The sequence below is a fragment of the Emydura macquarii genome, unplaced genomic scaffold (assembly GCF_026122565.2).
Source record: "Emydura macquarii macquarii isolate MOO-44397 ecotype Brisbane River unplaced genomic scaffold, CSIRO-AGI_Emac_v2 contig_1483, whole genome shotgun sequence".
Lineage (NCBI taxonomy): Eukaryota > Metazoa > Chordata > Testudines > Chelidae > Emydura > Emydura macquarii.
In genome coordinates this window covers 14,552,029-14,694,746 of record NW_027131620.1, presented here as the reverse complement: position 1 = coordinate 14,694,746, position 142,718 = coordinate 14,552,029, and the positions used below count along the sequence as shown (strand labels likewise).

Sequence of the window (142,718 nt, the reverse complement as noted above, 5' to 3'; positions counted from 1 at the left end):
TTTGAATTAGATTATCACTATTTTGTAGCACCCCCAAGTGTATGATGAACGTCACAAAAGATACTTAAAAGATAGATGGCGCTTCACATCTACTGAATGGGTATGACACTGACAGACAAAATATATAACCAAGACCCTGTGAATGCCACAGGAAGAAGGACCTTACTGAAAAGACCCCTGGTTTCCCTGGCATGCCGCTGTGGCACACTGGCTATTCTGGAGCAATTTCAGGATGATGTGGTCACTCAATTCTGGATATGCATATGTCTTGATGGTTCAAAACATCCGTATTATGTACAATACTATGGACACACTCATTTTATAAGCAATTCTGCATAAGTGTCAATTATTATTTCTTATTATTTGTACTGGGGGGACCTAGGAGCCCCAGTCATAGATCAGAGCCCCCTTATGCATATATATAACAAAGAGATGGGCCCTGCCCCAAGAAGCCGGTCTCAGTAATCTCTGTAGGGTGCCATTATGTAAATAATTAGTATTACTAATACATACATTATAATTTGCTCTTAAAACCCAATACAACGACTATCTCTTTCATACCAAGGTATTGATCCTAAAGTACTTACTGAAGCAAAACTCTTGTGGCAATCAGGAATAGCTGAAGGACAGCAGGCTGGGTCCCCAAACAGCTAGCATAGATCTAATCAAGAATATACTAGAAGTTATTGCAACAGACTGGCAATTGCTTGCTGAACTGTTTTTGACCTCCTGAATGCTGTTTGGGATGGAGAACAGACCATTGACATCATCAGATAATTACAGAGAAATTTTCTGTAAAACTAGGTGGTTGTTTTTTTAAAGTCTATATAAAAAGGTGGTTTGTCATTCTCTGAAATATTATTTTCTGAGCTGTTAAAAATAGCAAGATGGTTTCCCAAACAGCTACGTGCCTGGCAGAAACAAGTTCTCTTTAGTGTAGTAACTTGCACTCTGATAAGTTCTCTTATAATATTAGAGAACTGGAGTTTTATATAGGGTGACCAGACTTCCCGATTTTACAGGAACAGCCCCATTGGGGCTTTTTCTTATATAGGTGCCCTATTACCACACCTCCCCCACTCCTGTCCCAATTTTTCACACTTGCTATCTGGTCATCCTAGTTTTATACCAGTGTGACCACTGACATCAGTAGCCTTGCTTTGCATTTACACTCATGGAAAGAAGAATCTGGTCCATATTCTTCTTCTTTGGAATTAATACTTCTGTTTGTGTCTGCTGTGAAAGGTTTTCTTCCATAAGAAATAGGTCCCAGGACATGGGAAACAATTAAAAATAATATATATTATTATTTAAATTACCATGAGGCTAGTGGCTGGGGTGGAGAGAAAAATCCATTTCTCCCCATCATTCCATCCCTCCTTAGCTGCAGCAGATAATCAACTTTGTTTCTAACCAGAACTATATATAAAAGCATAGATGTATACTATCATTATAGCAGGTATACTAAACAGGCAAAGGAAGAACAACAATTCCTACAGTAACCACTGTAGAAGCAATTCTGACCCACAGTAAGGCATACAACTATTTTAAAACATTTTTCAACACAGAGAAAAGCTATTCAAAGAACTGGGTTTATATATATTATTGTGTTTTCTTCAGCTGTTGTGAAAGGTAGCCTGCATTTTTATTAGCAGAATGACAATGAAAATATTTTATTTCATAATGGTCAATATAGAATAAATATATGTTGATAACAGCAGTAGGGGTACATTAAAGTTAATTTTGGCAGTTGTTAGATGGTTTTTGGAAAGCATCTGAGACACCAAAAAGTTTCAGGTGAACTTATTTCCCATATTAATTTGATACACACAAGGATCTTCCCAAGTTGTGGGGGAAAAAAAAAGACTTTTAAGAATAAATCCTTCTAAATGTCAGAAAATGGTGTTTTTTAGGAGAGGGAGAATGGCAACAGTGTATACCTACTGCTTGTAACTGGTGTTGTCCAATTAATTAAATGGGAAGCAAAGAAAAACAAAAAACCCCGTAATCACAGTGGTTTGCATAATCTGCCCAAGCGGAGTGAATATTAATACAAAATATACTTCAGAAAGAGCATATTTAACTAAATGTTTCCCACCACGTTTCCAGGTTGGCTGTGCATTATTAATGATGGAATTTAATTTAAGGCTAAATAGAAACCTCCAAACTGGGTTTTACATGCAAATAGGCGGTAATAAGGTGAGCAGTCACCTGGCTCTTTGGGTTCAGGAACTCTCTTTTTATTCTGTGCTTGTACAGCACCTAGCACCATAGGGATCTGGTCCATGACTGGGCTCTATATATGAGTATATATGCAAATGAGGAGTCAGACTTGTTAATATGGATGCGTTCGTAAATATTTTGCATGCATTTTGGGAGATCCCTGAAAGTTTGGTCCCCAAACTCTAAGATTGCATACAAACACTGAAGAGGTTAACATTTTCCTTCTGTGCTGAAATGCTGCACTAAAGCCTAGTGAACACCATGCACCAAACTCATCTCTAATTTAACTCCACTGAAGCATGGAGAAAGTCTGAAAAATACTTTGGAAAAATAAAAGAAAGGCAGGATATTAGTTTGATGCTTTATGTCAGGAGTAGATCCTGTTTTGTTGGCAGCAGCCCATATATACTTACTTTCTAAATGGAAAATTGAACCACAGTAACTAAAACAAAAACAGAGGCCAAATCTGAAATAAAACCAACTTTACTAACGTCTTTGAAAAGAAAGAATGATACAAAATATGGAACAAATTCATCCTGGGTGTAACTCCACTGATGTCTATTATCTCTTTATTTTTGTCAGACTTCCATTGCATTTTTAGCCAAAGAACACACGTTTACCTATATAAAGATTGCTATGGAGTAAATTGGGGAAGCTCCATTGACATCAATGGAGCGACATCATTGTATACCAGCTGAGGATCCAGCCCCATTTTGGCCACTGCTCACAATTACTATAAGCTGTTCCATGCAAAAAATACTTGCTTGCTCAGGTGATTGCTGTACAGACCATTTGATTCGAGTACGAACAGTAGTAAAGAAACGGTGTGGGTGGATTGCACTCACGCATATAAACAATGCTAAATGTATTTTGTCGGCATGCTTGCAAACAGCCCCATGTGTGTTTAAGTTTATTCCAGCTCTTTCCATGTATACCCAGAAGGGGAAAGAACAGTACTGAGACAAAAATCTAGAGCTGGAAAATTTCTTGACATGGATTTTGAAGTAAATAATGTGATAGATATCAGCTTGTGTACATTAGCAGGTTTTCATTGACTTCACTAGAGCTTTGCTGAATTACACCAGCTGATCCGGCCCAACGAGTTAATACAGATCTTGTGCCCACGTTTCCCATATTTATCAACTGGTGATCAGTCATTGTAAGTGCTACACTAGGGATAACAGAGAACAACATAGCAGAAGATGGAGACAAAATAAATCACTAACAGTTGTGGTGTCAATAATAATTTGAAACTTAATGGGTGAGGTAAAGGATGGTTTCCTTGTGCTCTTCCCACGTTATCATTTCATACTTTGGAAATGATGCTCACTGCAGTGTTACAGTGAACAATCTTTCATAATGGCCCCTTAAATGAACAGCTTTTGCAAAATGAAATTTAGCTGTGACAGTGTAAGATGAAGAATTTTACAAAGGCAACAAGCATCAAAACAGGTTATCTCAAAAATATCAGCCTCAGACAAGTAGCTGCATGACAAGCAGAAACACAATGATTAATCTTGCAAAGTATTTTGGCATGTACTCCAGTGTCTGTGTACAAAGAAGTGTCATTCTGGACCTTTTTAGCTTTAAATTGTAGGCTTTTGTTTGGATGGGCAACAGGGTTTTGTTGCTATCAGTAGACCATAACGTGATACGGGCTTTGGTATCACCTCAGTATGTTGATGATACTCAGGTTTGCAATTTCTTTTCATTGGCCCCAGTCATAACCAGTGCTAGATTCCCCAAAACATTTGGCAAGAACAAGGACATGGATGAAAGCCAGTTGACTAAAGTTTCACCTGGATAATACACAGGTGGTGCTGATTTGCTGCAGAAAAGCATTCAAAAGAGATGACGAAATCTACAACTCCTTCAGCAATTGAAGGCATCAGTCCAACTGCTGTCAAAGTGCAGAACTGTGCAACATCCTTACTAGATGCACCCCTGCCCCCAGATTACATCAGTGGCTGTCACAAAAACCTTTTGAAGCTTACAGCAATGAGCTCCATCTGGATCTAACCACACATGCACCTCAAAAGCTATGGTTAGTGCAAAATATTGTTTCCCTCCAGAGTGGGGTAGGCGTGTAAGATCATCTCATACCTGTGGCTCCATTCACTGCCAGGAGAATCCTAAAGGACAGTCAGGGTGCTCTCCTCAGCTGAACAAATAATTTCCAGTATAGTTAGTAGGCAAAATTATTCACAATTTTTAATTCTCGGAGTGCAAATATTGCAATTTGTGCCATTAATCTAGGTGCCTTTTGCAAATGAAGTTATGGCATGAAATATGATTTTTATATTGTAACAGTTGTTGGAGCTACAGGGTTAGTTACATAAGTAATCTAATCAGGGTACAGAAACAATACAGTGGTACTTATGTAACTAACTAAGACAGTGTGGGCAGGAATAGGTTGTTTTAATGCCAGAGTTTAGTTTATTGAGCACCTCTTAATTATGTCTAAACATTGCTAAAAATATATGAAGTCAAGACAACTAAACTGATTTACTCTAGCTGAAGATCTGGCACGTAGTCTGGAAAAACAGTTATTGTAGTTATTAGTTCTTGTAAATTAAGTCCTCATGTGTGATCTCACTATTTGTTACTCAAATGTTCTTATAAAACTTGCAGTCATGCCATAATTTAAATGAGCAAAAGAACTCCAGAATTATTAATCAGTGGTTATCTAGTTTACATCAAATATAATAAGGTATGAGCAATGAAACAGTATTAATTGGATTAGAATACAACATCTGTCTTCTAACAGGTGGATAGTGGCCAAAAGAAATGACACATTCTGGAAGAAAGAGAAAGAACATCATGTTGTAGGCCCTTTTGACTGAACAAGTGTAAACACTGTTGATGATCCAACATTCAACATGGATCCTGTCCACCTGGGATAGAGAATCCAGAATCTGTAGATGAAAAGTGCAAGTTTTGATCCAAACCTTATCATAGTCCTATGTTTATATAACTATTGGATTCCTTTCAAGAGTTTTAATTCAGTTATCTGAGGAAGCTGCCCAAAGAGTATTCACTTAAAAATTCATTATGTCTATAGCCTATCAACTCACTTAGGGTCTGATTGAAAGCCCATTCAACAATCTTTGGATCAGGGCCTTACAGAGTGGTTTAGGATGTTCAATCGAAATCAGTATTATAAATTTCAAGTTAAAATCATCACTTAATCTCTCGTGGTTTTACCTAACTCCTCTTCAGAAACAAAATGTCCAACGATTCACGGCTTATCAGGAGAAACTGCTAATAGCTCTTAAGTCATAATAATAGTTCAATATTGTAAGTTAAAGCCAATTTTAGTAATATAGACAGCCTCACTGCTAGCACTGTGGACATGGATATATTTTTGCAGGACTAGACTAGCTTGCCAAAACCACTTGCCTTGTATTTTTATATTGAGAAGCTTTTTTCTGAGGGGTTCTTCCTATGAAGAGAAAAAAAAAAAAAACGAACGAGCACCACACATATTTACCATCCCCCTTTAAAAACTACAGGCTGTTTGCACACATCAGATCTGTGTCTGCTTTTTGGCATAACAAGAAAAGATGCTTGGATGAGAAAATGTTAGGTTACTTGGAATGGAAAAAGTGATACATATAAAAAATAATTACATTGGAACAATCTATGCTCTAAACAGATGTTTGAATAATCAAAACATCAAATTGGAAATGAGTCCCATAAAATCTACTGATCATATAACCTGGTTAATCAGAAATGTTTTTAAAAACTTAACATAAAAGATGTAAATTACAAACAGATGTACCTGAGCAAGGCTTTGACCACGTTATTTTTATAGATGCCAAACAAGAGAGAAATCCTGGCAAATAGAATAATCTTGGACCTCAGTTAAAGGGATTTAGCTACTTAAAGAATTCTGCAGATAGCGACTAGAAATCTTCTGTGTTAGTTTTACTAATCTCTTCAGATTGAGGGGTTGATCGGAATATTAAACTCGAGGTTGCCTCAGGGACACTCACGAAGTTCTGTAAGCTTCCAGACGATATGCTGACAAATGTACACACAGAATTTTGTTCATAGGAAATAAGTATTTTTCAGCTTGGATTTATTCATTATTGGATTTATTGGTTGGATTTATTCAGTTGCATCCCACACATAAAGCAACCCAAGTTACATGCCGTTACAGTGTGTATATAAGGAATTAAGGCATGTTAGTGTCCAGCATCATGCAGGGTAAATATTTATCAAACACATTTGTTATCTGTAGCCCAACAAAATTTTAAAAGTTCATCTGGAAAAACTGCCCCCAATAAATTGTGTGTCATTTAGGTTCCCCTAATTCCAGTAAGAGCTACCGAATAGGCAAACATGATGTAGCTGACAAGGAAGCTTGCTGCCATTCTTCATCAGCCTCATTGGCGCACACAGCCCCATATACAGAGTGCAGGCATTGTACAGAAAATAGCACAAAACAGGGAAGGTGTCTCTTCTTCCAAACCGCTCCTTTCCTGAAATAAATTTGACACTTACCTTCATCCTCCTGGTTCTCTCTTCTCCATATAACTAGCCAGATGCAGACAGTTGCCTCTCCTGCTTCTGCTTTTAAGCCTGTTGGTCACAAGGAGATGCAGTTAAGCGTCACCTATGTTGCCCAGGTCCTGCCAGTGCAGTGATTTGGATTCCGGTGATAGTGTCAATTTCCATTCCTAGCATCCTAGGGCTACCCTGTGTGGCAAATCCTTTGTCACCCACCTCTTCATGGGAGCAATAAGTTTTCCAGCCACTCACTACAGGCTCCTGACAGAGCTAAACATTTACATTCAGCAGCCTCCACTGTTTACCTCCCCTATCACTTTCTTCCTGTTTGTGTCATTGGTCCTGCTTCCTTCACTTTATGATCAACTGAGTTTTGCAACAAATTATTTACTTTCTATTCTTGTACCATAGGAAGCTGCAATGTACTGGTTTCCCTGCCTGCCCCCTTCCCATCTATTCTTGCTAAAGTCTGGTGAAATTTGGAGATTAAAAGAAAACAAAAATTAACAAGCTCCAGAGAATTGCATACCTGTGGGGAGTCTGCTCTCTTAGTCTGCACTATGTGAAAGGGATGGACAACCAAACACTGGGCTTTGGAGAATCTTGTGCTTGCAGTGCCAGTACAATACCATGCATCTTTATACAATAGATGTCCAAGGTGGCTTGGATACAATGCCTGAGATGAGGTCTCCACTGAAATGGTGTAGGTTTTACTATAATGGGTCAAACCCAAACACTAAACCTGAACATCTGGATATTTGAAAAATTACAGATTTGGATCTGGTGTCTGAATCCTTGGATTGAGGGTTTGGAAGTGGGTCTTGGTGCAGACCATTATAAAAAGATATAAAATGTGGCTATAATTTCAGGGTTCAGATCCAGAGTTCTAGTGTGGGTCCATCATTATTAGTAACAGATGCTGAATCCCAGGAGGAGGGTCACACTGGATAGCAATAGCTAACTTGTGGAATCCCAAGGAAGGCCAAAATAGCATTCTCTTTGCCCCCTGTTGAAAGTTAGCAGAACCTGTGGGAGTCACACAGGCAATAAACTGGTTGGGTCAATTATGTTAAGTGTACAAGCATGGTATTAAACCCTGAATAATTTATCTCTATGCGCCGTGGGTGACACATGCATGATTCATCCCTTTGACCAGTCTAGGAAAAGTCCCTGCTAGAACTAAATCTGGCAGATGAAAACTAACATGTTACTCATTATTTCACCAGTGATATCCCCAGTCATACCTGGGGAAAAACAATCCTGGCCAAAAGCATCACATAAACTTTCTTTACCCAGCAAACAGTTAGATAAAATCTATTTGCCCTACCCTTCTCTGGGAATAATTAACGTTTCCTTATTCTTTCATTTCCACTACTAGGCTGAAATCTGCTGCTTTGCAGGAGTCATTGTGGCCAACTACCTAGAACACTGGACTGGGACTCAGAACCTGGGATACTACTGTTGGGTGACCTTGGAAAAAATCACTTCTCTCTATGCCTCAGTTTCCCCAAACTGTAAAACAGAGATAATGGTACTCACCTCCTTTGGAAAGTGCTTGGAGATCTGCTGATGAAGGGTGCTATACAAGAGATAGGGATTATTTTTTAGTACTGTCTGGGTTTAGAACAGTAAGCAAAGTGAGTAAGAAAAAAAGTGGGGCTGTTGTTTCCCACTGACAAATTCCTTTGTTGGTGACTCTTCCAGTGTGCACTGGCTAAGGCAAAGTCTACCAAAAGTTCAGTTTCATTCATGCAACATGCTCCTGGAGTTTGACACAATTTTCTTAACTACAACTTCCAGTTGCTTTGGCATACTATAAACAAACTTGGTAAGATTGTAAGCTTGCTAAACCTTAACTAAATAATTAAACATTTAAAGAAGAAATCCCTCATACACAATCCAGACTGCCTTACGGTTAGAGGGGAGGAAAATTAGACCAGTATTTCATGCTATTTTAGCTTCCCTCTCTCTTTCCCAGGCTAACAGAAGAAAGCTGCCATCTGCTCAGATATAGTTAGCCTGCAAGAGGTTTGGTAAGTTAATTCCTAAAAAAGCTGCACCAGAAGTGATTTCAAGTCTTTTTTACTCCCGGCTATAGGCCTAGAGTGAGAGTAAGAAAAACCACAATGCAGAAAGTACTAGAGACTTCTTCAGGTGCGGAAATAGTACTGCCTAGAATTTAGATGGAGGGAAAAGCAAAGCATCAGACACAGATGCTGCATGTAGTTAGGATGAGGCTCCTACAGCATGGACACTGTCGATTCCCATGGATATTAATGCTGGCTTAGCTAACAAGGTGGATCCACCCTGGAAGCAATGTGTGCATGAAACACAAGGGCAAAAGGCAGAATTTCCAAATCACAGAGTTTAAGATGTCAGAGTCTGGGCCCAGTTTTCAAACACAGCCACCTTAACAGAACATCCAGATCTCTCATTCATATCATCACTAAGTGTTCAAACACTAGATCTGGCCACAGAGTGGGGAAAAATGTTCATAAATAACATTTATCACCAATCAACAACAAAAAGTAGTGCATTATATATTGGTTTAATTGCAGAAATGACTGACTCCTACTCTAGTAATAGGTCAAATGTTTTCTAATGCACTTTTAGAAAAACACATCAGCACAAATGTCAAGTGGCAGGCCCTGTGAATGCATTTAATGTGCTCACTGAGAAACACATTGTTAAACACTTTTCAAACACTGAGTGCCTGCCAGATGGATAGATTGTCTTAGAGTGAAATACGGAATTCCTTCCCCATCTAACTTGTAGTTCACTCACGGAAATGTATCCTTCATACCTCGCTTAGTTTGGAGTAAATGTCCTCCAGGAAATGAAAGCTCAGGTTCGAAAGCTGGGTCATTTCTATAGGAATTTTCTAACTCAAGCCTGGGCTAAAAATCTTGAATATGGATCCAAACTCTTTCTAAATTTGAAGGGGTTTGAATCTGTAATTATAGATCAGATCTGGACCAAAATGGTTTCAAATTTCAGGAGAGTGTTGATTTAAGTATTATGGCTCATGTAAAATCCACATTCTGCTTCTCAAATTGCCATAAAATAGTACTTGGTAGAGCAAGTCCTGGATGAATAGTATTTGCAGATAGTTCAATGAAACTTTTCAATATGTGTCTGATAAATTGTGAGACTATTTTCTGCTCTTTGACAATTTCTATAGATGGCAAAGAAAAACCCACGCGGGCTCAGGCTCGCAGAACAGTTTCATTACTCTGCAGACCCTCCCACCACGCAGGACGTGGGGTGGGAGGGTCTGCTCAGCAATGAAACAACCTCTTGGACCCTCCCACCACAGAGGGTCCTAGCACCCAGGCTCCAGCCTGAGCCCGGAAGGATACACAGCAGTGAAACAGCTCCACAGCCCAAGCCCCACGACCCCGAGTCGGCTGGCACGGGCCAACCATGGGTGTCTGGTTGCTGGGTAGACAGACCCTCAGTGACACTCTCTAACAACATTGCCCAGAAAGGACTGAGTCAAGCATTTACAAGCTCTTCAGAGCAGTGAATGCACCTCGCTCTGCTTTGCAAGTGCCACATGTGTTTGAGTTACTAAGCAAATTGTGAGAAACAACAAGTAATAGTCCCCGTTAAACTTCCCTACAGATGGTAGAAAGTCACTAACCCTGGGGGTTATCAGAATATTAATTGTAGAGTTCTGTGGTTCGGGATCTCCTGCATCATCGGCTTGAGTGGAAATACCTATCAAGCTCACTTTGCTTTGAAGATCTCTGGTAAAAACAAGCAGGGTCAGCTCTTCAGTGACCCCTCTAGCCAAACCTCATTGTGATCAAGGGAAAGATGCTCCATTTACTTCTATAGGCTTTGGATTAGAAGCAATCAAAGGTGAGACTGACTCCCATAGGCCCTTTGAAAAGCCCAAGTATTTTGCTCCAGCAATTCAAGATGAAGATGGTAAAGCAGGTTTTTGTTACACAGCTTGCCTGATCTGATAAGGAAGGAATCAGACATTGTATTAAAATAGGTCATTAAAACCACTTAGCCAAAATTTCAGCATTTTCCAATTTTTGACATGCTCTCCTGTGTGAGATTACATTCAAATGAAGCATTTAAACCGATTGTCTTTTTCACAGCTGTTTAGGCAAAACTTTGATCACAATTGGGCAGAAATCTGTTTTGATTTAAAAAAAACACCCACTATCTGGGTTCTGTAAATGGAGGAGGCATCAAAATAAATTTGCACCAGCCTGTGATGGAAGCAGATTGAGTCAAAACATTAGAATGAATTTCCCAGATGAGAAGTGAGTCAAGTGGTGTAAATCAGAACAGCTCCATCGAAGGCAGTGGGTCAAAGCTAATTTATAGCACCTGAACGGTCTATAAAACATGAGCAGTAGCCTCTCAACAAGACAGCTGATGTTTGGATGAATGTCCCAGCTCAGATTTGATAAAGGGCTCACTGAATCCCAAACTGCACCTCGCCTGAGAGAAAATATTTTTGGACCAGAAAAGGGGATTTTTGTAAGGGGTGTGCTCTGTTTTCACTGTGTCCAGGCAGGCTTGGAAACTCACCAGGAATGTGTGGATTACACCCGCAATCATAAAACTCAGTTTATGAAAGGGAACTTTATTTATTCTTAGAATCTCCCTGCTGTAAGAAGCTTCCAAGAAAGGTAAAGAGACAGGTTTCTAAAGGGATTTAGACATCTAAAATTGCAGATAGATGCCCTGTGGGGTTTTCAAAGCTCTTACACACCAAGCAATGGAGGTTAGATACCTAGGTCATTTTGAAAACCCCACTAAATGCATATCTACATCTATAGATGTCTAAATAACTTTACAAATCTGGCCCCAAACCTTCCCCAGTGCTCGGCTACATGCCGACTTCCTCGCACCTACTGCTCAGATGCCTCTGCAAACACCCACTCCAAGTTCTTCCATCCTGTTTTTAAAGGGGCAGCTTCCAGAGCTCTCATCAAATAACATAGTACTTTTGGTCTGAATAAACTACCTTTAAACAATAAGAACTCTTCTCTAAAATGACATGACTTCTTCCAGTTCTGGCCCCACTCCCTGGTTTGCTCTTTGAATCTACAACACCCCAACAGAGTCCCAGCACCAGAGGAGTTCTCCATGAGTCACTTGTAACCTGTTTACAACCTCTATATACTGCTGGAAGCAGAGGAGCCTAACCACTCCCCCCCCACCAGAGTTCTCTTCCCAGCTAAATGCCTTTTGAAACTAATGGACAGTTTCTCTGAGTGAAGACCATAGGATTCAGCCCATAAACACTCACAAGTGATTAAGACTCCTATACTTTGCAATATGTTCGTTATAGTAATGGAATCTATAGTAAAAGAGTCAGAAAGTCCTTCAGGATTAGGTAGAAACATTAACACAAGCAACAGCCCCAATTCCTATTCAAGTCAATGGGAGCTTTGCCATTGACTTCAATAGAAGCAAGCTTTGGCCCAAAATCTTTAAAGATGTATATTATTTTTAGCCCTTATTTTGACTATTTCCCCCACAAGATCTCAGGTCTAAATTAAGGTGGAAGGAAGAAAAATGATCTCCGGGGTTCTCTTGGGGGATCTGTTCAATACAACAAGCTGGCATTTTTTCAGATTTCCTCCTTGAATGGCTAATGAAAATGAAAAGGGAAGGAAAAGGCGTGATGCTTTCTAATATTAACACAGTAGGCCTCCTGCACACCGTGTTGCGCCGCTGATCGCAATTCTGTGCTCTTCCCATACTGCTAGGGTTGCCAATAATGTATTTCAAAAATAATGGACTGTTTTCCTAGCACCATCAACCTGTCCCTCCTCCAAATATTATTATTATAAATAAAAATAATAAGTACATTCACCAGGGGTATTTTTGCTGCTTTTTGCAGCACTCAGCAACTCCCAATCTTGTTGTACAGAGATGAAAAAATAAGGGATGTCCCTTGTAATAAGGGACTGCTGGCAACCCTACAAAGGTCATTCTAAAGAGTCTTTTAGGAATCATGGGAAAACATCTTCTGTGATTGTATTAGCAGCTATTCTTCCCCGGGGCTGAATCAGCCTTTTGCTGCACTTGCCAGAATTGTACAATAAATAATAAAACTTTCCCCATCACATGCATTGTTATTCAAAGACAAAAATAAAAAAAATGACCTTTTAAAAGAGACACAACCAGATTAAAAATCCAGAGCCCAAATCTAATCTCATTTGCACCTGTTTATACCACTGTATTTCCATTGGCTTCAGGGGACTTCTGATTTGCATCAGTGTAAATGAGAGGAGAATCAGGCCACATGGGCTAGATCCTCAGCTGTATCTTTGGTGCACATCTGTGATCCTAAAGGTACAGGGTGTTCTAAAGTATGCTGTCCACTAGGCACCACCCAACTGGCCAAGGACCAGCAGGCACAGTGTCAGCACAGCCAAACCCACCTCTTCAAAAAATCACAAATCAGGCCTACAAAACTCAGAAGATTAAAAATCTCATGATAATGAATTTGGGGTTCTTTTATTTGCCTTCTGGTTTTTCAACACTTGGGGTTCACTCAGCTTATGTTTTCAAGCTTTTTCTGCAACCATTAGAGCTAGAACCTGATCTCCTTCTTTGAGAAGATAACGGATTTCTTAGACAAAGGGAATGCAGTGGATCTAATTTACCTGGATTTCAGTAAGGCATTTGGTATGGTTCCACATGGAGAATTATTAGTTAAATTGGAAAAGATGGGGATTAATATGAAAATTGAAAGGTGGATAAGGAATGGTGAACTGTCAGGCTAGAGGGAGGTTACTAGTGGAGTTCCTCAGGGATTGGTCTTGGGACCAATCTTATTTAACCTTTTAATTACTGACCGTGGCACAAAAAGTGGGCGTGTGCTAATAAAGTTTGCGGATGACAAAGTTGAGAGGTATTACTAATACAGAGAAGGACCGGGATATCAGACAACAAGATCTGGATGACCTTGTAAATCAGAGTAATAGAAATAGGATGAAATTTAATAGTGTAAAGTGCATTTAGGGACTAAGAACAAAAATTTCTGCTATAAACCGTCGATGCATCAGTTGGAAGTGACAGAAAAGAAGGACCTGGGTGTATTGGTTGATCACATGATGACTATGAGCCGACAATGTGATGTGGCCATGAAAAAAGCTAATGCGGTCCTAGGATGCATCAGGCGAGGTATTTCCAGTAGAGATAGGGAGGTGTTAGTACCATTATACAAGGCACTGGTGAGACCTCATCTGGAATACTATGTGCAGTTCTGATCTCCCATGTTTTAGAAAGATTAATTCAAACTGGAACAGGTGCTACTAGGATGTTCCGTGGAATGGAAAACCTGCCTTATGAGAGGAGACTCAAAGAGCTTGGCTTGTTTAGCCTAATCAAAAGAAGGCTGAGGGGAGATATGATTGCTCTCTATAAATACATCAGAGGGATAAATACCAGGGAGGGAGAGGAATTATTTAAGTTCAGCACCAATGTGGACACAAGAACTAATGGATATAAACTGGCCACCAGGAAGTTTAGACTTGAAATTAGATGAAGATTTCTAACTATCAGAGGAATGAAGTTCTGGAACAGCCTTCCACGGGGAGCAGTGGGGCCAACAAACTTAGATGGCTTCAAAACTGAGCTTGATAAATTTATGGAGGGGATGATATGATGAGACAGCCCAATTTGGCAATTAATTGATCTTTGACTATTAGTGGTAAATATGCTCAATGGACTATAGTGGGATGTTAGTTCTGAGTTACTACAGAGAATTTTTTCTGGGTGTCTAGCTGGTGAGTCTTGCCATGTGCTCAGGGCTTAGCTAATCACCATATTTGGGGTCGAGAAGGAATTTTCCCCCAGGGCAGATTGGCAGAGACCCTGGGGTTTTTCGCCTTCCTCTGCAGCATGGGTCACTTGCTGCTGGATTCTCTGGTGGATTCTCTCTACCTTGAAGTCTTTAAACCATTATTTGAAGACTTCAGTAACTCAGTCATAGGTTAGGGGTCTATTACAGGAGTGGGTGGGTGAGGTTCTATGGCCTGCGATGTGCAGGAGGTCAGATTAGATGATCATAATGGTCCCTTCTGACCTTAGAGTCTATGAGTCTATAGGACCTTTTTGTTTGTTTAAATGAAAGCTGAGAGTCTTATGTAATCATATGACTCCAGGAGCTGAGGATTTAAGAAAAACATCGAATATCATGAGGCATATCAGAAAATTGGGAGAATTTGCCACACTTCACTGTGCACTGCATCCTCTCCTTTACCTGCCTCTCCTGCCACCTGGAATGAGTCCTAGGCCAAGGGGATTCTCAGCAGCTTTTTCTCCCTCTTTCACTTTGTCTCAGTTGGATTTATCAAGCCGAACCAGAAATGATCCCATGGGCAAAATGACTGCTGAATGATTGTGTCAGATATGAAAGGGCCCTGTGACCTTCCATAGCTGATAGGTTATGGCTTTTCAGATGAATATCTCTTTGAAAAAACAATTATTCCTTACTAGATTGTTTCATCTAGACACACCTAATATTTCATCTTCTCAGAGCCTTAGGTTATACACACCAGACAGTTAGCCCCTTGGCCTTCACCTTTTTTAATACTCTTTGATAGCAGTGGTTTGTTGGAAATAAATGGAAGTTACAACGCTTCTTAAAAGTCTGCTAAATTCATCTGAGCAAAGTCAAGAGTTCATCATTAGTTTGAAGTGGATGGAGCAGGAATGTTCCAGTGATCTAGGTGAATCACGGGCAGCTAAAGGAAAATTAAGTATAGTACCAATAAGTATGAACAAGAAATTTAGAGACAATCTGGACATTAAAAAGCAAAACCCACTTGGAGAAAACTAGTCTTTTGTGGCTTCCAGTTAATATAGAAGAACAATGTTTGTGCTATTACTAGGTAAAATGCTTCCACATGGAGCAACCATCATAGTGAAATGGCAACTCAGAATTTCTAGATTTTTTTAGCTTTCACTGGGTATAAAGATAGTAATTATTCTTTGCCCTTCCAGACTACCTTCCATTCATGGATGTCAAAGCCCTTTACAAACATCAATTAACCCTCACAACACCATGCTGCCAGTTAAATAGTATCAACCTTTTTACCGATAAGGAAACTGAGGCACAGAGAGCTTTTGAGCTGTGTATGTATGAGACCACACAAATCTGCCCACTTGATTCATCTGCATGGTTACTACAGCCAGGGCTGCAGTCACACTAAACACACATGTGAATAACTAGAGATCAACTAGAAAGACATTAATTATTACATTCCAAACAGGCTCCCTCCTCCTCCCCCCACCTCTTTTTTAGAGGAGGATGGAGAAGCCAGGCTGCTACCACCCTAACCAGTTGCTCCAACAAGAGAGTGAAGAGGAGGCAGGTCAGTCTGTTCACGTTCCAATTTTTCCTAAAAGGACATTTTGAGATTTCAGTGTTTCGTCTCGATTTGGAACAAAAACAAAATTTCAAAATGTCAGAATTTCCCACGTGATAGAAATTCCATTTTCCAGGCAGCTCTAGCAATGAATGCTTGTGCTCTATGTGTATCACCACCAGGAGGATGGTTGACCTGAGCTACTCTAGGATACCCGCCTGTGCCCCCAAACCTTGCCTCCCTTTTGAGTGTTAGAAGTGTATCAATAGTGGGGACAGAATGTAAATGGGACTTATGCAGTGCAGAGAGCTCTGCAGCAACCCCTGCACTGGGATGCACTGTCCCCTTTGTATAAAGCACGTATTGAAAGAAAATAAGGGACTCCACTCTGTACAAACCATTTTTGTTTTCAACATGTCCAAGGGGGATTTTTTTGAAAAAGCCTTTTGTGAATGACACAAACCAGGACTGAGTTATTTGCTAAAGAAAACATGCAGCCAGAATAAACTCTTGGAAATGGATGAAGCCTGCAGTCTTTGCAAGACCACCAGGAACAAAGCTCCGTAATTATAAACAGCCCCACAATGGTGTTACACACACAAAGGACAAGGTCTTGACCTTACAAGAGTTGTTTTTCATTTCAGATCCTTTGTTTTAAAAATCTAATTTTTGGGGCCATAGCAAACCCAAAAATATATCTATGTAGTTCAGTTTTTTTAAATGCCGCCTACATCCTGCTTTGGCTCATTTGCAAAGATTGAGGTTTTAGTCTATTTCAGAGAGTTTATTTTGGCTGCTTTTCCTTCTTTACCTAACAAATCAGTGCTGTTTTCCTTCATAAACACAATAGTTATATCACAGCAGGACTCTGCGTGGACAATCTGCCAATCTTTAGCTGTAAGGACTCTCAAACAATGCATCTTTCTTTAGAAAAAGTGGTGGGATCTGCTGGGTCTGCATAGAGTCCAAATGCGATGTTATCCAGACTCACATTACTGCCTTCCCAGTTCCAAAGGGAATGGGTTGTTGGAGCATATACTTGTTTTGGAAATCTTCATAATGAACTCTTCCTGAATAAACATCCACTTGTGGCCCTTTCATACTGGGTCCTTCAAAGCAGACATACATCAGAGCCGAAACAACGGCAGCATTTTTAATAATGTGGGAATTACTTACAATAGTTCCTCATCTAATTATTTTTAGTAAACAAATCCTGAGAGGGGCTGAACACCTGTTATTCTCTGACTTCAGAAAGGGGCAGATTAGGGTAGAAGGATGGCCCAGTGATTAGGGCCCTAGTCTGCAACTCAGGAAACCTGGGTTCATTTCCCTGCTCTGCTACAAACTACCTGTGTGACCTTGGGCAAGTCACCTAAGTTGTCCTTTGTGGACCTGAGCCTAAGTGCCAGATTTAGGTGCTACTGTGATCCACAAAACCCCTGCATGGCTGCTGCCTAACTCACTGGAAGTCAGGTTCCTAAATGCTTTTGAGGCTCTGGCCCTGACTTTCAATGAGCCTTAAGCACTTAGGAGCCTAAGTCACTTTTGAAAACAGGACTTGCATGCTATGGAAAATGCCCTGGTGTTTCATTACCATTCTCTTTCTTATTTAGGTCTTCGGGATTTTCACTGTTGGTCCACAGATACATTCACAGACAAGATATGTTTATTAACTAATGGCAAATTCTGTGTATGGTTGCACCGGCAGTCTTGGATCTGGGATTTGTTTGCAGTGGGATCTTGGAAGAGGTTACATCTCCTTTTCAGATTCCAACAAGAATTAAAGGGCCAGATTTTTAAAGAGTTACACAAACATGTGCACAAAGCTACTACAGGTACATGTGCAAATTAGGAAACTGCACAGGCAAATAGCCAGTTCTTCACGTGCACACACCCGATTTGTGAGCACAACCATAATAAGGGCAAATGCAAATGAGACATGCTGTTGCATTCTCAAACTCTTTGGGTCAAATCCTGAACCCCTTACTCATGTTAAGGAGCACCTCACTCCATAAGAACCTGTACTGAAACCAGTGGTACTGTCTGTGAGTTAAGGGATTACGCCACATGAGTGAGAATGGCAGAAGCTGGCCCTTTAAAAATGTGGCCTACAATATAGGAAGGAATCCTCAATGAACCAGAATTGCTACCAAATGTGGTTGTTCCTACTGAAGTAGTAAGTACAGGGTGGGGAAATTCACTTTCCTCCCATTCCCATCTTAATGCCACTTTCTTTCCTATCCCATCTTCCCCCTCCATCAGTCTTGGCAGGACGAGTCACTCTGTAGCATGGTCATTTGACGGCTGATATCGCATCTAGCTGCTCTTAAAACGTTATGCTGTTTATGTGGTTTATTAAAGCCCATGGGATATTCCAGGAAGCTCTCATAATGCTGTTGGTTGTATATGGTTTAATCAGGAGATACCAAATGGCGGGCCCAATCCTGCTCCCACTCAAGTTCATGGGAACTTTGCTAGTTACTTCAGGAAGACCAGGATTAAAAGGAGGAAAGCTTTGTAATATGTATCAAAAAAGCAGCAGCCTGGTACCTTGACATATAAACACCAGAAATATAACAATGGGGAAGGAGAGACCTGGCTACCACAATGTGAACAGGGTTAGAACTCAGCTGGGATGAGCTATTCACAACCAGTTGTGAAGGACAATGGAGACCCTTTCTTATTTACTGTAGGCTCTTTCATTTCCTCTGACTCAATGGCACAAAAGAGGGTCAGTGAAGAATGATAAGGCAAAAGCTGAAGCCCTCGGTGTGTGACCCAGTGTCCTCATTGAAAAGGAAATGCTTTGTTGATCCTGGGTGTCACACATCCCTGCGGAAGAGCTCCACAGAATTCTAGACTGAGGGTGACTAAGACCAGTTGAACCCTGCTGTCAGAGCACGGAGGTCAGTAGGGTCACACATCAGGGACGGACCCGGCCCATGTCTGGTGTAATGTAATTATCAAAAAAGAGCAAAAACTTGGATTTCTTTTCCCTGCTTTTGGGAGGTCAAATCATCAGCAGGAAATAGGAGAGAATCCATGGAAAATGCATTGTTCATGTGTCAACACAATCCAAACAATGGTGACGAATGGAGAAGTTTTGCTAAGTGAACACATCTTAAGAAATACTGCCAAGAGAATCATTTACAGCAGTGGGGCAGATTAGACTACAGAAAACAAACCAGTCATTTTTATTCCCCATGTGATACAATGGAAGCATCCAATATTTTGCTTTTCAAGTCTTGATCTTGTTCCTAATGAAGTCAGAGGGCGGTTTGTCAGTGATTTTAACGAGAGCAGGATCCGGCCCCATCAGAAGGAGATCTATTATTGCTGTTAAGGTCCAAACACCTTAGTTTAGCCCCACATGCAACAGGCATGGTTATTTCTTGCTCAAACTTGAATTAAAGATCTCGTCTGAATGAAAGCAGCTCATGGACTCAATTCAATAAAATGATGGTCACTTTTTGTCCTGCAAAGGCAGTTACCAGGACACAGAAATCCTGAAATGCTGAGGCTTCAACTTCATGAGTCCTGACAGTTTTATCTAAATCATGATGTTATTATCTATGAAATGAAGCACTCTAGGAGATGGAGTATGCTTTAGTGGTCAGAGCACGGGGAACCAGGGCTTCTGGGTCCTATTCCTGGTTCTGCCACTGTTTCTGTGGAACCTTGGGCAAGTCATTTAACTTCTGTGGGCCTCAGTTTGCCCTCCTTTCCTAGGAGGTTTAATTCAATTTTGAGTTCCTGAGCTGAAAGGTGCTATGATTCTAGTGTAACATTACTCCAAATAGCGTTTGGGTTGAGACCAGCACTGTAATAATGTTGTCGTCCTCACTTCCAACACAAGTGAGGCATTCTGATATAAGTGTCATCCTTCTGCCAAGTGGTGCCTTGCAGATCAGCTGCCCAGTGGAGGAGACATGGAGTCTAGGTATATTTAAATGTAACTTGTTTTAATTTACACAAATACACCAGTCCCTGAACAGAGGTGCTCACAGACAGAATGCAGGCAATCCCCTCTTTCAGGGATTTCAATCCAACATCAGTGTCCAGGCCCCGGGAGCAATTCTGCTTAAAGAACTGATTCCAGTCAGAGACCCATCTTTCCTGCTGATCACACAGCTCCTTCTATGCACAACCTTGCACAACAAAACACACAGCATGTCTTCCCAATTTACTGAACCATTTCTTGTACACTAAAAAAAGAACTAGGAAGGCTGTGTAATAGCACCACCTGCCATACGACTATAAAGAGGGGGAAATCATGAGGTCCCCTTCAGTCAATAGACTTATCAACTAACTTTAGACACAGACACACAACCATATATATAATACAATACAATATTTATGAGTATGTGTAGACAACTCAGTGAAGATAAACATGTTCTCCCCTTAGTGGCAATATAATCGGAAAGATTAATTATGACAAAACTAAATTTCTTTTTCCTTCCATATAGTAATAAATAGTGATTCTTATACTTCTCTTACATATTGCAGTAATGCCTACAGGCCCCAATCAGCAATCAGGACCCCACTGTGCTGGGTGCTGTACAAACATAACATAGAACAAAGAGGTGAGCCCTGACTCTCAGAGTTTACAGTCTATGTAAATATTGCAAGCTATTTTAATCTGGAGAGCAAACTCTACTTTATTTCACACGTCAATCAAGAGGAGATTACACTACTCCTATCTAAGGATTTTTCTGAATTATATTTTCTCTTTCAATATTCATAAACACAGAAATGGTGTTTCACATTTTTCCTGCATTTTTAAAAGAGTATTTTCTATGGTATTTCATTATTGATCTTTTGGTAGCATCAGAAACATGACCAATAATGACCTAATATAAACAATATTAGGGAGTAACAGTATAACCAAATATTTATAACCTGGTGATGTGACACGGAAACAATCCACCACTTAATATAAAAAATACAGAATATGATACAACTCATAGGAATTCCTTAATGGGAACTAAGGAAGCAGTTTATTAAGAACTACTCCAGATCAGGGTGTTTTCTATTTCTGAGATTCTGATCTTTTTTCTGACCCATTTGTCATTATAACCCTCCATTATGTCTCCCACTACGCATTTATCTAAAGAATTGTTTATTTCAGAGCTTCAGCTGCTTAAGTGATTCACTAATGATTCCGTATGATAATTTATGGCCTACTCCATATGGGTCAGAGTACATCCGCTTCCACTTCACCCTGAGAAATTCTCCATTGTAAAGCTAAGGAAGGGATGTGCTGCTTAACTGAAGTACATGTACATTCAGAGATATAACATTGCAAAGTGCATGCTGTTTAGTTGCTGATTGTATCACTACTGAGTTCAATAGATTATCACCATTAAAGGGGTTGCAATGAGCATCAAAGACACCATTAACAACAACTTGCTGTGTGCAAGTGTGTGTGTGTTTGTGTGAAGCCAGTAGCAATTGCAGGGAAATTTAAAGAAAAGCCTTTTGACTCCCTTGATGAGGCCTAATATAGTTCAGGCCCTTTCTTCCCTTATCTAATTCAAACAGGCCTGGTACAAATTTACTTGCATACAGAAAGAAAGAGTGATTCCCAAATGAACCCACTGCACGAACTTCCAGGACAAGCCAATTTATTTAAAGGCAAAACTCTCCCATTACATTGGTAGGCAGATCTCAGTAAGCACCCAAAATGACAATAACTTAGCTCAGGAACAGTACAGAAATGGGGTTTATGTAGATGTTTCAAATGTCCAAGTGAGGTTTTCTGCAGCCTATATACAACATCAATGTTGCCTTCAAGGGATCTATAAAGGGAGATTGCTCCATCTAAACAGCAGTGCTTTTAACACCACAAATATAGGATCTACTACCTCCTCCTGTATTGCTATGAAAATCACATCCAGCAGAAGAGGCACTGCATTCTTTAGGTGGAGTAAGGATGATACACAGCAGACAGATGCAGTGCAATGACCCTGCACAGATGGATGGACATAGGTATACCTATACATGCAAATAAGAGAATGTAAACATCACAGAGTAAGCATTAGCTAATCCAGATCATCAAGATGGTTCTGAGTAATCTTTTGAGCATCCTAGAGTGGACACTGAAATCTAAAATGATTTTAATAAAATAAAAAGAAAAGGAACTGATCTTAAGAAGTTGCCTACTCATTAGATCTGTTGGTCAATTTCATGTTGACCCTTTCAGGCAACACTTCAGTAAATGGCATTCAGTTTGAACTGCACCCTTCATTTAAACAGACAGTGCAAATGCATCTTGTGGCATGAAATGGGATCACTGCAGGCTACAAAACCCAAGAAAGGTTTCAGTCTGTTATGTAGGCATCAGTAACAAAAAACACCGGGTGTTTATTCTGTGTGGCTGGCAGGCTCTATTCCTCCCACTATGGGCATTTTCCCATGCTGTGCATTAAACTTAAGTGGAGGAAAGGGGAAAAAAGCCACAATACCTTGCTGAACGATAAAACGCAGTATGTCTTCTTGCTAGATCCATGCTCCAGTAAACTTTGGATTTGTTTGCTCATTTATTTCAGTTGCACAGACAAGGTCATCAGTCAAAGGCTCTGTTCAGTAGGGACCCTATTGTTGAATGCCACAGGTCTGGCTTGAACTCACGGCAAGCTATGCAGAAGGCAGCTCTTGGTATAGATGGACAAGCCATGGAAGCATTGTTGGCAAAGAAATCGGTACATGGAGGGATGGTGGCCTGGTGGCTAGACTAGGAGTCAGAATTTCTAGGGTAAGTTTACACTGCAATAAGAATAATAAGAAACCCATGGCACCGAGATCCAAAGTGCCAAGTGATGTTATTAAGAATTATACAGTGTTGGAGGAAATGGGCTCTTTGCCAAAAAGAGACCAGAAAATGTTCCATGCTCTTCTATAACTACATCTGCTATGGATTACCAACAAAGTTTCAGACTACAAAGTACCATGCATTAGATATTTAAAGTGAATTACTTTTTAAAACAGTAGAATATCATTTTAAGCCAATAAAATACCATTTTAAAGCCTGCTGAAATGCTTATTGCTCAAGTTTCTCAAAGCATAGAATTTCTGAAACCACATCTCCTGAAAAACTAGCATTTTACATCATTTCAGTTGAAGGGACAGACCCACTTCAGAAAGTCTAGGGTTAAATCAGATGCAGGCTATTACTCTGCAGGGAATTTGTAACAAACCATTTGACACCATCTTGAAGAAAGAATGACAGAATCAGATCCTTAACAGGTGTAAACTGGCACTGAAGTCAAGGGAACTACACCACCCATTTTCGTGGGAATGTGGCCCTGAATTTCCACAATATGGCCTTTCAAATGGTGTGCTCTCCGAAATGCATAAAATTATCTATTCAGGAAATACTAAAAAAAATGCACACAGCACTAAAAGACTATAGATATTAGGGATGTGGGATTCCACACAGCACTCATTTGAATTCCTAATGGCTGATCATTTCCACTGTATCATGCCCCTTCATGAACAGGTTTCTGTTACATAGTCAAACACTCCTGCAGTCCACACAGGACTACACCAGAGGTGAAGGATAGAGGCTTGACTCTGGTCTTGAGAGATGCAGGAGCTCATTGTATTATTGGGAATTGTAGGAGTTCAGCACATTCCATGACCACGGAAGAGGAATTCTGCACAATTGGAGGCTTCTATTACAAAAACACATTCGTGGGAAAGCAAATAATGTTTTTTAAAACAAACAAACAAACTAACTAACCCTCTCCCTGCTCCTTCTTGGTACCAAGCAACATCCTCAAGAGCAGAAACAAGCTGGCCAACAAAATGTTCAAGAAGCAGAAGTAGTTCAGGAAATGACTCAAAAACAAGACAACAATCACCGGTCAAGTACACCAAGGCCATTAGCTACCAACCCATTAGGATCAACCTCCTGCTTCTGTTCCCACAGCTTTTGAGGCTTTTCAGAGCAAACTGGCAGCGAATTGCATAGCACCATCTGAATTCAGCCTATGTTCTTGCCTGCCTTGAGTCCATGGACTTCTAAAGCTGCAATGAAAACAATGTACAAGGAAAAATTTTGGGAGCGTCATTAGCAGCATGAGGTCACCTGCCCAAGCCCATGTCTGTGACATAATGATACAGTGGGTCACACTCACCTCTGAGGGACAGTGGTACAAATACAGAGGTCTGTGTTTTTGAAAGTAACCAGTGATTTTGGGTGCCTCACATTTTAGAGACACCATAGAGAGACATCTGGCTTTCAGAGGGTGGGGACTCGGAATTGTCCAAAAATCAGGCCTCTTTAGAGCATCTCAAGTTGGGCACTCAGAAATCCAGGACACTAAAAAACAGTACTTACTTTGGACGCTTAGGCCAGAGTAACTCAGACAACAGCTGATACACACATCAGTGAGAACAGAATTATTGCTCTTCTGTTTGGACATTTATAATCAGAAAAGAAACGGTGGAAGTGGCATCTCCTCATTAGCAGACCTTCTCCCTGTGTGGCCAGGGTCCGATCATCTTATTTTCCTGACAAATACATTTTTCTCATTTTCCTTTCCTGCTAGATTTACAGAACCACCAGAACTCTGGGGAGGGAGCCAGACTCTGATCTGAATTTGTAACTAAATTCTAAACATAGACTATTTACTAAGAGGACTGCCGGGCCCCGGGGCAGCGTGCAGGACTGATAGGTAGAAACTGGCCAGTTTTGCCCAACTCTTCTCCTAAATTGCCCTGATCTTCTTGGGGTCCCCTCCATTTTGCATTATAGGTTACAATAGCAAGGTGTTCATTTCTGCTGAAGCCTCCCACCCCCACATTTCTGATATCACTACACACCCTCCCTGGGCACCCTTACTAGGCAGTACTTCCACTCTCAAACACAGAGTCTGTGCGTGAAAAAAAAATGTGTTAGGGGAAGGGAACAGCATAATCTTGGGAAAACACAGCAACCATGTGTCTTTCTCCTACCTCTTCTCCTGGCCTGGCAAGTTGACTGGGGCCCTTGGGCCTGATTTGAAAAGATATTTGATTTCAATGGGAGTTAGGTGTCTGGCTTGCTTAGGCTCTTTTGAAAATCCCATTAGGCACCTATATAGCTTTGAAAATCTGGACCTCTCTCTGAGCACTTGCCACAGTTAATCCTGAACAAGTCTGTTGAACTCCTTATTCATGCTTTAATCATCCCTTTCCATCTCCTCCTTTCACCAACTCCCTAGGCTGTAACTGCCAGAGAGTTCAAAATCCTGTGGTCAGAACCAGCTTTCAGTGCCCAAAGCTGAAGATGAAGCATATCGCTCACTTCCTCAGCCATCTTCACTGCCTTCCTCTCCACTCCCATTCCGGCCTGCCTTTCAAATCCACAGTCTCTGTAACCTCCCTTCCGCCCACCCACGCCACTTCTAGGCCTGGCCTGTTGCTGGTTCCTAGCACCTCACACCTCTGCATTTGTGCTGCCCGCCGCTGCCCCTTCTATCTAGAACACTCTCCCTTTCCTTCCCTTGGAGTCACATCCTCTCTTTCGGACAGATTTTTCCAGGGCTCAACTTCCCTTCTCCTGGCATAAACTTTGGTTGCTAGAGGTCTGGTTTTCAGAGCTGAGTGCTCCCAGTTCCCACTGACCTTGCTAATAAGTTGTGAGTCTCAGCTCATGTGTCAATCAGACTCTAGGTATCTGTCTGATTAGGAGCTCAAATCAGGTCATTAGAAATGCAGATATTAAGATTAGCATTTACATTTCATTAGCAGGTGCATTTTTTGCACCAGGATCAGGGTCAGCCTGTCTGCATGTTTTTTCCTTTACATTTTACCTTTAAGCTAGCGATGGGGCCCAGTTGCTCAATTCAGATCCACTTTTCAAGCCCCCACTTTGGAGGTGTCTGGATCCAGATAACGGTTTGGTCCATTCTAGAGCAAGGAGCCAATGGTGAAGCTGAGCCTTCGATCCAGGTTCAGATTCTGAATTCCCCAAAGCCCTGGCGGAGGAAGTTTGGTCCAAGCCCATTTCTACACAAGGACCACCAGCAGCAGCAGTCAGGCTTGGACCTGCTGGCTTGGCGTGTTGACTGTTTTAAAATCCTTCCATGGCCTCTCGCTAGATAAATGATTGACGGTGTTTACCAGAAGGAAATGGAGCAGCTCCTGGAATGTGGCTGCCTGCACACAGAATTGGTCATGCTGCACCGGCACATAGTGCAGAGATCATGGAGGGTTGCATGCTGAAACGTCTCTCCCAGGCATATGATTTTGGCATTGGGAAAACCAAGAAAAAAGAACCCACAAAAATCTGTTTTCTGTTGCTTTCACAGCTCAACGGCCTATTTCCTGTACAGTTATGAAAGAGGGCGCTCCCAAATCACACCCTGGGTCCAAGATTTAATGGCTCAGCCTGTACCAGACACTGCATTATACAGGAGGAAGCCAGACATGGTGCTAGCCTTCTCCTCTTTCACACTCACACAGAGGAATGTGTTTGGTTGGTATTAACGCAGTCTCTCCAGGTTTCATTGCTCTCTTGCCATTTCCAGTCTTTGCCATTCTGCAAAGGCCTAAAATTCTCCTGGCACTGGAGACTTTTGGCATCGATGTCTAATTATACACAGGATAAAAACCTCATTGAGATGAAGCCTGAAGATTTGATAGGAATTCCAGATGCTCAATACCTCCGTGCTGTATATTGTTACCGGAGTTCTTTGTAGTTTTATCCTGTCGTTTGATTTTTCTGCTATTAATCTTTGGAGACATCAAGGCGGCAGTCATGGTGCATGACTGCAGCATGCGTCACTAGACCTGTGAACTAGCTTGGGCAACAAGAGCAGTGAAGCCGCAGCGGCATAGGCTGTGTCAGCCTTGCTCAGGTAGTGGCCTGTCCTGCACTGAAATTGACAAAACCTGAGCTAGCTGAATTAAAACTCGCTCGGGTAAGTCTACGTAGGCTGCAACCACCCCCCATGACTGCAGAGTAGACATACCCAAAGGCTCACTTTGGAGATGTTTGTTCTTTTCAATTCCAGAAATGAAATCAGAGACCGGTCCAAGCCGCAAGTCGCAAACCCAGTCTTGAACTTCCCAACAGGTTTGGGTTCAACGTTGATCAAGTCCAGCTTCAAACCTTGGGACAGAGCCAAACTTTTCAAAACGCAGGTGCATCCGCACAGGCCAGTCTCTAGCACTAAGTAATCCCCGGCCCTGTCTTCCCACTTCAGACCAGGAAGGCACTCCAGGCACTGGTCCACCTTCGCACTACAGCATCATCCCTAACTCAACCTCTGCAGAGAAATGGGACTGCAACGTTTGGGCAACCTCTTCCTCAGGAGGGGACAGGAGGGTTAATGAGCAAGCTCACTATCACAGGAGACTTTCTTGTTGTGTGGAGAGAACCAGGATTCCCTATTCACAAACACGTACTTGGTTTTAAAAAAAAAAAAAGTGGCCAGACTTAGAAACCTAAGTGAAATGCCCGGCCCATTACAAAACAGGAGCCATGGTACAGGAGGACCAATCCCACTCCCAGTGGGGGCCAGGGGAGTTTGGCTGTAAAGGCAGGATCTGACCTGGTAAGTGCTTAGCACCACATGGTTAGAGCAGAGGTCATGGTGTCTTAGGCTCCCAGCTCACCCTGGATAAGAGAGGAAGCAGGAGGACGCTGGGAGTGTGCAGTCAATCTTGTCTTTTGCCACTAAAGTAAGAATTTTAAATAAACAGAAGCCTAAAATTAGGTGAAGTCCATATTTCGGCACCTGTCTAAAGGAACCCAAGAAGAGCTAGTGGGTGTTCAGCACTAGAAGGTGCCTAAATATGGACTAAGTTAGGCACTTATTTTTTTAAAGTCTTGATCCAATGGTTGTCCTTGACAGCTGACCTCAGAAAGCAGCTGCTGGTGTTGCCTGTGAAGCTGGGGCTGATAAAGTCTGCCAACGCTGAGTGGATACACCAAATAGCACGTGCCCAGTGTTTCTGACATTAAGCATGTGACCTTCACATCGCGATAGCTGCTAGAATATGCACAAGAGCTGGTTAGCAAGTTCTAGGCGGGATTTCATATTCCCCTTATAGCTACAATGATGAGCTAACAAGAATATTTTCAAGAGTCTTTAATGTTATTTCTGGAATCTGGGGTGGTGCAGACATTGACTTACTCTTGGCATTGCAGATAAAAAAGGACGGAGTCTAATCTTGACTGGGGCCTCTGCGTACTACCACAATGCAGATAGTCACAATCCTCTGCTAAACGGAAGCCAGACAATGTGAGATGGAGACTGAATACACAAACTCTGCTTATTCCCTTCAGGTCTGGGAGCCATGCAAATTAAAGGCCCAGAACTTTAGGGTGGCTTTGATGCTCTGGTCCCCTGTGAGAGTCATTACAACTAGGCTGCACAAGTCACTACACAACATAATCTCAAGAACAATCCTGCCCTGGCCTAGGTGGGTGGAGGAGAGGCGCTTGTAGATCTTCTCCATTTCTAGTGTCCACCTGATTCTGCTAGACCCTTGGGAGTCTCAGAAAGCTCCATGGTAGAGTTCTACAGCCAGCTAAGTAAAGCGGGCTTGTTCTTCAGTTTGATCAATTCGCTTTGAGGCACTGTAACAAAGTCTTTATACAGATCAAAACCAAGAAATATTCTGGGAGGCTGCCCTTTCTAGAGATTTATACCAGATCTAACAGTTCGATTTAAAAGCATCATCTGTACTGGAGACAGGAAGAAAATGAAGCGGATGAGGGAAAGCGATGCACCTCGCTTTAAACCATGAATGGGCAGTTAGAGACAGTGCCCATCTCTTCCTCTCCAAAATGATTAGCTGAACAGAGGGCGTGTGAAAACAGAGATCCTAACACCTGTTCAGGAAGGGCTCTACCACCTGCCCTCAGAGGGGTGGAGGCACCAAAAGCACATGAACAGGTTGAGAGAGAGATTCTGAATACCAGGCCCACAGCACACAGAAGAAGTGGCCAAGGGTTCTGCCTCTCAAAGCTACTCATACATTTCCATCCAGCCCTGTTACATCCCAGTGTGTATCAGGGTCAATCCAAATGCTGCAGATTTAGACAAGCAAAATATGACAACTCTGGATGGAAAGTGGTCTGGGGCAAGCAGACACCAAAAAAACTATGGGGTGCATGGAGCCTTACTCCTTGTGCACCCCCTAGATGGAGCATTGGCCCTGCTTTGCTTTAGTGCCACTGAGGACAGAGGCTACCCCTAAAGAGGGAGGAGAGGGTGGCAAGCACTGGAGCACCTGGAGCTTGTGCCAGTGCAGGCGTGATCCTATCGGGCAGAGCTGAGGCAGAGCAGTGCAAACAGCAGAGTTTCTCTGCAGCAAGGCCTCCAGCAAAGGGGCTCTTTCTGAAGGTTATTCTAAGTAGCAGCCCCAAAGCCTCTGGGACACGCTGCCTGCAGAGCTGTAAACCGCTTCTAACCTTATTAAGGAGGAAACCGACTCTTCTGTCATCTCTCCTTATCTCACCTCCTGGGGGATTTATGCCATTGCTTGGCTGTTCATAACCTCATGTCATTAATGGTTTATGGTTCAAACGGCCCTCGTTAGCTCTTATGTGATGAGCACTGAGTCAGAATTTGGTTTGCTCTGTCTGAGTTAGGTCTGATCATCATTTATCTTGGTAAGAGAAGTTCCATTATCGAGCCTATAATTGAGCCCGTCATCAGCTCTCCTGATCACCGGACTGATGGAATATTCCTCCTTTTATTGTCTGCCTTACAGAGTGCTTCTTCCTATGGCATAACAGCTGCTTGGTCCTTTCCATTCAGAGTTCCATAGGGTGAGCGGAGAACATAAGGAATATTTCAGGGCTCAGTGTTTTGTAAGAATCGTGTTGGATGAAATTCACCCATGTGCACAGAGAACACATGGGGCTTCTGCGCCTCTTATACTCCTGAGGCTTAAATGGAGATTTAAGTGATGTGCAGATTTTATGCCATTGCTCTGCACAGGGGGGAATTTTCACTTCAAGACTAGTGCGCTAGATTACTCTGCAAATGGCTGGCTCACAGAAAAACATCACCACTCTTGCTACACTTGAGAAGCAGAGGCCATTTCCAGAACCCTGATTTCACGTATTTGAAAGTGTCTGTTTTTTCAGGCTGAAATTATACTTTTTAGGTCCCAGCCCAAATGCTGTAAAAAAAATGATTCTTTGAAAAGATGGCTCTAAACGCATGCAGCTGTTATTGACTCCTATATTATTATTATTGATTTGTATTGCAGAAGCACCTAGAGACTCAAACTGAGATCAGGGCTCCATTGTCCTAGGTGCTGATCACACATATAGCAAAACACACTCCCCACCCCAGCATTTACAATCTAAATAGATCAGAGAGACAAAGCATGGAGAAAAGAAAGTATCATTAATCCCATTGTACAGACATCAGGACCAGCATCTTACCCATGCACACATATGTATAGGTTTGGTGATCTGCCTTCTGTGCAATCCCTTGAGAAGAGGTTAGCAAATCACTCTGAACAAATCCTGTCCCCAGTGAAGGTCTTGTCATTTTTGGCTTGCTGATTGTCTCAGATTTATTGGTGATTCACAATTATTTGCTGAATGATTTGTGGCCTGTTACTCATTCACAAACAGATCATTAGTGAAAAACTGAGCCATTTTGATTGGACCCACAAATCAATGGGTTTGTTTCTACACCGTGATTGGATGAGAATAACTTAGAAATAGGTTTCCAGACTGAATCCTCCCGATTACAAATTCATGTCACTTTCTCCACAGAGTCTGCACTTAAATTCGCTGTTTCTGCAAAACATTCCTGCCAGTAACAGCACTCACTGCTGATGAAATCCTGAACCCACTGACTTCAAAATATTTGTCAAGATCAAACCCAGGGGCCTGAACTCAAGAGAAGGGAATTCATTTACTAATTCAAACCAATATTCATCAGTATTTTGTAGTATTTCCTCCAGGCTCCCCTGGAATCCCTCCCACACAGGGAACGACTAGCGTTTTCCTTTGCTACTAACACAGGCAGTTTGGTCGATGCTCATATGGCGGCGGCAGCAGCATTGTTACAGAATATGCTAACTTCCAACTTTCTATGTATAGCAAATCAGTCTAGGCCACATGGACAAACCAATTAGTGCTGCATAGTCTAATTTACACAGGACTTAGTAGGATGGGCTATATATCCCTATATGCAAGTCATTGCTCCAGCTCCTCAAAGGCATTCAGGCACCTAATTCCCACTGATTTCTAGCTTCTTACTCTTCCCCCTTTTTAAAAGTCATGGAGGATTTTGTCAGAGAAGCTGGATGGAGAAACATAACCAGCACACTGTTCTTTACAGCTGCTAATTATTTCTCTCTGCTCCCGTGCTGTCTAGCGTCTCCATCTTCTGTTGAGTTTGTGCAATAACAGCTTGGAATTTATAAGCTCCAAATGCTTTTCAAGAGACCTTTCTAACCCCAAAACAATTATCTTTTGGTCTAGTAAAGAATTAAAAATCCAGTGGCAGAGCTGATTAACTCGATATTCTTAAGGTATAAATGCAGAATGCTTTGGTAACCTTTGATAGCATAACACAGTGTTTCTCAACCTTTTAAGTAGCAAGTACCCCCTAACTTCTGAAAATTTTAATAAGTACCCCAACACTCAATTTTCCACTGAAATACAATCTTTTTCCCCTTTACCGCTGGACAACTATTTCTCGTAAAGCAGGAGAGTTCTGAGTCCTGTAATGCTGTGTGGCTGTGGCAGATCACAAAACCCCCTGCTGCTTCTCCCCTCCTTCCTCCACTATGGCCTGCTGGCGGGTCACCTGGTGTTCTCACCCAGGCCGGAACTTGTGAGGTATGAGCAGGCACTAGCGGCCCACCACAGTGGATAGCAGCGCTCCCCCTGGCCGCCCCTAGAGGAGTGCAGGCCTGGGGCAAATCACACTGTGTGGGCCCCTCTTAAGATTTTTATTCTGGTAAACTCTGGGGCTGTCATAGTTGTGAATTTCACTGCTCAGCTAGAACAGTGAAATTGACAGGTGACCCTGTGGCAGAACCCGGCTACAGGACTGGGCAAGTCGCTGCGCTCTCTGCCTGGCTTTCTGGGCACCAGGCTTTGAGCCGGGGAGGGGAGCTGCCACCTGGGCAAGTTGGAGGCAGCTGCCATCTGGCTGCCAGCCCGGGAGGTGGGCAACTGCCACCCAACCTGAGCTGGGGCGGAGGAGGCTTCCACGCAGGCTGGGATCCTGGGTTGTGAGCAGGCAGCTGCTGCCCATCTTCAAGCCAGGGCGTGGGAGGCTGTCCCTTGGCTCAGAGCCGGGGAACGGATGGCAGCCACCCAGCTGCGAACCCAGCTTGCAAGACTCAGGAGGCTGCTGCCGGGCTCCCACCTGGGAGCTGGGACTGGGCGGGACACAGGCGGCTTCTGCCCAGCTTCCCAAAAAGCCAGCAGCTGCCACACAAGCCAGCAGCTGCCACCTGGCATCCCAAGAAGCCAGCAGCTGCTGCCTACCTCCCAGCTAGGAGGTGGGACCAGGAGGGAAGCTGGCAGCTGCTGCCCACCTCCCCCAGAAGCCAGGGGCTGCTGCGTACCTCCCAGCTGGGAGCTGGGACCGGGCAGGAAGCAGGCGGCTGTCGCCTGCTTCCCCAGAAGTTGCGGTTGCCGCTCGCCTCCCTTCACTGGGTTTTTCACCGCATACCCCCTGCTTGTGTCTAGAGGTATACGTACCACAGGTCGAGAAACTCTGGCGTAACAGATGGATATTGTTTTTATTATGACCTAAATGTGTGTCTAGTTGCTTACCTACCAATTCCATGATCACACTTGCAAACCGGGTAAGTGTGCGTACAATTGACCAGTTATACATCATGTAACTGTGCTGGCCAGTGTGACTATGTGGAGTTCTGTTAACGGTGGGTACACTTCTCTGAAAATTCAGGCACTGTGTATTACAAACCACATAATTATGTGCCAGGTTTGAAACTAGCATCAAATTATGGCAAAATGTAAAGCTAGCCATTGTGCATACGGTTACATCTACCATGTGCTTACATAGTCAGTCTGCACATTTTTGACTATGCAATTTTGAAAATCTGGGGCTCAAAATATAAGGGATAGGACCTATGTTTTCAGAAAAAAGCATGCACAATTAGATGCACAGTGGAATTACTACCATGAGGTGCACAGTCACATACTTTCAGGTAGGAAGCTCAGCATAATGCATTACTTAAATCAACTTTTCTGACAGTTTTCCCCCCAGATATGGTAGCATATAGGTCTTTTACCTTGGAGAGCAGATAGAAGTCCTGTATGCCACACGGTTGACCATGACCTTGTAATCCTTGCATATCCTCATTCCACTGTCCGATTTCAACACTAGAACAATCGGAGCAGCCCAGTCTGAGAATTGGGCAGGAGATACAGTCATGTTTCTCCCCACATCTAAAGCAAGGTTGTGTGTTCTTAAGGAGACATCTTTGTTTACATGAAGATTTATTTGCTTGGTGTGGAATGCTGGACGAGTCAGGCATGGTGGTTGTAGCCCATAGAACTAGCTTGCATTATTATATTCACTGCCTTGCCTTCATTATATTCTGTCTTTATTATATTCAGCAGTAATGCAAGGAACCCACAGGCCTGTATCCTATAAGACATTAACTTCAGCAATTAGCATCAGGCTTGAGGCCTACGAACTTTGGCCCAGATAAATGACCTAATGGTCACCCCTAAGTTTGGGGAACTGAAACTAGAATATGCAAGGGGTCTCCTTTGAGGATCTTGTATTATTGCTGAATACCTGCAAAAGACATCTCTCTTTCCTGGTACCACATTGTGGGACTTGATGCTATGGGCATTTACCAGCTTTTAATTTGATAACAATTCCATTCATTATTCCTCAACAAAACTCAGTGCCACCAAACTTCTAATTAAACTCTGTTTTTGCTCCCCAAAACGCTCAGTAAAGTGGCACATTTCTCGTTGTCATCCTCTAGACCATCTGTGATGAAATACTGAGTTTGAGTGCTGAATCTAGTCCTCCTGTTCTGCAATATCCCCTATCCATATACAGCCATTGCAATAAAAAAAAACCCAAAAACCAGTGTTCGCTTATTCACACAGTGTGTAGAACTTGCCCGTTGCTACTTTCAGTTTATCCTCATCACCAGTGTGGAGACCAAAACAGATTCACACTGAAAAAAGGAGATGTGTCATTCCGGAACAGGTCCACATGGAGAACTAAGCAGGCTCCCTCTTCAAAAACTCTCTCTTGCCCCCTTTCCAACTACCCCCTGGAGCATGCTCAGTACAGCCTTAGGGCTTCTAACATAATAACGATTCTCACATCGGCCACCACATGGCAGTAAATAACAAAAAGACCTACATTACACACATACACAGGATTAAATGTGACACTGACCATAAGGCCCAGTGTGGTGGTGTTCTGGAACCCCGACAACTAAAACAAGAAATTATTTGGTGTGTTCCTCTGGGCTATAGAGCTAAAGGTCAATACTCACAAAGGGTTGTTTTTGTTACAACTGCCTCCCATGTGGAGTGTCAGCACCTCTGGGTTTTTTGCAAAGGGTGATGGACAATTTATTCCAAGGCATGCCATGCGCCTGTGTGCACCTGGGTGATCTCCTGATCACAGGGGTATCGGAGTCAGAACAGTTACAAAATGTGGACCAGGTACTGCAGAAACTGGCTGACAGGCATGCATCTTAAGAGGGAGAAGTATATTTTCCAGGCTGTGATGTAATTTCAGCACAAAATTGAGGCATCTGTCTTACATCCAGCAGAGGCACTGGTCGTTACCAAGGCACCACCAAGTCAGTGACTGAACAGAAATCCTTTCTAGGCCTGCTAAATTATTATAGGAAATGTTTATCCAACCTGGCATACTGCCTTATGTCTATGTGCAACTGTTCCAGAATAAAAGTCTCCTTTTTTCCATCTGAATCTCTTTTAGGTCTCCATATACAACAACATACATAACATTAAAGATAAGAGATAATGAGCTAGCAAGTAAGGTTCCCCGTATTTATTAGGATGGGTCTGGCAGGCATCACTTCTTGGCTTTTTGGCTAAGATCAAGTTTCGCAGTAGGTCAGTAGTCTCACCTCAATTTACAGTATTAATTCGCCTAATTCTATCAGAGCTAATGCAGACGCATTTTCCATATTTGCTGGTACAAAACTTGATTCTCAGGTAGTCAAAGAGTGAGTTATACCCCAATCAATAGAAACGTTTAACGAACCCATTATGTACAATATTTAAACATATATTAAAATATAAGTCTTTAAATCAGAGATACAAGATTAGTCCTTCTCATACAGACATCAAGCAAATGGGCCATGAGTGGAATGCAGCTCCTGGGTATTCTGAGCTATGCTGTGATGCTCAGGAGTGTTGTTAGACCCTTGGGACTTTGCAGGGAGAGGGGGAATAATCACTTTAGAGCAAAACTCAACCTTTCCTTTCCCCTGCCCGCCACCGCCAGCTGGCTTTACTCTGCCAGCCTCTCCTCACTGCCTACATTCTCCACCACACCCTCATGTTGGGGAAGTAATCTCACTCATGCAGTCTCAGAGAGACATCACGGTATTGTCAACCACACAAATGTTCAAACACTGTAAATCACAACCCTAAAAAATTGTAAGATTGTTTTTAAAATCCCGAGATTAAAAACAATAAATTGTGGGGTCTTTTCATTTTCCTTCTGGTTTTAAAGCCTTCATGGTGAGGATTTTCAGTTTTTTCCTCCACAGTCAAGAGGGCTAGAAATTTACTTTCAAAAAAATTAAAGTGGACATTTTCCTGTCAATCGCCCGACTGCAGGAGCTGGGGCTTGAAGAACATTTTCAAAAGCACCTTGGTGACTTAAGAGCCTAAGACCCCTTGTTAAGGTTTAGATTTTGTCATGGTTATTTTTAGTAACAGTCTCAGACAGATCGTGAGCAATAAAGAAAAGTTCACGGAGGCGCGTGACCAGTCTGATATTTACTAAAAAATAATGGAAGTAGGTAGGCTAATGGGGGAATGACTGAAGTCTGGGGGAGGGGGATGACCCCCACTGCAGGAGGCCGGAGGTCCAGCACAGCTGCTCAGAGCTCAGGCCCCTCATCACCTGCAGCGATTGACGGCTCCAGGTCCCCCGTGGTGGCTGAGAGCTCCGGGAGTCCCCACCAGCTGCCAGCTCCAGCCCTGCTGCTCTGAGGCTGAAGCAGAAAATGTCACAGAGGTCTCTGAAAGTCACGGAATCAGTGACTTCCATGATCTCCGTGACATAATCTTCTCCTTCCCCATTGTCAAAAGTGATTCTGATCCTAAGTCCCATTGACTTTTGGAGATTTGGAGAATAAGTGACTTAAGCATTTTTGAAACTTTCATCCGAACTCCTGTAAGACTTTCAATAAAATCATGAGTGTTGGCAATGATGGGCATCAACAAGGGATTCCCAAATGTTGCAGGGCTACACCAGGCAAGTATTTGGACTCTTTGTGTAAAGTTTTTGGCCCAGATTCTTAGCTGCATCCAGTAAGAATTCATTCCTGGAATAGCTTAGAGCAGCCTCTGGGCTGCACTGAACTATGCTGGCTGGCTATCGCCCCTTTGCTGCTGATGCATGAACCAGGGATCACTAGAGTGTACTGATGCGCTGGCTACATTTCTCTTGGACCCTGTAGGCCGGGGTCCTGTCCGGCCTGGTCATTGCGACCCTTCCTCGGGCCCAGGCTATGAGGAAGGCCACTGCACCTTCCTAAAAGGGGAAGGTTAGCATCTCCGTATGAGTCTTAGTCCTGGCCCTCAGGCAGGGCGGACTGCCAAGTAGTCTATCGCCTCGGGCCCTCAGGCAGGGCGAGCCAGGCAGCGTCCTCTGGTCTGTAGAACAGGGGACAGTAAACACTCCCTGGGTGGCAAGGGAAGGGGAGAGGGGGACGCAGGCCCACCCGATTCCCCTGCGTCCCAGCCCAGGGCCCTATCAGTGGCAAAGGCATTGCCACTGAGTCAGCAGGGCACCCGCTGCAACACGCTGACAGTGGGGGTTTCGCCCCTGACTCAGCCACTGGCTATGGCTGTCCCTGGGCCACTTCTTCCCCGTATCCCCAGGTACCTGTGTCCTCAGGGTCACTGGGGTACTCGGCCTGCAGCAGGCTCACCTGTCCCTCCTCGTCGACCGGTGGCAAGGTGGGGAGCTCCTCTAGATCACAGGGTTCCTGGGGTTCCTCTGCAGAGGGCAACTCCACCAGGTCACAGGGCTCCAGGGCATCAGTGTCAGGCAGCTCTTCCAGGTCAGGGCCGGCCTCCAAGGGTATCTCCCACCCCTGAGTCTCAGGGGGCTTGGTCCAGTCACTGGGGCTCGGAGGCCCTATCCAGTCCTTAGGACCTGGTTGGTTGGGCCGTTCCTGGCGCCTCTGCTCCGGGGGGGGAGGGACACGACACACGACCGACACACACACGGACCTCACTCAGAGCAGCAGCCCGGCTAGGGTCAGGCCTACACTGCAGCCAGCAGGAAGGCACTTCTGCCTCCAGCAGCCATCTATCCCTCACTGAGCTATGGGGCCTGTCTTTTATACTTCCTGCCTCAGCAGAAGCTCCGCCCCTCTCTTGCCGGATTGGCTGGTCTGCCAATAAGGGCAATAAAAATGCTTAAGGGTCTTGAACAACTTCTGTACAAGCAGAGATTTAAAAGGCTGGGACTGTTCAGTTTAAACAAAGAGACAAGTAAGGGGGAGTATGATAGAGGTCTATAAAACCATGAGTAGTGTGAAAAAGTGAAGAGGGAAGTGTTATTTATCCCTTCACATAAAACATGAACCAGGGGTCACCCAATAAAATTAAGAGGCAGCAGGTTTAAAAGAAAGAAAAGGAAGTACTTCTTCATACAACACACAGTCATCCTGTGGAACTTGTTGCCAGGGGATGCTGTGAAGGCCAGAAATAAACTGGCTGCAAAAAATAATAAGGCCATGTCTACACGTACAGCATTGCAGCGGTATAGCTGTACCCATCAGCATTAAAATACCCACCCCCGTGCGTGGCATAAGCTATGTCAGCAGGAGAAGCTCTGTGCTATGCACACAAGCACTGATGTCAGTGTAATTTAAGTTACTCAGAGGGGTGAATTGTTCACACCCTGGAGCAACACACATTTTCCCGACATAGGCAGTAGTGTAGACACAGCCTTACATGACTTAATGGAGGGTCCATCAATGTCTATTAGCCAAGCTGATCACGGCTGCAACCCCATGCTCTGGATGTCCTTAAACCTCTGAGTCTCAGAAGCTGGGAGCGGACGGATCTCTTGATAATTGCCTGTTCTGTTCATTCCTTCTGAAGCATGAGCACCAGTCACTGATAGAAGACAGGGTGAGGTCTAGATGGACTATTGTTCTGACCCAGTATGGCCATTCTTATGTTCTTAAGGTGGAGAACCAGAAGCAGGTCATGCTAGTGCTATACTCCCCAGGGATTCCCACATGCTGGGGAAATCCCCAGGTAGCTAGTAACACAAGTTTCCCGGTGCAGGGGCCAAGGATCTGTCCCACTCTAGGTTTTGTGCAATGAGTAATAGTGGCAGTTTATTGTTCTTTCTCCAATGCAGTTTTTACTAGGCCACCATGGCTCAATTTTGCCAGCAGGTGGTGCTTTTGGACTGTTTTTATGAAGTTTGAAGTGCACGATTAAATGTATAAAGATTCCAGTTTTGCTAGCGCTCCTCTGTGGGGCATGTTTAGCTACAAACACAGGTCATGTCCACACAGCCCATGATTAGGAACCAGTGAAAACTAGCCATGCACTGCCCTTGCCATAGGCCTAGGTTGCCCGCATGGGCTATGAGCAATTAAACACATAGTGCATTTGCTATGTGGATGGGCACTCAACCCAGACCATTGTACTTGATAAATCCAGTCCCCCCACAACTGTGCTGGGGTAGACATCCTAGAGCGCACTGCCCCGGGGGTCTATACCCAAACATGAAAGAAGAAAGTCAGGACCCCTAACTGGTGGTGGTTTGTCCTTATCCTCTGCCAGCGCCACCCTGCTCATCCGTCCACCACCCCTGCTGCTGCTGGCTTTATAGAAGCCTGACAAGTGTGACAACTTTCCAGCTCTCTGAATTCAGAGCCACCCGTGGGAAGATTTGCATAGTGATTTCCATAGAGTTTAAGGCCAGAAGGGATCACCTGGTCTGATCTGCTGTACAGCACAGCCCACCAACCCTACACAGTATCCTGATACTAAACCCAACAACCAAAATTAGAGCAAAGCATCACAGCCCAAAGGCATTATGTGCCACAGGCAGAGAACAGGAGGCACCGAGGTGTTCCAGCATCTAGGCCCCGGGAAAAGGATTAAATGAGATACACCCTGATAATCCTGGCAAGTGACCCTCACCCACACGCTGCAGAGGACAGTGACAGCCCTTCCACCCCCACCCAGGGTCACTGCCACTGGGACCTGGGGAAAAATTCCTTCCCAACCCCACGTGGTGGTATTGAATCATCCATTACTCAGTGAGGAAGCGCTGTTAGAGGGAATACTCTGCATTCTTCTGTAGGGCGTGGATCATGCTGGCAGCTTGCCAGCCCTGTAGACATAGTCAGGGCCACATCCTCAGCTGACACACATCAGCGTAACGCCAGTGACTTCATGCCGGTGGGGATGCCCACAGTACAGAGCGCCGGCCCTGATGCTTTCTGCCCTGTTTAACTGACCTGCCCCCACACAGCCCCACAATCTCCTAGAAACTACCCCTGTCCTGTGCATTGTGGGAAGTGAGTCAGCCCACTCCGCTGAAAATCTCCAGCTATGCCCCTCCTTTGTGCCAAACTCTCTGCTGGTTCTTTCTAGTCCCCCTCATGGCGCATCCGAGGAAATGGAGCCCTTCCTGCTAAGTTTCCCCTGCACCTTCGCAAGGCTCCAGAAAGGAAATAGCTCACCACTACAGGCCCGAGTCTCTGCTCCGCTGCTGCGCCTTTCGCCACTGGCAGCCTATGGCAGCCATATTGCTAGAGGAACCAGCCTTCGGGGAATAATCTCTGCACAAGAAAGTTCCCTGGGCAGCTCAGAGCTCTGGGATTGGCTTTAACCCCTGACCCCTTTGTTCCTAATGCAAGGGGCATGCTGAGGAAGAGGGGGTGGGCAAAGCATGCTGCCCTCCAGCTAGTCTCAGCCTACGTGAGAGCCCCCTGGGAGCTGTAAGCAGCTGGTTCATCACAGCGCAGCCCTGCCACTGTGCTCAGGGGTCCAAGTGGCTCCCAGAGGGCCCCAAGGGATAGGAGGAGGCACAGAGGTGGCTTAGGCACTTTGCCGCCCCCTTCTCCATTCCTGTGCTGAACAGAGCATCGAGCCCTTTACATAATGCCTTGATCCACTGAGGGGACATTCAGTCACTAGTCCTTCCCTGCAGTGACGGGGGTGGGGGGGGTGGGGGGTGTCTCTGCCTTCGATCTCCCACCTGACCAGACTTAACACAAAACTCATATCACCTGGCACCCGCACCTGAACAAAGCAGCATGGTCACATCATCCTCATCTGCAAACAGGTTTGCTCCCTCCCTGCTCACTTGGGGATCCACTTCCAAACGATTCTTTGTTTTCAAGGCCTTCCAGGGGGTCATTTCCCCTGACCAGAGACTTCGTGTCCTCTGCTTCTATCCCCACTTCCTGGGCTTACTTAGCACTGGACTTCCCTCTGTTTGTGCAGTCTCGCCACTTCCAGTGCAAGAACCGTCTACTCTGCCATTCCTGACCTTTTGAACACCCTCCCTGTACTTCTCTGCCCCTGGTACGGCACCTTTGCATATGCAATCACTTCCTGGGACAGCCACTGTTGTGAGAAGCAAAGCTGCTGCACACACACGTGCACACACACACACACACACACACAAATTCCCTCTGCTAGGCTTTACTTTTGTTATTCTTTGCTGGTTACCTTAGTCAAACATACGTCGTTCCAACCAACAGGACACAGTTGCTCTTTGCACAAGGAAAGGCATGGCATGTAGTTACAGCATTTTGATCCTCTCTTGTGCATCACTTCGTTCTATAGTTAATCAAGAATCAGGCAAGAAAACCTGCTCTATGTGTCTTTCCAAAGCAGAGATCCAGTGTGCTGTCCCCAGATGTCCGTGCCTCCACCAAAAGAGTTCTCAGCCCAAGTGACACACGTTCTCAGGTGTTATGTCCATGATCGGAGCTGGATTTGAGGCCCTGGCTCTACAATGTTACATATTCAGTGCCCTGGCGAGCGCTCGGCCAGGGTAGGGTAAGCCACTCTAGTTTGGAGACAATGGGAGGTTAGCCCATCAAAGTAAATATGGCCATTTTCAGGCCAAACCAATCTTCCAATCCAAACTAATTGGCGGGTGATGATAGGGCTTTCTAATGGAAGCTGATTGCAGCTTTAACAATGTGGAAACAACCATGAAATGTTTTACAGGGGTTCCCCATGATGCACTGAGGTGTCTCCCCATTTCTCCTGATTGTACAGTGCAGCAGCCCCTGCACTGCTCTGTTTCCAGCTTATCTCCAGCTCACTGGAAAGATGTGGGGCTGGTGCCTATAGATAGATTCCTCAGCACTTCTGCACCATGGAAAGTTGTTGTAATACTACATTTTTTCCTACTGCTTCTATGAGAAGACTGCTTACAAAGACATCAGTAAGCAGCATTTCCCCCTGCACTTTAAGAGCTACAATTATTGTTCTCATAGATGCAGAATTGCCCTTTTTTAAAATGGTTTGGATGGACAGGAACTGGTTGGTCCCCCCTGAAGGCTGATATCAGGGATCTTGAATGGTATTCCAATTCATTTACTGCCGGAATCACAGTGAAAACCACAGCTGAAAATACACAGTCATTTAGTAGTACCAGTGAGTAGCATTAACCTATGGGAGCCCCAAAGCACTAAGGGCTCTCCAGACATAATATATGACTCCGCTGCCCCAACGAGCTTACAGTCTAATTAGGCCATGTTCACACTGCAGCACTAATTCGAATTAGCTTAATTTGACTTTCAGCAGCCGATTTAAAGAGATCACAGCAGCGTGTTCACACTACGCTGTTTGCGCTGGTCTCTTGAGTTCACACTGGCCAGCCTTAATTCAAATTAGAAAGCAGTGCAATGTGGGTAGCTATCCCACAGTGCAACTAGCCATGGAGGATGTTGGGATGAGTGTCATCGTCCCAGGATGCAGCGCTGCTTCCCCCCTCTCAAACAAACAGGAAAAGGATTTTTACTCCCTGCGATTGCCATTGCTGCAGAGACATGGAGCCAGCTATACTCTGCACTATAATTGGTAGCATGACAAATACATCGTGGCTTATCCTCCGAGACCTGTTCGGGCGTGGGAGGGGGAGGGCGGCATTGGGACTCTGTCCACAATAAGCTGGAGCAAGTCTGCCTGATCCCGCAGTAGTCTCAACATCTCCTGCATGGTGCTGAGATCGTGTTCCTGCATTTGACCCATGTTCTTGGACAAGGTCAGCCTCCACGCTCTTTGCTCTGGCTCCACAGCTGCCGACGCCTCCATGAGCTCTGAAAACATGACATCTCTGTTTAGTTTTCTCCTTTTCCTAATCTGAGACAGTCTGTCCGCAGCACTGCTTAATGACCCGGCCACTGGCGAGGAGTCTATAGAATGAAAGAAAAATAACAAGATAGCCACCGCTGGCGAGTGAAGAACAACATATATATGTATCCGTTTAAAAAATGATGGCTTGATAAAATGTAGCCACTGCTTGTTTATTGAGGAAGAAGAAACATATGTATAAATGGCAATAATTATGCCTTGATGAAATGTATCAGCTGACTTTCTCTCTCTGTGCTTGTATTTAAACGCCTTGCAGAGAGGGACAGCGGTGGGCTTGGGAGGTGGGGGTAATGGGGGTAAGGTGGGGGTAATCTGCTTCCATTCCAAACCCTCACAGACAGGAACTGAGTAGGGACGGGGATTGGGAGGGTGGGAGGAGGGGAATGATCTCTGTTTGCATCACAAACCCACACAGACAGTGAATGAGGAGGGAGGGGAGGCCGAAGGCTATGCTTAAAACACGTGAAGCCATGATGCTGGCTACCTGAGAGCAGAGAATAATCCTAACATGGATTGAAGAAATAGTCAGCCGTCCACTGAAAATTTTTTCCAGGGATAGCCTTCCCCGGGATCATTTCTGCTGCCCTGTGTGCTGGTGAACTGCTCTGGGGTCAAGAATAAGTCCTGAGTTTCTGGGAGAACAGACACCTCGCTCTCATGCTCCCTGCTTTCCACAGGTTCCTCGTCCACGGACTCCTCCTCATTGTTCATGGACTGTGAAGTAGCTAACAGCCGATCTGGCTCCTCTCCCAAAACATGCCGCTTCTATGGTGAGGTGCATGCTATTCTGGAGGACGATCCCACTACGATTCCTCCACGCAATTCTGATGCATCACTGAATTCCAACACCCGTTATTTGGATGCAATGTTTTCTTGATTATGAAGGAGACATTCTTGTCTCAGTAGACAGGAACTTGCTACCTCTCTGTGCAACAAGATTGGGAACATGTCCCCATGGATGGGTTTCTGGCCTAGGAGGTTTCATCAGGATCCTCTCTCTTTTTTCCTGGGGAATTTGTACATAGCTGTCTACTTTAGTCTTACTTCAAATCCCTCCTACCCTCCTCTGTCCCCACCAAAATCTCTTTTGCTTTATCAATGCCTAGTTTTACTACAGACTTTGGACCAGATTTTTAAAACAGCTAAATGCACACTTGCATATTGTATGCACTGTTACTATATTTGAGAGAACAGGGCAGATAAATCTGTGTAAATCTGCCAAATGAATCCTTCACACACCAGTTGCCTGAATTGATTGTTCACTCATCATGATAACTATGTGCACTCATTCGGCACAAGTCTGGCTCACAAGCCGACTTGTTTGTGAAACAGGACCCTTGGAATTGATGTTTCCTGTTCCCAACTGTGGGGATGATCTTTTAACAGGCTGATTCCGTGTGGTTACATACCTGTAGACTTTTCAATGGAGTAGCAGATGCGATTCATTATCTGAGAACCTGAGCCACTTGTGCTTAGGGCATTTCATAGGAATTTGTTTTCTGTTCCCCATATACTCATTGTCAGAAGGCACATCCATCTGCAAACTTAGTTGTCAGGCTGATTTCTAGTTGTGGAGCCTGGCTGTGGAGAACAGTTTCATGGGACACAGACTGCCCTGTACATTGGTTGAGCTCACAGCAGTTCTGGAAATTGCCTGGGCTTGACTTATCCTAAGTGACCAGACCCCTTCTGGAACACTGAGTGCATTAAATGGTTCGCTCTAGTTTAGTTCAGCCACCTAGCAACACTGTTTTTAATAGCACTGTTTTGTTGCATCCACACATCAGGTGCCTTACAATCGTTGCACCAGTGCATTCTGGAACACCAGCAGCCCCACCCTGTATACAGCCCACTATTTTCACTGGGAACAGTGGGTCTGCAATAGTTTCCATAGACACAGCCCTACATTCTGGGATGGATTTAGAGAGACTAGCGGAAATGTATCTGTAGGGCTGGCAGCTTCCTGTTCATACTGAGAGATGCCTTTACTACAGTCTGCGTCAGAACCAGAGACCTTAATCCAGGTATTGCAGCCAATTGGCACAACCAGTGCTTGTAAAATGCCTGGGATGGTGTTGGTTACATTTGGCACAGCTGGAAGAGGGGGAGGGGGCTTTAAGCCATCTTTCTACAGCTCTGATCTTAGGGCTGGGGGGTCAAAAAAAAGCCCCTGCGTAATTTAGATCAGCCTCAGGGCTGATCTAAGTTCTGTTGGCTGGGGCAGTCCCCTAGGAAACACACTGTCAGCAGAGGATTAGCTGGAGCATATAGTGCTCCCCTTCCTGGCTTGCTCCACAACCTGCAACCTATCCAGCTGCTCCCTGCAGCCAGCATGGCCCCTACTCCAGGTGGGGTGGTAGGTGACAAAACCTGCTAAGCCAACTTCATGTAAGGTAAAGATTCTGCAGTACAGCAGGAATCCTCTACAGCCCACTTAGAGCTGGTTCCAGGTCCCTTTGTGCCACTCCAGCTGACCAAACCTTAGCAGGACTCACCCAAAGACATCCCCGCGTAGCCATTCTCAAGCCACCTCCCCGCAATGGGAGTTGAGGACATATGCATCTCACCGAAGCAGGCCACTTAAGTTCCTCCAGCCCGAGTGCTCTATGACACCTGAAAACAGCAGACAGTACCTCAAGAACAGGAAACCCCCACCACTCCCATTCTGTAGGGATAACATGGCCCTTTGAGGGTTTAAAGGGCTCTGCAAGTACTGAACTAATTACACCTGACAACACTTCTGCACGACAGGGCAGTATCATTAACCCCCATTAGCAGAGAGGGAAACTGACGCCTAGCCAGCTGATGTAAATTGTGCAAGGTCAGCGGGTGAGTTGGTGCTGGAGGCAAGAATAGAACCCAGGAGTCCTGAAAACCTGTCGTCAGCTCTAAATACAAGCCAGCACCTCCTCCTTTCTGAATGGCTAGGGTGTGTGTTGTGAGGCTAAATACATTAAAGATTGAAGTCTACTGATGGCAAGCACTATTTCAGCACTAGGTATTACTATTGATATTATGTTTGATAGCCGAATTTCTCTCTTTTACCATTGCCCTTTGGGGCAAGGGAGGGAATCACCTTTTAAAGACAAAGGCTGTGTTGAGATTTTATTGTAGCAAGCACTTCCTAGAGCTCAGCTTCTGTCTATTATCTCCAACTTTCACCCAGACAGCAGGGTATGGCACCCAGTCGCATAGGAGGAATGTGTGTGTAGGTGTTAAAAAGATTGACTCCTGTGTGGGTGAGAAACTATTGCAGCAATTAAAAGCTGGCACAAACCCTGCAAGGTTTCCTCACTGCAGAGGGTTGTAACCATAGGTTTGGCAAGGAGCTTCCACTGGGAGGATCAGATAAGATGTAGCTCCAGGGGCCACTTGACAAAGGCTTTGGATGTTACACATATGCAGGGGCTAGTGGAAGGGCTCACTGTCCGTGATCTGGCCTGGAGACCTTTTAATCCAGTGCACAGTGATTAGCAGCAGCAGTGCCTTCCCACTCCACGCACACGGTGCTTAGGATATGGCTATCCTGCAATGGAGAGTGGGTCTCCCAGCCTGTAGACAGCCACATACTAGCTAAACTAGAGCAACAGCTCCCAACCTGGGGTGTGGGACCCCCCCCCTTAAGGGGAAGCCAAAGATTACAGGGGGTCCATGAGGATTCAGTAACATTGAGGTCATTTAGCCCCCCGAGCTCCATGCTGGCCGGAGTGGAGGAGCAACCCCACACAGCCCCACAGCGGCCGGAGAGAAGCAGCCCTGGCCAGCCCGCAAGGGCCCACCTCCATAACCCCATTAGGGCTGGGAAAAGGGGGGGGCCACACAGGGTGCACAGTGGCAACTGTGCCGGGGAAGGCTTAGTTTCTTACTCAGGTAAGAGTCATTTGTTATTATTTATTAATTTAGTATTATTATTATCATTATATGTGTTTATAGGGGTCACGTGTGTTTATGGCCGGGGGGACGTGTTTTACCTAGTGTTAGCTAGTGGGGCTTTCACTCAAAAAGGTTGGGAACCCCTGGACTAGAGGTAGCATGTGTCCGTCTGTCTGGGCTGGCTGGCTTGCGTCTAGCCCCAGTGTACACCCAGCTTAGGCTGCTGATGTGATGCAGGACGGGGCTCCTCACTCCCTAAGGCAGAAGCTAAAAGCAGTGAGGGGCAGGAGATGGGAGGTTAGCAGGGATCTGGCTAATCTAGGAGCCTGTGAGAAGGCAGCTGGGGAGACTGCTTTGGTTTAAACCCAGGCAGGCCTGTCCTCCTGTTAGTGTTAAAGCTCTTGCTGTATTTGAAACCGCTTTAATAAAGCTTCCTGACAATAGAGGGAAGCTGCCCATAAGTGAGGCTGCCACCGGGCCGTGGGGAAGGGGGATACAAATGACCTACAAGCCCCAGGAGATTTATTTTGAGGGAAACAGTTTCTCAACCGTTCTTTCCCCGGCATGCGCTACTGCTGTCCACGAGCGCTCGCCTGGCTCCAAAGCAGCACAGAGCAGTCGGTGTTAAACGCTGGCAACCGCGTTTGATTTCAAATGTGACTCAGGGCCGGAGGAACAGTCAGAGCTGGCACCTGAGAGCGCTGACTTACCCTGTGAGCCTGCCCCTTAATGTCTTCATGTCTCAGTGCCCCACTGTGGCAAATGGAGATACCAAGCTGGCCACCCTTTGTAAATCACTTTGAGATCCTCCTTTTTCACATGGAAGGCGCTGCTGTCTAAGAGCAAAGTATTATTATGGGGTTGCACAAAGGGTTGGGGGCCATGTGTTTAAACACAAGTGCTCTGGGGTGCCCCATGGTTGCATGGGCAGGGCCCTCTTGCACCTGCAAAAGCACCTTTTTGCAGGTGAACAGAGCTGACCTGGCAAGAACTACCCTGGGTCCTGCATCTCTCCCAGCCTGGACTGAGCCTGATCACACTAAATGTGCAGGACTCCCCACTCTCTCGCTGGCATAACAGTTAAAGGCCCAATCCTGCATCCACTGATGACACGGGGGGGTGGGGGAGAGGGAAGTTGCTACTGATTTCATTGGGAACAACGTGCTCAGGCACTAAAGCAGAGCAAGGATTTGAGAAGGGGGAATCAGTTTTTGCAAAAGCAAAGCGGGTTTGGGTTTAGGTGCTTCTTTTCTGAAAACTCCTTCCAAATTTCCGCAGAAGCAGCACAGGCTCTGGCACTCCAGTCATGGCAAGTGAAGGATGGCGGTTAGTGATTGTTGAGCTCTTCTTTTGTATTAGTGGGGCTTCCATGAATTCAATCACGGGTTAGTCTGATCATCCTTTTAAAGCTGATCAAAACCTTTGGAATAGAAACGATTTCTATTCAAAATAACCTCACTCATCCCCTTACCTTGCACTGCTTGCTTGGGATTTAGGTATTATTGGATCATTCGATCACTGGCTATAGAAGTTGCCACCTCACTATAGCAAAGAGAATGCTATTTTGTGAATGGCAGAGAGGGAAGGATGCAAGGAATCTCAGCAAATAGCAGAGGATTAGGGTTGAGTTGGAATTGAGACAGTGGTATTGACAACAAAGCCCTGCCAGGTGCACAGACTCTGGAACTAGTCTGCTGGTGGTCACACAGATAACAAGATTAGCTGCTTCATTCAATCAAAGTGAGAGGACGGCAGTGGATTACAATAAAGGCAAAACCTGCATCCAGCATACCATTAGCAGTGATTTTTAGTTCAACACAAAGGAAGCTGGCCACATGTTAGGGTTAAATTGTTTTCATGCTTCCCTGGGCATCATCTGCAAGGCAGGGCTGCTGCTGGAAAGAGTGGCTGTGAATTACTTGGTGTGGAGAGGGCCAATCGATCAATTCAGCATCCAACAAAGTGGGTTTCTGCCCACGAAAGCTTATGCCCAAATACGTTTGTTAGTCTTTGAAGTGCCACAGAAATCTTGCTGTTCAGCAAATATTAATTCACAACACACATGGCCTCTCCCCCTGTGTGTTGTGTGCCCCTCTGTAGCCCCGATGATTTATTTGCATTTTCTCCTCTGTACTTTCACCTGAAACCCTTTAAAAATACTTAATAGATGCAAAGAGCCAGTGCCTACTCAGGGCTTCTCTAACTTCAGGGACAGTCTGAACATGTCCCAGTTGAGGGTCCAATGCCTGAGGGAGCTCAGCTCTGCTCAGCACAAGGCCAAAGGGGGAGTAGACATGACTTTATTTCTCCTTTACACACAACACACACCAGCCTGAGACCCTCTTGAAGGCTGTTCTAATTTGCATTCGCTGATAAGTGCCCCCAAGTTACATCAACTGAGAATTACCAGCGCCCAGGGACAGCTGACTATGCTCCCACCCTCCCAGGCACATACCCTATACTGAGAACTATGCCATCTTGACTTCAGCCAGCATTCCAGCACACACCCTTATGGGAGTGGGGATCTGGCCTCTATGCTATTACTATAACCATGAGGGACAGACTATGCCTAAGACTCAGAGTGCAACAGCGCATAAAACAATGCAAGTCTATCTTCTAAGGGTTTTATATTGCTACTTATCATGTTAGTGTCGGCGTACATGTGCAATTGCACATATAATTTGCATAGCTGTGCAGTTAGCACGAGATTTGCAGTTCCATGCACGGAGGAACAGTTTTGCATTCTGTCATTTATTACAACCAAATAGTCACTTTGCCTATGCAGTCACTAAACAGGCATACATCTTGGGGTGTGCAATCACAGGCCTCACCGTTTGAGATTCATTGCCTTTGAATCTACACAGAAATTATTTTAATAACTTGGGAAGGGCTTTAAAGGGTTTATTTCCCAAGCATATTTCAGTGCATCCATCAGTAATCAAAGGCAGACCGGACGTGTGTTTGCCATAGCTACCTCTGTACACACATCCAGCCCACACATCAAGGATGCATAGTTTTTCTAAATTTCAAGTATAAAGAAATGTGTATTGATGTGGTATTGCAGATTTGAGGAAATAGCACTTGAAGGTCAACACTCGTAAATGAATAGCTCTGTTCTCCAGGGGTTGCTGAGTATCATTTGTTCTCACTTCACCAATTTGAGGTCGGGAGGGTTATTGGTTTTGCTCTCTGATTTTTTTTTTTTTCTTTCCTAATCCAAAAGCAATTAAGCATGAGTGCAAACCTTATGCTATTGTCTGAAAGCCTTGTTCCCAAGTTATCTAGAACTTCTGAGGGCCCAGTTATTGCTTCTTAAGTAGTACAGCTCTAAACTCAGATAAATGTTATCAGGCTCAGAGTTAGATTCTCAGGTGCACCTGAGCTGTGTTGGAGGGGAGCCACCTGAGGACAGCTTGAATAAGAGACTTTTCATTACTTACCTATTCCTTCCCCGTCCCCTGGTGCTGGGGACAGTTTGTCCTCAGCTCAAACTAAGCAGCCTTGAGGCATCATCTTGAACAGTTACTTAGAGGTTCTCCTGCCATGCCAGAAGTGCAAGAGTACAATGCACGCCAGCCCCACGCTGGCACAGTCATAACTATACCGGAGGGCTAAGAGCAGTGGTATAGAGCCATCTGTACAAGCTTTACATCACCCCAGGATCTCCTTATGCAACAGGAAACCCCAGGCTGTTGCATTTGGTCTGCTCTCTCTCCCCTTTGTGCTGCTGCCAAGGATCCGGGCCCCCGTCCTCAGTTTTCTGTCCTAAACTATTCCCTAGCAGTGCTGTGAAATAGCTGCTTCAATTCACCCCCACGTTGGTTGCATTTCAGTGGTGGAGGGCAGATTGGATTCTTTCAGCGGCAGACGTTCATAGACCGGAGGCTTTACCTTTTTTGGCTTACCTAGTTACAATGCTTGCATGCACAAAGCAGGGAACTGTGTACAAATGACAAGAATTGAGCTCTCTCGTGGCAGCAGCACAGCTGCAGGCTTTGAAAGTCTGGCCCGTAAAGCTTGTGAAGTGTCTTGGGATCTTTGCACTGGCAGGCCTTTGTCACACGAGTTTGTGTGGTGACAGTGCTTAGAGGTTCCCTTCCCGTCGAGTTCCCAGCTCCATTGTGCTAGCTGCCGCGTGCACAGCCCATCTCAAAGAGCTTAGCGTCAAGACCGACAATTATGCAGCAGAAATGAGGGTATCATTATCCCCATTCTACAGCAGGGGAGTGGAGGCAAATGAACAAAAAGTGGTTTAGGAGAAATAAAAACCATGTGAATTTAATGTTGGCTTGGGAGGCCTGAGTGCTGCAGCAAGAGGCTGCAAGGCCGTCTCTCAGTCGCCACTCTGGCATCTTATCCCAGCTTGTAGGTACGAGGCACGAACTCTGTTCCACGGTTCTCCACGGAGCCTGCCAAGATGGCTGCCCACTGTGCGGGTGGTTTCTGTAACGTGTATATGAGATGTTGGGCTCGGACACACCAACTTATCTCCCATAGGCCCTTAAGCAGCTAGAGGGCGCCAAGAACTGTCATTGCCCTGGGTGCTTCTAGAATCTAGTCATCATTGGTACTACAAGGCTTATTCAGTGGCCCAGCCCCTCTGCAAAGCCTCCGACAGCGGTGAGGATTATATGGGATGCCCGTGGAGACAATAATTCAACTTTAAGCATGATCAGCCAAGAAGTTTAACCTCAAACTCCTCTGTGTGCTGGAGCCACTCTCTCCCCCGGGACATGGGGGTGGGCCTCACACTGGGCAGCAGAATACAGCAATCTGAACTTGACATCACACTAATCAAAACACAGAAAACTGAATTGGGACTTGCAGACAATTAGTAAATAGCACCAGATCTGGCTTCCTGACAAATGAGTATGGCCTAGCGGCTAGAGCATAGGACTGGGTTACAGTTGCAGCTCCTCCGTGGAGGTGCTGGATGATTTTGGGCAAGTCGTCTCCCCTCTCCATGCCACTGTTTCCCCAGCTAGAGAATGGGGATTATTTTACCTACCTTCCAAGAGTGTTGTGATGCTTAGAGCAGCATAGGAGGCTCACAGATCCCCAGTGCATGCACTACGTTCTTAGCCTGGGGCCTTTTCCCCTTTCTACCATGTGTCCCTATGGCCCCGAGAGTTCCATTACATGTTGCTTTCGCAGATGCCTTTTAAAAATAATTAATAGCAGAGATATGCAAAGGGCCACTGCCTACGCAGGACTGTTCAGACGTCAGGAACAAGCTGAAGGAGGGAGATGTCATGGAATGCACAAGGAGATTTTCAAAGCCTATTCAGAACACAGGCCAAGGTCTCCTGCCAGAAGCGGAGAGATACCATAGAAACCTTGCCCCCACTCCACAGGAGTGAGACGTGGCTGTTCTGAGACTTTGCCCCTTTGCTTCCGTCAGAGCAGAGGCAGGCGACAGCTCTGCACCAGCTCATGGGGCTGGACTGTTTGCTGCGTGTGAGGTAAGGAGCAAAGGCTAGAGAACATCAGCACTCTGTTTGTTTGTACTGTAAAAGCAACAAGAGAAAAGATTTCTTTGGAAACCTCCCCACAACAGGAGTTGCAAATGAAAAGGTTTGTGCCCCATAGCAACCCGGCCTCTCCCTTACCTCTGCCGGCTGTGCCTTGTTTTGCCTCGGCTTGACTCTCAAGAGTCTTCTCTGAAACACAATCAATGCAAATAAGCAGTGCCAGCCCAGGAGGAAGAGTAAATACACGGGAACAAAACGGCTGTCCCCTCACCAAGCGACCCCACTTCCCAGCGGCACTGAGCAGCCCAGAAAAACCTCTTCACTCTCTCAATGCACACACCACACACGCCTCTGCTTAGCTAGGCTGTTGTCCCCTAGCTTTGGTCTGGTTAAGGTCCAGTCCAGGCTGCATTACACATTGCAGTCAGGTGTGTAACTAGACTAGGGGACAACAGGTCCCCTGATAGAGCTGTGGGATAGCCATGCCCCAAGTCTGTAGCTCGATTGCCCACATTGAGACTCTAGCAAGGACCAGCAGGGTCTGTAAACAGCATTTCTGGACAATAAGCCAAAAGGAGACCAGCCTCTGCCCTTAGCTGTACTAAACTCCTCTCAGCTGGCAGATGCTGGCTAACTTTCCTCCCTTCTGCTCTGCTGTGAACCCATCTCACATAAGATGCCGAATGGAGGGTTCAAGTTAAGGAGTATGCTACTGGTGGAAAGCGAGGCTTCAACTTTCTAATGCAGCATCTCACGACCACCACCCTGGATGGATTAAAGCCTCCGCTACCCTGAAGACTGAATTTTGATCTATGAATCACTGCAACAGCTCTGATCCTCTGGGGCAATACAGATAAAGCCCAGGACCAAGTGTGAGAGAGCTGGAGACAAAGCACAGTCAGTAAAATCTGGCTGTGGAACAGACAGAGAGGAATTCAGGCAAATCCAGAGTCTGAGCATCTTTAGGAAATGCTGCAAAACCTTCCTAGGCATAAAGCCCTGGCCACCCTAATGATGACACTCACAACATGGACATCCTCTTCAGCCCGGGATCCTTCCCCCCAAAGAGGAGATCAACAAAATTAAAAAAAAAAAAAAATCAACCACAAGTCTGCCCCATGAAGAGATTTTACCTCAAAGTGAGAAGAGTCAGAGAATCCATTAGGGCAGCGATCTTCACTATTTTTCAAGCAGGGGCCACTTTGGCAAAAATCCTTCAATGGGAGAGCCACAGCAACTACTAAATTAACACGTTGGTTGCTATGGTAATATTATGGTTATTATACAGCAGATATACTTAGAGGTACTTCTTGGTGCACATCGTACCCTGTGGTCACTGTGATGTGTAAAGGTGGCGGACTTTGATAGGCTGGGTACATATTCTAATGTTAAAAATAAAATAAATTGGAATAGAAACAATTAATCAGGGAGCTGCACTTAGAGTTGATGGGAGCCACCATTGGCTCCCAGGCCTTGCAATGAAGAACACTGCATAAGGGACTTCACTATTGCTATTGACTGGATGTCAGAGGAGCAGATACTATAGTGATAGGCAGCAGTATAACACCCTAAGAAAACAAACAGATCCTACAGGGGTACGGACCTGGCTGGGTTGTGTGTAACTGGGACACAGCAAGAAACTGGATTGCACTAAGAACTTTGGTACTTGGGACATAAACCTTCCATCATTTTGCCTAGCTGTGTGGCTGACTCAGTGGGAGCCCAGCCAAATCACTTAATTCCCCCTACTCAAGTTTTCTAATCTGAACAATGAGGATGATCCCCCCCGAAGAAGGGGAGTAAGGGGGGGGTGGAGAAATGGGGATTGGGGTGAGGATATTAGGTGCAAAGTCCTTATCTAATGTCAGTGATCTGAGATGTTATCCCTTTCAGGAAGCCTTGCTTCTGTACTGTTGAAGGTGCTACTCCAGGCAGCAACACAAGAAACACCGCCAGTTGTAGGCTGCAATAGCTAGGTGAGAATTCAGATACCATCTCTCTCCACCTTTTGAGTGCCCAGGAATTTCTAGTCACTTTTTACTTAGTGGTAGGAGCTGCATGTTTCTTTTCAGTGTCCCTCTGCTCTTTAAGGCACAGAAATGTCCAGATGTCCCAATTTTTCATGGGTTACAAATGGAGCCTCCACCAGCTGAATCAGAAATCCATGGTGAGCCATTCACAGCAGGAAGTGGTTAAGCTCCAGTTGTCTCATAGGAGAAAGTCATTACAATTTTTAGTGATACTAGTTGTTAGGCGAGTCTGTAATTTCTAGCCAGTGGTTGCAAAGGGCAGGACCTGTAGATATGAAACATCATTATTTGCTAAGCATTATTGGCCACTGTCTCATTACAGCAGCTCTGACAGCTCAGCCAGAAGTCCTCCTGCCCTGCCCCATTCCTATGTCTATGTTTGTGATAAGACCCAACCTAACAATTCTTTGCCAAAGCAGCTGCTTACAGACTTTCAAACACAACAGAGGCGTTCCTGGCTTGCAAAAGCAGAGACACCATGAAACCCTGTGTAAAGAATCAGAAAACCAACCCCTGCATCTTCTTTAAACAATATTTTCATGATAAAGTCCCCCAATGAAGATTCTGAAAGTAGTTAATCGAAACATCTCAGAAACCTGCTCCCAGGGCGAGTGTGTACAGGTAATGAATAAGACACAGAGAGACAAGGCCATCGTAGTAGGATTTAATATGCTGCATAGAAAAAAGCAAGGTACCTCAAACTTGAAATACCACAATAACTCAGCCACAATGCAGGGTTCAAGGGAAAAGAGCCCTGCAGGGGAAGTTGGACATTTTTAGACATTTTATAGAAGGAAAAAGACCCAATATTTTACAGAAGATGTCCCAGAATGCAAAGAACTCACCCAAACTAGCAGGGTGTCACATTAACAGGAAGCTGACTTCAGAGATTCTGCATCTCTCGTTTCAGAGACAGACATAAAAGTCAGCCCCCGCAATGAAACTTTACTTCCTCCACTCCCAAGCCACGGGGAAATCAGGACTGAAATTCACTGCTCTCCAGAAAAGAGCTATTCATATGCTTCTCCTACTCAAGGTTAATGGGCACCAAGATACCTTGCCCTCTCCTCCATGAAAAACCCTTTGAAGATGTAAATGAAAGAATCACATGCAGATAGGGACAGACAGCTTTATTGCCTCAAACAAACAGGCTGTTGTTTAGGTCCAGATTATCTGGCTGATCAGTGAGCAGTATCTGAAAGGAATGCTTCCTGGACTTTGCGACTGGTGGATAGAAACATACTCAGAGTGCAGCCCCATGATTTCCCATGGGATCTGATAAATAAAAATATAAGCAGCCAGAGGCGACATTTCCTCTTTTGGGATTTCTCCACCTCAGAGGGGCAGGCACCAAGTCACATTTCAATCTACTTCCCACCTTCTTGGATTTCCTGATGTCTAACCCTGAGGACAAGGAGGAGAAAACTAAGATACTGCCAGATGCAAATGCCTCACTGAGCCAGATGCCTGAGCACTGCACCTGTGTGATAGGAGGTAGGCTTCCCTACTAAGCCGCTTTTTATTCTGCAGGATCAATGAAGCCCCTTGAGTTTCCCCATGAGCTCATGTTTCCTTTAGTGGAGCAGTTTCCTACTGTCCCCTGCTAGGCCAGTGAGCAAATTGTTATTCGTGACTCCGTGATGAATCAATAGGACAGCAGCTGCTGAGAAAGAGGCAGGAATGGCTCCCCGTTGTGTATCCTCCCACAGATTTACAGGTGTATTTTGTGCACATGAAAGGTGCTGGGTAGGTAACCCTGGACAGCAATGATGACCAGGCCATAGTCACCTTACTTGCCTTAGGCCATGTTTGGAAGAGGTGATGGAGGGTGATACACTGCATCCTGGCCTCACCCATTCTGTCCCTTCCCATTAACTTTGTCCCTTCTCTGATGTCCTGTCAATAAAAAGCTCTCACCAAAACCAGACCAGTCAGTGTCTAGGACTGAGCTCTGAGCAATTACCTCACCTGCTCAATTCTACTTGAACTATGTAGGAACTCCCAGATACTGAAAGATGAAGGCTCGGCAGGAGAACAGTCCCATTACCCCATCAAAACTACCCTTAATCACAATTAAAACTGAACCAACCCCCTGAGAGCCAGGTTCCAGGGGGCGGGGCAGGAACCACATGAAGTGCGTGGGTAACAAGACATACTCCTAATCTGACTCAATAATTTTAAAAGGAAGTATCACTTTCGATAACAGCATTAAAATTAGTGTAAGCTTGAAGCACGTTACCCCATAGACAAGAGTGACATGGGCAGTGAGTGGGAGGAAACTGCCTTGAGGGAAAGGAAGTGAGAAAGGAAAAAACAGTTAATTACCTGTCCAGTAACTGTTCTTCAGGATGTGTTGGGCACATATACATTCCCCTGCAGGTGTAAGTGGCCAGTGCACTTGTTGGAGACTTGCCAGCAGGAGCTCTTGGGGGCAATGAACCCCTGCTCCCCTTGTGCTCTCAGGTGAGGGTGTAAGAGGGGCGTGTTTGCTTCCTCCCCCTCTGTAACTTTGCATTGTGTAACATCTGAAGTAGCAGGGAAGATGGAAGGGTTGTGCAGACAGACACATTCCACAACACCTCAAACAACAGTTACTGTGCAGGCACAACAACCGTTTTGTCCTCCTTCAAGTGATTGGGCTCATGTACATTCCACGGCAGGTGACTCACCAGCACTTCCCTTACAGGTGGAGGAATCTGGCAGTCTCTGGTCAGATGATTCTAAAGTTGGTATCACCACAAGAGGCTTGAGTGATGGCATAATGAGTGAAAAAAGTATGCAGACACCCATGTGGCTGCCTTGCAGAGATCAGCTATTGGAACATTGCTCAGAAAGTCTGATAAAGTGGATTGAGCCCTGGTGGAGTGGGCCGTTATTCTCGATGGAGGAGAGACTTTAGCAAGATTGTAGCAGAGCTTAATGCAGCCAAAATCCAATGTGAGATTTTCTGAGCTGACACTGGTTGCCTTTTACTCTCTCAGCTACCAAAGCCTGGGAGAAGTCCTGAAAGGCCTTGTGCAGGCCAGGTAGAATATCAAAGCTTTATGAACACCCAAGGTATGAAGGGTTTCTTCAGCTTTAGAAGAATGGGGTTTCAGGGGGAAAAACTGCACAAACAAATGATTCATTTGGTTGAGATAGAAAGCTGGCCCTACTTTAGGAATAAACTTAGGGTGTGGCCTAAGGGAAACCTGGTCTTCTTGGAAGACCCTGAAAGGAGGATCAGCTAGGAGAGCTTGAAGTTCTGAAACCCTTCTTGCAACCAGAAATGGTTTGCAGATGACTAGACTGGTTCAGACATCGAAGGGTAAATGTCTCAGGATTCTTGAAAGGGCTACTCAGCAAGAGAGGGAAAGAAAATGGAAACCCATCGAATGATGGATATCATGCAAGAATGGGAGCTGGCTGGACACTCAGTGAACTAATCGAAAGGCCTGGGAATTTCAGGTGCAACAGATAGTCCAGCACATCTCTACCCTATGTGTGAAAGGGTGATAAATGTGGAGATTCTGCCCAAACTGAAAATCTCATTCACTTTGCTGTGTATGCGGCTCTTGTGGATTTCTTTTCTGAACCTCTTGGAGGCACAATTTCTCATGAGAATTCAACCAGAGACCGACCATGCCACGAGGTGGATACTAGCAGTTGGGATGTTGAGACTTGCCTTAGTTCTGGCACAGGAGATCCTCAACCAGTGATAAAGTTATTGGTTTATGTCTGTGAACCAGTACTGTCTAGGCCATAAGACAGTAAGTGCAATAAGGATTAATGCTGCTTTGTCTCTCTTCCATTTCCTGAGAACCGTTGGAATGAGAAGACCTGGAGGGAATGCATATAGATGACAGGACCAAGGGAGAAGGCAAATATCTGTGATGGAGCCCAAGCTGCAGCCCACCCTGGAGGAAAATCTTGTGCACTTGTCTTGTTCAAGCTGGTTGTGAACAAGTCTATTGCTGGGCACCCCCAGCAGTGGAAAATCTGAAGAATGTCCTTGCTGATTGACCACTTGTGTTGGTCTAAGTAAACCCTGCTGAGGGACTCCACAAGTTTTACTCTGATGCCTGGAAAGAGAGACCTTCAGGGAAACGTTGTGATGTATGCATGGATTCTATAGGCGTATAGCCTCCTGGCATAGTTGAGGCTGTGAAGCGCAGTGGACACATGTACCTGCAATGGAATGTGTGCACACATTCATCCACTCAAAGGAGAAGGCAGAATTCTGGCTTGAAACTTGGTCGTCAGCTGTTTACTCCAGTGTGTTGGCACTTTGGGCCTTGAAAGCTGCAGTAGACAAATGTGTTCTGCTTTGCTAATTGAAACTGATCTCTCCACTCCCTCTGAAACTAGACTGAAGCCAGTTTAGGGAACAGTGAGAACTCTGGCGCAGCTAAAAATCCCCGATGCCATTTCTTTCCATCTCAAGTTCAGACTGAGCTAAAATCCAACAGCAACGTTAGGACAATATGGCAAGAAGCTATCCAGAACAAAGCTGTTCTCATCCAAAGCAGTCAGTGGTCAACCTCAGTTACAGCCCAACAGCTTCAGAGCCCTAAAGAACTCACGTGGATGCCAAAGAAATTAAGGATACCGTTTAACTGCTGATGTTGAAGGCCACGTTCCCCTAAGCAGATGCAGACAACTGTGTCCTGTGAGAAAAGCAATCGAACCACACACAGTTCCTAGTTAATACACTATTTATAACACCCGTATCACTAGCTAATCTGATTAGGCAAGCTCCCTGCGGGTGTAATATATAGAGCCAGAACCTAAAGAGCATAGGACACAGATAGGAATTGCAAGTATGACCCCAAATTTGGGACACTCCCTCTGTAGCTTTTGCCATGTCACTTCAGTTCTGCTGTCAAAGTTCCCTCCCAGGGTGCATGCGAGGCATACTTAGCATTTATTATGAGCTCTCTCAGGAAGATACACTACAGAGGTGCCATCTCTGCCAAACATACTCTGCTCTTTCCAGAGAATACAGACAGCTGACCATTTGTTCTCAGTGAGTGGAGGCTGACCACTACAGGAGTGTGTAGACAAAAAGGTTCAGATGGGCAGTCTCTGGGACATTTTGCAGAAGTGGCTTAAGATTTTACTGAATCCAGCTCCAACATGGGGTGGGCAAAGCTCATCTTGAGGAACTTCCCCTTTAATATTAGAGCAACCTGAATGCTCATGAGAGGATCTCTTTTCAAGGATCTCTTCTATAGAGCCAACATGAGAAACTTACCCATAGCGTCCCACCAATGTGTTTCAGTCCTGTTCTATCAGCGCTACCTCTCATAAGGAGGCAGGGTGTTCAGGCAGTTGCCTTGTGCCAGTGCCAATTTGGGTTGTGGTAGACAGTTGACGTAGATACCTGCCCACTAATCACTAAATACTAAACTCATTTCACCAGGCCACTAGCCAGCCATAAATTTGGTGGTGGCATCATCAACCAAATCCAATCCAGACTACTAATCTTGCAACTGGCCACCTACCATGCAAAAGTCTCTCTCAAATACAACTGCTGCGTTTGAGTATTAAAAAAGCAGAAAGCCTCCTATTATTCCTCTTTAGGGCCGAAGCAACTTGGTTGTCCTTTCTCTTTGCGGAGGTGCTCTAGAGAAGAGCTATAGCTGCTTAGAAAAGGAGGGGAGAATGCCTGTGGGAATGGCTAAGCAGTGGATGTGCTGAACCACTAATTATTTCACTGCTACCTGTGCTCCTCATCTGTTTGTTGTATCCACCTGCTGTCTTTTGTCACTTATATTTAAGATCTCTGGTGCAACGGCCGTCTTGATTATGTGTTTGTACAGTGCCTAGCACGATTGGGGCCTAATCTCAGAATGATGCCTCTATATACTGTTGCAATAAAAATAAATAATGTTGGGCTCCCTACCGAAATGCCGAAGACTGGGTTGACCCACAAGCATCCTTTTCTTTTCTGTTTGATGACATTTTGCTGTTATAAAGACTCACCATTCAAGATACAACCTCCTCTTTCCATCCACATCCCCAAAAGTTACAAACCACAAGCTGTCCCCACCTCTCGAATAAGAGCACACAACATGAGACACACCACTGCAATTTCTTGGTTCTTGAATATGTTTTTTTTTTTGTTTTGTTTTGTTTTTTTACAGAAAAATCATTCATAAATTAAATACAAAATGTACAAACACATGGGTAAATAAATGTAATGATACAAAGGATTGCTTTGCTGAAAAGTGTGTGGTTGTGTGTGTGAGAAACACTACAATTCAGTGCAAACATGTACTCTTAAAAACATAAGAGTAAGCTCAAAAGCCATGATGGACGGATACTACCAGTGGTTTTACTCCACCTCAGATGATGGGTGACTAGAAGTGTGTGGCTGTTGCTCAGTTGGTAAATTCTTTACAGAAGAGGAGCTTTACAAAAATAATGAACTTTAAATAAATATTTTAGCAAATAAAACCCCACATGGCTTGTTTTAAAAAAAACAGAATCAGCATTGAACACGTCCTGACTCCAAGCAAGGTTAGTAGACAATGTTGATGTATAAGGACTGCACAAGTGGCCTTGTTGAATTTCAGCTGCCAGAATACATACAGTTCTTTTCCTATGAGAATTTTTACACAGTAACAGCACCTGCACTTGACAGAATGCTTTAACAATTACATTTCTATACAATATTTGACTTAGCTGATAAGATTAACAGTGCACATTTGAAGATATTCCATATTTTAGAGAGGGGAAAAAACACAACCTGATTGAAAAAAGAAAATGCAAAGAGTGACATTGATTAGGTGTGAAATGAGCCCTTTCAGGCCAATCTTAAATGAGTGCATTTCTGAGTAGAGGTAATGCCTTTTTTGTTCAAAACATAGGGTGCAAGAGATGGTAAATATACATTAAAGACTGAGGATTCAAACGAAAATGTAACCTAACATCTACTCACACAATTCCTGTGGGGAATTCAGACCATTTGAAATACATTCCTTGTTTGAAGCACCATTAAAGACATCAGTTTCTAGCAACATTTCAAGATTAAAGAAATGAGGGGAAGAGTCAAGGTTCAGCATATGAAGAGGATCCACAAGAATTACAAAGATCAAGAATCAGAAGCAAGAGAGTCTTTATTGCTATATGTGCCATAAGAAAAAGAACTATAAATAACCTTCAGGAAACAATTTTAAAGCACATGTGTTCCAAGACTTTAAACCTAAAATTACAAATTTACCAGCACTTTCAAGGGCAGATGCACTGTCCTCTCATGCAGGCTGATAAGATCTACACAACAAGGACTCCCAAGTTTTCTAAACTAAGTTATTCTCAAGAGACAAAAATGAGGCCTGGTCAATCACACCCATAGCAGACTTGTATGGGGATCATATGTCCATGGAACCAAGGAAACAATGTAAACCATAAGAGTTAAAGAAACAGAAGGCAAACAATGCAATAAAAGAAAATTAAAGTACTTTTGAGCTTAAATACTCAAACTCTATATATAGATATATAAAAAAGCAACCCAAAACACTTTTACCATATAGAGGAGGTCCAGTAAAAGTGAGTTTGTACATACTGTGTAACCGACTGATTGGTTTTAAACCGGCGGGAGGAGGCGGGGAAGGAGGGAAAAAAGGCACAACCCAAGGAGGACAGTTCAGAAAAAAGCCTAAACCTGTAAAACTGGATGTGGATATTGACCAAGCACTTCAGTTCTTGATACTCATGTTTTCCTGAACTAATCTGAATGCCCTTTATTTTTCTCATTATGATTTTACATCTGTGGATAACTCTAGCTCACTATTTGCACTTGTGCAATGCTTTCCCTGGCTAAGGATCATAACCAAGGGTTCTACCTACAGTTAGAATGTACATTAGTTCAGTGTACTGTTCAATTTACACAATAAATATATCAAAATACTATTTCATAAAACAAAAATGTTACATTAGCAGAATCACTGTACAACGTTAATTTGGGGGCAGATTTAATAAACGGCAGCTGACTGCCCAAAACTAAAAGACAGTGACTGAGGAGGGAAGATAAGATTTTTGGGATGCGTGCATGGAGACCAGACACAGGCCCACTGGTGGAATTTGGCTCTTGGGGGGTGGAGAAAAGGTGTGTGTGAAAAAGTCTAGAAACTAAGCTTGCACTTGCCACCATTATGGGATAAGGGCAATGAAAACCCAACAGGAATAAAGTGGAAAAACTCCATATGAAATACAATTTACACATTATCTGCTGCACAATGATATGAACCGGATATTATGTTCTTTCATGAAGTTTCCCTTATCTCTTCCTTCCCCGCAAAAGCCCTCGCCATTTTTGTAATAAGCAATGATGTGGCTCCACATTTCTGAATCCCAGCATCCTACTCACTAAGGCCCCTATCCTGTAAACAGTTAAGCATATGCTTAACTTTCTGTCAAGCGGGACTACTCACATGAGTAGAGGGAATTACTCATGAGAAAAAGTTTGCAGGATTGGGGCCTAAATGAGTAACCTTAATATGTAAACCTTTAGCTTGAGTTTTAATTGTAAAGGAAAATAAAAAAGAGGCAATTTACACAGCTTACTTACACTTCTTTAAGAAGCGATTCTGTTGCATATTACTTCAAGCAGGTCATTTTAAAAAAAACCACACAAATGTAGAAGAATGGTATCATCATAAGTTTCATTTGATCTCCTATTAGGCAGTTGCCTGCATCCAGAGTCAAGAAGCCAACTGAGTCATTCAGTCAAACTGGTTCCATGAGAAGAAAGCACATTAGATCACTGTTGTGGTATCTGAGATTGTCGGAGGAGACGGAATGCAGAGATGAGATCAGCAGGTCACACCACTGTTCTTAAAACCAGAAAGTGAGTGAAGTCCCCAGCTTGCTGCACAAACAATCGGATTGGGCCAGTACAGCTAAGACAACTTGTGCGTGAACTTTCAATTTTATTCTTCAGAATACTGTGATCCTTCATTAGACAATGTATTTCTTGTCCTTGGTAATCTTATAAAAGAACGTCTAACGTGTTGCTTTCTTGGCGAAGGGCAAAGCAAACTTATTGTCTCCACTCAGTATTCATTTACCAAAGCCAGCTCTGGTGTCAGATTAACAGTTATGTTTTTATACAAGGCGTCATACGTAATGTTTGGAAAGTAGTTCAAGTTATTGAGACCGTCCACGACTTGCCTCTCTTTTGACTTCCTCAGTAACGTGTACCTGTTAAAAGAGAACAAAAGATGGATGCATCCACTCTTCTACACTGCTCCAGGCTGAAGAAATTTAGGCTGAGAGCCACAACACAGCCCCAACAAGAACAAGCAAAAAACTAACAAGAGAAAATCCTCCTGAACACAGACACCTTAAGATATATGTAAAAGAGACAACTGCAACATTTATACATGTAAATATTTAATACACTTTTGACCCCCTGTCTGGAGTAATGTATATCACAGACCAAAATAATACCGGTGTTAGTTTTCTAGGCTACTAAGTTTCCTGTGTCTCCAGCTGTTACAGTTTTGTCAAACTGTCTATATGCACAGAAATATGGATTGATAACCTCCTTCCCCAAAACTGACATGAGGCAGCTGAATGACAGTATGTTTTCTGCATGCATGGCCCTACACAAAAATAAGACATGGCCCTTGTCCCAGACAATTAACCCTCTAAGTGAGACAGAGCAAATGTGGAGAAGGAGGGAAGACAGATTATGTTATTTGTTTTGATTTTTGGCAAATAAGTCCACTCACAACAGCAGGAGCAACTGGCATTGGACTAGTGACAGGGGGTGGGAAATTAGTCAGAAGAACTGAATTTCTGGAGGGGGAGAGCAAAGGCTCTGGGGCACCCTATTTCAGGGCTAAGGGGCAGCATAGAAAAGGGTCACAAAGGTAAAAGACACAGCATAGGGTGTGCGAAGGAACAGGTGGAAACATGTAGGCATGGTAGGAACTCCTATCTTGGTACTTGCACAGACCTCATTAGTACAGTATCTAGGCGCCTCACAATCTTTAATGCTTTTCCAGAGTGTTAAAGTAGATGATGAGAACTGTGAACTAAATACAGTGAAAGATTAAGTCAGTAAAGGAACATGAGGTGAGTAGTAAATGTGACAGGAGTAACAGGAAAATATGTGTCTGCAGCATGTTGGATAGATTGGAGAAGGAGTGAGGCCAGAATGGAGGAGATTACAGTAGCCCAAGAAGGAGAAAACAGTGGCAGATTAAGGTAGAGTTTTAGCAGTGGGGATGAAAAGGAAAGAGCAGAGGGAGAAGTAACTACAAAGATCTGGCAAGAGATTGGGTGTGCGGACTTGCCAATCAGCTTAAGGTTGAGCTGGAGGGGCTGAATAGACTATGACAGTGTCAGTGAGGAGCGTGTACAAATGGCAAAGGTCCGTTTGAGAAATGGTGGGATCCAGGAGAAGCTGTGAGACAGGCAGAGATGTGAGGAGGCCAGCATAGAGTTCTTCCATTATAGGAGCAGATACTGTTAACCAGGAGGCAAGAGGAGTGGGAAAAAAAAATCACTGAAAGATCTATCAGCAAGGTAAGAATGGAACTAGAAAAGGTCAGAGTCCAGGAAGACCAAAGCAGAGAGAGTCTTAAGAAATCCACACATCAGAGACTGCAGAGATCGAGGAGAATGGAGACTTGTCCTCAACAATATACCCATTACTAGAGCTTGTCCAGACTGGGGATGCACCCTGATTGCTCCCATCAGTGTAGCTGCACACTAAAGTAGGACTTTGCAGTCAGGCAATGCTGTTTACATCAGTGACATCAATATAAAGTAGGGCTAAGTTACACCAGGGCTAATAACCAGCTTTTGCCCATATACACTAGAGAGCATCCTTGATTAAATACACTGGTGGCTCCAACCAGACCGCACACCAGACAAGGCCCTAGTCTGCACAAAACAGGGGAATAAGGGAAAGTGTTAGTTCAAAGCCTTGGAACTAAGTAAAGAAGCCTATATCCTTTGTCACTGCAAGCTTTACAGTTCACCGTGGGCCACTATGATATGCTCTAATTTGTAATACTCCCAACTAGCAAGCAAAAAAAAACCCCAGACTGCTTCAAAACCATTTGCAATGTAGTATCAGGTAACAATGCACCTCAAGTGAGTGTTGCCAAATAAGTGACAGCAGTTCTCTGGATGCACGCTGACCATCAGCCTACAAAATTCCAGATCTGATTAAACAAAGGAGGCAAATCAAAAGCTCATTTCCACAGCACTGTAGCCCTCTGATGCTTCAGAGAAATGGAACAATTGTGACGTTTTCCCCTGAAATTGACTACCTTGACACTGAAATGGTAGAAATTTATTTTCCTCACCATAATCTGTTTGGTAGCAAAATGAAAGCTAGATAGAGAGGAAGAAAAATTTTATCTCTATCAAATGGAAACACAGAGAACAGGAAAGTTGATGTTGGAAACAGGCCCAGAACATAATGTAATGCTGGTTTACATGAATTTGCAGTTAATTCTAAAAGTATCTGCAGGGTAAGCTTTGTGAGTTTCTCTTCTAGACCTCTCCTAGCATCTCCTCTTCTGCTGTCAGTAGTGGCTAATACAGTTTATATCTAATTCCCATTCTAAACCAACAGTTGTAGGTTGTGAGCTGCTAAGTCATGTAATTGTTCACAAATAAATCATTCCCACTGGTCCTTTTAAACTTGAGCTGTTGCACCATTCCATTCTGGTCATACTCCTACTGGGAAATAGGGGACAGTGGTTGGTGCATTTATGCTTCCAGAAACAGCTCTCTGGGCCCTGCTGGAATGCCCGTCCTGATACACAATCCAACTCTTTACATCCTCTTGAACAGGAACAAAACCTAATAATGTGGAGCTTTTCCTGGTGACTCAGCACACTTTTACCTAGATTATAAGCTTTGTGGAGGCAGGACTGTTTTGTTACTCATCTTTACATCCTAGCACAATGGAGCCCTGATCTTTGGTTGGCATTCCTAGACACTACTATAAAATCAAAATACAAATCAGAGTTAGCTGGAAGCAAAATCTTGCTCACTTTACATTTATGGCAAAATATATTTAGTCGTATTGCAGCTGGGTTTTACTCTAGATTAGAAAAATGAAAAACAGGAAGCTGACTGATTATATTTCACCTCTCAAACGAAAATGAGGCAAAACTGCTATGACGCACATGACAGAGACATATTTCTTTTGCAATGGAAGCTACTTGCATGATACAAATACAAGAGTTGAAAATCTCTTAAACAAGGTCTAATAGAAACAGGGACAAAGGTTGTTATAGTAGCAATAGGACCGAAGGCTGTGGATCCTGTTAGAATCCCTCTCGCAAGCAAGCCGTCCAGCAGGGCTGGCCTGATTCAATGTTTGGATTAGACCCTTCGAGGAAACAAACACTTATTTAGTATGTGGTGCTGACTACTCCATGACAGGCACACTTTCGTCAGAGTACAGAGCCAGGACTGCAGCTTGTTGCCAAAGGGTGCTGAAATCCACTCTTTTGGATGAGATTTAGGAAAAGGAACAATCACTAAAGGAGGACCTTAGAATAGAGTCCAGGGTATTAACTACCCCAGATAAATCCCAGTCTGAGTAATTACATTCTGCCTCCCTGCAGTTCAGATTATTGCCTTCCTGTCCTAAGACTCTTGTGAAGAAGTTCTGTGCATTGTTGCCACATTTCACCCTGGAGCAATAACTGCAATAAGTCTTGTATACAGTATGCTAATTTGTGAAGTGCTTTAGTACAGAACACTAGAATGTGCAAGCTGCCATACTGGGTCGGATCATGGTTCATCTTGCCCTTTATTCTGTCTCCAACAGTGGTCCGTACCAAAGCTTCAAAGTGAGTGTACCGAACAGGGCAATTTTAGAGTGATCCACCTCTCTACCACTCCCAGCTTCTGGTAATTAGAGGTTTAGGGTCACCCCAAGCATAGCGTTGTGTTCCCGACCATCTTGACTAGTAGTCATTGATGGAAGTATCCTCCATGAATTTACCCAGTTCTTTTTTTAACCCAGTTATGCTTTTGGCCATCACAACATCCCATAGCAATGAGTTCTACAGGTTAGTTGTGCATTGTGCAAAAAAGTACTCTCTCTTGTTGTATTAAAGCTGCAATCTATTAATTTCAGTGCCCGTGGTTTTTGTATTGTGTGAAAAGGAAAATAACATTTCTCTATTCACCTTCTCCATGCTATTTATGATTTTATAGATCTCTATCTTATCCCCCCTTATTCATCTCTTTTCTAAGATGAATAGCCCCAGTCTTTTTAGTCGTTCCTCATATGGAAGTCAATCCATACTCTTGATAATTTTTGCCACCTTTTTCTGATTTTTTTCCAGTTCCACTATAACTATACCCTTTTTGAGATGGGGCAACCAGAACTGGACTCGGTACTCAAGGTGTGGGCACATCATGGATTTATACAGTGGCATTATGATTTTGGGATCTTTCAGAAAGAAATATAAATCTCCAATAATAAAAATCTCACTTGCCTTCCCAGGAACTGCACTTCGCCTCGATGATGGTGTGGAATTGACTTGTATTTCCCAGTGTCTCCTTCTGGTCGAGTCACTGAGTAGCCTGCATACTGCACCCTGAGTATTACAAAAATAAACTGATTGTTGTGGGTCATGATCGCTCAATCTCAGCAAGTATTAAATTTGGAGCAAATGCAACAGATGTATTGTCTGTAGTAAGTATGAGTTTCCATTAGCTAGCTAAATTAAGTGGGAATATCTAAACCAGTTCAGGCTTTGGGCAAACTAAGCCCCTTTCAGTACATTAAATTGTAGCTGAGAAGTTCAGCTGAGGATCAGTTTGCAATCAACATGAGAAAATGCCCAAGGCCAACAATTTCACAAAGTTACCTATGGCAAGAACTAATGTTACCTCATTCTGTTAGTTATGAGTTTCCAAGCCAATCTCCTTTAGTAGAATGGAATCAAACCTCAATCTTCTCATTTATCAGCACACCCTAAAGGCATGATTGTCTTTCCCCTCCATGTGAAGAGGGTATGGAATAGCTCCAGAGCCAATCCCCACAGTCTGGGGTGGAGAGAGGCCACTTCCCTTCACACATTGCATAAAGCTCATCTCCAGGAGATGGCAAGGCTGGAGATGTCTGACAGCTGCTCAAGAAAATTAAGAGTTTAAGGGTACAGGCTCAGAGCCAGTTCAGAGCAGCGGGTAAAATTCCCATGCTTTATTTCACTCAGAATACAGCAGGTAGAGCCCTGAGGAGCTTCCACTGCCAAGAAGCTGGGTGCGTGAACTGTATGTCCGAGAAGCTACGTCCCCAATCCCAGTAGCAGCACGTTCCTGTACCAGAGCAGCCACTATTGTATTGCAATAACGACAGCTTGTACCACATGTCAGAAGTTAGATACAGTTAAAAGAACTCATTGATAAATAGAAGAGTCACACCATAGGAAAGTCTGCATGGAAGCCCGCCTATCCCCTTCGTTTGGGAAGCGGGCTCAAGCAAAGACACACATCAGTACCTGTTCCAAAGGTCGTCATCTTCTCCGCCCCAGCCCCAGAATGCATTAGGAAAGCCATTGATTTTCTGAAACTGTTCTGCTGTTAAGCCACTCACTCCGCCAAAGAACTCATTATAAGGGAGCCTAAATAAAAGAGAGCACATTAGTCAAACCTATTGTGAACACACTTGTCACAGGTCAGGAGTGATGCAGTTGCCTGCCCACAGCCTGACAGAGGAGCCATTCTCCTGGATGCAGCTGAATCAAGCCTTGAGCTATTGGGATGTTTGCTTCTGTGTCTCGTTATGTCTACTTGAACAAAACCTGGAAACCAACTGAAATTAATCTGACTTTTTAAAATCTAGCTATTGGCTTTTTATCCATTATTGCATGAAGGGGGAATATAGGTGCTTACAGATACATATATTTATCCAGCTTGGCTGCAAAGTGTCTTGGCATCTGTCCACATCCATAATAGTTACGGTCATTTTCTGGTATATGGTCCACATCATGAAAGATCAGACAATCCCAGTCCAAGTCCTTCATTGCTTCCCGAAAGCCAATATTGAAGAGCATGGCTCGATTAAATGGTTGGTTACCAGCCTAGGAAACAGAGTTATTTCTCAGGGAAGTGGAATATACAATTCATATTAGCTACATACACAATGTGTGCTATAAATACCTTATTTAGAAATCAGGTCCCAAATTAAATACTTGAAATTGTTAAGAAAGTGTTATGCTTATTTCATTTTCTCTTGAACCACTATCCCAAGGTCTGCATACTTTAAGTGTACAATAGCAAAAAAATAAAATTTGTAATTACAATAGTTTACCCAAGCCGACCCACATTAATCAATTCATGCAGATAAATGATAAAAACCTAACTCTCATCATCTCTTTTTCAGCCTGCTTTTTCCCCAAAAGCCCAAAGACAAATGGGTTTTGAAGCATGCCCTAAAGATTATAAAAAGTAGAGTATTTGACTGGTTTTCTCTCTAGTTTAGAAGCAGTTTCCCCATGTACTAAGGGTTAAGCTGCTCTTTTCTACCTTCACAAGTCACTTCTGCCCTCTGCTGCATGGATGATCAGGCATGTTCAAGTCTGTGATCAGGTCAACCATCCACCCTTCCCTTCCCCCATCTCCCCACTGTAAGTACATAGTTGAAAATCAGTCAGTCAGTCATTCTTCTCATGGCCTCCTACACAAACTCAAGAAAAAAACCTAAGTCCCTGCTTTTGTAACCCTCTTGCCTGGTATAACAATAGATATATGTGCTAAACAAACCTCTCTTATTCTAAGGTACTTTAATTTCCTAGAAGCTTTCAGAAAGTGCCTGTGTCCAACATAACATTCTGGTGAATGGCATACTATGAGCAGCTAGCTATTGTACCTATCGCAATGTTAGACAGCAACCTTTGAAAGTCTATAGTACAGTGGTTCCCAGCCCATGGCCTAGGGGCCAAAAGTGGCCCACGGGGTCTTTCAAAGTGGCCCCCTGCTCCCCTCCTGCTGGCTGCAGAAGGGAGCTGCTGCCTAAGGACCCAGGCGGAGTGCACTGCTGTGGGGCTACAAGACCGGTGCAGGCTCCTCGCTGAACCCAGGGAGATGAGAGATCAGCACTCCCCTCCCCGGCTCCAGCAGGGAGAACAGCAAAGTGCTCTGCCTGGGTCCCTAGGTGATGGGGTCCCTGCTGAAGCCAGAGGGAAGGGACCACTGATCTCCTGCCCTCCCTGGCTGCAGAAGGGAGCCACTGCCTAGGTATCCAGGTGCAGCACACTGGGCTACAGGACACATGCGGTTTCCCTGCTGCAACCAGGGGGATGGGAGATCAGCAAGGAGGCAGCCTCCTCGCTGAACTCCTTCTGTCTGGCTGCAGTGGTGGAAAGGGGCTGTTGGCGGAGCAACCAGGACCCACCATGCTTGAGGAGGGGCAGGACTCTAAAAATCAGTGCCTTCCGGTTTGGCCTGCATTTAGCAGGCCACCAACTGTGACTTAGCTGCCAGGCCATGGGCTTCAGTGTGTAGTGACAGTCACTCATCTACACTAGTGCTTTGTCTGTGCGCGTGTGTTACATACTGTGAGTAATTTGTACGTGTAAAATAGTGAATGTAAAAATGAGCACGTAGCATCCAAATGTTTACTTTACATATGTAGTGATTTGTAGTCCTTAATGGTGTGCATGTCAATACATTTGTTAGGAGTTGATAGACTGGAGGACCTTCAGGGTTACAAAAATGATCTTTGTGGCCCTTGAGCGAAAAAGGTTGGGACCACTGCTATAGTATGTAACCTGGCTGATAAAAAACAAACACACAAGACACACTTGGGGGAATTCCATTGTTGTGCAATAACTGGAGGCAGAAAGCCTTAAATAGCCTTTTGCTGTCCAATGCATCCGACATAAATCAGTTACACAAGATTTCCAATGGTTATGGCCACTGGCGATGGATTAGTCTGAAAAAATATATTGCATATACATGGGAAGTGACTCACTTGCTCAATGACATAAAATGCGAACTGTAAACGTTGGCGCTGCAGCATTGGAATAAGGTGCCTAAAGAGAACTGGAAGATGCTCATAACGATTGCGGAATGGTATCAGGATTGCCACCTAAGAGATGGAAGACATCAGGTAGTTATTACTATATTTGGAAACCAGCTTTCACTGGCAGCCCATAAACCTTCACCTCAAGGCACTGGGTGTGTCTGAAGCCGTGTGCATGTGCATTTACAATCACAGGACCATAGACAATGTTGATGGAAAAGGACTAACAGATCTAATCTACTTCCTTGGGCTGCTATGCAGGATTATTTTATAGTTCAACAAATAAAATGCAGCACACAATTGTACGTTAACCATTCACTCTTTATTCACCACCTTTATTTGTGCATTTCAGAAGCCTAGCGTTTTAAAATATACACTACTTTGGAGAGATGAAGTTTCTTTCCAACTTTAACTAAATTTCATGCTGGGTCAGAAGTGACAGACTGACTGCACTGGAGATTTAAATCCACTACCAACTAAAAAGGCAGATCAGGATTCTCCTATACCATACTGTTAATGTGCCTCCACCCTCATCTGCCAGGAACTCCACTAGCAAAGATAAATTCATCGTCTCCAAGGTCATGTTACCATTGGTCTTTCTGGGCCAATTCTTGCTCAAAACAAGAGGTAATTTTGGCGATCTGGATACCTGTCAGCTAGGAACTACACTGAAACTAATTCATTCTGTTTGCATTCCTTCATACTGAACAATGGCATCACATTACAATGTAGCTTGTGGCTGTTTTGAGGCTACAATTTACCTTCCAACGAGGCAGGCAGTCGTCAGGTTTCCAATGGCCTCCTAGCTTGATAGAGTCTTTGGAGAATAATTGATGGATATCCTCCATTCTGATTTCACTCATATTTACATCAGTTGGGCCCTCTGGATATACAATGGAAAGAGAAGTGTAAGAAGAGGTAAATATTCCAGTCCCAGCAAGAGAAAATGCATCTCAGGCTTCTCACACACTTCAGTATCTTGGGTCCTACCTCATCAGTATGCACACTTCTGCCCACTTCACTTTTCATACTTATTACTAGGACTAATTGCAAAATGGGTCTTATCCTGTCAAGTATCAAAAAACTGAATAGAAAACACTGTCACAGTACCTCATGATCCCATTCTCCTCTATAGGTTGGGCTCCCTGGTCAGACATCTCCCATGATGCATCATGGTCTTCCCTCTTGAAAGGAGGCAGTGCATCATGGGAGACCCTGGTTGTGATGCATAATGGGAGTTCTAGTCTGACCAGGGAGTCCAGCCTTTAGAAGAGAATGGGAACATAAGTAGGGACCTACCAAATTCACAATCCATTTTGGTCAATTTCACGGTCATAGGATTTAAAAAATAAATTTCACAGTTTCAGATATTTAAATCTGACATTTCATGGGTTGTAACTGTGTGTGTGTGTGTGTGGTCGCAAAGCTATTGTAGGGGCGGGTCGTGGTATTGCCACCATTATTTCTGTGCTGCTGCCTTCAGAGCTGGGTGGCTGGAAGACAGCTGCTGGCAGGCACCTAGCTCTACAGACAACACCACTGTCAGCAACAGTGCAGGAGTAAGGGTGGCAATGCCATACCGTGCCACCTTCATTTCTGTGCTGCTGCTGGCAGTGGTGGTGCAGCCTTCAGAGCTGGGCTCCCAGCCAGCAGTCGCACAGCTTCCTGCAGCTGGGGGAGGTTCCCAAACGTGGGTCTGACTTGGCCCCAGGAGCAGCCCGTGCAGGGGAAGAGGAAAATCCTGTCCCTCATACAAGACTAGCAACTGGACCCTGGCACACAGTAAGACTCCTGGCTGTGGCACCTGCAGCCCTGCCCCTCTCCAGCCCCAGGCTCAGACTCGGGAGCTAAAAGGGACTTGGGATGGCTGTGTATGTGTATGTGGGGGGGATGACGATGACCACGGCATCCCTTGATCACTGGGCCCTGGACAGTTGCCCACTCACCCACCTGTAAGGCCTCTCTTCCCCTCCCTTGCCAAAAGTGATGACCCCCCCCCCATACCATGCCATGCCATCCTCACCTCTACGCCACTGCTGGTGGCGGCACTGCCTGCAGAGCTGGGCTCCTAGCCAGCAGTTGCCACTCTCCAGACAGCCAGCTCTGAAATCTGGTCTCCCCTCCAATAGCCAGATTTTACAGGGAGGTCAGAGTTCACAGTCCATGAGGCGTTTTTCAGAGCCATGAATTTGGTAGGGCCCGAAGCATAACTCACTGCGGCAGCATTTCCAAATCAAAAATCATTTGATTCATCAATGAAAAAAAAAAATCAATCTTCGGCAGAAAGACACTTCTCACAGAAAAGGTTTGTTTTCAATTTAACCAGTGGACAAAATTTTTCTATGAGCCCAATTTTTTTTTCTTCCCTGACTAGCATTTGGCTTCCCAACACCTCAGCTCCCAAGTTCAGTCACTATTTTCTGAACACAGCTCAAGGAAGAGACATTTGCCCAATGAAATTCAAAACAGGATTTTTTAAGAGGATGGTTTGGTGGTCCACTGCTCTGTTTCTGGGACTAGTCCAGGTTGTCAAATTTTGCAGTAGCCCCCGTGAGGAGAGGTAAGTAGCAAGCACTTCTGTTATTCCCTAACAGGCACTATGAATGATTAGAAGGACTAGTGAGCGAATGAGTTTTCACTAATTCATGTTGCACAATCAACCTTTTCATTAAAGTTTGCCAAGAGACGGATTCTTGGTTTAAAAAGAAAAAAGTCTCTCAAAGAGATTGATTAGTTTCAGGAGCCTCGTAACCAATGATTTCCAGCATTTGTGCTTACAGAACAGCACTTCTATTCATTCCCAACCCACCGACTACAGCTAACTACAAGAAGGTGCAGTACATAACAAGTCACGAGGTAGAAAAATGATACTAGAACACAATCCAAAAACATGCAGGAACAGACAACAAGGGCTCTGGAGCGTAAGGTAAAGCAGTGAAGATAACCCCCCACATGCTGCTGTCTGGGAGATGAGGGATAGTCTAGTTATTACCAGCATAGCAGCCTAATTCCCAAAGACTGCTGTGCACACCACCCTAGGATGGTGCAGAACCTGTAATGAAACAGTACACTCTTCCTACCTCCTCCCACTGCTATAGGAAGGTGTTTATAGGCTGTAACCTGGAAGGAGCAGCAGCACAGAGGTGGAGGATTAGCAGGGGTGGGGGAGGAAAATAATGAGTCACAGCACTACTCACTCATAGAAGGGAGTCTCTCAGGACAGGTATGGTTTGGAAAGTAGGTAAAATCTTCAGGAAGAAAAGTTGTGGTTTGCAGAAAGGTTTCACTGTGGTTCAAATCAAGAGGATAATCTAGGTGGTGGAAGAAAAAGCTGCTTGAGCAACAGGTTTTCCATTCTCCAACATTCTCCTGCTAAAAAGCCAGTTAGCTCACTATTCCACACTACCACGCACTCCTGGGATTTCAACCACAACGCCCTGATGCAGCCTGAACTGCAGGCATCTTCACACAGCTTTATTCCTTGATAGGCCTGGATCATCAGACTGGAGTTTCTTGGCCTGGCCATTTCAATAAGCAGTACACATGGCAACAGGTGCACACTTAGGAACAGTCCCAACATTTCTGCTAGACAGAACAGCTGAGGCTGAAAGGATCACAAGAGAGGCACATGGGCCACGTTATGCAAATGGTCCTTTCTGGTTTTGTAACCTATGAATGATTTGAGCGGCACCTTTCCTTATTAGACAAGATCAGGAGTCTGATTTGTCTTGTGTACCCCCAAGTTTCACCTCACTTAAAAACTACTTGCTTACAAAATCAGACCTAAAAATACAAAAGTGTCACAGCATGCTATTACTGAGAAATTGCTTCCTTTCTCATTTTTACCATAGAATTATAAAATACATCGATTGGAATATAAATACTGTACTGAGTGTGATACTTGAATCAGTTTTTTTACTTGTGAATTATGTCTGAAGCCTGAGCCCCTGGCAGCGGGGTTGAACCATGTAACTTAGCTTTGTGGGGGCCCCTGTGGTGTGGGGTCCTGGGCAGTTGCCCTGCTTGCCATCCCCTAGTGCTGGCTCTGCACTTGCGACCCCCTAAGTCCGTCCTGTGACCCCATCTGGGCCTGCAACCCCCAGGTTGAGAAACACTGATCTAGATGAGTTGATGTACCCCCTGAAAGACCTTTGAGTACCACTGTTTTAATGGTTATACCCAGTCAAGGAAAATGAACTTTTCTTAAGAAAAGTAACTAAAATACAAATGCAAAACAAGATTAAAATAAATTATTTAAATCAAAGTTTCCTGCTTGCTGATTTAGATCATGCTTAAAATGGGTGATTAAAATAACTTTAAATAAAATCAATCCACTCTGCACTAAATTAACTACAAGTCACTGTTTCAATATTTCAGGTTCCTTCCTCTCACTACTGTATGGCAGTCCCATGTCATTAGCTCAGTGTATCAGAGAGTAGTAATTGCAGAGTCTTATTCAAACTAGAAAGTGAAAGAGGCCATGACAGAATTGCAAATAAACACGGACAGCCCAGGGCATTTTATTAGAGTCTAGATGAGCCATTTTATCTTGGATACTTGTTATTACTGTGACAAAACAAATTCCCATTAAAATTACACTGGCAGTACACCCTCTATATCTTGTAACACTTTACTCAGGTCTCTACAGACAGTATCTTGTGCTGCTGCATGAAGAGACTCAGCTCCTTTTCTTTATGCCTGGAATGTGTAGGTATTGCCTTTGGTGTTTGCCAAAATGCCAGAGGGACATGTCATAGAAGTTTCAGTTAATTAAACAGGCACTTGATAATAAACAATCTTTAACAATTACTCAAATTGTAGCCTGCTTAAGCAGTTTCAATAAAGGTATATCGCTGAGTGAAGGTCACGATATATCAGCCCATTCCAAAGGCAGTGAGGATGATATATAGTATACACCAGTGGTTTACAACCTTTTTCATTTGTGGACCCCTAAAAACTTTAAAATGGAGGTGTTAATCCCTTTGGAAATTCACCCTGTGGACTGTGGATCTCTACCAGAGAAGTCAGACTGAAATCTGACTGAACAGAATTCAACTGTAAACGTTGCACGTGCTCGGCACAGCATTTGATGCAGCATGAGAAAGGATGTGAAACTGTGGGTTTTTATGGTAACGACACCACTTCTGGGTTTTGACCCGTAGGTGGGAGTATTCATGTATTTTTGATTGATCAGAAAAAACGGAATGCCTTTTCTGGGACCTGAAACTTTATTTGCATAGTCGCCTTTCGCAGACCCCTTTGACATAGTCTACAGACCTCCAGGCATCCCTGGACCACAGGTTGAAAACAACTGGTATATGCCAATGAACACAAAGCCAACTAGGTCTCCTGCTTAGCAGCTAAAAACTCTTTGCATTCTATAGGATCCTGTTACTGTGCCAGGTTGTTTCAAAATAACATTATTCTAAAGTTGTACCACTAAAAGTGTTGTTAGGGAAACAAGATGGTGAGGTAATATCTTTGATTGGACCAACTTCTATTGTGTAGCACAAAAGCTTGTCTTTCACCAACAGGAGATGGTCCAATAAAAGATATTGTCCATTGGCTTTGTCTTCCTTGAGTGCTCCTTTAACACTTTGGTCATCCAGTGGCCTCCAGGGTTGTCTGTCAGACTTCCTACTCCTGAGGTACTTTAAAAAATTGCTCTTAGTTTTTGTGTCTTTTACTAGTTGCTCTTCACGTTCTTTTTTGCCCTGCCTAACTATACTTGACTTGCCAGAGTTTATGCTCCTTTCTATTTTCCTCAATAGGATTTGATTTCCATTTTTAAATTATGCCTTTTTGCCTCTAACTGCTACCTTGTCTCTAACATTCTGGGACCAAGATGGCTACAAAACACTGCAATTATGTTAGCGAAGACAAACTGTGAATGTAGTGGATTTGTAGCACAACTCAAAAATACAGGTATCTGGTTTGGAGCCTATTCTAGAGAAATCCATTTTCTTTATATTTAAAAAGTGAAGCTGTGGTCTACAAAATTGATAGGGTCCTATTCTCTATTCTGTTCAAGTTCCTACACACAGCCCTGCCCTCATCACCATATTATCCACTTGCCTTCCAGATGTGTATTGGTGTGACTAGCATCTGTCATACATGGTCGTCTTTCTCCTTCCTCTCCGCAGGGGGCGATTGCATGGGGATATTTTCTTCTTTTAATTATATGTACACCATGATGCATGTTTATATTAGGAAAAGCAAGGTCAAAGAGAGATGTGCCAAGGAACAATAGGTGGCAGGTGAGCCCTAGGTGGGGAGTGCAAAGGATTAGGTGGGGGGCACACAGAGCTCCATTGTTCTCCGGAGTCTCCACATTCATTTAAAAATAAAGTTTCTCGTTGTTATGGCTGTGAAGAAAACCTTCAAAGCACGAAAAAGTGTCACTGAGGCAGAGATATCTACTTGAGTTTGCAGACAGCCTGATACTAGAGCTCTGAGGTGTGAACCGTCCCATTCAGTTCAGTGGGTGGGTAGTCAGATGTCAATGGTGGTACACTGATAATGTTGAGATTGCTAGCCATTTCAGTGTTCATACCATATATGAGAGAAAGGAAGTGTATTACGGAGATCTACTTCACACTGTCACCCAAAGAACAAACTAGGGTGGGACACAACAGGTATACTAAAGACGTGTAAGCCTTTACCACCCATGGAGCAGTGGAGGAAGGAAGGGATTCAGTTGGTTTCTCTTTCTTTAATGTGTGGGCTTAGCTTTCAGAAGTTTGGAAAAATCTATTTTAATCTATTTTCACATATTAAAATAGACTGAACACATTGAATTGCCAAATCCAGTGGAAACTCTAGTCTTTTAACCAGGCAGTGGAGACTAAGTATGTGGCAAACTACCTGTTGCTTGGGTAACTTGAAAATCCATTTATATCACCTGGTCAACCATCTAACTTTGTGGTAGCAAAGCTTTAGAAAGGCTGTGACCTATCAAACACCACAGCAACGCCCACTCTCCCTGTTTACAAAAGGGGAGTCAGAGTGAGGACCCTGGGTTTTATTCATAAAAGAAACATTTGTCTTGCAACACTCTTCTCTCACTTGTTCTCACTATTGAAACCCAGTGAGCAATTTCCCCTCAGGAGGTGCAGTAATTGTCTGAGACATTCCAGCCTGATACTGCATGAACGTAGCTCGAGACTTTCGCAACACTGACTCACTCGTTGTGTGTTAAAACTGAGAGGAGCAGTTTCAGTGGGACATCACTTTGCATAACTCTTAGTTTTAAAGAGAAATGCTTTCAGCTCTTCATTATAAGTAACCATTTACATTTACTAGGCCATTTCTACACTAGAAAGGGTTTGCCAGTATAGCTTATACCACTTCCCCTAAACAAAATAAGCTACAGAAACAAAGGGTTTTTTTTTTTTCCTCCTAGATATAATTGTGTTTATATTAGGGATTTTGCTGGCACAGTTACATTAGTCGGGTGCAGGGAGACACCAAATAACTATGCTGGTAAAAGTCCTAAGTGTGAATTCTTTATGTAGCCAGGAGAGCAAGTGACACTATGTATTACCTAGACCAAAAAGAAAATTCCCTTTTCTGAATTCTCCTTCCCCCTATGGCCCTTTTACTCTACCAGGAAAGATGGGTGTAGGAATTAAGTAGGCTGTATTAGGAGACCTTTTCTGCAAGCTGCAGTTTAGAGGAGTGTGTTCTGGGGGACAGAAGAGATGGAGCCATAGCAGACACTGCTACAGCAATTTTATGTGACGCTGCCACCGACTGGCTCTTTGGTTTGGGCTACCTAAATTAAAACACAATTGGGATGGTGCAAGTGGTGAAAGGCACCTAAACCCCTTCTTCTGGGATGCAAGTTTTGTTCTGTGTATCCTAGGAGCAAAGCATAAAATTGCACTAGTTGTCTAAAGAACAAAGACAAAATGATGAAGATCAGATTAAGAGAACTGGCAGGGAAATTTTTGAGAGAGATTTAAATGTATGCCATTTTTTGAGGAGGAAGATGGACATGTATGAAGAGCAGCTTGGTTCAAATGGATGACTAAAATACAAAGGTGGTATATCCAAAGCTGTCAAACCAGCGTTACATTATTAGAGGGAATGCAGTATAGCAGCTTAAAAAATAGTCAGGGGGCCTGCAGTCAGACATCCAGTTCTGAAACAAACAATGCATGAATTTAGGGCAACTTTAGGTCCATTCTCGCATGTGAACAGTGAAAGTTCATAAGCATATGTTCTTATCTTTTCAAATGTGTGTGCAGGCCTAATCAAGTTTAAAATCAGGTCAGACTTATGTGGTGCCAAGGTCTGAGGGCACAGATTCTGAAAATAGGTTTCTGTGTTAAGAAAACACAGAAAAAAGAAAAACTTCAAGAAAATAATGCGATTTCACATGTACTAGGACACAGATGTCACTCACTGCATCCCTAGAAAGCAGATGGAAGAAAAGGGATGCAACCCTGAACTCATTCTTCTCATTTTGTAAATTCCTTAAAGTTACTAGAGGCATCTGACGAAAGGGCCATACAGAGGAGGGTGAACTAAGCAAATTCTCTTCTCCTGAGTTTATCCATGCATTCATTCCCCTCAAGAGTAACTGTTTTATAAACTGAATCACTTTCCAATGGTAACGGGATTTCTAATGAAAGTGACTTAATTACTAAAAATATACCTGAGTCATTCATGCTGCTGTTCCTCTTGGCATAGGCACTGCGGACCACCTGCTCATAAACCTGAGCTCCTATTGTTCTCATGTTCTCACGAATCATGATGCCTTGGGCTTGCATCATGAAGAGGTAGGTGTTCACTGCAAGAAATAACCAGAGAGATTAAATTAGCAGCAATTTTTATAGGTAAGAGAAATTCAAATCCTTTCATCTTTTTGGAACCATTTCCAATTCTGGTTCTGTTTCACCTCAGTTTCTTCGTGCCAGGAAGTTCTTTGGGTGACATACCCAAGTTATCTGATGTGGGATGGGAAAGATCACGTATAATTTCAGAAGACTATACCTCGAAGACACATTTGAAAATATACCTGGCACAATAAAAGGAATTTAAACTATTTAGTTCTAAAATCTAGGACTGTATTTTATTGTTAGAGGCTACATTCCTACTAAACCCTGATACCACTGTGTGATGTTTTTAGTAAACATGGAAATAGAGGATTTTGTAAGTGGGGGGACATTAATAAGGGTGATTAAAGGTTTTGGTGCTGAAGGTCCACTACAGCCTGATTAGTAACAGAAATCAGCATACAAATATGGAATTAATTCCATTTTCATTTAGTCTTGAAGCTCTCCTTTAGTCAGTATACTAGCAAAGCCTGTCTGTTGGGAGACTTAGAACTAGACTGGTAGGTAGTACTAACTCTACCTTTACTCATCCTGTATCTTTTTACATGTTACGCTAAATCCCCTGCCACGCCGTTTGTCTGGTTCCCTTCTGCCTTTTCCACAGCCCCTATATATCATGTTTGGACATACAGTACACATTTTTGTGCCACCAACCATTTTTGACATAAAAAGGACTTTTTGAAGTAGATTTACCCTTCCTGGTAGCATTACTAATAAATGAATGAATATAGATGGCATGCCTTTTCTTTGCTGAAGGAGGAACATATGCTTTATATGTAATTAGTCAATTTTTAAATAAAATTTCTTTGAATAACTGCACCAAGGCCACAAATTCTTTAATACATTACCTTTTGCAGAATTGTATACACGATCATTTGCGGGGCCCCATACAACGTAACTCACTCCAAGGTATTATTTTTTCCTCCATCAATAATTTGTGGCCTTGGTGCAATTGTTCAAATAGACTTTATTTAGAAATGTACTAATTGCATAAAAAGCATATGTTCCTCCTAAAGTAAGGAAAAGGCATGGGTCTACAAAAAAATCTATCCAAAATGGCCAGTGGCACAAAAAGATTATGTGCCAACGTGATACATGGGGGGCCCTACAGAGGGCAGAAGGAAGCCAAACAAAAGGCAGCAGGGGGACTTAGCAACCTGTAGAAAGATACATGATAAAAAAAAGTACAGAGTTATGCCTATTTACCAGTCTGTTTCTAAGCATACCAACAGACAGGCTTCTGCCATTTCCTTGGGAACCTCCCTGTGGGCTTTTGTCTCAATGCTGTTTTCTTGATATTCAGCCGTCGTTGGATAGTTGGTGCTTTGTTGCTCACAACTTCCATTTAACACATTTACACTGCTGCAAATTGGAAAAGTCCACAGAGTCGGCATTAGTTGTGCCATTCTACACTCATCACTGTAAGAAACACAAGTTCTCACCACCGAGAGAAGGAGCAATAACCTGAGTGTCAGCCATGGCACTTAACAGCTCTCTTCGGTGTACATGAGAGTAGAGGGGTTGGAGGAAGAGTCTCTAATTCAGTAATATTCAGAGTGAGGCTCCCGAGCTGTAAGTGGCTCTTTAACATGTCTCGTGTGACTCTCTGCAGCGCATGATATTAAAGCATCAGATGATGTAAGTTATTAACCAATCAGGATGCTTTTACTATGTTATTAACCAATTAAGTTGTCACTTCCACTAAGTTTTAACTTATTTGCTGTGAGAATTATATATATAATATTCTCACATATATATAGTAGAATAGTATGCTATAGTGTGTGTATATATATATAAATGATCATACACATGTATATATAGTACTATAGTAAATGAAACGATGAATTTACACTACCATGGCTCTTTTGGGTGATGTTGATCAATAATTTGGCCCCTGAACCATGGAGGTCTGAGTATCACTGCTCTAAACCATGAAGTTCCACCTTTGCTTTGAGCACAATTCTATCTAATCAGCACTGTTTCTAATCTATTTCTGAACACTTCCGAGGATGGTCATGCCCTTGTCTCAAGAGACTGTTTTCCCTATAGCTGCAGTAGACCTGAGTGATAAATGCCATCCCGTGATAGGACTGTTCCCATTATCTAAGATCATTATTCCATTTTACCTCTGCTCCAGAGGACATTCACCCCTTCTAACCTCAGATAAGCTGTTGCACTTTGAGGAGAAAGTATATGCAAATAGCTTTTATTTATTATTATATTCCCCAACCCTTTAATCAGGTTTCTCGCAGGCTACAAGAAAAATTCGATTTCACCAGTCTTTTCATTGTCAGTTCCTCAGTTCCCTTTTCCAGTTTGCATCACAATTCTAATGAGATTTAAAATGCTTGTATTATTTTGTGGACTTAAATGGAGGGGAAAAAAAACTTAGATTCCTTAAAGGTAGAGGGAAAATGCAGGAGGTTAAGTTAGTCCAATACAGGTAAATAATTTAAACAGGAGTATTTAAAAGTGACCCAAGGCCCCCTGAAGTAGTGAATAGTTAAAATGGAAAATCTACAAGGAGAGATGAAAATACTAATAAGTTAAGCAAAGATGGTAACAATTCATTAAAAATGAGGCCCTTGGCAGAAGGGTGACCAGTAAACCAACAAAACACCTCTGAATCCAAGGATGACGATCAAGGAACATACATTTTTATAATAAGAAACTGGCTTTCTATAACAACATGCAGCACAAAGGCTTAAGTACTTGGAAAACTAAGGTTGGCTCATACCCGGAAACTCTCAAGCTTATTATGCACCCACTCAGTCATTGAGTGCCCAGGTGAGAAAGGTTACTCTAGGGCACTGCACTCATGTTCTCCAACACAAGGTTCTATTCTAACTAAGGGTATATCTACACTACAAGCATTACAATGGCCCAGCTGCAGCACTACAACTACATTACTGTCCCCCTCAAGAAATGGTAATTATGTTGATGGCAGAATTCGTACATAGACCTAGCTGTGTATCCAATGGGGATTAGGTTGACCTAACAATGTCGCATAGGGCATGAAATTTTTCACAGTCCTGTGCAATGTAGCTAGTCCAACCTAAATTTTAGGTGTAGACCCCAGTCCTGAGATAGCTACTTTGGGGTGTAAGCTGTGTCAAGTTTTACTTTGTTTTTTACATTATAAGGTTAGTTCATACAGCCTCTGGAAGGATCACCTGTTTTGTCCAAGTTACTTAAAAGGAAACGAGCAATTACAAGTTAATGTTCAAAATCCTGTGTAAACTACAGAAAAGACAAGTCACCAATTAGAGAAACATAAAAGCTTGTTCAGTTCAAGTGGGGGCATTTATTTAATCCACATTTTAGTTTTACTGATTAGATTTTAAGTCAATGCACGAGTGTTCTTGGAAAGACAAAAATTACTCTATTTGCCCTGCTATTCAAGCATTCATGGTCAGAAAAGCCTAACTACTAACATCAAGCAGTTCCTTCAAATTGCTGCCTTGAGGGACTGGATAACTAACTCAAGGGTTTAATCATCAAAATCTGTCACCTATAGGTCATTGGTTCAAACATAGTAACCAGGGTCCTATCAGGAGTAGGATCAATAGTAAACAAGGCCTGTCTGAACAGGCAAAGGAAGTTGTAATTTGAGTTAGTCTTGTGCTTAGCCTAAGTGATCTGAAAGGCGTTAAACTGTATCTACAGTAGGGCTTGTCTATACTCGTGGTTATGCTGAAAAACTGTCACTCAGGGGTGTGAAAAAAAACACCCCATCGAGTGACGTAAGTTTTGCCGGCATAAGCACAAGTGTGGACAGCGGGAGAGGCTCTCTGCCGACATAATGCAGGCAACACTCACGCTTATGCTGGCAAAACTTATACCCTCGGGGTGGGTGGTTTTTTTAACATCCCAGAGCAACAAAGTTTTGCTGGCATAACTGCAAGTGTTGGCAAGCCCTTAATGTGCATTAAGGCTGAGGGTGGGCGGTTGTTTTGTTTTAAAATCAAGTTAAACTAACTCAATTGAGTTAACTTGACCTTTTCTGCCCATGTAGCTAGGGCCCAGGACTAGTTAACTGAAGGCACTTAAATGCCCTATGTAAAATGGATCTGTGATCTTTCCCAGTTTAAGGATCCATATTCAAGACCACCATAACAATTGGCTTTCTTGCTGACAGGTCTGTGCAGAGAACAGGGAGTGAATGGCCCCAGAAAGAGTGAATTCTCCACACCCCAAGATAGGCTGAAGTCCAAGGGAAACTCAGTTTTCAGAGTAAGATATCATAGGCCAGAGGCAAATGACATTAAAAATTCTACAGCTAAAACCTCTCACCCAAACAGAAAACTCCACTAGCTTAGTTTGTCAACCGTGCAAAAAGCCTAGTGGGAAAATAAAGTGTCTCTAAACAACAGCTGTCAGGCCCTAATTATCATCAAACACTACTGTTGAGAACCATTGTGACAACCAGAGTGACCATGGTTGATGGCATCGCACCTGGTGTCATGTAGCGAAGTTCCCAGATCTGGCTCAACCCTGCAAATCTATGAACCTCTAGGGCAGGCCTGCAGGCAGTGCCAGGTAGGTTCAAGGCCTACAACCGCTTCACGCATCAACAGAGAGAGTGAGAATGGTATGCTGGGGTGTTTTTGTCCATCCTAGTGACATGGATGAAGAGCATGCAATGAAACTTTTGAATATAATGAGCAACTGAAGCCAGATCTTTGCGAGATGGTGACATTTTGCAGAAAGTCGAACTAATTTACGCTCAGGGTTTGCTACTGACAGCACACGTGGAGTGCCTAGTTGCTTCAAGTCTGCCTGCAAGAGCATCCAGGTTTCTCACCCATAGAGCAATATGGATAGTACACAGGACTGATAGATCCTGAACTTTGTCTCAGTGCAAAGATGTTTTTGCATCCTTAAGTGAGACATGGACTTAATACAGGATACAGTGAGACTGTCTGAACTCTGTTTGCAGCTTAGGCAGATGTCAGACTAACGTCCTCTGCAGTTCAGCCATCACAATTATTCAACATTATTCCAACATTATTCAACTAAGATTTTATTTTCTCTTGCTACAAATAGATTCTAGAATCCCTAAAAAGCTTTGTTACAGAGGTAAGATAAGCCTTAAAAGGATTTGCTGAACAAGGGAAGCAATGCAATACACTGGTATATCATTGAGGCTATCAGGAAGAATAGGTAGTACAACGCCAAAGCAATGGCTTCCATGGGATTGGCCTTAACATTCAAGAAAAATTAAGTACAGAGAGACTAGGTCTACATTTGGTTGCAAGACAATCTGCAAAAAGTCAAGCTGAACTGGATTTTCCTGAATGCGTTAATCTGCTATTGCAAAACTTTAACATTTAGCTATTTACATTCTCATGTATTGTTAAGATTAAGGATACTTGGAGCTTATTGTTTTTAAGGAAGAATTTGTCTTAATACTTTGCCCACTATAGATAGAGCCCTGCAAATCCACAGATATCTGCAAATCATTCATTTGTAGATGGTTGATCAGATGCAGATCTCAAAGGAGGGGAAGCAGCTGTCTGCAGTTCATAGTCTTTAAGGCTGCTTCCCTGCCTTTGAGATGGGAGTGGGGACCCCCAATCAGCTGTTCCAGGGGGCTCCCCTGCAGGTCACCAATCAGCTGTTTGGCTGCAGGCAGGGGAGCCCTGTGAAACAGCTGCTCAGCTGCTGAGACAGCAGTCAGGCTGACCTCCAAACAGCTAACCAGGGGCCTCAGAGGTGCCAGTGCATATGACCTAGACTCCAGGTGGCAGTCGGAGGTATGCTGATTGGGGTGGATGTGGATCGGATGCAGATCCACATCTGTGTATCTGCCCAGGGCTCTACCTATATATAGCACCTGTTAAAGGGTACATTTAAAATGTTTGATGAGCACTGGGAGATGACATTATCTCTGACTTACAAAGGGTGAAGATGACGTATAGAGAATTAAGTAACTTCTCCAAAGTCACACAGCAAGGCAGAGCTGGGATTAAACTAAGGCAGATTTATCAATTCCCAAACCTATTTAAATCAGACCATACTCACTCTGCCCGCCCACACTTTTTGAGCCATAGGTCTTAATGTCTCCTATATGTAATTCAGGAATTTGTAGGTGCTTGCAATACCTTTTGTTGCGGAAGTTTGTTGTGCATTGCAAATGCAGTGAAAAGAGGCTAAAAAAGTTGCACATCATAGAGGTGCGTCATACCAGAGGACGTGTAACTGATTTCCCTTTACAGATCTGTGACGTGGGGCTCTGTTCAGTGCAGCAGAGCTGCAACCCTTCTTCTCAGTCATTTTGGTGACAAAATAGTAGGTGAAGGACATTAGCAACAGTTCCATTTTCAGACATAAAACATTTAACAGACCGAAAACTAGGGAAATGTGAAGAACTGGGGTTCTGTCTCTTCCCTGTTGTAGGAAGCACACAAGGGGCAGTGTGCTAACTACTTAGTTTAAGATACTTATCTGCACCACGCTCAACGTCATAAATGATGGGTTTTAGACATGCGGTTTTTGTGCATTTTTAGTTCAGAGGCATTAGGGGATAGGGACAGTTCTGTGACTCGTACAGCATCAGGCAATTTGCTGATTCTGAACAAATGATAAAGAGAGCCTTTACTTCAGTACACCTTATATTTACTGAAAACAGTTTTATCAGTTTTCTGAGGAGTAAGAACAAATAAGCACAGGACCCAATGTCTACTTCCTGCGTAAAGCACAGACGTTTGTCCAGTTTACTGAATATTCTCTTTCCTTCTTGTTCCATTTAATGGGATAGATGATGTATAACCTATTAAGAGCTGCAAGACATTACCTACTCATTTTTTACTTTCATAAGATTGCAGCAGGAGTTCTTAGACTGTTACAGGAGTTACCTTCTCATGGAAGGTAAGAACAAAATCAAGCTTTGTTTAAATCTGAGATGGCTGATCATCCATTCAGCTATTAACTCCTTTGGTAAAAATGCTTACTGAGATATCAGTCCAGAGAACAGGTTGTAATGCCAACATCTAAATGCAAATAGAAGCAACAATGGTTACCACCACCTAATCTTCTGGGAAGACAGCCTATTTTTCAGCATCTGAATGCCAACGCTGAAAATGACTCATCATCATTAAGAAAATACTGCCATTATTATGGACTTTAAAATTACCTGTAACCGGGACATGCGATTTGTTCAGCTAATCATGGAGTCAGATTACAGGGAGCCATTTTAAGCACTGCAGTCTTTATACATACATATAAAGCTCTTAAATGACTTCAATGACTGAGTCATGGTCGCTCAGCATGTCAGGATCAAGCCTGAAGATAGCCATGCTTAAGCAGTAAGGGATTTCTGAAGTGCACTCAAACCCCCCTGCCCTTCCCCAATGCAAATCATTAGCTTCCAAGTGGAATTTTAAAGTTATTGGTTTTGACCTATAAAATGCTGAATAATTTGGGACTTTTATACTTCATAGTGCTTCTCTCCATGCAAAACTGCCACAGCTGTGATCAGCAGAAGAACTCAAGATATCAAATATCTTGTTGCCGTTTTGTCTACAAAAGAATAAGCATATGTACACACGCAGTCAGAGTGCTTGTTCAGCTCTTCAGCTGTGCAGTAATTCTCCATGGAATGAGATCTTGTTGATCTAATGTGGGATAGTCAATAGGACCACCATGGGACAAATCCGGACCACTAGATGCTTTTGAAAATCTTATCTTTTTTTTTCTCCCTCCCCCCCCAACATTTTCTCTGGGGTCTGGACCTTGATTATACCTTAACCAAAAATAATTGACTACCCCAATCTAATGGATCATACAGGATACTATTAAATTACGTCTGCATAGGGCTTTTCATCTCACAGCAGCACTAAGCAATTTACAAGCTACACTTATATAAGAGGTTGCAGACAACTGGTACACAGCATGTTGCATGACAATGGAAGGAGGGAAAGGAATGCTGGGTAAGGCCAGCAGCCCCACTTTTAAAACCATTGCTAGGGTTATCTTTTACTGTCCAGGCAGAGAAAGCATGACTGAGTTTTAAAGAAGTCTTTTGTCCAAAAGGATCCTCACAATAAATTGCATGGATCTCAGTTTACCTACCTTCCTAGGCTGAAGGACCAAGTTGACTCCTCTGGGATTTATAAATATGGATCCCAATTTATCAAACTTTAGTCTCAACATTATTTAAGGTGGATCCAACTGCAGTTATATATTCCCACTCTTGAGATGTAACAGTATGGTAGATCTTAGAGAGACAGCCTTATAAGCTTATAACAAAGGAAAGAATGGCCTTGGCCTAAGAACTACAGACACAAATGTTTGCTACAAACCTAAAGATGAATGGAATAGTTTTAAGTGTAAGGCAAAACCCAATTACATAACCAATGCTGCAGGCTGCCTGTAGTAACTTTTCAGTTGGTATTTTAGTAGCCCTTCTAACTATAAAATAGAATATCCTCTTCTCATGGGAAATTAATTTAACTTCACTGTAATGATATGCCAACAGCAGAAAACTTTCCAAGTCAGAGGCTTATTAGGAAAAGGTCCAGAACAATTCATGCTAACCAGTCTACATACGAAGGGATAAGGGTCCAGAGACAGTCACTGCATGTTGCTGAAATAGGAAGAGGAAAGAAATGCTTCCTTTAGTGCCTCATTGTTGGAGGAAACAGGGAGAACATCTAGTCTGTTTTGTTAATGAATTAATGCACTCAGCAGCAGATGGTGTGAAGATAAAGATACATCAGGAACTGCTAGACAACAGCCCGGAAGGGTGCAGGGAGGGAATTCAATTAACAGACAGCAATCTGAGAGAATCAAAGAGGTGGGTTCACACACTACAGAAACAGATATCAGCTTGGAGCACTAGGGCCTAGGTTTCCTGATGAGACAATCTTCTTACACTACTATTTAAACAAAAAACCACCCACCACCACCAAAAAAGCATGGTGTATGGTTTACGGGCTCTCACACCAACCTTTGTTTCTACAGTACCTGGCATCTTCCTGATTTGTAAGTAGGCCTGAAAGCCAAGCTGAATACATATGGGCCACTTCTGAATTAACAAAAAATATTCTAATCCAGTTATGTTAACTTTTTCAGTAATAACTAGGGTTTATGGAATGCTATTCACCTGCTTTCCAGAACATTAACTGGTGACCAATCCTGTCACCTCGGGACAATTCTGAGCGTGAACTCCAGAAATTATTGATCCTCTCAAAACATGTTATGTAAGACTGTATTTACGCAGTTATGTAGGTGCTTACTTTTTTTCATTTATGCGTCTAATAAATAGGCATAGGGTAACAGGATATAAGCGCTTCAGGACAAGGGCCATCTTTTTCTTACGTGTTTCTCAAATGTCTAGCACAATAGGACCCTGATCCATGATTGCGGCTCCAAGACACTACCACAGTACCAAGACTGAAGACAGCTTTTGGAAATAGTGCAAAGCTGCAAATATTCTACAAAATAGTAATGCATGTGCAATATTATTGGTTCTCAAACTGGGGATCGCAACCCCTCATAATGTAGTTATGTGGGGGTCACGAGCTGTGAGCCCCGACCCCGGCCAGGCACGGGGCTGTGAGTCTTCCTGCTTCCTCTTGGCAGAGGAACATGGGGGAGAGGGCAAGTGGTGACACACAGATACTGCTCACCCCCCTTGCCACATTCTACTGCGCCCCCATCGGAGGTGGGGGGGGGGGGATCAAGGAGCAACGCCAGGGATCCCTGATTCCAGGTCACTTTTCCCACCTGAGCAGTGCTGTGAGGTGAGCATCAGGAGCTGCTGTTCTCTGCTCTCTCCTTACGCAGCCCAAGTGGGGAAAGTGACCTGGGTGCAGGAAGCCTGATGTTGCTCCTTGCTCCCTCCCTTGCAGCCCCATGGGCTGTTTCCCCAGGTGGGCATAGTGCAGGGGTTGAGGCAAAGGGGGTGTGGGGAGCCCACAGGGTTTGGGGCAAAGGGGGAATGCTAAGGAATCTGAAAAATGTAAATCTCTTAAATAATTAGTTTTTGTATAGTACTGTGTATTACAGTAGCACAGAAGCTGCAATCATGACCAGGACACCATTGTGTTTGTACACTGATGAGTACACAGACATATTCCCTGCTGCAAAGACCATGAAAAGTAGCTTAAAAGAGAAACTGACGTAATAACCAAGAGAGACTTCTCTACAGTGAACCTTTTGTTAAACATGCCCAGCAGCATTCTACCCCCAGTGCAGCTCCATTGGTGGTAGCAATGGTGACAGATTTTGCCAAAGCTCAGCACAGACAAAGCCTTGGAGGGAAAGATGGACAAAGTTAAACAACTGTGCAATTCCTACGACTGTTGGACTACCAAGAGCACAAAGTGGGCACTGAAGTGATTAGGACACTGGATTTTTTAAATTCCCCCTCCCCATATTATACATGCAAAAATATACCAGCAATTCTACTGGCCCTCTACTTAACTTGGGGGAGAAGAAAAAGTATTTCCCAACTATGCAGACTGCAAAAACATGCAATTTTATAGGTCTTGACTTTATATTAATTGTAGAGAACAAATGCTTAATATTAACTTAATTGTGGTAACATCATTATCACCCTTTTATCTACCATTTATTAATCAACTTACTCCCTGCTGTACTACTTATAGTATTAGCTAGGCTGAAAGTTAACAATGTAGAGGCACTAAGCAAGTAATTATAAAATACATTGAAACTGGCAAGTTTTCAAGCTGCACATGCATGGATTGACTGGAGAAACAGATCATAAAGTGTCATCATGAAGTGTATCTTAACCAGAAATTGAGTGTTTCTTTCTATAAACCAAGTTATTTTGAGGCTTCGAAAGAGGCAGATTTGTAGATTTTTAAGACCAGCAGGGACCACTATGATCATGTAGACTGACCTCCTGCAAAACACAGGCCATAGAATTTCATACAATAATTTCTGCTTCCAGCCCATACCTTCTCTTTGAGCTACGGCATTTTATTTTTAAATGCAAGACCTCCAGCCTTGGTTTAAAAGTGATGAAGAATGTGCCACATCTCACTCATGGTAAATTGTTCCAATGATTAATTGGGATGACCTAACTTCAAGAGAACTAGCTTCTACAATACATAGTGTTCATTTGAGGGTGCCTTTCATCCAAGGACTTTAAAGTTAAATACATTAAAAGTCAACTTCTCTGAGGTAGGCAGAGTTGTTATATTATTAAGCATATGACTGGGAGCCAAAATTCTAATCCCAGCTCTGGTACATACTTGATGTGTGGCCCAAGTAATCCCTCAAGGGTAAACTATGTCCTGGATCTTCCATCTGTAAAGTGAGGGAATAACTTCTCCTTGCCATAAATTAGTATGGTCCTATGAAAGTGTAGAGGTGCTATGTTTAACATATTAGCAAGTGTGCACTGTCATTTTCTGCATGGCAAACAGGCATAGAGTTTAAGCAACTTATTTACGGTCAGTACTAAGCCAGCCAGAAAAAAAAAATCAGTCTCCTGCTGTAATTACTAAACCCTTTCTCGTGAAAAGTGACACACGTGGAAGGAAGGTAATATGAAGCACAACAACAATCATTTGCCTGAATTAAGGATTCCCCTTTTTAGCAATATTCTGACTCTCCTATTTAAAGTAATTAGAGCTCATGAAGAGATGCAATTCCACATTAGCCTATCTCTTGTTTACATTCCTTCCCTCCCCCTTCACAACTATGCAGATCTTTCTCCATTTAATCAATCAAGGAAAGAGCTCAGAGACCAAACTAACTTCTCTGCTGGGGTCTCTCTTTCCCCAGGGCCAGCAGCACTGTCTCTAAGAGGAAAGGATACATTAGCTGCCAATCCAATTTTCCACTAAGCCAAGAATAGTAATGCTACTGTGTCCAATTAGGACTTATGGGCATTACACAGTTAAGTCTATAATGCTACAGACTTTCTCCTCAATGGGCTGAGTACGGATATCAATAATCAACACCTTATCTCTTCTTAATGTGGCGCCACCTACATACTAGTGAGAGCTTGAACCCTGGCAAACAGTTCAGCATGTGTATCTTAGAACCATTAAGAAACTACTTCAAGAACCACCTCAGAGTCCCAAACACCACATCAAAACTGCTTTTACTTTTAAGAGTTGTATAAATTCCTTTCATTCACTGAGCATTGACTCCTCACTATCCTTAGGCAAAGTGGGATCTTTATTTAATTTAAAAAGCCATCTGCTTTCAATAAACAAGGGACTCATTCTCTATTACGTGCAAGAGACCCAACTAGTTAGTTCTCACTACCACCCTCATACCCTGAACCAGAAGGTGGCAAGAGTGCTAGAGGTAAAACCTTTTTGGAGAGAGCATCCCATGACATGCAAAGAATGCTCTGGTCAATTCACAGTCAGCCTCAACTAGTTCTAAGAAGCAGTTTCCTGAAGTCCTAGACCAGGGAAAGGTGTATGTAGAACATTATTCATCCTCCTGCCCAAAACAAGAAAGCACCATGTTTTCAGACAATCTTTCAGTTTCACCTTGAAATTCCAGATACAAAGAAAATGATACAGGAGGGGAGGCTAAATTTGATCTATTTTCCTGCACTTCTTCAAAATAAAACCACTATGTTTTATTCACATGGTGTTTCTAGCTGTGTTGACTTTTGCAGGCCCAAAAGCCACACACTCTGGAGCAGGCTGCTACATACATGGCAGAATAGACCACAGAAATTTAAATATATATATATATATATATTTTTTTTTTTTAATTTAAAGCCACTATCTATAACACATTCAATTTAAAGAAAAATGGCATTTGGATTTGTTAATCCTTTAAATTAGAAAAAGATTATCTATGCCTAGGAGAGATTACAAATTATTTTTAGCCTGGAAGATTTTAACAAACTAATGGATTTATTTAGTCTGGTGTATTAAATAAAGACTTGCCATCCATTCCAATTCTCGCTTCCTAACCAAGTTGTAGCACCCCAGCCACAAGCATAAACAAACAGTTTGTGGCATGCCTTCATTTGGGACACCCCACATTTGTCAGACAGGAGTACTATACTTGATATACTTCTCAGCAGTGCAGTATCAAGAAGGTGAAGATGAAATTAATCTAGGATATTAACACAATGAACTAGTAGGTGTGATTACAACGAAACTATTCTTATGAAGGCCAAACATACGTGTCTCCCGTCAGTAGTCCAATAAAAGGTGTCTTGCCCCTTCCAGGGGTCTAGGATTTATTCAACTTCTGATTAAGTTATTTTACCTAATGAGACAACTATAGACTTGACTGATCAACATTTAAGTCTCATGCAAGAATGTTAAAAGCACACACACACACCTGAAATTCTCCAGTGAACTTGAAAGACTTGCAGTCATTTATTTACTTATTTTTTAATTGGAACACATTTGCTGTACAGTCATTGAAACAAACATGGGACCTCACGATGCCATTTTTAAAAGTAGAATTAGGCTCTAAAAATATTTGAATGTTCTTTTCATCTCCAAAACTTGGGTTACAAAGTTATGTTCCAAAGTCAAAAGGGATTGTGAGACACTGTGAACAGCCTGGACAGTTGCACTGTTTGAGATTCAGCCTCTAAGTGCCATGTTGTGGTACATGTGTGGGGACATCACTATTTCATAGAAACATGTTTATTTCCTAAAAGCAATACAAATCTAAAGACAATTTTCCTTCCTAAGGTGCCAAACCCTCATACTGGGGCTAAAGAGTCAAGACCCAACTGCAGTATGGAGCTCACAATTTCAGATAAGATTCTGATTTCAAGACAGATGCAATTAACCTAGTCAAACTTAGTATAGCTTCAAGGCTCCTTTATGGTAATTGAACTTTAACCTTGTTTATCTTAACTAACTGCACCTAATGACTCATTTCCCCCTTATTATTTACTTTAGTCATTGTTAAAATAGGTGACATTTTTTCTATATCATTTCAGTCCTCCAGCTTGAAATTTGTTAAGTTTCACTGCTGGATTCACACCACTTCCAATTTTTGGAGGATTTTTTTTTTAAATTTTTTAATTACATGGGGTGGTTGGCATGTTAGAAAACCACCATGACAACAGCTTGGTGCCCCTTGACAAAAAGAGGGATCATTTATTTTTCACAATCTAATAGAAGCTTCCTGATGGGAAGAAATTACTCACAGAAATGTCAGTACCTAAAACTGAAGACTAAACCTTGCTATGGCCCAAAACAATATGGGACTTCTGGTCTACCTCACCACAGCAGAGTTTCCATAAATATAGTGGACCTTGCTTACAGGAAAGTTAAACAAAACCGTTTGGCTTTAGAACAAAAGAATGCATTTAACAATGTATTGAGGTTAGGAGACTAAGTTACTTTTAAATTTAAAGTCAAACAATTGTGTTCTAATGCAGTTTTAAAAATTATACAAAGTATCCAAATGCTGCATAAGATTTCAGAGAGATTCCTATTGTCTGAAATTACTAAAAAGTGCAACACTGTAACAAAACCACTGCAACTTCTATAACAGGAGAAAGATGCAACCTTGAGGCTCATCAAGGTTGCCATTTAACATTCTTATAAGAATCATGTGGTTATGTGATAGATGTTTATATTAGGCTTTCATTAATTATTTATGTAGACTTTGGATCGCTTTAAAATGTTTCTTACACTGGCTGGCAAACAGTCAACAGAGATGGCATTATTCAGAAGGCACAACTCACATCTAAAAACAGGGTAAATGAAGGGTTGCTATTTGGTCAGGAAGAAATTATTCTTCTACATATGATGAATTTCTTTACACTTTCTGGTTAATAAACATATCACACATTCATTCTCTGCAGGAAAGCAGAGATCAGGACCATCCAGAGACAAGTGTAGGCTGCTTAATTTCAGGCGAACAAGGATTGTGTTCCAGACCAGAACTAATAACAGTTAGGTCCTTATTTCTCAACTGCCTATTTCATGAAAACATTCAGAAAGAAGGATATTTTATGGGGATACAAAGTTGTCTGTGTACCAAGTTTACATTCTCAGGAATTTTTTAGCACAAGAGTCATTATAGGCACAAACAAGCACATTATAAGCACCAGCTGTTACAGTCATACAATTAGGCAATATTTATTTAGTGAACTGACAGTTCAACTTTTAATATTGAGAAAGTTATCTTGTCAGTTTAGGTAAATCAGTGTTTCCAATACCCACTATCAGGTTTTCAGTCTCAAAATAAAATCCACACGAATGAAATTTACAAAGCTTATTCTGGGATCAATATATAATTTAGGGCAACTGAAATGATTAGGGGTATGGGGAAAGCTTCTACATGAGGAGAGATTAGTAAGACAGGGACTTTTCAGCGTGGAAAAGAGACGACAAAGGGGGGATATGATAGAGGTCTATAAAATCATGACTGGTATGGAGAAAGTAAATAAGGAAGTGTTATTTACTCCTTCGCATAACACAAGAACTAGGGGTCACCAAATGAAATTAATAGGCAGCAGGTTTAAAATGAACAAAAGGAAGTATTTCTTCACACAACGGACAGTCAATCTGTGGAACACTTTGCCAGAGGATGTTGTGAAGGCCAAGACTATAACAGGGTTCAAAAAAGAACTAGATAAGTTCATGGAGGATAGGTCCATCAATGGCTATTAGCCAGGATAGGCAGGGATTGCTGTTTGCCAGAAGCTGGGAATGGCTGATAGGATGTTGATGATTACCTGTTCTTTTCATTCCCTCTGAAGCACCTGGCATTGGCCACCGTCAGACAACAGGATACTGAGCTAGATGGACCACTGGTCTGACCCATTATGTTCTTATCCTCCTTTCATGGTTGAAATAATAGCTTTTTGTTTCCCTCCCCTTTTGGTGGTGGGGGTGGGAGGGGGGAAGAGAGGAATGGAAAAGATGAGGTTCTCTCTCTCTTACCCAGCATTTCCCCTTGACACAAGCAAACTTTTAAAGGCCAGTGTAAGCAATCAGAATTGTAAATTGCCTACTGGTCTGTGAAGGCCACTAGGGCTTTATTTATGTATTTGTATTTAATAAATCCCTATTTTTGAAGTGACCACTGGACATGCTCAGTTACTTTGTTTTCAGGAGGTGGCTTCTAGTAGCCATCATTATTTCCCCCCATATAGTTCTATCTCATGGAGGGCAATGTTTACCAAAACCATTGCCTGGGCTGACCAGACATGATCTTGGTATGGCTCTTCCTTCACAGCACGAATAAAATACATGGCACATAAGACCAAAGCTCTACTAGACTTTACCACCACCAACATACTTACTACATTATGTCTAAGCTGTTACAATTAAATTAAACATCAGGCTGTGGATTTTATTTTGAAGTGTTAACAAGGCTACCCAGGGAGAGTAAGTTTATCAAGGGACAAATACGTCTGCAGCACTGTCTTATAACCAGGTTTCAGAATCCACCTTGAGGGCAATTAAGCAGTCCTCACCACAGCCTGCTGCTTTCTCCACAGCACAAAGGCTTGTGTGCTAATAAGTTACCAGAATCCACTATTCTAAGTGAGAGCTAATTACCAGTGGATCTGCTAGTGGTACTGTACATTTTGTCCTTTGTCTAAATAGAAAAAAACAATACAATAAAATGCTACACCATTGTCATCAGGTCAAAACATGAAATTCCTGTGGTGCAGTTTATCCAGATTGTGGAATTTTAGAAACTAAATTTGTAAGAGCCAGGGCACTATCCTTGGCATTCTTAACAAATTCCAACTCAGTTCAATACATTCTGCCTTCCTAAATTCCTCCTACAGCTTAAAGCATAGGGTTTTCCACACTTCCTAGTCTCAACTATTTCATAGTGTTGGATTATTAAACCGTTGCCATATTCCACTCCAAAGGCCATTTATACTTATTTTGGGAGGGGGGGTGTGGGGGGGTGATGACAGTAGCCTCTTAATTATCTCTTAGATATGTTATAAAGCTTAACTAATGGATCTTAGAGTATTTTGAAATCTCAAATGTAAGGTGCTAGACAAGTGCAAAGAATTATTAGCACTTTCGCAAATTATCAAAACTTCAGGTTCCTCTAATCTACTATATTACTGGAATTCTGTTAAATACACATTTTTTCAACTGAGCTATTAAAACTTAAGTCCTTACTATATGACACTGATGGGGATGCGGGACTTAAGTTCTAAAAGATTTCTCTTCCTGTTTCCTCAATGATTCAGAATTTTCATCAACTGATATGAGAACAGGACAAAAATCAACAGAGTATATAGGCTGCAATTAGGTTTGACAAGCCAGTCAATTGATCAGTCAAATAATGTAAACTGTCTATTATTCAACCATGATCAAATTTCATCCAATATTCCAAGAATACCCTGATATAGGTTGTGGCCTACCTTTTTTATTGTATCTGTTAGCAAGCCTACTTAAATGTTTTGATCACTAACTACATGCTAACACCACCTGTTAGAAAAAGGGTGAACTAATTGAAAGTTGAGCATCCTGATTGGCTGACATCTTCTAGAACAAACATTGTATGTACATGTACACACAGCAATCCCTGCCTTTATTTGTGCACTAAGCCATCAACTTACATGGCAGTTTACAAAGCACATTAAACAAGTTAAAAGACAGTCCCTGTGCTGAAAAGCTCCTTTTAAACTACCTAGACAAACATACAGAAATTCACACAGAAGAGCATGGGAGCCAAGAGAAAACAGTTCAGTCATTAAACCGCCTCCCTAACTCCAGAGAAAAGATATACAGCCATTAAAGGCTGCATGAAAAGTTGTCTTGCTGCCTACCTAGCATAAGTGCATTTAAAAATAACTTTTCTTTTATAGATGCTATGCATTTATTTCACTTTTTTTAATAACTGTTCTGTCAAATAAATTTCACATTTAAATACTAACCTAACATTGGTATAGTAATTACTATTCATTATTACTATACTAATACTAATACTAATAATTAATATAATTAACATTTATATTTTTAGACCTTTATTTCATGGTAGGTTTTTTTTTTTTAAGTTAATATAACTATTAAATAATGTGGCTTTTTGTAATTAAGTGCAAGTATCTAATGCATTGTCTACACTTAAAAAAATACAGCCAACACTGTAATTACAACGATAGCTGATGTCCACACTGCCCTCCTTGGGCCACTGGAGTGCGTCCTCTCCAGAGGCACTTCCACCAGCCTAAGGGGCAGTGTGGGGAACTGGGAGTCCCATCTCTCAGTTCCCTGCCGGGAGCCCACAGGCCAGGGAGCCCCCCACACACACTCCCCAGTACCAGCCGGGAGCCTAGGAAAGTCACTGGGGACTTCTCCCCTCTCCTTTCCAAGCTGAGAACTGAGGGAAGCTGCCAGGTGCTTCTCTGTTCCCTGCTCTCTGCAGGAACAGGCAGCTCAGCCATGTAATTGACAAGGCTGCCCCAGCAGGAAGCAGGTGGTGAAGCATCTGGGCTTCCCACCTTGACTCCCAGTCGGGGGCACAGGAACCAACTACCCAGGCTTGCAGCAGCCCGGGGTTCTCACCCCGCTCCCAGCCGAGAGCGGGACCAGAAGCCCGGGCTTGAGCTTTCTTGTCAATTTCACCGAACTGACAAAAATGACAGCCCCACCACCAGACACGGTCTACACTGACACTGCGTCATCCTAACTACTCTGACAAAAGCCCTAGACCTCTTGTTAAGGGTGATTTTATTTTGTCAAAAACACAGGGCAGTTTTGTTGACATTGCTATTGTCATTCTTTCAGGCTCCATGTTACAGCCTTGAAATTGATAAGAAAGCTGGTTGGGGGCAAAGGGGGCTCCCCGCTTGGAGCCGGGCTGTACCTGCTGGGAGCCCAGGTGCTGCCCCAAGTCTCAAAGCTCCCCACTCCCTGCCAGGAGCGTGGCTGCCCCCTCCCATCTGGGGTGGCTGCAGAGAGGTGGGAGCAGAGAGCCCTGGGACAGCTTGACTCTTGGGGAGCAGCATGATGCTGAGAGCCCAGATTCTCATTCCCCTACGCTGCCCCCCTTAAGTCGGTGGAAGTGCTCCTGGGAAAGGATGTGCACCACTGACAAAAGGGCTGTGTGGACATGCAAGTCGACCTATGGTAGTTTTTAGATCTATTTAGAGTAGACCTGTCCTTACTCTTTTTTTGTTCCGGTAGTTGCTGACAGTAACAAGAGTGAGGCAGACAATGAAGCACCACCTTTTGAAAACGGGGAGGGCCTTGGATGGATGCCAAGGATGAGTTCCTATTCCTCGGAGAAGGTACAATCAGAGTAGTTAGAAGCACGGGGAAGGAACTGCAGTGTAACAGAGAATAAAAAAAGGTGCCAGCTGCAAAACTGAAACCATCACACACTGTCACCCAATGATCCAGTGAACGGGTGTGGTGGGATTCAGAGTGATGCCAAAATTCTTGACTCTAGTTTCTAAAGATAAATATAAAATTCCTTCACTCATGAAGAGTGAAACATATCGCACAGCAACAGCCTCCTACACGCACAGCAGTGAATTTTGGTCTCCCAAAGAGTAATTTTTGATTAAATAAATGGAATAACGAGTCCTTAGTTCCAAAAGTCAGGGCTTGAAACATTTACCCAACATTTACTGCCTCACGGACTAAGTGGAGAATACCCCCAAAGCCATGCCCCGTGCATTTAAAAAGCGGTGCACTGTTTGCAGCAATCAAATAGGTTTTTTGTTTTGTTTTGTTTTTTTAAAAGGACACTATATGTTTTACTTCTAATCCTCAGTCTCTTGGGTTTCCATTCCCAGCCCTGCCACTGATCAGCTTAACCACTTCAGTCCCACCTCCTCCCCCATCTGTGAAATGAGGACTACTTACTACAATGTTACTTTGAAAGATAAACCCATTAGACTACTGCACTATGAGATCTCTGAATAGAGGACATAGCATTTTCAACTCATGGTCACCATTATCTTTACATTTTGTCCTTCCTTTCATATTCAAACATTCTAGAGAGAGAGAGGGTTCTGCTGCCATTCTACATTCTTCTTCTTGTTTGCTTTCCCCAGCTCCCTCCTCAGTTCCAACAACACCACAACCGTCTCTCTAGCCATGTGTACCTTGCACATACGAAACTAGGAATGTCATGTTTTATTTAATCATCAAGCAGCTGCATCTTTTGGAGCTGGAATATCAATGTCTATCCCAGAATCAGCACAGAATGCAACATCCATGTACAGATCTGAAGATACAGAAAAGACCCATAAGATGACAAAGTTCAATAGCAACTTAATACAACTTGGTTTGTCTTCTGCAAGTATATCCTTCCTCTAGTCTGAATAGTTGTTTTAGTATTACACTGCAGAGATCTTTAGACAGATCTTTTCCTCCCTTATTAGTGAATTTTAACCATTTATGCAGACTGGATTCTCTCACAAATGCAATTAACAGTTAATGAGCTTGCCCACTAATTTTTTCATCACCCTGAGCAATGTAGCTAAGTCAACCTCAGTTTTAAGTGTAAACCCAAAAGGGCTGAAGTAGCTGCCATTACAGGGTCTGTCTCTGTCTGAAATTCAAAGATTAGGATGTTGGCTAAACTACTTAAAAATAAATAAAGGAAGACTGTCCCCACTCATCCCCTTCTTTGCTGAAATGCAGTCAAATATTTTAGCTTGATAGCTAGTCTCAGAGCTGGCATTTTTAGAGGGTTTGATCCATTTCAAATACGGCAATGAGCTTATCCCTTGATTAAATACATAGCATAATCCACCTAAATCTTGTTAGCTGAGAAGCAAGTCAATTGTCTCGCTAGTCGCAGGTGGTGTTTTAATTCGCTGCCAGGAGAGCACTGAAGCTGTCTCACTAACTGAAGCTGCATCTGAGAATGTCACCTGCATGTTACAGTGAAGGAGAAAGTGTTGAGCAAACTGTTCTGAGTAGAGGTTCCAATATTTACTGAAACAACAATTCAGTGTATCTGCTGCAGGGAGGTTTAGATTGATTCAAGACACTGGAGAGTCAGGTTTCTTTTATAACCCTATAAAATGTGATTTGCATCTGCAATAGATAACAGTCAGTAAAAAGATGCAGATTCATCTCAACACAGCACTGCCAGACAACGACATGGAAATTGCCAGCAGATTACCTCAAGTGACTGGTTCTCAATGGCTATTTGGTGTGTCTTAGCTCACTCAGCATTAGGGATTCCACTGTTTACCCCTTAATTAGTTAGGATTTTCAACAGCTTCACTGAATACATTGGGGGAGGCACCACCATTTTATTGTTAAAAGATAGGATTTTTTTTGGGAATGTCACATTTGCAGCCTGATACTGCTCTCTTCCCTAGAAAAAACTAATCTATAGGAGCAAGCAGCTCATATTTAATGGAAGGGAAAACAAAGCAAAAATGATGCATTTTTAGGATCATCATCAGTAAGGCCTGGTCTCCACTTAAAAAGTTTTACTGGTATAACTAAGTTGGTTAGAGATGTGATTTTTTTAAATCAAAATTGTCATACTACTAAAAGCCCTACTATGGACACAGTTAGATCTGTATAAAGATGCTTTATATCAGTGCAACATTCCCCTTCCTGTACAGAAATAGCTACCATGTGTAAACCACCTCCATCCCAAGGACTGTGTCCACACTAGAGGAACTGTACTGCTATCCTGGAACAGTTAAAGTAGTGCAACTTTCTAGTATCAACAAGGTCTAGTCTTTCTCCTTCACCACATTTCACAGAAACCCCAGGGATGCTGCTGTGCAGGCAGAGCTAGCTGCCTCTTAGCTCCGAAGTGCACACAGGCCGAGGAGCAGGGAGACAGTCCATTCTGGGGATTCCAATGTTAGTCACCGACGTTAAATAAAACAAGAACTTACAAACGTAAGTAGTGCTTAAGTTGTTGTTAGATCATTGCGTGTCAGTGTAGAAACTGTGTTGCTTACAACTACTGTTGCTGCCTTTCCGAAGCCTTCTCACAATGCCCCACACGGACAGTTACATTGATGCAAGAGCTCCTGGTGAGGACACACACAGCTGACACAAGAAGCGTAGTGTGCACATGCAAAAGCAGTTTAATTACCGCAGTGGCTGTAAGTCCAAGTAACTTAAGTTGACTTACTTTTATAGGGCAGACTTGCTCTCAGGAATGTAACTATACCCTAGATAGTTTTGCAACGGAGTAAGTGTTTTTAATGGTCTGATGTCCTGAAAAGTCAGAATCCTCCCTGGCTCTCAGATAGTTTTCTAAGTGTAAATATTGCAACTACGTAAATATTGCCCCCCTGTTGCAGTAACCACACTGAGTTAACCTTATGATAATCACGTGAGCTGCCTGTAGAAAATGGGAATAAATCCAAGCATCCATGTGGTATTAGCAGCACTGATGCTGGTTACTGCTGTCAGCCAGACACATTCTGACAGCTACTGAAAGGATTCAAATTTATTCAACAATTTTAGCATATTAAGTGGGTTCTGTAATATCAATGACCTTAAAGAGCCCAGACACACAGATGGGGGAGGGAGATAGCCAGTTTATGAACTGACTGACAATCCTATGACAAGCATAAAGAAAAACTTCAAAGGACAATTTTAAAACAAAGTAGGAGATAACTTGTATCTTTTTTAATCAGATACCCTATAGCACAGTGGTTCTCAGACTGGGGGTCAGGATGCCTCAAGGGGTCACGAGGTTATTATGGGGGGGGGGTCACGAGCTGCCAGCCCCCGCACATACCGGGGCTGGTTATCAGCCCTGTGCATGGCTGACAGCCAGAGCCCTTCAGAGCTGGGTGGCCAGAGAACAGCGGCTACTGGCCGGGTGCTCTGAAGGCAGTACCACCTCCAGCAGCAGCGCAGAAGTATGGTGGCATGACACGAGGGAGGGTGGCAAGGCATGGGGGGGGGTCGTCACTTTGGGGAGTGGGGTCGTCACAGCCTGAAATATTTTCAAAAGGAGTCCCAGCAAAAAAAGGTTAAGAACCCCTGCAGTTCTTGGCTAAACTCTCCTACATAATATGCAGGGCTCTCTAATCACCAGCTGTTGTAACAGCAATGATTCCTTTGGCATTTGTAGCTGCAGCTGAAATATCTAAGTGGAAGGGCTTCCTGCAGAGTAACTGTGCATGACTATGACAAACAACAGCAGTTCAGCATTGCAGGGAGATTTCACTGCTTCCCAGGTTGCTGCTGTAACAGACTTCTCTGACTCAGCAGCTGAAAGGGATGCTGGGAAGGAAGCACTAAAAAAGAAAGTCATGCATTATTAATATTGACTCAGGCAGCAAGGCATGAGTTGGAAAAACACTGAAGAAGACATATGACTGCAGAGCAAGAGACAGAGCTGCCTGCATTTAAGCATTTCACACCATTCTGTTCACACTTCCCATTTGGAATGTGGCTATATTAGATACTTCAGTCTGGAGTCGCACCCAGAGGCGAGGGGGTACATACACTGATATCACCCAACTTTTAGAGTTCCCGACAGAGTGCCTCCGATCAGTAGGCAAACTACCCCTTTGCTGTGAGGGCCCAGAAGACATGGTACTTTATTTCCCCTGGATTATCTGGCTCAGCCTCAGTTCTGAAAACAGAGGGGTTGGCTCCTGGGTATGGCCCATTCCTTACATGTCAAGCCATGCTGCTTTGATTGGGCTTTTTCCATTTTGATTTATGATGTCAGTTTTAGCTATTTTTAACGGCAGTCTGTGTCAGCATGGGGGCACCCGACAGTTATTTTACTTTATTTGCTTTCTATTCCACTACTAAATCCCCTTCCAGGCTCATGACCCTCACCTCTCCCTCCCAATCCTGCCCAAGAAGCCCATTACATCATGAGCCGGAGGCACTGCATTAGCCATGCTGTAGATAGCTCCGTCTTGAACACTGACTTGTTTTTTGTAGGGAGCAGCAGACAGGCTGTAAAAGAAATCACATTTCCGTCTTTAAGGTCACAAATGCAACAACGAATGGCATCAGCAATTAGCTCCCTTTTGGGAATGACAAACTACAACTCTAAAGGCCAAATCCTGGATTCTACAATACTTGCAAGACTGCCACTGAAGACTACAGGAATGTGTGGAATGCAGGTCGGGCTCCAAATTTAGCTTTGGTAACCAACCTATTAGACAAAAATATCAGAAAGTTATTCAGTCCCCTTCGCTGGGGAAGACTTTTTTTTTTAAACCCAGTCTTGTTTTTGCTTTCAATTCTCTTCAGATCCTAAAAATCCACAGGCATTTGTCACAAGAGATGGCAGACAGATTATCAACATTACCAAAGAGAGGAGCAAAATACATTATTCATATGCAACAGCATGATAATCTCAGCCAAAAGGCACGGATGAAATAGGAAGTACTGAAATACTTGCAGGTAATCCCCTCTCCACAGGTGCATAAGCATGACATAATCACCACTTGATGATACAGTACACAGCAATTAGATTTTTTTTAATTCTTCTTCTATATGCCTTGTACTTTTTTCCTTTTGCCATGTTAACACACACTTTTATAGCTTCACCCTACACCCAGACATTTAGCATGACAGGTGTTAACACACAGCAACACAACAGCACTTTAGCACAAGAAGTGAAGACGACAACTAATTCAACATTGATATGTACAAAGTTGTCACTGCAATGGCTGTGTAAGTCATTGAGTCTTCCTAATTTTCATAGGGACCTATAGATCTCATCTCACTAATAGAAAAAATTCAGCTGCCCATTGACAGATTTAAACATTCAAAGAGAAGGGTCGAGACCATACTGAGGATATGTCTACACTGCAACTAGACACTTACAGGTGGCTTTGTGCCAGCTGACATGGGCTAAGGGGCTGTTTATTTGCGGTGTAGACATTTGGACTCAGGTTGCAGCCCGAGCTCTGGGACCCTCCCACCTTGTCACCACAATTGGGACACAGAGCTGGGAATGCTGGGAAAACTTGTAGCCAAGACACAGATTGGGATGAGCAAAATGTAGATTTGTTCAGTCCAAGCAACAGTGTTTTAAAAGTTTTGTAGATGCCCTGCTGGCCTCCAATTTGTTCCCTTCCAGAAGGCTAGCTGGGGAAGCTGACATTCTTCTGACTCAATGAGCTTTCACATGACCTTGGAGTTGTAGGCCTATCAAGGAGATGCAAACAGCTGGCTATTTAAACATGGTTCTCTTGGAGATTGCTTAACCTACTGCACTAGTATCAAATGAATCAAGAGCTGGATAGACGTTCTCAGATCTTTAAGCATCTCCAGATGAAAGTCAATTTTTGGAAGCTGTTTGTGGAGCAAGGTTCTAGATGGACATACAGATAGGTGTAGCAAAAACTTAGCAGGACGATTTATAAAGGTGGAATTCTGACACCACCTTTGGAAGGCCTGCAGGATGAGTCCACAGCACCATTTAGGTTTATGAAGCTTACTGAACCATGATCCAATTCCTGAAACCTCAAGTACATGCACCCTTCCCTCTACAAAGAAGCTGCTGTCATGAGATAAAATCTAGAGATCATGGTTGCAGAGTGATTCTAATGATGGCTGTCTCAGCTTTGAACGGATCGTGTTAAACTTCCAACTGTAGGCTGCCTAATGGAAGGTTTTAAAGTGCAGCAAGACTCTCATGAACCCGATTACCATGTCCATGCTCAGAGATCCAACACCACTCAAATTAACTCAAGAAAACAACATAATCCTGACAGGCTGTCGCTAAGGCCAGATCTTTATTATCCACAGAACCTCATCTTACAGTGCCATTGGAAAAAGGTCACACGAGTTCCATGTAGTTTATCTACCTCAAAAAGATGAAACACTAAGTTAATCATGCCAAGATTTGACTATTTCACAGGGACTGTTAAGTGTTTTTAGACAGAGGATTAGACTTTTAAGCCACCTCCCACCAGGCAATAAGAACATTGTGTTTTCACATTAAATTGAAATGAATACAAAAAGAAAAAACTGGAAATTCTCCATTACAACTGAAGCTGGAACACAGTCTCTCTGCCTTTTGAATGCTATGCAGTAACTACACACTCCAGAGGTATTTCCTATTGGGACTGATTACATGTGCAATCCTTTCATTGCTGCTGGGACTATTCCAGTAACAGATTACGATGCATTTGTGTATCTCCAGAGATACCCTGGATAGAAAGTGACATCACACTTCAATTATTATTTGTATAACCATAATGCTTAAGAGCCCCTGTAATAAACCAGAAGCTCATTGTGCTAGGTGCTAGAAAACAGAAAAAGACAAACCCAAAAGCCTGCAGGGGCAGAGACTGTCTGCCTACAAAATAAAACAGTTCCAGAAAGATCCAGAAATCCTATAATTTCTTGGAACTATAGATTTCCTGTAAAGTGTACTGGTTGAACAGGTCCAAAACCACATAGAAAGCATCACCATCTTGACATCAGTCAGAATTTCTGGAGTTTATTCTCCACTCCACCATTTATGTCCTTGGGAAACTCAATTACCTTTTTGTGTTTCAATAGCCTACTGTACAAATAAAAATAAATCTCAATATGTCTCTGGGAAAGAAATTACTTTACCATTCGCAAGACACTTTGAGCTCTTTATATGGAAGATGTTCAAGAAGTATTATCACCACACAAATGCTTCATGTTCAAAGTATAGCCAGCCAGATGGAAAACCTGGTATGGAAACACACCTCTGTTTCTCAGGGGCTCAACCTACACAGTAGCTTTTTAAGAGTAAAACTGTTCTGTGACTATTTTTTTCCTGCCCTTAGACAACCCTATTGCATTTTCTCTATCAGAATACCTTTGTGCATGGTGCTTGGAGGAAGAATCCATAAAAAGAGATTCCATAAAACATCAGCTGGATCAGATCTATACACATAAATGTGTTACTATTAACATGTAGGCTCGTGTGGCCTTCCCACCTCAAAAATCCCACTGCTACCACCCACTCACTTCAGTTCAGAAATTGAGACCATCAATAATTTTAAACATAATTAATCCTTTAACAATTAAGCAGTTTGAAAATTAATCTTTGCCTATATTACTGCACTGATATGGGACCAATTGCAAAACACATCCAGATACCTATATATTTTCATCTCCCTTTCCCTTCAGGTCTAGTCTCTGGAGATTGCATCATATTCACGTGCTGCAGATGCTGTCTGAGTTAATATAATTAGTCCACCTGGAAAAGAGATGATAGGCTCAGGAAACAAGTCAGCAGCTGCCAGTCCTTTTGTCTCTACCTATGACAGTAGCCACCTCAGTTGTCCAAGACCCTAGTTGACAGTGCAGCCTTCCGTGCTATCAACTCTAGTTATCCAGCCTCCAAGACAGCTTAATATTCAGGCTTTGATGGCCACAGCTATGATTTCTCTCCTTCCCCTCTGAAACAGAGGCTAGAGTTCTCTGATGCCATAAGAACATAGCTACACCACTCAATTAAGGAAAAACCTAGAGGTGTGAATCCAGTGAGGAAAACACTCTTGTGGGGAAAGATAACGGACACGTACATCCATGTTCAGGAGCATCAATCTCCAGAGCTGAACTACTTGTGGTAGGCTGATTGTGGAGGACACAGAAAGTTGATTCCCCCTAGTCCACTTGAGCCCAAATCTGGCAGCATTCAGGATGAAAAACAAGGCATGTTTATTTAGTTTGGTTGGAGAGTGATTTGGCATGTTACCAATTATAAGCAGTGTTTGATTTCTGCATGCGTCCCTGGGGGATGGATGGTCCCTGGATGGATTCAACCAATGTTTTGAAACCATGACGTTTTTACAAGTTAGTCATTCATTTCGCAAATACCAGCGAGCCCACCATAACACTGCAATTGGGTGAATAGTTATGTTTTTTGCCATATAAGGCTTTGCCCACTGTATACCATGGTCATAAGGTTTTGATCCACTTAACTCATTTACAAGAACAAACCACCAAATAGAGCAAGCCACAGTAACATCCTGTTTGTCTGCATGAATTCCACCTTACGAGAGAATACAGCAAAGATATAGAACGGCTACACTGGGTCAAGACCAGTGATCCATGTAGCCCAGTATTCTGTCTTCCAACAGTGGCCAGTGCCAGATACTTCAGAAGAACAGAGCCATTTATCAAGTGATCCTTCCCGTTGTCCAGTCCCAGCTTCTTCCAGTTAGAGGGTTAGACACACCCAGAACAAGGGGTTGCAAATCTGACCATCTTGGCTAATAGCCATTGATGGACCTATGCTCCATGAACTTATCTAATTGTTTTGAACCCAGTTAAACTTCTGGCCTTCACAACATCCCCTGTCAATGAGTTCCATGGATTGACTGTGCATTGTGTGTAGAAGTACTTCCTTTTGTATGTTTTAATACTACTGTCTTCATTGGGTGACCCCTGGCTCTTGCGTTATGTGAGGGGATAAATAACACTTCCTTATTCACTTTCTCTCCATCATTCATGATTTTATAGATCTTTATTATATCCCCCCTTAATAGTCTCTTTTCCAAGATGAACAGTCCCCGCATTTCTAATCTCGTCTCATATGGAAGCAGTTCCATACCCCTAATAATTTGTTTTGCCCTTCTTTGTAATTTTACTAATTCTAATTTTCTTCTGTCTTTTTTTTTTTTTTCTTCAGATGGGGCAACCAGAACCACACACAGTATTCAAGGTGTGGGCATACCATGGAATTCCATAGTGGCATCATGGTATTTTCTGCTTTATCACCTGTCCCTTTCCTAATGGTTCCTAACATTGTTAGCTTTTTTAATTGCCGCTGCACATTGAGCAGAATTTTTCAGAGAGCTATCCACAATGAATCCAAGATCTCTTTCTTGAGTGATAATAACTAAGTTAGACCCCATTATTATGGGGTTTTCTGTTTTTTGTAGACCCTCTAAGCTCCCTGAACATTTCACAATCAGTCACCATCCTGGTCAGGTGTTCGGCAGTATATTTTGACTGCTATACTCTTATTATTCAAGCATGCAATTTCTATCCATACAGATTCTATGGTACAGTTTGAGTCATTTAGATTTGTTTTGTATTTGACTCTACTTTTTTCTCATACTGTGGCACTCCCACATCCACGTGACCCATCCTGCCATTCCCATATATTTTGTACACTAGTATCACTGTGTCCCATTGATTATCATCCTTCCATCCAGTTTCTGTGATGCCTATTATATCAATATCTTCATTTAATACCAGGCACTCAAGTTTACCCATCTTAATATTTAGACTTCTAGCATTTGTATACAAGCACTTATAAAATGTATCACTATTAAGATGACTATAGTGAATACCTATTTTTAAACTGTTTAAACCTACAATACTGAGCACTCAACAAAAAACTAAAATCAGCAATCCCAGACAGATAACACTGTTCAACATAATTGGTACCTAACAGGCATATAAACCCCATTAACTTACCATTCTTGATTAAAATGTATCCAAATATGCAAGTCTTTAGCCATGCCCAAAAGAATGCTTCCAACTAATGCATGTTAAGAGAGAGAGAGCTGTAGCCCTGACATCCTCTGTCACTTGGGTATTAGACATATTGGCTGCAGAAGCCACACTTGTAATAACTGTATGCAAACATGGCTATAGTGTAGACAATTCTCTGACCCCATAATAAGAGATGGCTGAAGGGGTCTCCTTAATTGCATGTTCTTTTAAGAGAAGAGAATCTTTAGTCCTAAAATTAATCTCCAAGTCATAAAGCTGGGATTATTCATCATGTTTACTGTCAGTCTTATGCCATGCTTAACACAGTAGATTTGTTAACTCTAATTCCAGCACTGAGCAGCATGCTTCGGTTAACCAAGCATTTAAAACTACTCAAGCATTCTAAGAGTTTCGTATTGCTGCCCACTGCAATCTATCTGTAAGATCCCCAGTGGATTTCATGGAGATCTAGTTCTGTTCCTTTTTTCAGGGTATGAACTTGGGACACAGCGCTTTTTGTCTGATTTGCTTGGGGTCTTATTTATTTTAACTCTTTTTTGGAGGGGCAGGCAGTGAGCAATGATACCTCATTAGAGTCAATTAATCTGGATCTACATTTGTGACCATGCTGAATCAAAAGAATAAATGAAAGCAAAATTACTGTCTGAGTGGCAGATGCCCAGGGGGTACAGGATGCTCATGCGTTGCTTGTGTCCTCATTACTTATTTTGCCTTGTATACATGTCCTGAAGATTTTTTTCCCCAAGTAAGAAACAATCACTGATGTTTGAGGCCCTTCCCTCAACAATTCTTCTTCCTCTGCTGCAGTAATTCTGGTATTATTCTTTCACATTTCCACTTGTCTCTGAAGTGGCTGAAACAGGCCACCTTTCAACAGGACTCTCTGCCCACCTTGTCCTTTCCCACTGTAAAGCGAGGCTCAAATTACAATCCACATTTTCTACATCGCTCACAGCTAATGGCTCCTGAGCTGTTTTCCATGTCAACTCTTACCATCCCAACCCTCCAAAACTTGTCAGCTATGCCCAGCTTCTCTCACCACCTTATGGTAACACTTCCACCACGAACTGCTGTGTATTTGAGATTTGCCAAAATGATACATTATACAATTAAACTGTATCTATCATATTTGATAGCAGGAAGTGAAAATAATTAAGGACTAATAGGAATTTCTGCTATAACCTGGAGACGCATCAGTTGGAAGTGAAAGGAGCAGAAGGACCTGGGCGTATTGGTTGATCAAAGGGTAACTATGAGCCACCAATGTGATTTGGCCGTGAAAAAAGCTAATGCCGTCTTTGGATGAACCAGACGAGGTATTTCTAGTAGAAATAGGGAGATGTTAGTACCTATATAAAAGGCGCTGATGAGACCTCATCTGGAATACTGTGTGCAGTTCTGGTCCCCCATATTTAAGAAAGAAGAATTCAAACTTGAACAGATGCAGAGGAGGGCTACAAGGATGATCCGTGGATTGGAAAACCTGCCTTATGAGAAGAGACTGAAAGAGCTTGGCTTATTTAGCCTAATCAAAAGAAGGCTGAGGGGAGATACGATTGATCTCTATAAATACATCAGAAGGATAAATACCAGGGAAGGAGAGGAATTATTTAAGTTCAGTGCCAATGTGGACAAGAATTAATGGATATAAACTGGCCACCAGGAAGTTTAAACTTGAAATTAGATGCAGGTTTCTAACCAAAGGAGTGAAGTTCTGGAATACACCAAAACCAAATTCCTCTTATTTTAACATTAACCAAGGAGTTTGGAGAAGGCATCTTTTTATTCACTAACAGCTTGGGGAAGTAAACCAAAGTGAATGACAACTCTATACTAGACAGAAAGGGCTTTTTTTACCCAGTGATCTAGTTTCTCTCCATTTTCCAGGTTCAGACGAATGAGACTCCCAACACAAGCCCAGGTTTAAAGAAAAAACCTCCTGTCAAAGGCACCATTTGGAGAAAGACACTTCTGGAATACAGAAAGCACTACACAATTCCAGTGTGAAAGCCTTTGACCTTAATACGTAAGAAATTATGTAGCAATGATCCTGCAAGAGAACCAAAAACAAAACGTTGAAAATTCCTAACTTAAAATGGAAATGCTCAGGATGAACAGTAACTGATTCTGCAATCAATTTGTGAAAGCACTGTTGTTATAGGGTAACAGCCAACTTCCTAATTCCTGTTAAGTTTCAATACCGCATTGGCAAAAGAGGATTACGTTTTTAGGAGAGCTAAACTAGCCACACTTTGACTACAGCATAAAAACCATACAGATTTCTACAGCAATGGCTCAACAAGCAACCAAAAATGTGATGGCTAAGGAACATACAGGGCAACACAGATTAAGACTTACATGGAAACTGTTTAACTCAAAAACTAAATCCATGTGCTTTTGAGTTATTTCTGTGTGTTTGTGTGTAGATGTACAACTCCCTGCTTCAATGCTGGCTTCTGTGTATGATTGCAAATTTACTTCTGGGCATGTGTTCTAGTGAAATTGTACACTGTTCTTAATTGGAGGATGCAAGCCTAGATACTTGCAAACAAAACTAGAAAACTCTGTTTTCAGAACTTTGGGAACAGACTGAAGGATATGGACATGTGGTTCTTTTGTTTATTGCATAGTTAAAGCCAGTTCAGTTGCATTTGTGATTTAAACCACATTTGCTTTATGGCCCTTACTGAAGATATCAGCAAGACATTGAAATAATGTTCTACAGTAGCAAGCAAAAACCTGTCCTATGATCTTCAATAGTATCCCTTTAACCTATTTGGTCCCCTGAGTAGTCTTACCATAAGTCACTAAAAACAGACTGCAATATCAGTAAGGAGCTTAGCTATGAAAAGGCACTTTTTTGGGCCTTTGAAACTCTGTCTTTAACATGTTAACAGTGCCATTCAGTTTACCACAAGGCATAACCATTAATTGCCATTGTTATGGTTCTCTCTCTCTAAACACCCTTTCCAAACCAGAAACAACCCAGTGAAACAAACCTAGAGTTCAGAAAGTGCTGAATAATGTAAAAATTCACAGGCTTGTGGGGTTTTGGGGTGGGGGGTGGAGGAGAACCCATTGCATTTATGTGATCAGCAGAAGTAAGTAGTTCTTATGTGGGCTGGGAAAGCAGATTTTATTTAAACACGTGTTCACGCATGCACAGAGGAGTATTTTATCCAAGTACCAAGGAGAATTAGAGGTTGGGTGTGTTTACATTGGTCTCTATGCAGGCTCAATCTTGCAGGATGCTAAGGAGAGCACGTAGTTTCACCATGTTTTGTCAAGATCAGGGAAGGGTGGGGCTATCATGCTTCAGAGAAGAAAAACGGACAATACAAACCCAAATCCCAAGAATTTCAGGCTCCCCATGGATACCTGATAAGTTTGGCTGTTTCCTACAGAATTTGACCTTTAATTTCTCTAGGTCTTGCCTACAATAAAGACTTGAAGTTCTTTTAAGGATTTCCCACTGTTGCAGCAAAAATGCGTTAGCCAAGCTGCCAGCATTTTAACCATATTCATATTCCAAGACCAGACAGAACCATTGTAATCATCTAGTCTGACCTCCTGTATAACACAGGTTATAGAATTTCCCCAAAATAATTCCTAACGCAGATCTTTTAGAAAAACATCCAATCTCGATTAAAAAATTCACTGATTAAGAGAGCCACCACAACACTTGGTCAATTGTTCCAATGGCTAGTTACCCACGCTGTTACAAATGTACACCTATGTCCAGTCCGACCATGTCTGGCTTCAACTTCCTGCCACTGGATCACATTATACATTTCTCTGCTAGACTGAAGTGCTCATTATCAAATATTGGTTTTCCCATCTAATCAGGCTGTAATCAAGTCACTCTTTAACCATCTCTTTGTTAAGCTAAATAGATTGAGCTCTTGGAGTATATCACTATAGACAACCATGGTTGTCTAAATGTGTTCAGAGCAGGGTTAGACACTGGCTAAAATGGTGTCAGCCACTTCCATCCTGGTTAGTTCACTCCCACAATTACACCCAGTGGTTGAGCTGTACCAGTGAGGTATTTCCAAAATAGCATAAAGAAAGGACAATGCTAAAGACAGTTATCTAGCTCTTCTGGTTGTGAGGGGAACTGTCAACATACAAACTGACACCAACAAGCTTAAACAGCACCAAAGAAGTGTGAACTGTCCCATTAATTTAGGAGAGTGTCAACTATGAAGTCTGAATGTACCAACTGAACCCTTGTCTACTCCAGGGAAATTTTTTTTTTAAACACGTTTTCAGCGCTAACAATAGTTTTTTCACTATTGCCTCAATTAAATTTAATCAGACCAAATCTGACACTGTACTAGCAGCCCATCTACACAATGTCTCACAGTGCAGCTCACCTGAAGGCAATTGAACCAGTGACAATGGTGAGAAATTTTCATTATAATTCTTTAGAGCAGTCAAAGCTAAAGGGTCAAATTTTCAGCAACTTTATTGCATTAATCTATGCACAGTTGTGCATCTCATTTGCATGTACCAGCAGGAGGACTTACAGCAGAAGCCTGCCCTGCTGTTAGCCATCGCATAAAGCAAATATTGGGTGATGCCTGTTTAACAGAAAGGGCTAAAACATTGAGTTCTTAAGATTCTGTGGCAACTGGAAAAGGGAAGTCTGAGGAATAGGTAGTGAGGGCCGCAGCACCCAGAGAGATCCCAGGGGACAACCAGTAGAGAGAGTGATTAGAAAAGAATATGGTCTGGGATGGGAGACACAAGGGGTCAGAGAAAGCAGAGATGTGCACCCTCCTGGATAGTATCTCCTTCCACTGATTGTGAAAAGGGTCCAAATCTTACCAGTTCTTTCTGAGAAGCAAGAATTACTAGAGACAGTGACTAGTTAGTTGCAGGAGAGAAGGACATTGGACAATAAGGGCATGTGGGGAGAGTTTCTCTGCTTTAGACTAATACAATTTTCAATGCCTCGTGACTCCGCCCCACTCCGCAATTGCCTTTTGTGACCAGTCATGATCCATCAGTTGAAATACACCAATCTAGAATCATAGGGCCAAGATTTAACCAATATCACTACTCCTTATTTGTATGATGGGATAAAGCAATTGAGACAAAAGAAAAACAGAGGGACAGTGATATCTCTCTAACTGCAGTTAATATATTGTTTTTAAAACTCAACTCTCAGGTTCAAGGAGTGTAAGAGGTTTGCAGTTTTGATCAGTTGAGGCCAGCAGGTCCAGTAAACGATGATCAGCTACTTAGGGCAGGTCTATACTATGGCTAAAGTCACATAACTTATGTCACACAGGGGTGTGAAAAAGCCATCCCCCTGAGGGTGATAGAGTAGAGTAATGATGCCATTGGGAGAGTTCTATCCCATTGGCATAGAGTGTCTTCACCAGAAGTGCTACAGCACTGCAGCTGTGCTAATCTAGTGCTTCTAATGTAGACTAGCTCTTAGTCAACATAGTTTTACCTATATGGGTGTGAAACTAGTACACACATACACACACACCCCCAGGATGGATGCAATTATACCAGTATAAGCACCTTGATGTAGCTTATTCCTACAAATTTAGAGAAATAAGTTAGAGTGGCATAAGGCATCTTTATACCTGTACAGTTGGAGTTGTACAGATTTAATTATTTCAGTTACAAAAATCACACACCACCAACTGAAATAGTTAAATCAGTACTAAACCTGCGTAGACATGAAGACGTTAGTTTGTGAGGAGTTAAGGACCCATGACTCTCCTTGAGGTTTACGGGAATTATTGGTTCTCGGCACTCCACAGAAGTGGGCAATTTGGACCGAATCCCGTAGGGCCTTATATACCTCAGAATTTTAAAAAAAATTCATCTGGAGTTAACAGTGAAAGCACATGTGTAGGTTGGACACTGGTATTTTTACTACTGTGTCACCTAGACCTAGTCTGAGCAGGTAAAGAAGCTCAAGTTCTATATACAGCCACTAGCATAGTTAGTGCTGTTGGAAGTGGCACTGGAGACACAGCTATAGTGGGTGTTAAATCTGAATATTTTTTCTTGCAGTGTTTAGACTGAAACCAATGAACATGCTTCCCTCCACTAAGGACAAAAAGTTGTTGCAAAGGAAGTTATGGTGGGCTGGAGATTTGGGGTTCACTATGTTGCAATAGCAGGTCTAAATAGGAGAAATAACTATGGTCTATCATGAACAGATGGCTGGCACTTCAGCCATGAATTAAAGTACAAATTCTGTATGTGCAACATTGTACACTTAAAATCCTATTTATAGATGCTACCTAAGTTGCAATTCCTGTACAGACTGGGCAGAGTCTAGAAGTCACCACCTAGAAGTCAGAAGTTAATCTTTTCTCCAGAGGAAGTAGAGGGTCAAATGAACTAAAAGCAATCCTGCTCTCTAGACCTTTTCCCCTAGTTGAAAACTGGGATTCCAAGCCTAAACACTCCTAATAAGCAACCTGGAAACATCTGCAAAAAAGTTGATTAGTTTCAGAAGTCTGCTAGAACAAGATAAAAAGCCCTTCCCTAAAAGGATCTACACTCACCAACCATCTGGAACTTGTGCTCAATACTGCAGGTTACTCTACTCATTTTTATTCAAATACAGAAACACTTCAAAAATACATAATGTATTTGATTAAACATTCAGCAGATCAGCCCCAACTTTTATATTCTTTAGCTGACTAGCTGTAAGATCTTTTTTAACATCTCCCCACTGAGGCATCCAAAAAAAAAGCCAAGGACTAGGACAGCCCACTTGTCCAGGTTCTTCACAGAGTAAGAAGAAAAACAGATCAAGCTCATTCCTTTGCTAAAGAAAGCCTCAGACAGTTCAAATTGCTAGAGTTACAGGTACACTATTTACAACAGTTCTACCTCAATCTCCACGCAATAGAGCTATTAAGAACTACAGCACAATAACTTAAGTACTAGATACACAGCAATCTTAATGTTCCCCAAGCCCTTCCTCACTATTTCAGACTCTCCCCAAATAAGAGATAGATAGTGTCTTTGTATTGTTTTCACATGATTTTGGGATGTTCAAATTCTCAAGGATTGTGGAGCTCCCCTTGTAACAGCATCAGATCCAGTTGCCCAGTTAAGAAAGCAATGCTGATAAATGTGCATGCAGAACTCCCAGGTAGCAGCGTAGATTTCTAGCAGAGTGGCAACGATACAGGGACAGGCCATCATTGCCATCCAAGCCCCAGGTAAGAATAAGGTTCTAGAAAAAAAACAGGATTTTTGCTGATGTCGTTGTGATTAAAAATGTTGTCTTTGACAAAAGGTGAAAGACAGCATTCACCCAAGGGTTCAAACAGTGAGTCCATGAAACTTGTGAGTACCAGTATGAGTTTCCATCATGGTATGTTCTCTGACCGCAAGGAACACCTTAACCAGACATTTCACAATCAAAATAATTCCTGAAAGGACCTAGAACATTAGAATTGTCCACTAACAGATGCTAGGATAAGATAGCAGACAGGTGCACCTTAATAGTTTCTCAGCCTTAATAGTTTCTCTTCCAAGTCCACTAACAGTCCAGAATGGATTATATGAGTGCAGAACAGAAGCAGAATATCTGATGCCCATAAAGAAAACCTTTGCTACTTCAGAAAGTAATATTTCAGAATTTTCTTTTAATATACTGCCACAGGATCTCCTACATCTTTGAAGACTTGTCCATTCAGAAAAAGCCAATGGTCCATGAGCCATGTAGTGATTCCAGATTGAAAAGAAAACAACACTGTTACTGAGACAGCAGCATGAGGATCCCCATAAGATAAACAGAGGTTGCCTTTACAGATGTAGAAGATCTATATACTGATACTCCCAAGATCATGGTGGAGCAACAATACAATATGGGCCTTTTTTGATCCCACTAGTGAGATCAACAGAATTGGTGAGACAATGCAAAGACTACTCCAATCCAACAGAAAGAAAGGTCTCTACATTTTCAGCAAGGAAGGAGCTGAGGCCAGTTGGAGCTGCATGGCCCATTTGTAATCCTTGCTCTAAGTAATGGGATCCAAACGAAGGTGCTCATGGACTCCACAAGATACCACTTTCCAGAAGACTCCTGAAGCTTAGTGGCACGGATGGGATACACATTGGTAGTGGAAATATGCAGAAACCACCTTGAGAACTTATCAGGTAAGTTTCACTTAGGTTCAAACTTTATAGCACAAGGCTGCAAGGTATGGAGTTTGCAGATACAAGAGGAATTGTTTAAAAATAAACTTTTTTGGGAGGGGGCATAATTCCAGTGACATTTTACTGGGATTGGTGTTTGTCTGTGGGGGTGTTTTTTAAAGAAAGCTTGCCAAAACTCAGGTTGCAGGTCAAGTTTCATTGAGAGCCATGGCTTCCTGTGGAAATAATTTTTCATTACTTTCCAAGACAAAGTCTAGCAAAACTTATCCCAGATCTCACAAGGGGCAAGAGCACACAATTAAACTCTGGTGTACTTTAGTAGCCATAGCATTTTAGTGTGTGGCTGCCCACTCCACTATGCATGTGTGTGGTGCACGATGGTTGACTAGCAAGAAGGAAGTTTTATCTCCTTAAAGCATATTATATGCTCCACACAATACTGCCCCTGAGACATTGTAAGAATGAGGAGGTGGTTTCTTTGGAAGGAGTTTAAATCATTAACACTTTTTGATAATGCTTAACTCATTCACAATGAACTCTCCCGTAATCAGGAAATCAGTGGCCTCATCATATAACCCCATAGTAGGCCATAAATGAGGATCCAGAGTCAACTAGAGTTCAGAAACCAGAACAGAAATCATGAAATTTACATGAAATCAGAATTTACCAACCCATCCTTTAGTAAGGTGGATTGATGATAATTAAGAATATTTTATTCACTTGTCAAAAAGAAAGCTGTCCTAGATGAGAAGAGTAGAATTTTACAAGGCTGGACTAATGCATGGCACAGTTTGCATTTACAGGTTTTTAGATAGATGGGCTCTTTTTGATTTCCATAATCTTATCAAAAAGTTCATGATCTATTTATAAACCAAATGAAAAAATATTTTAATCACTGCAACCAAACTGCATGTTAACCAAAAATAATAAACAAATGGCTTAATTATACAAATATATGTTCATATTAATCTATGCTCTATTAGGCACCTGAAGTCTCCAACACTTAATTTACAGCTACTAAATTTAATACTAATTTTATATACATGGGGACTATACAAAAACCTGAAGAAGGGAGGTATTGCACCAACAGGACCTAAACCCCCACACAGATCAGTTTTTCACGTTAGGAACAGTGGATGTTCTAAAGTATGCTGAAGATAAAAGCATCATATAACAGATCTCTGTAGAAAGTTTGACCACTGACCCAAGACACTCAAAACCACTACTTAAGCACACTAGTAGTGTTTCACTTCTAATATAGGACTTCAAGCTGTTCATGTTAAACAGGTGAAAACCTCACCATGTCTTTTCAGTTTCATATCAATATTTTGCATTAGACACCAGAACCAGCTTATCCACAAACAGGATAATTCTGACACAAGAAAACAGCCTGATTCCTCTTCTCAGCAAAGGACTAGTACAATGTAGTGCAGTCTCTTAGGGAAAAAAATGTAATACTTTCCCAAGATATACCTAGTATTACCACGAAGCATTGGATTAGAAACTAAATTTGTCAAACTGATCGACCAGAGAACTTTTTGTAATGCAGCATTCTTGATTTTGTTTTAAACCAAAGGAACAGTTACTATTTTCAAAATTCAGCAGTTAAGACTCCCAGGCACCAGCCTGCATTAGACTGGTCTAATGGTACAGCCTTGGTACGGCTGAAGAAGCGAGTTGTTTGCTTGACTGTAGTTTGAAAGGGGGAAAGGTGCCATTGCTGACTGGCTTTACAGGTCATTCCCAAACTCGCTTCCTTTCCAACGCTCTTCCCTCGCATGAGAGGATCCACTTGGACATTCAGGTTGTCTCATTTTTCTATTTAAAAAAAATTAAAATCCCCCAAGCTCTGGGGTGAATTATTGAGCGCTTCCCGCTCTCCCTGCAGCCTTACCCCACCAGCTACCATCGGCTAAAACCGCCCTGGCCACCCCCTCCTGCTGGCTTCCCCTACAACGCCTACAAACTCTGGGGGCGACCCCCGAGCTGCCTGGTCAGCCCCCCCCCGCCCCACACCAGCGGCTCTCGGCAGGCGCGCACTGCGCCAGGTGCGCCTGGCCGGTGTCAGAGCCCGCCCGGCCCGAGGAGGCGGATTCCTGCCCCGGCCTGGCAGCGGGCCGGGGGCAGGTGGAACGTGCCTCGCTGGCTCGGGGCCCAGGCCGGCCTCTCTGGAAGTTTCTGCCTGGCGCGGATCAACCGGGACCGGCCCCAGTTCCGGCCGCCGCCGCCGCCCCGGCCCCATGGGGAGGAGGATCCCCGCCCCCGAGAGCGGGCAACGGGGCAGGCCGTCCGCGAACCCCCCAGCCTAGCCCAGCCCAGCCCAGCCGCCCCGCCCCGAGCACTGAGGGAGCCGGCGATGGGCTGCGGCAGCCCCGGGAGCGCCCCCCCCACGCGGCCTCTCACCGATGCCCGGCGCCACATAGACGAAGTAGAGGAAGGAAGAGGAGAGCGAGAAGAGGAAGAGCGCGGCCAGCAGCGAGCGCCGGGGCAGCAGCCGCCAGGCCCCCCGCGGCCCCCGGGGCCACCGCATGGCCCCCGCTCCGATCCGATCCGCCGGCCCGAGCCCGGGGCCAGGGCCGGGGCCGCTCACAGGCGGGGGGAGGGGGCGGCTCCGCGCTCTACGGCCGATCCGCCGCCGCCAGCTCCGAGCCCAGCCGCATGAATGAGGAGGTGGAGGAGCGAGCCGGCTGCGCTCCAGTGCAGTCAGTCCCCGCGGAACGGCCGGCGCGCGGGGCGGGCGGGGCCCGAGGGGGAGGAGGCGGAGCGGGGGCCGTCTGCAAACTCCGCTCCGCCTACACTGCAGAATAGGGACCCGCCACAAACTCCCCTCCGCCTACACTGCAGAATAGGGACCCGCCACAAACTCCCCTCCCTCTACCCTGCAGAATGAATAGGGACCATCTGCAAAATCCCTTCTACCTACAGTACAATTCTGGGAACCATTTGCAAACTTCCCTTTTTTCATATTGCAACAAGCAGCTGGTGTCCACAAACTAACCTCCGTTTATATTGCAGAACTCAGGGACTACCTGAAAACTCCCTTCTGCTCACTCTGTAGCACTCTGGGAGTCTTATAGTTTGAAAACAAGGGACCATCACTTGGCAGCCCTTATCACTGAGTTACAGGGCCATCTGCAAAAGGCCCTCCTCTCTCGCACCAGCACCCACAGAGCCAAAGTTCCCCCCACTCTGGCTTCAGCTCCTAGAGATACTCTACTCTACACTACATCACTCAAGAATTATCTGCAAATTACCCACCCCTCCCAGTCCTACTGCAGTACCCAGGTATCCTCAGTCAATTCTCTTCTGTTCCCATTAGATTACAACATCCAGGGAGCTTCTGAAAAGTATCCTCCTCTTCTCCCTCTCACATTGCGGCACCCACATGTGCCTGCAGACTCCTCTTGGCTTTTACACTATTATGCCCAGGAAATTTCTACAAACTACCTTTCTCTTCCACTCACGCTGCAGCATCTTCAATTTACCCTTCAGTTCCACTCACACTACAGAGGTGTGCTATTTGCTTTCGTATGGTTTGTCTACATATGAAAATGAATCCAGAATAAACTCGGATGTGAATTTAAAGCAGACTAACCATTAACTATTCCTGATTATCTCCTGTCACCATCTGGTCAGAGTTCAGATGTGCAATCCAGAGCAGTGAGAGGTTGTGTCCCCACGTGCCCTGCAACCCTGGGTGTTTTGCTGCTGGAGCTCCCAGCCCTGGCCACTCTCAATTAGCCTACAAGAATGCAGGTCACACTTTGAGCATAAGTGTGCTAGACAGCACTGGTTCAGCAGGTTTGACCCCAGCAGCCCATCTACAGCCCCGCAGCCTCACCCTGGCTTCCACCAGCCTGGGTTACAATTAGCAAGATGGCCCCAACACACTCTTTGTCCCGAATTTCTCCAAAACCATGGGTTCTAAAGTGTCCAGCCCTCTCCTGAACAGCTCAAAGAAATAATAAGGTTCATTGCTCCTTTAAAGAGACAAAAACACATCCAAATTTATGAGCTTAACTGGGGTAAATATACCCTTCCCTTTAAACACAGCATTGAATTGGTTTATAGTAAAGTAAACCAAATGTATTAACAGTAGGACACAGATGGAGTGATGCTACATAAAAGGAATAAAGTTAGAAAGGTTACAAGCAAATAAAAGTGAAAACAAACATCTAAAAGTCTAAAACTTAATTTAGCAAGATACAGGTTTGTTCAAGATGGTTTCTCCCACCAGTCATTCTTCTTTCCAGTCAGGGCTGACTTCCCTCAGTCAGGACCTCTCACAAAGCACAAGGGGCGGCTTTCCCTTGTCTTCGCAGATGAAAGATCTTTGCCAAAGCAGGTGTCTCACTTATATTCAGTTCCAGATACTTCAGCTTCTCCCCTATCCCTTGACTGAAGGATCCAAGCTTTCTCAGCTTGCACAAGCTCTGGCCTCTTGTGTCTGTCTAGTGATGGATGCCCAAGATGGCTTCTATCCTTGCCTATATCTTTCAAAGTTCAATGACTTTCTTTCAAGAAGCAGGATGGACTTCCCTTCCTGTGGGCTTCCCGTTCCCTTGTATGATTTCTATGTAAATGGGGCTTCCATTGTTTTTCATTCCACCATGCTTAATTTACGTAGGAGACAGGTAGATGCCTGTGATATTTCCTCCTGTCTGGGCAGACTGTACAGCCTAATATTAATGAGTATACATAATTCCTTACGTAGTGTTAATACATACATTTCACAATGCTATTATTCACCAATGTGTCATTAGCTTTCAGAAAAAAAGACCTCACTCTATACATTCTTATAATACAGTAACATTGTATGCAATCAGTTGATTCAGTTGTTTATCACTTGAGATTCAGATCCCTTATCTTTATAGACCAGTGAACCGTTGAAATGGATTCTTCTGAGGGTTACCCCTCAAAGCAAAGTTTATTCAAGCAGGAAGGAAGGCAACATGGAGTCTAGAGGTGAAGAAAGTTCCATGCTCTTTCTCCCCCTAGTTGTGTTTGCTGAAATGCAAATTGTTCTTTTACCTGCCATCTCCTCGCCCTGATGTTTTGATGATCCTGTCTATTGCTTATATGTAAACATGGACCTTCATTGTCTTTATCTGAATATTGGGCTGGTCAGAGAATCAAATACCCATTCTTTGGCTAAGATAGACCTGTTTAACGACTCCCCTGACATAGTTAGTTTACACACACTACGTGAGAAAAAGAGAAAAGACTCCCTCTACACTGGCTATGGCTGGGCTAGTGGACTAGGTTACAATACAGATACAAGTTGCAGAGTGGATTGGACCTGAATCATAAAACTGTTCGGGTTGCAACTGGATTCCTTGACTTGTTTATGGGTGTATGCACTGTACAATTCATACTTCATTGAGATGAATTGGGTTGCGGCGAGCAGCATTCCCAGCTCAGAGAGTGAATGGAAGGGACAGGTCACATCTTTAGTTTGTGTGGAGACGTTTTTCTGCAGGGCTGGGTTAACAGGCCAGCAGCACATCTGAAAAGGGAACAGATTAGAATATCGATAACAAACACAGATAGAATAGATAGGCAATTGATATAAGTCTTCTGGTAGAATGTGCTGGGTGTATCCATGAGGTAGTGTATAATAGGCAGTTTATTAAGTTCTCCTTTCGTTGTAACAACATCAAAGCAGGTTCTCTGCTGCTAGCAATGGTAAGAGTACCACGGTATATAAAGCTCTGGGGGTTTTATTAATGCGTTATCTAGTCCAAAATATCTGTATTACAGCAACAGTGCAACTGTACAGGAGCATAGCTATGCTGGTAAAAGTCCTAGTGTGGATATATTTATACCAGTATAAAAGTGCCTTATACTGATATAGCTTTTCTCATTTAGGCTATGCCTACACTATAGACTTCTGCCAGCATAGCTGTGTTGGTCTAGGGTGTGAAGAGGTGTGATCATTGACCGACATAGCTGTGCTGGCAGAAACCTCTAATGTAGATGTATCTACACAAGCAAAGCTGCACATTTATGCCTGGTATAGCTTGTTTTGCTCACAAGGGGTAGTTTTATTACCTGCAGCTTTGCATCTTTAGGCAGGAGTGCTTTGTCAGTATAGTATGCTGGTATTCCTATCAGGGCCCAAGCATCATTTTTTCAGGCCCAGTACAAACTTGTAACACGGGCCCCCTCCCACACACATACGACAATCCCTCATCCCATTCATACAATCTCAAGAGCCATGAAAATGTTTTTCCTCATGGTAATGGGGGTTGCAGCCTGGGCCAGGCCGCCCAGGGCCTCCGGGCCCTGGTAAAGTGTACCCTTTTTCCCCCCTATGTGGGGGCCCTGTTTCCTATACCAGTCATGTATTTCTAGTGCAGACATGACCTTCCTGAGCCAGAATAAACTATACTGGTATAAGCCATATGCCATATTCCATACCATATAACTGCATCCACACTAGGAGGTGGGATCTGGCACTTTAACTATATTGGTATCATGACAGTAGCAAAATGTTTAAGGGCAGGCAAGTCTTCCCAATCTCAGTGGAGTTCCCAGAGGCAACAATAATTCAAATAAATAAATAATATAATTAGTCTGGAGACATCCACACTAAAAATTACCCCATGAGTCTCAAATTCAGAATAATAATCCTTATCCTTCCTTTGAGAAAGTTGGATGGAAGGCATAATATACATTCAAAGTATTTATTGATTGTAATTATGTCTTTTGCCCCTCCCAATGTTTATAAATCAATGTTGCTAAGACCCCATCAATGATATAGGCCTAGCCAGCAATGCTGCTGTTCTGCCACTTTCCTCTGTCTTTCATAGGAAGAGCAGTGGTGCAAGGCTACTTCACATAGATGATGCAGAGAGGATAAGAATGTTAATGTCCAGTGAGCCAGACATCCTCCTGGCAGCTCTGCTTCCCTCTCCATGCTCTGTTGCTTCCACTCAATTCCTCTTACACTGTTATTCCCCCTTCTACAGCTGGGCATCAGTAGGACACTTCCTGCTATCTAGCAGAGCTGGGAGAACTGTCAGCTAAAAAGAGCTGACATCTCAGACTGAGATAAAGGAGGTGAATGCTGGAGGAAATGCGGAAAGGCTAGGACTTCAGGGTCCACGAAGGGACCTTGCCCTTTGCTCTTCCTCAGATAGCTCTAAAGGGAGCTGCCATGATTGTCTCTCATATTGCACTTGGGTCTGTTCCAGGCCAGCTTAGCAATGTTGTATCTGCCAGGTAGGTACTGATTCTGCTGGTAGCCCAGACTAGCCTCAGCTTCTGCAGGAAGTGCTGATGGCTTTTTTCAACTGGATCACTGCCTGCAGAAATGGATACTGTCTGTCCTTATCAAAATAAATAGCATCCCTGTTTAATAGCCCCGTTTGATTGTGTGCACCTAGCCGCAGAGGATGGTGTACCAGCTAGTTTGGTGATAATAGCCCTGAATAAATAGTTAATATATTCTATTGTCTCAGTAAACACACAGGTTTAATGAGAAGTATAAGATGGTGAATGCAGAGTGCAAGTCCTGAACAGGTTGATATTTTGGAGAATGAAGAAGCAGCCACCAGCATTGAACTGCAAAGAGGTGAACTGGTCACAATATTCCCGAATGTTGCCTCCTGTAACTGTGCAAGAAAGTGCAATCATTTATGAATAAAGGAGACAATGCAATGAAAGGGACAACATCTTTGTCTTTTGAATTCTTCAGTCAGTGACATAAGCTGCATACAAATATATCAACTTGTTACAGTCCAGATTTAAGACAGAAAAGCCCTCGTACTTTGAAGGATGTATAGCCAAGGCTGAAAACTGCATGTAGAGGGATAGAAAAGATAAAGAAGAACAAAAATAAAGATTGTAGACAGCACAGGCAAGAATGAAGGTTCAAATTTCAGAACTGCACTTACACAATTGCTTGTGCAAATGTGTGAGCGTGACCAAACGTGCAGCTATGCAGTTGTTTATTCTGTTGTGCTAAATGCAGGCAAATGACCATTTAGATTTCTCACTGGCTGTTTGCCTGCACAGTAGCCATAACTATGCACACAACTGCAACAACTGCCAATGCAAATAAGTCATGCAATTGTGCAAGCATATTTTTTCACAGATAATTATTAGAATCTGGGGCTAAAAGTTTGCAAGCCAGATTGTGATACCCTACCTCATCACTTGACCTGCTAACTCATGTGAAAATCACAAACTTCTTTGGCTTCCCTAGAATTTGACCTCAAGTAAGTTACCTCAAGTTAGCAGCATTGAGTTAAGAACAAATCTTTTTTTCCTAATAAAGAAAAGGCCATTGAGGAGAATCTGATCTCATGTGCAATTCAATTGAAGTCAACTGGGGGTCTTTGCAAAATAAGGTGCTACCAAACATAAATAAGGGTAGCATAGCATTCATAAAGGAGTAGGAGAAAATAGAATTCTCAGAGCACTCTTTCACCCCTATACAAAATTAACAGCACTTTATGGAAGTATGCATTAAATGACAGTCCAATCTCTGAGTAGTTGGAAATGTATCAAAGTCTGCCTCTGACAGTTTCTACAGACCTCTAGCATGCATGGAGCACCCAGTTTAGGAGGATGATGTTTGTTCTGCCAGCTTCTACAAATTACAGAATGTTGCCAGGACGTTAAAAGTACAGCTAGCATTTTATGAGTTTTATCACCATCTCTGTAGAGTCTGACACTTTCAATTCAGGTGTCAAAAAGGAAACTATTTAGTGGCCCAATCCTGTGTGTGTAGAGCACCTCCTCTGTAAGGTTAGGGATGGTCAACATCTCTCAGCATCAGACCCTCTGTTATTCAGTAATATTTAGTCTGCACTTTCATTTTCCCTGAAGTTCTTCCTATGATCACTATCAAACATTTTATTTAAGAGATATGGTAGGTGATGGTAGCTATGCCATGCAGGGAGTGACTGAGAGTTAGGGCTGATTTGCTCCTGACCAGTATTTTATTTTACAACCCCAGTGAAAAAATTTAATGATATTTTTCCATTTTTCAAATACTTGGTTTTGCAACTTACAGACCTGCTCCTGCTCCCTTTCAAGTCAGTGGGGGTGTTATAATTGGGTTCAGTGGGAGCAGCATTAGAGCACAAGGATATGTGTGTGGTAGCAATGTGTACACTTTACACTAACCCACCCAGCATAAATACATACACAACACACGGCTCTTCATGCAGGACCACTGAAAAATAATTATTGATGCAGCCATAAATCTAACTTTACAAGTTTTATAAAAGATACAACAAGGTGTGTGCTTAATTTCATCATAAGAGCACACCTAGGTGGCATTGGTAGTATGAGACTAAAGGCTGGGTATGGATTACCACTTAGTGTATTGCTAATTTATTTAATGTTGTTGAGCGTGGAGTAATAGTTAAGAGACTGGAGGCAGGTAAGTATTTATTAAAATGTTTTAATAATTCAACTGCAAGAACATCAGAGTGGAAATGTTCTCTTTGCCTGAAGGACTGGTTCAGACCTGTTTTCAGACTACATCACCTGCTAAGCTTTCTTCGTAAACTATTAAGGCCCTGATTCTGATAGAATTTATGCACGTGCTTAACTTCAAGAAAGTGAATCATCCCACTGAAGTCTATGGGATTAGTCACATGTGTAAAGTTAAGCACATATGCCTTTGAAAGAGCAGGACTGACATCAACAGAAGAGAGACAAGGTGGGAGAGATAATATCTTTTATTGAACCAACTTCTGTTGGTGAATAAGACAAGCTTTCAAGCTACACAGACCTCTTCTTGGTCTGGCAGAAATGGTCTTTGGCTGATTGATGACTCTTACACCATGGCACTTCCCAAGTTGTGTCTGAGAGCTTTTTCAGAGCTGCCATGGCATTCCCCACAAGGAGAAAATACTGATCAAAATGTTTTGAAAGAGACGTGTTTTTGCCTTGAAAGTAACTAGTTGTGGAATGATAAGTCAAAATATTAAGAGTTTGTTGCTGACATTTTAAAAAGATTGAGGTGCTTTCTCTGAGTACACTACACAGCAAAAACAACCCCAAAACATTTTCAAAATGACATTTTCAAAAGTTTGAGGTACTTTCTCTGAGTACATCTACACAGCAAAAAAGCTCAAAAACATGTGGCAGCAAGTTTCAGAGCCCAGGTCTATAGACTTGGACTCGTGCTATGGTGCTAAAATAGCTGTACAGACATTCAGGCTTGGGCTAGAGTTTGGGTTCTAAAATCCACCTATCTCCCCAGGCTTCAGAGCCCGAACGTCTACATGGCTATTTTTGGCATCTGCAGACCCGGACTCTGAGACTCACTGCGGCAGGGTTTTTTTGCTGTGAAGACATACCGTATATCTCTGATGGCATTATCCCCTCTCTGGATACTGCTAATTTATCCCTACCAACCAGAGATGACTTATCCTGGGGCTCATAAAAATGCCTCAGAGGAGCAAAATCTCTTGTCTGTGGAACACATCAGATTGCACCAGATGGCAGGTACTTTCAAACATTTTCCAAGGGAAAAAACTCCAGGCATTCCTAGACAGTGGATAAAGGAAACCCTATCCAGTGGTGATAGTCTATTTGGATTTTCAAAATGGATTTGACAAAGTCCCTCACAAGAAGCTATTAAATAAGGAAGTAGTCATGGCATAAGAAGTAATGTACTGTCATGGATTTGAAATTGGCTAATAAGAATCAGAAAACAAAGAATAGGAAAAATGGTCAATTTTCAACATGGCAAAAGCTTAACAGTGGAGTGCCACATGGTTTTGTACTAGAAGTAGTGTTGTTTAATATATTTCTTAATGATCTATAAAAGGGAGTGAACAGTAAGGTGGCAAAAACTACAAGTGACACACAATTCCTTAGGTTAATGAAGCCTTTGAAAGATTGTGAGGAACTTCAGCGGGACCTAACACAGCTAGGTTAATGGGTAGCACAGTGGTAGATGAAATTCAGTGTGGATTCATGCAAGCCAATGTACACGGGAAGGAAAAATTTGGACAACTCAGATGCATTGCTGAATTTTAAATTAACAAATTAGAAAAAAGACCAGACATGAAATTTTGGCTCCCTTTAAGTCAATGGCAAAACTCCAGGTGACTTTATAGTTTCAGGATTTCAACACAACGTGTAAGTCTGACAATCCTAATTAAAACCTCTGCTTAGTAAGCCGTGGAAGTCAAAACAGACAAAGTGTTGGGGTATATAAAGAATGTAATTGAAAATAATCATGACAATATTAAAATTCCATTATATAAATCAATGATATGTGCTCACCTGGAATGCTGTGCTCAGCTCCTGTCACCCTAGCTAAATATATATTCGTATATACAGCAAAAATAGAAATGGTCCAAAGATGGGCAATGAAAATGATTAGAGACATGGAGAAATTTCATATGAAAAGAAATGAAATGACCGGAACTGTTTAGTTTAAAGATGAGATGAACCAGAGGGGACATGATAGAGGTAAACAATATAATGAATTGAATAGACACGATAAATCCAGGCATTCCTATTTACCTTCTCAAAATATAAGACCAAGAAGCTATTATTCCAGGGGAAACTGCAAAAAAGAATTTTTTTTACACAACGCATAATTAACCTATAGAACTCACTGCCACGAGTTATCATTCAGACTAAGAGCTTAGTAGGATTCAAAAAAAGATTAGACATTTGTATGGATAATGAGAACATTCACTATTACATTAGATAAGATTTTTTTTAAAAAGGGATATAAATCCTTCCTGGCATAGATTACACACTAACTTCTATAGCTGTCTATTAAGACGATCTTAGCATTTTCCTCTGAAGCGTCTGGTTTTGACTAGTGACAGAGACAGGTTATTAGACTAAATGTACCGCTAGTCTGATCTGGTATGGTAATTGCTATACTTCAATAAGCCTTTCACTTTCACCCACAATTGAACTTTGATTTATTCTATTAATATACTCTGCATATTTCTCAGGAACAAAGTATAAACATTTCCAGTAAATGAACTTAATATAAGTTTGTTTCTTCATTCCTTGGTTATGACGATAGGAAAGTGTTTTTATTTAATTGGAAAGCAAAGAACTAGACTCTTTAGATAACCACGTCTCCTTCCTGTGAAATCATACACTTCTGGTGTATAGAGTTAATGTTAATGGGGAAAATATTTGTGCTAGTCTTTTGTTCAAATATTGGCAGCATATCACTTTCCATATCAGAACAGTCTCAAACTATGTGGGAACTGGAATCCAGTTCTGAATTTCACCGTTCAGGCCTGTCTTTAGATGTAACCAAGCTCCTGAATCCCTTGTATTGAAGTGAATTCATTTTTCATCTTGTCTCCTTAACACTGTCCTCATATTCTTTATTCATGTAATTAAACTCTCGAGTTGCCACACAGAAGTTATAGTGTCAAAACTAGGGCCCAGGGATAGAGATGGTCTCACCCTTAGGAAGTGGCCCACAGCACAGAAAAGTTTGAGAGCCATGTCATTTAACTCTTCAAATGGAAAGAATTATTAAAATTCTATTTCTTCTCATCTTGGCATGTATGCTGTTTTCACTGTGCTGGGATGGTTAAATTAGACCGGACAGTTTTAGTTTTATTTCTAGTCACTTTCACTTTGTGGTTCTGATGCTCTTTGCAACATGACAGCAGCTGGACTGAAAAAACACAGCAGGGACCTGTCTACCTTGAAATGTTTTTATTTAAATTTAAAAACCAAAACATTTCTGGTAATACTAGGTTTTGTAGAATATTGTTTTAAAAATAATCCCTGATCCTGGGCTGAGCTGTGGCCATTTTGCACAACTCCACTTGCACAAAGTGGCTGTAAAGCCAATATTGACAGCTTCAATTGAGATCACTCCAGCATAAGTAGATCCTCCACAGGTTTACATAGCAGTTTCTATTATTACCGTTATAGTTATTATTATGATTGCATTGATGCCTAAGAGACCCAGTCACAGACCAGGGCGTCATTGTGCTAGGCACTGTACAAACTTAGAACACATCATCCTCCCTCTTTGCATCCAATATAGGGGATGTGGCCAACGGTGAAGCGGTATGGTTGGGCCTCCCTTACACCAACTGGCTTTGGTCACCTGGGACAAGTTAGAGCAGCCTTCAGGTGCACAGCTAGCCCAGGATTGGAGGAGTACAAAGGTGACATTAAGCCAGTGTTACAAACCTCCTCCTGAGTTGCATTGTATATTCTTTGGGCACAGCCCAGGATCTGGGCTCCTGACATTATGATCCAAACTTCCTGACAGTGCCCACCCTTCAGAGTATTTCTTCCTGATATTAATTTATTTATTTTTTACCCTTTTATGATCTAGTGACATGATAAAGTTGAGCAAGAAATGATTTTTATGCAGCCAAATGTTTACTGATTATAAAGGCCGAGAGAAAAAGTTCACTCCCGGTTTCCTGAAATACAAGGCTATTTAAGGCTAGTGTTGAACTGTTCTAGGGTGTCCTAGGAAACTATGGAATGTCATTTGGGAAAACAAATGCATTCAGGAAGCCAAGATGCATCCTTGTGTCTCACAGAATAAGCATAATACCAGGATCTGGGTAGTAAAGCTGCTCAGAACATGGGTGAGACTAGCAGCAAAGGCTATGTTTTCACTTATTTGCCGCTGTCAGATTGACTTCTCTGGATCGACTGAGCGGTCAGTGAAGACCCGCTCAGTCGATCCAGAAATCGACATATTAAGACCACCTCCTCAAGTAGCATAGTGCTGTGTCAACAGGAACGCTGTTCCCGTCGGTGCAATGCAGTGAAGATGGCGTGCAGAAGAGAAGCAGAGAAGTCGACAGGAGTTACGCAAGTTTTTTACGTAGCTTGCGTAACTCCGGTCGATTGCCGCCGATCTTGGAGGTAAATGAAGACAAGCCCAAAAACACCAGACTCAAAATGAAGTAACAGTCATTTGTAACCAAAGATCAAAGTTTGCCTGCATAAAGTTCATTTCAAATATAAAATAACCTGTGTGTAATTCACATGTGGGATCAAGTGTAATTATAGGACTAGCTTAGTGGTTTCAGTGGCAAAGGGGAATGGAAGATATGGGAGGATAAAATCATTTTCTTATGTCATAACCCAGCCAAATGCTTATTAGAAAGTCTCTCAAATAATGTGCACATCTAGTGGCTACTTTAAACCATCATTTGTGTGCTAATATAGTTGCTGTGTCACAGACATTGAGGGCTTGACCCTGAACCCACTGAAGTCAATTGAAGCATTGCCATTCACTTCAATGGGCACAGGATGAGACCTTGAAGGCTGAAATTTCAAAGGGGGCTCAGTTCTGCCTCTTATTGGGCATAAATTGTGGGAGCAAATGAGATTTCAGACATCTAACTCACTGATTTGCAGGCACAAATAACATCCGTGCTCACCAATCGGATAATTATTACATCTGATCATTTGCACCCACACTTTATTGTGCCCTCAAGTGACTGTGGTGCAAAATTCTTAGTTCTTGAAATGTGGGGCCCATAGGACATACACTGTCAACTCAGCTTCCACTGACACCAACGGCAATTTCACAATGGAGCAAGAGCAGGCAGGGCCCCACGCCTTCTTGCTACTTTATTATCAACCTCTTTTTCTGACACCTCCTCCCACACATCCAGGCTCTTGTCGAGTCTTGTCATTCTACCTGTATCTGCCCCTTGCTATCTATCTGTACTTTTAAAACTCAGACTCATTCCTTGGGAATATCTTGCCTCAGCTACAGAAATACCTTCCTCACTGTCCCGTCCAGTGTATCCAGAGCACTGCGTCATCCAGAATCAACTCCATTCTCTTCTGCTACTCCGAGTCACAAATACAATTCAGACTGATGTATGCTCATTATTACTGGTATGTTCCTGAGAGAGGTTGGCCTTCACGGGAATCAAAGGATACTTGCAAACATTAATTCGGAGGCTATTCCAGTCATACAGGCCTGCATGAAAGAAGGCATGGAGTTGGCTGTGGGAGGAGGGAGCAGTCAAGAGAAAGAACTGGGTGGAGCTATGCAGTTGAAAGAGATGTGGGAGGAGATACTTAGCACATATGTAGTGCTCCTCACCATCAAAGGGCTTTACAAACATAAACAAATGAATCCTCACTACACCCTGCAAGATAGCTATTATTATTCCATTTTACAGATGAGCAACACGAGGCACAGAGACGTTAAGTGATTTTTCCATAGCCACAGAGGGAGTCACCATCAGCGCTGGGATTAGAGATCAGGTGTTTCTTGTTCACAAGACTGTGTTCGCTCCAATAGGCCATGTTACTTCTCTGTGCATGCTAGCATTCCTTTGACATGAATTGTAGTGTACACTCACAGCACAACCCTATTAGTTTCAAATGGACCAGGGTTAAGCCCAATAAGCACCCGTTTATTTATGCAAATAAGGCCAGCAGAATTTGGGCCAGGCGATGTAGCCAAAATAACCCCAGGGACTCACCTGCATTTTACACCACAGGACTCCACCGTATCAGCTCAAATGACAAGATCATTTCTGAATGATAGTGGCATAAAAGAAGTACCTGAAATCAGCAACTTTTATTTACTTTTGCTTTCCTGTGACTTGAAAACAAAGACATGGATTTTTTTATTCACATGCCAAGTTTTAAATCTTGGGTCTCTTTTTTATGACCTAGCAACAAAAACTGAAATATGAGGTTTCTATCACAGAAATGGTAACAAACCTTAAAATATAGTAGTGCTAGTGGACACTGTTATATTAAAAGAAAGTTCCTGTCTGGATACACACAAAATAGAAAAATAGAGTCCAATCATCTTGTTAACTCCTCAAATGGGCCAGAGTATTAAAAGGACTAAATGCATTTCTGATACGAAATCTGAACTCTTCCAAATATATGGGTGTCAACCCGGCTTTAATGAGAGGAATGTGCATGATAGATTTCAAGCACCTACTACAAGAAATAAAGAGTTTGACTGCATCCGACAAATTGTTGCTTACAGCATTAACCATATTAGCACAGAGGATTGTGTCCTACCCAGAACCAGAGATTGAGAATAATAGGCAGAAATATTTGTGAGTATGCTTACTAAATCCAGACCTCAGTTTGATCCAGTCACAATCAGACCATTTTTGTTTGCTTTTCTACAAACATGAGCAACTGTTATTTGTCTGCATAAACCTTTGGGGAGGAGTTTCTATTTGTGTGAATACAGGTAGCTGTGAAAGATCAAGAGTATTCTCTGCAGAAGTGCTCATGTGAGGTCACCCAGTCAGAAGGCAGAAACCATATCATGTGACTTTGCAGGCGCCTGTCACCCAGATGGAACAGTAAACTGAATACTCAATATGAATGGTTAGCAAAAATCCAACAGACTCAAACATGGTTCCTAAAATCTATTAATCAAATAACAAGCAAAAAAGTCTAAATCTGCCAAATTAATTATATCTAATGAACAGCTCATTCAGTTTTACTCAGAAACTGAGGGCCAGGATTTTCAGATTTACGCAAGTACAGTTATGCACAGGGCCCCCACATGGGGTGGGGGAAGGGTACACTTTACTGGGGCCCGGAGGCCCAGGGGGGCCCAGCCCAGGCTGCAACCCCCATTACCATTGGACAATGTCATCTGCAAATTAGAGCACAGATTCAAAGCAACCAATAACATTTGTTTCCCATTCCGTTCAGTCCTAAAATATGTGACACTAGAGACTGGGGAACTGGAAGAAGCCTCTAAATGTCCACTTCACAAGTATCCTACAGATCTTTCTGAGAATTTTCCTTGTGAAACATTGCACCTGAAAAAAATCTTCAAGTCTATTTTTGGAAAAGAGTATGGACTACCCCCACTTATCTTATTAAATGAGATTTACTAAAAACAACTGCAACTAATTTTCAGTGAAGTGTGCATAGCTCTATGGATTTTTTGCACGCTGCCAGTGACTGTGGCAGAAGCTGAAAGAAGTTTCAGCAAGCTAGCACTCATCAAAAACTGCAGGAGTTCTACAATGGGGCAAGAATGGTTAAGCCACCTAGCTATCTTGTCTACTGAGTGTGAACTTGCAAGATAAATTGACTTTGGGGAGCTAATTCATGATTTTGCAGTGAAAAAGGCCAGAAAAATAAAGCTTTAAAGTTAATTGGCCTAATTATAAAATGTTTGCAGTCACATTGGTCCATTAGAATAAAAAGATCAAGACATTGACAGGATATATGACCTTTATAATGACCAAAAAGTTACAAAATAGTCAGCAGACTTGTGGGACTCTCAGGCTGGGTGTTATGTTAAACAAAAATAGCAGTGGGGGGGGGGGGGGCATTTTTCAGAAATGTAGAATATGTAACAGTAATTTCAGAATTCAAACTTTTTTTAATGGCTCACGAGATTGTATGTATGGGATAAGGGATTGTGATATGTGTGTGGGAGGAAGCCTGTGTTACAAGTTTGTACTGGCCCCCAAAAATTATGCTTGGGCCATGGTTATGCACACAACAGTAGATATGGATTTGCATGTCTAAATTTCATGTACTAGCAATACAACAAGTTGGTCACTTGTGTGTACAAGTTAGACACACCAATGCATTTGCATTTTTGGGTATAACACTGCCCTGGGATATTTTTTTTTAATATGTCTCCTACAAGGAGAACATTGACAGTTTTTAGCACATTTAAACATAGTTCAATTAAGTAATAATACATAACAATAAAACTTTCAAGGGCATACTGGGCAGAGAAGACTTCAAATTATTCAGATGATCTCCCTCTTTTTATACACAGGGATAATTAAATATGTTTTAGCAAGGCCAGATGTTTTCTTTTCCAGATGTAGAAATGGATTTTAGATGCAAAACTCTCATCTGGTAGGTTTGGAGCTGGGATTTTCGTTCAGCCCTGAAGTCAATGTAGTTACACCTGTGTAAAACTAGTGTAATGTAGTGTAGGATCAGGTTCAGGGACACATTAAGTTTGGGAGTGTGATCTGGGGTTTGCTTTGAGCCTGAGCCAATCTCTGCTGGTAAGTTTCCCACACTTGGCAGCTGCCTTCCTCCCCCTGGGTTGTTGTAGCTCAGTTCCTGCATCTTTCAACATGGAGAAGGAGACAGTGCTAATGTGCAAAGGAGGAGGGATAGTCTAGAGCTGAGAAGGTCTCTTACAGTCTCTCACTAAGGTCATTAGAACTTCTCATAAGAACACAAAACTGGGTGACTGAGCAGCAAAATAAGCTAACAGAATGTTAGAACCATTAGGAAAGGGATAGATAATAAGACAGTAAATATCATAATGCCACTATTTAAAGCAATGATATGCCCACACCTTGAATACTGTGTGCAGTTCTGGTGGCCCCATCTCAAAAAAGATATATTAGAATTGGAAAAGATATACAGGAGAGCAACAAAATAATTATGGGTATGGAACTAATTCCATATGAGGAGAGATTTAAAAAACTGGGACTGTTCAATTTGGAAAACAAATGACCAAAGGGGGATATGATAGAGATCTGTAAAATCATGAATGGTGTGGAGAAAGTGAATAGGAAAGTGTTATATAACACACAAACAAGGGGTCACCAATGAAATTAATAGGCAGCAATGTTAAAACAAACAAAAGGAAGAACTTCTTCACACAACACACAGTCAACCTGTGGAACTCCTTGCCAGAGGATGTTGTGAAGGCCAAAAGTATAACTGCATTCCAAAAAGACTTGGATAAGATCATAGAGGATAGGTCCATCAGTGGCTATCAGCTAAGATGGTCAGGGTTGCAACCTCATGCTCTGGGCATCCCGAATTCTCTGACTGCCAGATGCTGGCACTGGACAACAGGGGATGGAGCACTCGATGATTGCCATGGTCTGTTAATTCCCTCTGAAGCATCTAGCACCAGCCACTGTTAGAAGACAGGGTACTGAGCTAGATGGATGATTGGTCTGACCCAGTATGGCCGTTCTTATGTTCTGAAGTTGAGCGTCCAAGCTCCAGCCTGGGGTCACAACTTCAAAGTGTTATCTACACAGCTGTTTTTAGAGTGCTAGCGCGAGCCCCACAAACTCATTTCTTTTAATCTGGGTTAGGAAGCCCACTGCCATGGACTGTGTAGATGTACCCAATGGGTCCTAGCATGGCTTTAAGAGCTTTGTTGAACTGGGGCTTTAGTGAGAACAAAGCACTGTCTACACAACTATATTCAGAGAGCTGGCATGAGCCAAGGATCGCTGCTGTGGACTGTACAGACATACCCATTGACTTTAGTGGGATTTAAACACATGCTTAAATGCTTTGATGAATCAGGGTTTAAGAATGTTGGTTATTCCCAATGGGGACTGCTGCAAATCTAAAGTGTGGTCTACACTAAAAAGCTAGATAAAAGATCCACACCCCTGTATGACGTACTTAAGCCGACCTAACTCCCGGTGTGGACAGCTCTAGGTCAGTGGAAGAATTCTGTCCATCTAGCTACTGCCTCTCAGGAAGGTGTATTACCTATGTTAATGGAAGAACCCCTCCCACTGATGTAGGTAGTGTCTACAGTGAAACACTCCTGAGGCATAGCTGCAGCACTGCAACTGTGCTCCTGCAGCATTTCAAATGTAGACAAGCCCTAAGGGTCATCTTTGGTTCTCTGTCGTCTACATTCAATTCCTATCTATTCCCAGCATTTAGTACCATTTGCATTTTACTTTTACTTTTTTCCAAAATGGAGATTCTAACTTCTATATTTAGTTTATTCCAAGGAAATCCTGCTTATTTTCCTCCTTTGCTCAGTATTGTGCATATTAGCGGGGCTGGAGGGGGCAGTTTTCTGCTGTTGTTCTCTAAATAACCAATAAAGTATTTGCAGGAGAAAGCGTGACTGAGAATGGAAAAGGTGATGTCAAGTTAGAGAGGACTTTGCCCTGCTCTGAACACAGCTGCTGCTGTTGCCTCTGTTCCAAATGATTTATACCTCATCTGGAGAACCACGGTTCAGAGCCCAGAGTTGTTGCTTCTAATGATTTACTTGACTGCACTCAGGTTTTGGTGATGTACTGTGTAATATTTTTTGCATGGAAGTGTCACTGTGAGGGAAGTTAATTGCTTTTAATGTAGATGGTGACCAGAATGTTTCCAAAAAGCTATTTGCATACATTTCCCTCCAAGGCTCTGTGCTCAGGCAGACTGAGATTGTTCCAATGGCTTAGTCAGCTTCACAGTATCCATCTGAAAAATTAACAACCAGAAATTCCCCAGTGTGAAACATAGCTAAAACCAGATCCATTCAATTTGGATGTAGGATTACATGTAACAAATAAAATAATAATACTTACTCAGATTACCAAGATATAAACAATATATATGATACTGTAACAAACCCATAGCTACTTAGGACTTCATAGCCACCACTATGCTGTACTGTAAGGCCATTCTGAATTTTATAGCAGTGGGAATAGAACCTAGGTCCTCTTATTTCAAAATCATATACTTCAACTACTTGAGTCAGAGAAACTTTATTAGCTAATATATCAACATAGGGCCTGTGACACATAGCTAATCAGTTCTGATTCCCTCCAGCAGAAAGACACACACACACACACACTCCAATTCAATGCAATACTTTACAAACAAGCTACTATATAGATCCCATCTTTCTTGATGTTTATTGTTGAATATACTCCCCATGTTTATTAGTATATAGATTTTACTACAAGGAGATTTTAGTCCTATGCTGTGTCTGATCCATTCAAACAACTCCTTTTCCTTTAATGGAACTTTTATACATGACTCAAGGCCAGTGTATTTCTGGACTAATACTTTTTAGGGAGACACTAAGAATCTCCCTGCCAAACTGCTAGGTTTTACAAAACAGAAAACCTAACTCTTAGAAGCATCAGGTATTGACAGAGACAGGAGTCTGAACCATGTGAACTCACTGTATAGTCTAATCTCATATGATAATGATCTTAGATTTATATAACATCTTTCAGTGTAAGGCACTCAAGGCACCTTAAAACTGATTTGCTACTGAAATGCAGTCAGCTCTTCACAAACTTGCAAAATGCAAAAGACTTCCGGTGAGAGGCTAAGTACCCTCAATTCCAAATGAAGCCAACAGGGGTTGTGGATTTTCAGCCTATCTATCTATCTACCTACCTATCTATCCACTATGTTGCTCGTCACAACTGTATTTGATGCCTTGTACCCAGAAGAACATGCAACAATAGTACAAAAGACTGGTCAGGATGTGTGGAATATCATTTGCTCATTGGGAGTTTTAGGGAGGCAGAGTGTGATCATCCAAGTTGGAATTTGACACCAAGACACCATAGCTAACATTTTGACTGTTATCACAAGTGCCATGTGATCTTGAATGGCCACAAGGCGTAACAAGAAGCCAGACACATTCAAATTAAATTTATGCACACACTGTTAACAGTGAGGTTGATTAACCATTGGCACAAACTACCAAGGGAAGTGATGGATTCTCTATCTCTTGATGTGTTCAGATGAAGACTGGATGTCTTTTTGGAAGAGATGCTTTAATCAATCACAAATTATACTTTAATCAGATCCAGTGTATTGGGCTTAATCAAGAGATAATTGGATATGAGAATTAATGTGACATACAGGAGGTTAGATTAGATGATGTAATGTAGGGTTACCAGAACATGTAGGGTTTTCCCGGACATTACTTCTTTTTTCATCCTCTGCCCTAAGTCAGGGCAGATTTTTTAAATAAGAAGAAATGTCTGGGATTTTTCTGCTCCAGAGGTTGCAGCTCAGAAAGAGCCATCTCTGCACCCTGATTGATCCCTCTCCTGCATCCGCAGCGGGAGAGCCGTATCCTGCTTGCCCGGCCCACCAGGTAAGCAGAGCAGCCAAGCACCTCTTGGCCAGGCTGCCTGCACTGCCGTGGGACCTCAGAGTCTGGCCAGGAGGGGTGACAGGGCCAGGCCCCGGTTCCCCAACATTGGGAGGGGGAGAGACCCACAGGGAGGCACTGACTGATGGGCTGGCGCTGCATCCCGGACCTGTGCCAGCTGCCCTGCCACTGTGACAGGGGGCATGACATTGCCTCGCACTTCCAGTCTGAGGCTTCAGGTATCCCCTCCAGCACCCCCCAAATACCCTCTCCCAGTACACATACATTCCTCTATCACCCACCCCATCAAATACCCCCTCCCAGTACACCCCCCTCCAACACCCCTCAAATACCCCCTCCAGCACCACCCAACTGTACCCTCCTCCAGCTCCTCCTCCCCCAAGGCAGTGTCCTCTATTTGGGAACTTGAAATATGGTAACCCTAATACAGCGGTTCCTTTCTGGACTTAACATCTATGAAACTATAGGTGGTCACCTCCTAAGGTCAGGGTGAGCCATTGGTTCAGTAATCCAAAAGGAAGAGTCCAAGCACTAGCAGCTCAGCCTGCAGTACTAAGGTGCATGGATGGAGTTTTATATTCTTATGAATCATTCATTTGTTCTTTGTAGCTGCTGAATGTTGCTAAAGGCCTAGAGTTTACTGAATACAGTGTCTTGTTACAATGCAACTGAGATTTTGCTTTTCAATGTGCAATTACAGGAACAAACTCAATAATGTTACTTTTATAGCACATAATCTGTGCTTAAGCTATCAAGTTTACAAGGACATTTTAAGTTGACCAAACATATTTCAGTTTATATCCTGTTGACACTGAAGATTTCTTAGGTTTCCAGTAGCTTAAAGTCAATAGTGAAAACTCAAAGCAGAGAGGAATGAAACTTCTAACACCAGGCCAGATCCTGAGACTCTGAGTCAGATTTTACTCAGTCCTTTCTCAGGCAAACTCCCTTTGAAGTCAATGGAATCCTGCCTCAGTAAAGACCAAGGTCCTGATTCTACAGTCACTTAGACTAGTTTGACATAGGCAGAACTCCATTGAGACCTAGCTACTTACTCCAGAGATGAGGGGTGAGATCAGAATCAGGCCCTGAGGCAGGACCTCAGGATCTGGCATAGAGAAAAGGAGTGTTTGCTCACTGTAAGATTCCAACTGAATGGCTCAGTTTTTACACTACAGAGATGAAAACAAATGAGGCTAGTTGACATCACTTCTCCCTCAAAAGAGAAGAATCCAAGGATGATCCCCTCATCTGGCCAAGGAAGGAAAGTCTTATTAATTGGATGACCTCAACCCTTCCTCTTTCTTAAAAGTCCCACATGAATCTGTCTCACCCCTGCACCAGATCTCAGTTTTGGAATTCCTAGCTACATAGTTTCTATTCCATTTTAATTCATCCGACTTATTTATTTCATTAAATCAACTCTGACCTACCATCAGAGCTGCTCTAGCTATAGGCCAACTCTGAGTAAGTGGTGCTGAAACCTGGAGCTTGCCTGCCACCCCGTACAAGTGCTGAACCATCAGAAGGTTCACTGTGCCCCTCCTTCATCCTCCTGCCTCCCCATAAGTTAAACCTCTGCAAATCTCTGTTCTATGGAGCTGGAGGGGGTATCACACTGAACTTTAGCCTAGGATGGCAGACTGTCATGAATGGCCTCTGCCCATGATGTAGTCATGGCTGATTGTTAGTGCTAAGCCTTTATCACTCTGGATTTCTCTCTGTGTGTCCCTTAAATCTGCACTTCTGCCTCTATCTCAGCTCCAGAGAACAAGGACCCTATTCCAGTACTTTAGGACAAGAAAAGCCATACAGCGTTGGGAAGCGATGTCTCTAGGTGTAAAATAGGATCTGCATGTAGCGTACTAGAAATTATTTGTGTGCTGTACGTTAATGAGAGCTGTGCTTTATCAACAAAGCTAATGTTACAGATAGCCGAAGAAGCAGGACGTTCTACCAGTGAAAGCTTCAGAGATGTGCCATTTAAAAAAATATCCCTCTAATAAAAAAGGAGCTGTGAGGGAGTGTGTGGTATAGTAGTTAAAGCAAGAGTCAGCACATTGAGCTTCTTATTCCTAGCTCTGCCACTGCCTTGCTGTGTCACCTTGGATAAGTGACCGGACTCCATTTTATTCATTAGTAACAATGCTTAACTAGCAGATGCAAAGTGGTCCAGTGACTGGGACATTGGCCTGGGTTCTATACATTAGCTCTACAGCATCTAGCACAATGGAGCTCTCATCATGAGTGGGGCTCCTAGGTTCTACTGCAATATAAGTAAATATGTTATTATTAATAGTTGGTGTTTACAATGGAGACAGAGGAAATGAGCCTCTGAAATCCCTCAGTGAGTCAATGAGACCTGCATTCCAACTGAAGATGGGAAACGACTGGTGAAGACATGGATTATGCAGCATTTCATCAGGCACCTCCCAATAAACCCTTCCCTATATTGTCCCCCTTTTAATGAATGTGCCTCAACCCTGACCAGAGTCTGACAGGAGTTCACGCTCCATGGCCCACTGTCCTTGTCCATTCTGCTGAGCCTGCCAGCAAGGGTATGATATGACAGTGTCCCTGAACAATGTCTCTTCCGGATTCCTGTTGGGGTAGGCCTGGGCCTGTGTCAGTTTCATTCTTTATTATTTTATGACTAATAACAATCTATTGGTATTGACTGTGCGGGTACATCTTGCCCAGCAGTGCCCACAGCCTGTAAGGTGTGATTTATTTACATCTACAACTGTCCTGTATAAACTCAGGATTTATTACTTTAAAATATACAAAATATTAAATGAAAAGGAAACAAACCACTGGAGTCCAAATTATTTAATAATTTCCATGTAACTAATACAAAGGGGGCAGGAGAAGTGCTATCTGCTGATGGCTCAAATCCTTCTAAATATATTTTAAGACTAAGACACCTTCAGAAGATATAAAAATAAATTTGTTCCAGTGAAGGGTTTAAAACAATTTTCAGCATTTTATCAGTCAGCTTGAGAGAATCCTCCCCATCTGCCCAAAACCAATAAAGCAAGTACATTACATAGCTATCTCTTCCCCTCACTTATTTCAGTGGCATGCTTAGCCATCCTCTCTATAATTAATACATATCCTGAGTTTGATAGCAAAGGTATTCCTTTGATAGCAAAGGTCAGTTTATGTTATAAACAGTTCTATTATTGACCTTGCACTTTAGACACATTACAATCCATTTTTATTAAACGGCTCATCTCTTCAACAAAGCGAAGAAACAAATGTGGAGCTTCTAGATCGCACCTGTCAGAAAATAGAATAACCCTAAAAAAAGACATTAAAAAAAAAGTAAACAACTTCTAAATTTTCAGACTACCATGACGAGATCCTTTTGTGCCAGGCACAGTTCAGGTGGCAGGGAGGGTGAAGGGGCAAAAGTGGCTATTAGATACCTTTGTTCCACATCAATCCTGGGGCCACTGTATGATTGACAGATGCTTTATGCTGGGCCAACTGTGGATGGCTCCCAAGAACCATTCCAGCAGCTGAGGGTCACCAGGGCACACAACAGCCTTAGCCATGTCCCCTTTTCTCTGAGTATGCCCACTGCACAAGGTTCTGGGGTGGA

General features: G+C 42.8%; 1 protein-coding gene across 3 annotated transcripts; it reads right to left on the bottom strand.

Annotated features, from left to right (window-relative positions):
* Positions 1 to 60,082: 60,082 nt before the first annotated feature.
* B4GALT5 (beta-1,4-galactosyltransferase 5) lies at positions 60,083 to 120,970 on the bottom strand. Of its 3 annotated transcripts, none has more exons than XM_067554266.1 (9): positions 120,902 to 120,970; positions 79,663 to 79,797; positions 74,201 to 74,314; positions 71,765 to 71,886; positions 70,953 to 71,069; positions 68,873 to 69,060; positions 68,479 to 68,601; positions 67,471 to 67,572; positions 60,083 to 63,193 (listed from the first exon to the last, which is right to left on the bottom strand). In XM_067554266.1, exons 2-9 carry the CDS (start codon positions 79,778 to 79,780, stop codon positions 63,046 to 63,048), a joined length of 1,032 nt encoding a protein of 343 aa, XP_067410367.1. In that variant the 5' UTR covers positions 79,781 to 79,797; positions 120,902 to 120,970; the 3' UTR covers positions 60,083 to 63,045. The 3 variants fall into 3 exon arrangements, with proteins under 3 accessions (XP_067410367.1, XP_067410364.1, XP_067410366.1); XM_067554263.1 differs by lacking the exon at positions 120,902 to 120,970 and adding an exon at positions 119,710 to 120,231; XM_067554265.1 differs by lacking the exons at positions 74,201 to 74,314; positions 120,902 to 120,970 and adding an exon at positions 119,710 to 120,231.
* Between the last annotated feature and the right edge of the window lie 21,748 nt (positions 120,971 to 142,718).

Coding starts and splice junctions, on each gene's coding strand:
- B4GALT5 (XM_067554263.1), bottom strand. CDS start 119,836: ATGCGGTGGCCCCGGGGGCCGCGGGGGGCCTGGCGGCTGCTGCCCCGG. Junction 74,315..79,662: donor CAGCAGCATGAATGACTCAG/GTATATTTTTAG, acceptor TCCACCACCTAG/ATTATCCTCTTGATTTGAAC. Junction 63,194..67,470: donor GAAGTGCAGTTCCTGGGAAG/GCAAGTGAGATT, acceptor CTCTTTTAACAG/GTACACGTTACTGAGGAAGT.